This window comes from Lepisma saccharinum, chromosome 24 (assembly GCF_977018435.1).
Source record: "Lepisma saccharinum chromosome 24, izLepSacc3.1, whole genome shotgun sequence".
Lineage (NCBI taxonomy): Eukaryota > Metazoa > Arthropoda > Insecta > Zygentoma > Lepismatidae > Lepisma > Lepisma saccharinum.
The window spans coordinates 34,619,417-34,763,595 of record NC_139252.1 but is presented as its reverse complement, the minus strand read 5'-3'; the positions used below and the strand labels follow the sequence as shown (position 1 = coordinate 34,763,595).

The 144,179-nt window shown below is 38.1% G+C and overlaps 4 protein-coding genes and 1 pseudogene across 4 annotated transcripts in view; 2 read left to right on the top strand and 3 right to left on the bottom strand.

The window, feature by feature from the left end:
• Nucleotides 1-4,219, bottom strand: part of LOC145978334 (uncharacterized) — a 278,099-nt gene extending 273,880 nt beyond the window's left edge. The window contains exon 1 of the mRNA XM_083110912.1: nt 4,165-4,219. The gene's annotated coding sequence lies outside the window, so the exon portion shown is untranslated. The remainder of the gene's footprint in view (nt 1-4,164) is intronic.
• Nucleotides 4,220-24,874: 20,655 nt separating this feature from the next.
• p24-1 (transmembrane emp24 domain-containing protein) lies at nt 24,875-40,562 on the top strand. Its single transcript, XM_083110475.1, has 3 exons — nt 24,875-25,177; nt 28,729-28,974; nt 39,316-40,562. The coding sequence occupies exons 1-3, from the start codon at nt 25,022-25,024 to the stop codon at nt 39,550-39,552; spliced, it is 639 nt and encodes a 212-aa protein (XP_082966601.1). The 5' UTR covers nt 24,875-25,021; the 3' UTR covers nt 39,553-40,562.
• Nucleotides 40,563-55,057: 14,495 nt separating this feature from the next.
• On the bottom strand, nt 55,058-82,873 carry LOC145977924 (uncharacterized). The gene is made up of 3 exons (XM_083110244.1): nt 82,582-82,873; nt 67,487-68,826; nt 55,058-59,616 (listed from the first exon to the last, which is right to left on the bottom strand). Exons 2-3 carry the CDS (start codon nt 68,819-68,821, stop codon nt 59,464-59,466), a joined length of 1,488 nt encoding a protein of 495 aa, XP_082966370.1. The 5' UTR covers nt 68,822-68,826; nt 82,582-82,873; the 3' UTR covers nt 55,058-59,463.
• A 1,839-nt stretch (nt 82,874-84,712) lies between these two features.
• LOC145978024 (DNA-directed RNA polymerases I, II, and III subunit RPABC5 pseudogene) lies at nt 84,713-85,087 on the top strand (annotated as a pseudogene).
• Nucleotides 85,088-112,062: 26,975 nt separating this feature from the next.
• On the bottom strand, nt 112,063-134,601 carry LOC145978347 (mitochondrial import inner membrane translocase subunit Tim17-B-like). The gene is made up of 2 exons (XM_083110941.1): nt 134,491-134,601; nt 112,063-112,896 (listed from the first exon to the last, which is right to left on the bottom strand). The coding sequence occupies exon 2, from the start codon at nt 112,887-112,889 to the stop codon at nt 112,386-112,388; it is 504 nt and encodes a 167-aa protein (XP_082967067.1). The 5' UTR covers nt 112,890-112,896; nt 134,491-134,601; the 3' UTR covers nt 112,063-112,385.
• Nucleotides 134,602-144,179: the final 9,578 nt, after the last annotated feature.

Below are 144,179 nucleotides of genomic sequence, written 5' to 3'. Positions count from 1 at the left end.
CGTAAATTAGATGTTATTAGAACTAGTAGGAAAGGACTTATGCATTTACCTGAAGATTTAGATTGCGACAAGTCTAACAAAGGTCTTAAGAAGAATGAACATCAAAGGTTAAATGTACAAGTAAATATTCGACAAGCAAGAAGTACTAGTTCTTCTTCTACTCAAACTCTGCCTTCTGATAATTTGGGTGCCTCTGTTGGAAATAGTTCAGACAATGTAAACCAATCTATGAGTTCAAGATATAATGAAAGTAATGCTACTAATTTTGGAAATTTCCGACGAAATAGAAATCAGATGTTTCCTAGGAATTTTTACAATACTGGCAGGTTTTACCGTAATAATAATAGAAATATCCCGAATGAGAATTCCAGACAAGATAATGGTCTTAATTTTAGGCAGCCTAACTACAGATTTTCTAGGAATGGTTACTATAATAGTAACAGATCTTTGTTTCCCTCTGTTTACGAAAACTGTCCACCACAAAATCGAGATGTGCCAGTGGTGAGTGATACAATGAGGAATCAGCCCAGCAATATGCAAAGTAATATAATGACGAGTACATCTAATACTGGTGTAAATCCTAATTTGACTCAAAATCCAACTTCTGGTGTTCAGTCTTTACAATTTAATGATGCTAGGCAACAGCAGTTGGAAAGGCAGTCTACTTTAAATTAAAGTGGCAGTCGGAAGAGCCTCTTTCCCTCTGCACCACCTACAAGAGGCACAAGGAAGAGTCAAATGATTTATTTAATGTTTGTGATGCTATGCAATTTTCGAATGAAAATGCATTAAGTAACTTGCAAATTAATTTTTTGTTAGAATGGTTTGAGGAAGAACCTGACTGGGTTATTAACGATGAAGACATCCCTGTACCTTTAACAGAAGTTCCAATTGTACATGGAATTATATGTCAATTGCCTATCATTTGTATAATAGATTGTGGTAGCCAAGCAAATGTTATGAATTATGAGGTCTGGTGTAAGATATCATCATGTATTGGTAATCTTACGTTGGACAAGGTGGATGACATTAGATTATGTGGATTTGCTGGAAATAAAAAGTGCAAAATTGTCGGTTGTAAGACGATAAATATTCAGATTGACTGCGAATACTTTCCAATGGAATTTTTCATTTTAAAGGAACTTAATGCAGACATTATTTTAGGTGTTCCTTTCTTACGAAAGTACAAGGCAATTGTGGATTTTAGGAATCAGAATATAAGTTTAATAACTTCATCAGGAAAGCAAGTGTGTACAACATTAGATAATAAGAATTCTAGTACGATAAGTGTTGAATCTGACAAGCTTGTATCTGATGTCAAGCACGATACTGACATAACTGAGAATAAATTCCAGTCATGTAGAATGTTAAAATATGTACATATGTTAGATATTGAAACAAATTATATGCCTTCCCAGAGGGATATTCACGAGAAAGTTTTTGCAATTGAAGATATCGGTGACTCACAGAAACGTGATTTATTTTCACTCTTATGGAATTATCACGAACAATTTTCTGACAAACCAAGACATGCCAAGGTAGAACATTTTTGCATAGTTTTTGCTTCCTGCATGAGAGCACAATACGCTCTCGTATTGTCCGTATATGCTAAATTGAACGAAAGGAGTGCTAATGGAACCAAACCTAACAGGCCTAACCTAACCTAGTAGGCATACCTCGTCCCCGTGATGGTTTGTGGGGCTATCGTGAATTTTTGGGCTAACGTCAATGGTTTCTCTGGCTCAAGGAACGATCAACGGTAAGCTATCGCCATGTTGTGTGTGGAAATAAACAAGACCAGTAAGTACTCGTAAATGTAAGAAATATACATTACTTTCCTAACAAATTAAATTATTTCACCTAAATAAGTGTTCCGGAATGCAGAATAGTACGTTAGCAATGTAAAAAAGTGCGAAAGAAATGATTCCCAGGTGTCTCAGGTACAGTAAAGTAGTACCAACATGACCAACCTAGCCTATTCATGCAAGGACATAGGAGCACAATGGAAAAAAAATTAATTAAGTATTCAGAAAACCTGTTCAGTGTATGCTTATATGCACCCATAGAATCTGATTCAAGTAGATACACAGATGATATTGGGATTACACAACTAAAAGTTCGGCCTGAAAAAACAATCTAAGTTACAAAAATAAAAGAATATAACAACAATGCCAATGTTTCCTCATACTCACTAGAATGTTGCGTAACAGTTTCATAGATCGGAGACACATTAAAATCGCATATTTTGTGTTTTGCATGGTTCGTACTTACCAATTGTGTATTGCGGAACATAGTACAAGGTGCCATTATGCTCTTTACATGAAAACACATGCAATTTTTCACATTCTGAGTGCTTTTTTCTATTCCTTTTTTCACTTCCGGAACACACAATATGGCGCCACATCTTGACTCACGTTGTGGGTATGCAGTGTTTCAACCTTCACCGAAAAATACCTACTATCGTCACTGGTGGAAATTATACATTATGCACGGGTAGCTGACGGATAGCCCCACGAACCATTTCCAATAAGGTTAGGTTAGGTTACGTTAGGCGAGCATAGTAAAAAAAAAAAAGGGAGGGGTTGAAACACGGACAGGGACTTACGTCACCAAACGTACGCAGCATCCGGTTGTCGTAGGTAAAGCAAATGAAGCAATGGCAATTGTGCGTCGGTGAGATATTTCTCTTGAAAAATACATGATTTCCCGTTCAATAAAAGAAAATACCTCGACGAACGTTGTCAACCTTGGAGAAACTCCTTTCCGTAAGTAGTTTGTGTAAAATTGAAGAAATGTGTCTCCGATGTATGAAACTGTTACCGAATGTTGTTTAACGGTACTTGTTTACTATCCTTCGGGCACATTTATTTATTTTTACAGAAGAAACTACTTTCCGTAATAAGTTCCTGTAGCATTGTCGAACATTGGGAAGGTGTTTTGTGTGATGTGGGAATGTTTCATAGCTGAAATTCATGTTGTTCGTTGAAAATTATTTCTCCGACGAAGAATAGCTAGCCCCACGAACCACTGGCACGTGGATAGGTTAGTTCTGTTAGGTTAGGAAACATAGTTAAAATTTGGTGTCGTGTTAGTATCAGGATCTAGAAATTGGAAATAATTGCGAACCATTGGTGCATGGTTAGGTTAGTTCGTCTCAGGCAAGCGAAAAGGCCTATCAGAAAGACATACTGGTAATGTGAGAAATTGCAATTAATTTCATCAAAACAACGTTGATACACCTTCAGGAATGTTCCGCGAAGCAGATACGTAAGTACGAATGTCAAAAATTGACGAAACGAAAAAATTAGAGGTGTCCGAAGGATAGTAAATTTTCACCAACATTTTAAACTCAAAATGTATGTGAGGCAATGAATGAGCTGTAACATGTTCATTAATACATTGAACACTACTATCAAGTGTGTGGAGGAAGGATATCAATATCTCTTGTGACATCAATAAACAAATTAATTCTGATTGCTTTAAATTGTTGCATGCGTTTTTATGTACTAATGGTAAAATTTATCTACACTACCTCGATTGCATTTTAGGAAGCATGTTCATAATCCAGAGGATAACTTAGTGGAATTCTAATGAAAACATGATCAAATATTTATTTAAATACAGATTGGCACATTATAAAATGAACTAACATGTTTCTACAGCTATTTTACCACCTCACAGTGAAATCATACTGAATGAAGATTTTAATTCTCTTTTCACCGCCAAAATTGTGGAATGTTAAAGCAACTGCAGGGTCCAGTAGATCACTGTCCACATTCTGTTCGTACGCACTTTATTATTTTTTTTTTTTAAAGATTGGATGTCGGAATATTAGGACCGGCTAAGATAAATTGTACAAAGTATGTTATAGTACATCAAATGAAACACATTTTCGCAGATTTAGACTTACGGATAAAATATAAATAATACTAAATCACTTCACTTTTAATCGACACAAAATCACAAATAAAACCAAAATGATTGCCTCTAATTTCATTACTTTTTTAGTAACTTTTGTTCACAATTAGCTGTCAGATCTAAAAGAATGTAGTAGCTCAGTCAACGCACAACGTTCTGATATCATGTCATGCATCTTCATTACAAAAACAAACATTAAACACAAAATTATACAAGTAATAAGAAAATAATCAAAAATTCACTCACCATTTTCGACACCCAGCTTGTCACAGGTATTGTTTCCCTTCGATCATTGATTTTTAGAACGTAAGATGGCAGCACAATGCAGATCTTACCGATCCTACCTTTGTATTTTGTAAACATGAAATGGTGATGTGAATTGTCCATGATGGAGATGTAATGTACAAATTTTCGAACATTTTTAAATTTTTACCCCGCCCTTGTGCCTCTTCAGAATAATCGCGAGTGTGAGGAATGATAGAAAATTATATTAAATTGATGACGAGACTCTCACGAACTAACACTCATGCGCAAGACCACTGACATACGCAGGTGTTTTTTTCGGTAGGGGCTGGAATTGTACGTACAGTGGGATCCATGAGTATTACCCTGAAAATTTTCCATGACTATTTTTATTAATTTTTTTCTTACATCCTATGTGTTTTTAAGATATGCATTTTTATGTATGCTGGTGCAGAAGTTGTCAACAGCTTGTTTTGAGTTTTCTTTTAATTCCTGAAGCTCTTATTGGGTCAAATAAAGTGCACGAACATGGTGATGGACAATTTGCACGGTAATACTCATGGATCCCACTGTACAAGTGGATAGTAGCTTCATAGACCAATGTATACATCGGTATGGTAACATAGCTGCTTTCGGGGCGGTGGAATAACCGCGAAAGGGATTAAACGCGAAACGGACTAAGCGCGAAAGAGCACAACCGCGAAACGTAACACAGGATTAAAAACGCGAAACGGAACAAGCGCGACCGGAATAAACGCGAAAGAAACAACCGCGAAACGGATTAAGCGAGAAACGAAAATTAAAAACAGGAATAAGCTCGAAAGGAACAACCGCGAAACCAAAATTGAACACAGGAATAACCGCGAAAGGGAATAAGCGCGAAACCAAAATTAAGCACAGGAATAAAAGCGAAACGGATTATAATCGAGAAACTAAAATTAAAAACCGGATTACGTGCGAATGGAACAACCGCGAAACGGATTAATCGCGAAACCAAAATTGAACACAGGAATAAGCGCGAAACGGATTAATCGCGAAACCAAAATTGAACACCGGAATAAGCGCGAAAGGAACTTGTTTGCTTTATATCTTTCACTTTCCTTTATTTCTCCCTCATTCTTTCTCTTCATTCTGTTTCGATAGGCGTGCACACGGAGGGGGGTGCAAGAGAGGGCAGTTGTCATCCCTAATAATTACTCTCACTTAGAAATTTAGTGTAGAGGAATCTTATTATCGTTATTAAACAACTTCTTACTCTCTACAAAATTGTATCTCCAAGCCGACGAATGTTCGATGCAGCTACAGAGGAGGAGGAAGGTGCACTATTGCCTATGAAATTGAACTATCCAACTTCGTTCTAGCAAATTTCTTGGTATTAACATTCCCACCCACTTTATTTATTTGTTGTTCAGTAGCTGCGATTGGGTGACAAAAAGTGGGGAACGGGCAACGGCAATTTATTTTTTCTTTGTAGGCAATGCTTAGCATTAAGAGGCCATAGTGTGGGGGGAAGTGGGGGGCAACTGCCCCCACGCCCCCCTGATCGCCGTCACTGTTGGAATGAATTAATTATGTTTTAAATTTGCTGGGCAAAATCATGTTTTTATGTAAATTAGTCTCTGAACCACAAAGAAGGGGAAATAAAGGAGACAAGGAACATTGGTGCCACGGAAGTTTGAATTCTAATGCAGTGATTTTCTGCGGGCCTGGACATATTTTGTATACGTCCCTGTTCCATACCAATGAATGCAATAAAACTGATATGAAGTGACGTTTTTCTTTCTCCGATTGAACTTTCATCAAGGCTTTTGCCCCCCCCCCCTCCCCACCAATCAGAGGTCCTGCGTACGCCTATGATAGGCTACGGAAGCCAATATGTAAACATCACACACTCAATAAGCATCTTCAGTGCTTCTAGCCAAGGTGCGAAATCATTTAAGTCTGGTGGGGGGAGAAAGATCTTAATCTACAAACCCCCGTCCCCACAAACATACATATAAATTACACGATATACATATTTATAATGTTATTAATAGTACAAATAAATTACTAAATTAAAAATATATAATTATTAATTAAAAATTAAATACATTTGATTGATTGATTGAGTTCGAGTTTTAAGTCCACTTTATGCACAGTAAGGCTAATCGGGACTGGACCTGCAGTTTAAAGTGGGAGCCGAACCACTATGTGCCTCCATTAAATAAATTTGTTACTTTTAAATATATTGATATTATAAAGTACGCAGTAAACGACGTCCTTTAGCTACTAACTGGTTAAAGATGTTAATAAATTATGAAATAGTTGAAGTGGTTTTATTATGTGTACGTTTTTTTTTTTAGTTTTTGCTTTATGTTAATATAAAACAATTAGATTTCATAGTTATTATTGTTTTGCATTCTTGTTTTACTTTTATTGTACGTATTGATGTAGATTTGTTAATGATCTCTTGAGAGAGAAAAAGCATTGAACACTCACAACTACAATAATTTGTGTATGTATTCGATATTTTCTTAGTACAGTATAAAAGTAATTGTTTATCTTTTGTTTGTTTTAACCAAAACTCTCCGCCCCGAAATTTTTTTGTGGGAGGGATTTTTGAGGCCAATATTGTTGGTGGGGGGAAATCTCCCCCGTCCTCCCCCCAGGATTTCGCACCCTCATTCTAGCTATCCCACATTCTTTCATTCTCTTCTTTCTCTCTCTCTTTTTTCATCCTTTCTCTCTTATTGATTTTCTTGTCCGCTCTTTACAATCTCTTTGTATTTCCTCTGACATTATCCTATATTTTCACTCTCATTCTGATTTCTTTCCTCTTTATCTTTCTCTGGTCCTCTCTTCCGTTACCTTTCTATATACGTCTTTCCCTCCCTTTCTCTCTCGTTCTCTTCCTATCTCATTGTTTCACTGTTTCTTATTCTGTCTCCATCTTTCCTTTAGAACTATCCTCTGATTCTATTCCGCCATATCTCTGGTATATGTGTTTCAGTGTAACGTAGTATGAAGCCAGAACAGTGGCAAGTCCAGAAAAGAGTGACTTTCTCGGAACCGACATATATTTTAACATATGTTAGTGTCGTCTTATGTAATATATACATACATATACATATTAACATATACATACATACATACATATAAGAACTGAGTTGATTTCCATGATCTACATATTAATGATCGTTTTGCAGAAATAGGGTTTCTGTGCTCAAATGGATATTATTATTGTACTCCATTATTATCATAATCCCCCCTACTGCCGCAGCATATTAAGCGGTGAAATATGCTGCAGAAAAATAACAGGAGAAACACATGCTCGAGAATCAAACCATCCCAGTTAAACTTGTGAAGGGTGAGGAGAACATTGACAACAGGGTGGGGCATTCGTGGATACGCGCCTGAGGTACCCAGGTTCGAATCCTGGTTAAGGCGTGGTTGTAATCAAGCTGAGTTTGATGTTGCAATGCATCGTTAACATATCTAAATACGTATTTCCATTCAAGTTTTCGTGTCTTAAGATTCGGCTGTACAGTGGGATCCATGAGTATTACCATGGATTCGTGGATACGCGCCTGAGGTACCCAGGTTCGAATCCTGGTTAAGGCGTGGTTGTAATCAAGCTGAGTTTGATGTTGCAATGCATCGTTAACATATTTAAATACGTCAAGTTTTCGTGTCTTAAGATTCGGCTGTACAGTGGGATCCATGAGTATTATCATGCAAATTATCCATCACCATTCTCGTGCACTTTATTTGACCCAATAAGAGCTTCAGGAATTAAAAGAAAACTCAAAACAAGCTGTTTACAACATCTTCATCAGCATACATAAAAATCCATCACTTAAAAACACATAGGATGTAAGAAAAAATGTAAATAGTCACAGACAATTTGCCAAGCAATACGTACTAGTGGATCCCACTGTACCTTTCGCCGACGCCAGCGAAGACGATTTCGAAATTTTCTCTCGTTTCGAAAAACGGCTATGATATTACAAATTCTTAAAAATTACATCTCCTTAGAATTCCTTCTAAACATTCGTCTGTCGCCATATTCGTAATAGTTTAATTCGCGATTAAAATTATCCAATATGCCATCTGGTGAGATTTTCAGGAACCACTCCACGTAGTGCACTTCGCTGCGCTTCCCCGTGTTGAAGCCGTTCAAAGATGTAGCTTATACTATTCAGTTTTTTGCTCTAAATCGTTTTCTGAATCAGGACAAGTAAAAAGCTTATATGTGTTTTCCACCCCGAGGAATCAACAAAATGAAATGTTTAAATAAATCAGGGAAAACAGAACTGATTGACAAGATTGGCATAACTGAATCTTTCGGAAAGATGATTTTATTGCCATGAAAGTAAGTTCTAAATTGTTCTTTATGAATATAACATTTTTTTTTCGAAAACAATGTATTATGTATGTAATTTTTGAACAGGTGCAAGTCGATTAAGTGCGAAGATGAAAAAAGTTTGAGAATTATTTAATGTCCGTAATCATAAAGGTAAGTCAGAAAAACATAATTTACATGCTAATGTTGCTGTTTCATTCAGTAAGTCAATTTTCAGTGAAGACTGAAGATAGCCTCAATGAAATTGTTGTTATTGTTATTATTATTATTATCATTATCCGGTGTTGTTATTAAACCAGCCTGCCTCTTTTGGTAAAAAAAAACTGCAACGGCATGTTTACATTTATTTCCTGCCCAAGCTTTGCAATACAGGTGAATTGCTTTATTTTCAAATCATTTCTGAGAGCCCCAGTTAGGCAGTTACAACCGAGATGCAACAGTGCAGATGAAACAGCATTGCTTTGAAGAACCAGTGCGTATACATTAGTTTCGTCTGCGTTTTCCGTATTATTTTTTATTATCAAAATTAAATGCTTCGGTCTCAGCACAGCTTCACCTTTGTTATAGTTCCTGGAATTCACATCTCATTCGCAATATTTAAATATAACGCGTAATTTAAACGTTTCTTCCATACCAGCAATGACAACACGCTGCTATTACGTACTACTACTTAATGTAAACAAAGATCTATCCTACGTAGAGCGGCCATATTGGAAGCGACGCTAGCGCTCAGGTGGTAATTTTAATCGCGAATAAGCTGAGTCAATAAAAGTTGGCAATTCGAAATGCATAACTCAATATTTACTAGCCAGTTTTGTCCACCAAAATTCCATGCTTCTATTTCCATTAGTTTCTGAATAAGCTATAATTGACACGGATAGTTATGGGGAAAGCATAAAACCACAGAAACTAATTATAATACGTTTATCTGTGGTAAAACTGCGTGCGTCAATGAACGCTGGCAGAAAGACGTGGGCAGCAGAGTAAATGGCAGGGGGACGTCAGTGTCATTTCATATTTGAGTTGGCTTCCTTCCACCAATGGAAATAGCAGTGCCAGGCTTAAAACTTAGGAAGCAGATGCCAAGGGTGTAAACACTGGCTACGCATCATTGAGACTTACAGTATTTTGGGCCAAAAATCATTTGCAAGCATCTGGGAAGGAAAGATCCGTGGGAAGCGCGCCACTAGAATGCACAACCAGGCCACAATCCTATTATTAGGGATGTGAAGTTTTAGTTTTATTTTCTCCTAAATTTCGATGTTATTTTTTATTGCAATTCGGTGTTATTTTTCGCGGTTTAGGGCAAAATTCGGTGTTACTTTTACATGCAATTTTACTGTTTCTTTTATGCTTAAGATTTTCACATTGTTTTAGTTCTGGGAAATTGAGACAAATTTTAGTAATGACAAAAAAAAAATTATGGCTTACCTTTGTGAGAAATGACCAAATTTCTTCCATTTGGAAAACTATTTCATCTCATTACCCACTAAATATGAAATGTTTATTGAATGATCACACCCAAATCTTTGAGCACAATCATACACATCACATTTTCCTAACAATGCCAAAAAATCCCTCTGCGACCTTAAAATACCTACCATCTTGTGTACACACATACACAACAGGTGCTTCTCCCTGACAATTTTCCCGTTCCAACGAAATTCCCCTCCGAGCGAATTCTATTTCAGGACGAGGTTAAATACTGTCAGCCATGTCTGCGCCAAACTGCAATAAATGAAGCGTCACAATCTCTTTTGAATCGAAATAATCACCAGCTAGACAAACAAATGACAGAATAGCGCTGCAGGTAGTTCCTTTTGAACAGAAGAAGTGCTATCCTAATTTTATATTGCATATTTCGCGGCGTTTTTCGCGTTAAAGTGTAAAATTTGGTGCTATACTGAAAACAAGGACATTATTCGGGTTATTTCGCGTTTCCGGAACACCGAAAACTTGCCTCCTTTATCCACCCAAATACATTTTAAACACTTCATTTTGCTTTCCTCAACTTCTCGGTGTTATCGTTAAAACGTATGGCTTCCCGATGGCGCAGTTGTGGCGTCGTCGCCTTGTAATCAAGGGGTCCCGGGTTCGATACCCGGTGGAGGCACATAGTGGTTCGGATCCCACTTTAAAAACTGTAGGTCCAGTCTCGATTAGCCTTACTCTGCATAAAGTGGACTTAAAACTCCAATTCAATCAATCAATCAGTATCGTTAAAACAAAAATTTCACGTCCCTACCTATTATCTATCTATTTACCAATCATGGCTTCAGGTCCACATTACTTGTACAGTGTATGCCAATCTCCTCACGATCCTTTTCTGGGGTCTTCTTGCTGTCGCCTTGTTATCAAGCTCAGTTCGATCCCGTTGAAGGCACATTGTACAGAGGTTCAGATTACACTACCAGTTCCAGTTAATCTATCTGTGCATAAAGTGGGCTTACAATAAACTTCGACAAACTTTTTATATTTACTTTGTATCAGTGTATGCGGGGGGGAGATTGTGGCGCGGAAATCCCCCTCGTCATTTGGGCAACCCACCCACATTGCCAGCTCCAGCAGGCAAAATAATCTTGGTGATGGCGTTTTATTCCAAATTCACGATTTTGATTCGATTAAATCTGGATGTAAAATATACTCTGTGCCTGCTATCTCTGGAGGAAGCTAGCGAAAATTAGTCTCTGCGCAAGTAGTTACGCGAGACGGTTCCACCAATGAACATGTGAGAGGGAATGGGATTGCATGGAGGAGGGAAAAGCGACTGCAGTTACCATTGCAGCAACTTGTACGGAATCACTCTGCCTATTCGATTTCCCCCCTTTCCTGCCGATATACGCGACCTTGCTCCAGAGGTAGCCGGGACAGAGTATAGAAAAGACTGGGGGTTCGTTGTGTTGACCACACGTCACCCCGTAACTGGTTGGATGATCTGCAGGTAAGTGTTATGTCGGCAGTCGGTAGGTAGATACTGGCCCTCACGGGTTTTGTGCCACGATTTATTATAGGGATTCATCAAGAATGTTTAATCTGAGGGCGTAATGACAGTTTCGGAAGGGGGTGGAATGGCGAATTTTGCACCAAAACGAGCGCAAATCAAGTCTCTATGATAAAATTGGAGGTTATTCCCAGATTCTTTTTGCAAAAACGCCACTGTTTCTTAGATAAACTCCGAATGCCTTTAAGCCAATTAATATTTCCGGCGTGTTAATCTTGCATGGTATGTAATATCGCATCAAACAAGAATCGTAAACGTACTTCAACAATCAAGCCAGGCCAGGAAGTTATAGCTAGATTTGACAACCGGAAACGACGTCATATATAGGTGAAAGTTTCTAAAATCTCCCTCTGTGCTTGTATGATGTAGTAAATAAATTAACGAACACAGAAGAGGTAGAGCGTTTGAAAGGCTGCAATTGAACGCGAAATTTTGCCTTACTATTTCTGTTGGTCAGGGATGGTGTCGGGAACTTGTAAAAATTTAGACGAAACCTAGTCTTAGTAAGTTTCAGAGATTCTCGGTATCGTTCGAGATTTTGAGGAGATATTTGAAAAAAAAAATACCCAAACCAAAGTGGCTTCACTGATTGATTGAGTTGGTGTTTTAAGTCCACTTTATGCACAATAAGATGTTTTTTGGCCTTTCCAAAGAATCCAATTAACAGCTTGATGCATTTTTGCATATCATTTGCAAGGGTAAGGCCAAAATGCATCTTATGATACAAGTAAACATTTATTTCTATTAGTGCATCAATTGATTCGTTTTTCTATGCACCTTCCTTCACCTTTCTCGAAGGCGTACTTAAACATTTGGTCTGAGCTAGAGACTTGATGCATTTTTTTTCAGCTGAGGCATTTACTTTTTATGTGTTCCATGGCATTCATTATTTTATTTTAGAAGCATCATTTTTACATTCTACAATTCTCATGATTCATGGATAGCTGTATCGTTCAGTCATCATTAAAAGCAACATGCGCCTATGTATTTTTAAGTAATTTATTTTGTAGAAGTTTAAACTGCTGCTTCGATCAGCTTCTTGAATATACCTTGGTAAATCTATTTTTAAAATGAGGTCTCTTTGTTGCTTCACACTTATTGTAATGTCATAAAGTGCTGATAAGATTTCTTGTAAGTATCGGTCTAAGAAATGGAATTATACACATCTCGTAAGTCTATAATAAATCTCAAATAAGATAAAATGTATAGCTCTCTACTGGCTTTAGACATGGTGCAGTGATTATGTACTTAAAAATTTTCAGAAATAAAATATTTAGCTTGGAGTTAGCACTATTGCTATTAATATGTTATTTTCAGTGCCTTGTGGTTTATTTACCTCTAATTCCAGGACATGTACAAAATTATCAAATTTTAATGTGCGTTATTCAATACGAATGACAAAGGTAAAAAACATGGCGGGCGAATGCTTCCTTTTTCTGGTTCTTTGAGCTTTGTCAACCCGTCTCTCTCCATCACAGAACCCAAAACGTGTCAATTGACACATATATTTTGATTTCAATAACACGTTAACATGCATAAACTACAAATGATGGACCATTTACTGTGTCAAAATACACATAGGAATGTATTAAAGGGCATTTTTATCAGATGAAGTTCCATTTGATGCACTAAAATGCATCAATTTGGAAGATCAGAGATCATTTCGAAGATAATAAAATTACACATTTAGCTGTGTCAATTGATGCATTAAAAGTGAAAGTTTGTTATCTTCAAAATGATCTTGTCTGATCTTCCAAATTGATGCATTTTAGTGCATCACATGGAACTTCGTCTGATAAAAATACCCTTTAATACATTCCAATGTGTATTTTGACACACTAAAAGGTGCATCATTTGTAGTTTATGCACGTTAACGTGATATTGAAATCAAAATATAGCCTATGTGTCAATTGACACGTTTTGGGTTCTGTGTCATTTTAGGGAGTCATGCAACTTTAAAACTTACCTTTAAACCTGGATAATGTTTTGAAAATGAAAGCTTAACAAAGATATTAAGACCGAATTGAGATGAAACAATTGGTGAGTGAAGAATGTTACGGGATGGCGGGGCATGTAGAACGCATGGACGAAGGCAGAAAATTGATGGATTGCTATAGTTTACCTTACTTCGCCTTCCTACCACATTAGACTTGATTGATTGAGTTGGTGTTTTAAGTCCACTTTATGCACAGTAAGGCTAATCGGGACTGGATCTACAGTTTGAAGTGGGATCTGAACCACTCCACCGGGAATCGAAGCCTGGACCTCTTGATTACAAGGCTACGACGCAACCACTGCACCATAGCGGAGGATAACCACTACGCCGCGGAAGTCGGTCAGGGCAGTTTTGTTGGGAAACCTAACGGTAGGAGACCTGTATGAAGATCTAAAAGAAATTGGTAAGAATGGTGAATAGTGGATTTGCCTTGCCCAGGATAGGGAAATATGGAATATGCATATTTTTCTCCAAACATTATCCATCGTGTTTTAAAAAAATCCAGATATTTTGTTAATTTTATTTTAAGGTGCCTGGTGTTAATGAATTATGTTCAGTGGAGTTTTGATGTCAGTAAAAGAAGTGTAATACAAGGTCAACTGCAATGCTTCTAAGGAGTACATTGTATTTTCCCAAAAATTCGCAACCAGGAGGAGGATGCAAGTATGCTGAGGGGGAAATTCCCCTCACTCTCCTTTTCAAATTCAACCCTGTGAATGATTGATATAGCTGTGGCTGTTAGAAAATAGGTAAGCGCAATCTTACTGCTGATGAAAGTAGCATCATGATGCATCAGCATAAAAACTGCATGCGTCAGTTAGGAGATGTGCACTACAAGGCATTTGAAAAACAATCTAATCTCTTCCGTTACTCAGTTCATGGGCGAAACTTGGGACCTAATTTTGAGGGAGGCAGAATCAAACTGGACCTATTTTTTAGGTGGCAGAATCAAACTTGGGCCTAATTTTGACGGGGCAGAATCAGACTTGGGGCCTAATTTTGACGGGCGAGAATTAAACTTGGGGCCTAATTTTGACGGGGGCAGAATCAGACTTGGGGCCTAATTTTGACGGGCGAGAATCAGACTTGGGGCCTAATTTTGACGGGGGCAGAATCAGACTTGGGGCCTAATTTTGAAGAGGCAGAATCAAACTTGGGGCCTAATTTTGACGGGCCAGAATCAGACTTGGGGCCTAATTTTGACGGGGTAGAATCAGACTTGGGGTAGAATCAGACTTGGGGCCTAATTTGACGGGGCAGAATCAGACTTGGGGCCTAATTTTGAGGGGTTAGAATCAAACCTGGGGCTTAACTTTGTGGGAAGAGACTCGAAAGGTTTTCCATCCCATAAAAATAGCGTCCAGTATTATAATAAGTAACTGTGACGTTTGTGAAATCACAAATATTACTCTTTATTACTTTCCTCCTCAGGCCCCCAAACTTGTAAATTTTAATAAACCTAAATTTATTTTGGGGGGCAAGTGTCCCCCTTACCCCGCCAAGTTACGCCTATGACTCAGCTCTTGATATGGTTACTAGTTGTCTTTTCCCAACTGCACCGAGCTTGGCGCTGGGATAGGGAGGTTCGAAAAAAGTTGTGTGTGTTCGTTCTACATTTGGAGAATAACATATTTGCACATCTTTCACCTGAAAAAAGCCCCAGAATAATAATCCCTATGATTCTAATAGAATCTGTAAAAAGGTTTGACATTAGTTCGGTATCAAATTAAAGATATTAACTGTTCAGAGTTTTATAGTTATTTAAATTCACAGCACAAACACTATTGAATTCTTTTCTTACACAAATATACATTCATTCCGTGTGTCTAATGCGAAAAATTACTTTATTCGCCGTCGATTTCGGTGACTTACTGTTACCATTCACTAAAGGTTATTGATTGACAATGTCAAGATTTTACACAAGGTTTTCCTTATATATATATATATATATATAAAATGTGTTATACACAGCATTGGCATGAATTACGAAGGTAGGTGAAACACGATAATACCTGTCAAGAGATACAGACCTAAGCCACATCAGAAATGGATAATTTTACGGTATATGTAAAAATGTAAGATCAGTTCTAATCCAAGCTTCTTCTGTCTGAGTAATTATAAAACAAATGTTAGTATATGAGGACTGTAGAATTCGTTTCTCTGACCATGATAAAGTTGAGTGCACATATTACAAGGAAAAATAGCTAATGTGCCAAGTTAGTAATTTAAATTTGAAACGTAACTTTTCATGTGTTCCAGATGAGGGTTACGCTATTATTTCTCTTATTGTGTTGTTTTTGTTATTACTCTGCCACAATACAATGGCTACATAAATTGACACTACTGACCAAAAATTCAGCCCCGTGGCGAAGTGGTCAGTTTAACCTGTACGAAACCAGAGTTCCAAGGTTCGAATCATGTTAAGGTATGATCAATACTTACTACCGTAATTAAATGACAAAAATAGAAACTACTGACCAATTATTAAAAAAATATGTTTTCCCCAAGTTAACAGTCTCAGTTACACTTTATTTCCAGTATACTAAACTGGCCAAAAATGTTAACACAAGTAGTTTAATCCTTGTAATAGCAATTCTCTTGTAACACCAAGGAACGGAAATCAAACATCTCCGAGTTTGGGGTATCTACACAAAGCTGATCGTCAAAATACTCTGATGTGCAAGATGTACCGGTAGCATGCCAGTCAATGCAATACTCATGGAAATCCAGACTAGTTACCCACTCTAGAAGCCTGTCAACATCTTCATCTGCTACGAAATCAATGCCTTTGTCTACAGCATTGTTTGCCAACTTAGTCACAGCGCTCCTCAACATGTCCTCGCTTCTTGGCGAAGTCGAAGATTGGCGTCGACCCAGGTCGTACATCTTCTTCATCCACTCTATCCTCTTCTGTTTTCGCCACATTTTCCGATGTAATTCACGTTCTTCATGTTGCCAATGAAACTGACATGTCTTCCTTTGTTTCACACTCACTTTTGGTTTTTCAAGAGGCGTAGTAGAGCTTCCATAATACCTCCAATCATTATTCTCTATCCTAGAATACCACTGTTCCTCGCTACTTCCATCTGTGAATGTTTGCCTATCTGGCTTCAGGGCATACATTTTTGGGCTGGTGGCGCCAACGTCTACAACAGGTTTACATGTAAAGATTTTATACAGAATTATAGGTGGAAAACCTTCCCCACCCAGCCTAAAACGAACAAAAGTCCCACTGGCTGCGTCCAATAGCTCTGCTTCCTTAGGATTGATAGCACGCAGAGCTACAGAAGGATCAAACTCCGCATAGTTGACCAGCAGATCCTTTAGGTAAAGAAATACTTGATGAAACACATACCTTCTCCAATAATCCTGAATTATGGTCACGGCTAGGACCTGAATATTTAAACAGCTTTGAAGTTCTGAAATATTCTCACCCTGTATCTTCTTCTTAAGACACTGTAGAGGATATTTACGCGGTATGAAAGCTGGTGAACGCAATATGCATGCTGGGAATTTTCTGAAAGGATTTTTGTCAGTCCTTGTACTTCCTCTATTTTTCTTCAATATCTGCTCCACTTCTGTTGATTCTTCTGATGCCAAAGGTTGTAAAAATTGACTGTGATCTTCCGATAAGATGGAAAATACTTCATCCTCCTGTTGATATTCATCTAGAAATAGCTGTGATGAACTTTGGTACTTAGGGCTTGCCCTATTGTAAAGGTCTATTTTTGAACTTGAAACATAACTCACACTATAAGCAGATGCATCCTCCTCCATGGCTGCCTTCCTTTCTTAAGAACATTCATTTTAATGTGACATTATTTAAGTTTCCAATACTAGGGAACGCTATACAGTATTTTATTCACTATAAGAACCAATTTGTATAATAAAACTTACAAGAACTATCCTCTCATGTAGCTTCTGAAAACTAGGTAATAAAAAGTTCACTCGATCCATAAATTTCTATACCCAATGTTCAACTCAACTCAACAAAATTTTATTGAACTTCTAGCTTTTCATGTGGCTGTTTACGCCCAGTATACAATGCCCAATGTTCATCATCATCATCAACAACAAATTTTATTGGACTTACAGCTTTACATGTGGCTGTTTACGCCCAGCATACAATACTCAATGTTCATCATCAGCAACAAATTTTGTTGGACATACAGGCAGTGACGTGCCCAGGATTTTTGAACGTATACGTTTTCTTGGTAGCGAGCATTCATTTTGTCATATTTTCCTACCTTTGACGTTCTTTTATTAGGAATATTGGGCCAAAATGGGGGGGGATTATAACCCCCACTAACCTTCCCTTGGGCATGCCACTGCTTACAGCTTTACATGTGACTGTTTACGACCAGCATACAATACCCAATGTTAACAATTGTCCAAACCCAAGGTGGAATACATACAGGTGAACCCGTATGTGTTGGGGAATTTTCGTGAGTCATATACGGGACGCATTCACAAATATGCACAAAATGGCTGTGTAGGACTACTTCCTTTCCAATTAAGACTTTTCAACGATAATTCGACAACTTATATTAACGCAGCTATGGGAAATTACTTTCAAAATATTGTTAAAATTATTACTTTTCAGATAATCAAAGGTCTCCTCGCATTGACGTAATCTAATCGTGCTTGTTGTTGAATCGTAACGCGCTACGATCCTTCCAGCCTGTGCGCAAGTTGGCCATGGCTCTGGCCGTCACAATACGATTTTCTGTGTTCGCTGATCGATTTTTTCTCCGCTAGAGGCGCTCAACGCCGATTCTCTCAGACAAGGCGTTGGATGTGTATTTTATTTGTTTTTTACCTGTTGCGCGTGTGACTGGTAGTGAGTGGATGTTTATTCTTATTCTGTGATGATACTTATTAGCCTATCGTTACAAAATGATAGTCTCCCGAACCTCACTTAATAAAAGTTCCATTACGGTAACAAGAACAGCCGAAAAGATAAGCACTTAAGCCCGAATCACAAGAGGTTATATTTGCTTCTAGATTTGCTGCTTGGACTTGGACTTGTAGTGCAGTATTTTCTCACACGTCACATGCTAGTGTTCGACTCACACAATACACGTTACCGTGCTTGTTGGTAGGCATTTTGTTCCCATAAGGCACTGCCAAGAGCAAGCAAGCTAAAAAGTTGGACGAGCGACTTATCTAGTCTCCAGGTGTATCAGAAATAATAGTTTTTCCGGTGATAAAGACAACGACAGACTTGCGATTTTACTACAAGTTAGGTTTGGGTAAGGTAGCCTCTACAGCCCTAACTCTTGGCACGCTGCTGGCTGCAAATGCGTCAGGAATTGACAATATGTCGTGAGAGCATGTGTGTGTGTATGTGTGCATGCACACACTTGTGTCAACAACGAGCAGAAGATAGTTTCACTGGTTTACTCGATAATACCTACCTCTGTCTCCTGATTCATCTCTTCACGCCAGGCCCGTAGCTAGAATTGATCTTCAGGGGGGCTCACGGGTTATCAGGTGGGGGGCCTTTGTAAACCAAGTCCATTTTCCAAAAGTATTAACAGTATGAAATGAAGGTAAATTATGTGTGGGGAGAGGGGAGCAAGGTGTCATTAACTTATATATATTTTAGAAACATCATACAAATACTATACTTTTCTATATCTTTTAAAATATCGCTTGAAGTAATTACTGCTACTGAAATCATCCTTACTACACACTCCATACTACTGATGATACAGATAATTATATCACACAAGAAAAATTGACAGTATTCAGTCATAGTGCCTAGCATACATTCCACCCCCTGGCCGAAACAATAAAACTCCCCTTCGTTCCATGTTGACCTTTGACGCAGATACCAAGAGAATTTGCATGATGGCGTGTCAAGGTTACAGGTTTCTGTCTAAACGGGAGGTCGTAACTCTCAACATGGGCAGCGAAGGTAGCGCTTCCCTTAGAATCAACTTTCTAAAGTCTAGAGAAGAGAATATTCTAAATACTTGTCGCTATTTAGACTTCTTATAAATAAGATTAATGAATGTAATACCTGCTGTTTATGTTCTGTGAATTTATCCTTCACCAAAGTTGTGAGCAAAATAATATCTGCTGTGTATATTTTCACTTTTCACTGCAAACAAATTACACAAAATAGTTTTACCTAATGTCAAGAGGACTGACGGCAGTGCCAGGGGGGCTGACGAAAGTTCCATAGGGGGCTCAGCCCCGCAGCCTGGCTACGGGCCTGCTCCACTCAGAGTTAAGGCTCCTTCATACCGCGACGAAAACGCGCAGTGCAGACGTTCCGTTTTGAACAGATTTTTCAGTTACGAGCAAAGATAGGACCTCGGGGTTTGTTTTCTATCCTTCAGAAAATATGGCCGCGTAATTCCTACAAAGCAGAAATTTAAAAAAAGACCCTGCTTAATAAGTAAATTGGGCATAAAAGTGGGGAAAGCCGTAATTTTCACATGCAATTATCTCGTTAACCACACAAGCTTATGGAAAACTGTTTTGTTGGGGTCATGCAATGTTCATTGTACTTGACATTAACATCATCACTGTAAAAGTCAGTTTTCCTATTTTGAGACTGTTTGAGGAAAACGAAACCCTTGCAATCCGTAAAAGTGTCCCTGCACTGTGGCGACACCTCGTGCACATAGTTAGAAGCGTTCTAAACCCCACCCACAGTAGAACGCGGAGGGATACAACAAAATAGCTAGTGAAGACAAAACACGATCGCAAGAGACAGGGAAGTGTGCATGCGTCAACTGGACGTGTTCAATTGCAAAATATGGGTGACGGCAGCAAGTGTGTTTGGCCTAAGATGTGGCAACAGACACGTTTCCGGCATCTTAGTGAGCGATAACCTTTAAGATACTATAATTTACAAATTCAGTGCTCGAATTGAAGGTGGATGCAATTTTTGCTAAGCATCCCCCAGCACCCAACAGTCTCATTGTTACCGTGTTCAACCATAGGAGTATCCCCCAGCTAACCCCAAGGCTTAACTGAACATGCCCCCAGCCAGTGGCGGCAATTGGGTTCCAAAACTGGGGGAGCAAGGTGCCATAACTATGGGGGCCAAGGTAATTTTATTTTCCCTTGGTAAATAAGGTTTAGCATAGTGCGGGTGCAAAAGTTGTAAAAAAAGTGGGGGGCAACTGCCTCCCACGTCCCTAATCGCCGTCACTGCCCCCAGCTAATATTTTCCACTTCATGCGCTGATAAATCTGATAAACTCCAGTTAGGTCTCCTGGTTGCTCTTATTCTATCCACAGTGGCAGCGATTAGGAGGGCGAGGGTGGGTAGTTGCCCCCCACTTTTGCCCAAGCCGGTTTTGGAACCCAATCGCCGCCACTGTCTACCTATATTCCTGCTGAGACTTAAAACAAATTAAATATATTGTTTTAATATCTTAGTGATTAGTTCTAAATATTCATCATTGTAATTACTGAGTACTAATGATGACATTATGTATTAAAAATTAAAATGTTATCTAAAATACTGCAGGCACACTGGGGGCAGCCACCATTACGGGGCATTGAGCCCAAAGTTCCCTATTTTGCTTCGCTACTGGTCTGTAAAACTATACAGGTATGGTTTCCTCTCCTGTAGTTTCTTATTTTATGTAGTGGGCTGCCAGTGGTGGCGATTGGGTGCCAAAACTGAGAGCGGGTCAATGAAAGTTACTTTCACTTGGTAGACAAGGCTTAGTATAAAGAGGCCATAGTACGGCGGAGGTAAAGAGGGTGGGGAAACTATCCTCTATTCGTCACCACTGTATACTATCATCGAGAACACTTCGTTGATTTTTTATTGAAGCAGTGTATTGTACTTAAGTATATATCGATTATATCCGATCCCCCCCAAAGCCTATGACGCACTCCTCCCACAAAAGGTAAAACATTCGCCCCGTCCACCCCCTTAATGCCGAATTATTTACTCAAATTATTTTGGTGCTGCAAAATTTGCTGGAATATATAATACAGACATCTTTAAGCAATATATATATATATATATATATATATATATATATATATATATACTTTAGGTACTTTACAATCACTTTCATGTTTGCTCACATAAAACGTACAAAACTGCCCAGGCTCACCGCCATAGTTAGTGTACTGAACCTTATTCTTAGCACTTTGTCGGCTTGACTAACCTTATATTAATGCAAACAGCACGTCCTCTTCCCCTTCCAAACTGATTCTAAAGGCACAAAGTTGGTGTTTTATTTCAACACCATCGCCGCGATCACTCACAGGTAGGTAGAAAAACTGTAGGCTACATAATAACCATAACCAAAAATCAAAAACAAGTAAATGAAAGAAACGATCTCCCAATTTTTGTGTGAAGATATATAGAATTGGTATAAAATTTTGTCCCCCCAACAGGGGCGGCGCCAGAATTTTTCGACCGGGTGGGCAGAAGCTGTATATTCATAAATTAAGGTGGGCAGTACAAACGTAAGGCATTATGTCAGTTTGACTAACATGTATTCCCTTCTCTGTCTTTCTCTCTCTTTCACTCGAGATCTCCCTTACCTTATGTAGAAAGCGATTTGAAAGCAAGGAATTCATCAAACATAATCATCGTATCCAGTAATTCGTATGTTTTTCACAAATTATTTGTGATCTAAGTGTAACCTTTTCGAACACACTCAAATGTCAACCTCCCTCCTGAATAGTACACCCTGGAAACTGTATTCTTGTAGGCAAATGCGTCTCTGGTGCCTGTAACCACAGTCAAGATAATACTCTTGGTGTTTAGTGTCTCCTTGCGTGTTTGTGTTCGTCCCTTCATGACGTTCATCTAATTACCATTCAACCTCACCGTCACCAATTGTCAAAACTAGCAGAAAATCGACTTGAAATATAACAATGAGTCAAATCTTGTCTCGATTACTTTCCACAAATAGAGTATCAATAGTTCATAGCACTTCGAAAGTTGAGATAGTAATTTCAACTCCACAATGCTTCATTTTTTATCAAAACAGATAATTCCGCGAACAACGACGTGGTTTCATCCAAGTCTCAAATGTTTTTGTCCGTACGTGAAAGAAATAGTTTAAATCTCAGGCCAATCCCTGGGCGCCCGGAAGGGGGAGAAAGTGACATTTCCCTCCATGGAAAATGGATCTTACCATAAACTTATACACTTCACACATATATTGCATATTGTTGTAGGAACGTGAGAGCTTCAATTTTAATCATTGTTTCTTTGAGGAGGCAGCACTAATAAGGGAGGAAATATATCTTGTTTGCTCCCCCCGGAACAATTTACCATGCTTGCCCCTCCTTGGAAAAAAAATCTGCGGACATACATGGGCCAATCATAATAATAGTGTAATCCACCTCTTAAATGGAAGCATCTTATGTTATGATAAAATGATACGGTTGACGGAGCTATTTCTGTATATCGTGTCTCCGATCGCACAACGCTCTCGCCTTATAATTAAGTGGTCCTGGGTTTGATTCCCAGTGGAAGGCCAATGCACACTCGTTATGTCTACAGTTTAAAATGGAGATCTAGTGACAATTAACCTATTTGAGCATGTGGACTTAAAAAAATCACTACTGGATTATTTGCAATTTTTTCTTTAAATTAGCTGCCTCATTATAGGTCTCTGAGACCCTCGAATCAAGCTTTCTTTCCACCCCTTTCTTCCTCTTCTTTGAAATTCATGCAAGTTAATCATAAGAACTGCACAACTGATAGTGAAAAAAAATGTGTTGGAAGAGAACTTGTAAATAGTGCTAGCCACTAATTATATCAGTTCAGTAATTTTATAGATTTTTCCAAACCTACAAAACTGTTACATTAAAATTTGGCCACCTCGGTATGGAAGTGATTGTGATTACTCGTTATTAATTAGAACAAATTATAAATTATTATTTTAAATACATTGCATTATTTGAAGATGACAGCTATGTAAAAAATGTGATATAATAAAGAAAGTGGCACATCAAATTACCGGCGGAGTTGTTATCCCAGTGCGCTATAATGCAGGGGTCCCGGGTTCGAATCCCGGTCTGAACATGGGTGTTTTTGTGAGTTTACATTAATCACTTTCATCATATCATCATTGCGATTAGCCAAAAGTGAAGAAAAGCGAAGTATTTTTTAAAAAAATCAATCAAACATAAAATTCCGCATGTCTTCTTTCCTGGTATTGCAGTGTGGACCCAATTAAAAAGGTCCATATTTTCGTGCGTATCTGGAGGAAGCAAGGCTAAGAAGACGTTTTATTTTTTTATTGTTTATTACTTTGATCATACCCAGGCCGAGATTTGTGTGGAGGTTCGGTGCTGACAACATCAAGAACTCAGTCCCATTTATGCACAGTTTCACTTAGTCTATAAACTTTAGCCCAAGTCATGTCAGATGGTTAGTTATATTTTTTTAATGTTTTTCCACACTCCAAATATCTTCTTTTTCTTCAATATATGGCTGCTTTCGAAGCATTTTTGTCCCCATTGAAGGCTGGGAGCTGCAACCCTCCAGATCCTCCTAAATTCTGATTAACTCTTGATCATAAACCTTATAATTGTGAGTATCCCATTAGATCACATTTTTAAAAAGATTCCTGAGAGTTCCTTTAGCTTTCCAATCTTGTCAAACTTTGCTGACTTTCAATAGCAAAAAATCAATTGAAGGAAGTAGAAACCTTAAATTGATTTCAACAGGATATTTGCTCAAATTTTCATAAATTTACTTACTAGCCAAAAGTTTCGCCAAATGACATCAAAGCTTGTTATGGGATGAAGCTTGTGAACTTTCTAGTATCGACAATATTCGCAAGTAAAAAATGCATGCAGTGAGGACTTGCCTATACTTACAGATCCATTTAAATTTCCTAATTGTATATATTAATTGAATTTGATTGGGTGGGCACAGGGCCCACCCGTGCCCACCCTTGTCGCCGTCCCTGCCCCCCCCCAAAAAAAATTGTGGTCACCCCTGTACCCGATTACAATGAGGTGGAAGTAAACGTGAATCTGCCAGTAGTATTGATATCGATAATGGGATATGAAAATGTAGACAATAATCCAAAATCAGGTACCAGCATTGTAACGAGTATACGAAGAATATAAATATTAATTATAATATGACGAAAACCCACGCTTGCTGATTATAATGAAATTCACTACGTTGAAAAGTGAAAACCGTAGCAGACGATATGCAAACTCTTGGAATATTATTTTCAACGCATTGTTATGGATAAACATTAAAATTACCTGTATGTGTTGAAGAAGCTAAATATTTAACTCTCCTAATTATGACGGATTTCTCTTCGATTTGCATGCTTTATGTTGCTGAATATTTTATTTCAGATGACTGAGCAACTTACATTTGAGTCATATTTTAACGAAGCGAGAGGTAGATGGCTCTGAGTTGCAACGTTTCCGTTTCCGGCCACGTTGGGGTACAAGACGTCGTAGTAGTGAAGATTTTTAATCATTTTAGGTGTCACTTATGACACCTTTCATTGAATATTCGGTGTTTTCAAGGTTCATGTTGTTATTAATTTAATCCCAGTATGGATTACTGGCCAGTATGGACTGTAATTACAGTGATATTTGTCGTAATTCATCTGGGGGATTGTGTAGAACTAACATTCGAACTGCCAGACAACGCCAAAGAATGTTTTTATCAAGAGATAGAAAAGGGAGTGCAATCAACTATAGAATTCCAGGTAATTATCTTTACATACACGATTTGAGAGGATTTTTGTTATAATCGAACCGTGGAAGAATTACATAACTTATACATAACTAATACACAGCCGTTGGAGTATTGAGCAATGCGGTTTGCTAATGTTGGAAGTATGTAGGCTATTGCTTACGTTATGGCATCGTCATCACAGTATAAAATGCAGTTAATGCTATATTAGCTTTGATTCATGGTATGTTAACCGTACAGCTAAATATAAAGCAAGAAATAGAGTATAAATTGGAAGAAAAATTTGTGTAAGACTACAATGTAAGTATAGTTAGTTTATATAATCTTGATCAGTGTTCATTCTCAACGAGCATAATATTGTGGAACATGGCTCATATCTAAAGTGTTTAACGAGGTGGAGCATGTAAATGCACCAGTGCCAGTTCTAACGTCTTTGAGAAATGTTTTAACTTTGAATAATTTAAGGACAGTATATTTTGGACAGATTCAACCTGTACTAACATATGGTATCTCTGTCTGGGGCAGTTCACCCAAAATGCAGGAAATTTTTATTTGGCAAAAACGCATAATAAAAATTATGAAGAATGTATCCCTCTCAAACCCAACAAAACAAATTTTCAATGAATTTCAAATATTACCTCTTCCATGTTTGTACATATTAGAAACGTTGTACTTTATTCATACAAATTCTAAAATCTTCTCAAAAAATCTGGACATACACAAGTACAGCACTCATATGCATAACTCCATCCACCTTTCTACTGTCCGCACATCCAAAACACATAGTGGTCTAGGATTTCAAAGTGTAAAACTCTATAACGAGCTGCCAGAGTAATTCAAGAATCATAATCCAACCAAATTTAAAATAACAGTAAAAAGGTTGCTTATGAAGTATTTGTTTTATAGCACAGAGGAGTACTTAGATCATATTTTTCATTAATAGACATAACTTTTGATTTTTCTTCTATTTTTATGTTCACTAATAGCCATAACCTTTGATTTTTCGGTAAATATGTGATAATGCCCGGACACCTTTCACTCATTTATTTCCTTAATTTTACCTCTGGTACTTACCTATTTTGCCTTGCGGAACATTCTTTAAGGTGAAGTTATGCCTTTTTCCGTAAAATAGTGTCAACTTTTCATATTGCGATTGATTATTTGTCTTGTTCCGCTTCTGTAATAGACAATATGGCATGCACTTGTAATGGATCATCGCGCATCATGATGCACCAGCTTGTGTTTTGTCGGTTGTCAGTGTGCAAGCAGTGTTTCAAACCTTCATGATGGAAAATTATGTACTATTTCAATTTATTTTTTTCATGTTTACCTCCACAAACCATGCACGATAAGGTTGGGTTAGGTTTGGTTAGGTTAGGCAAACATAGTTAAAATAATGAACATTTAAACATTAGAAATAAAAAAATAATAATACATGACTAGACAAAATATATTCTCTTTCCTTCTACATTGAATTTTACATGTTGAAGTAACACAAGAGGCGCTAATCAAAAGTTCAATTAACACAATACAAGCCACTTACAATTTCAATGAACACAAAACGCGGTATATTGCTACTTGGAATATCTATTTTTGTACTCACATGTACTGAACGGTAGCTGCTTGTTTTTCCGTGGAAAATTACTTTTGAAGAGGTACTCAGATAAATATCCTGTGAAGTGATATTTTCTTCTTCCAAACACTGGAATTGAATGCCGGACATTACGCCAAACCCTCTCGATGTTTTGTGAATGGATTGGAATTTCTTCACCCATGAGTCGTTGCACGTTTTGCTGATGAATATGTCCACTTGCAGGTGCGTCGACGAATTCAACACTATGGTTAACTCTCAATTGTCGGTAGCCTGCTCCTTGTAGGTTGATATATGCTTTCCATCAGTCTGACATTATTGTTGTCCCAGGAAGAATGTATGACTGTCAGCAGAGTATCCTCAGTTAGGTTTTCTACGGGAACCATGAAGAAACGTGTAGGATTTCCCCTTTCAATTCCTCCGAATACCCACCGTCCATCAAGTAGACGGGCTCTCCCATTTACACATGTTTTGGTTTTCCCGAACTTTGCCTCATCTACTTCTACAATGACTCCATGACCTCCAATTGGTCTAGAATTCCGTAATACCCATTCCTCACACACTTGCCTACAATGGTTTGACCAGTCCATCACTGTTCCTTCACTTATGCACAGTTCGAATTGTATGGAATCCTGTCTTGGGTATGGAAAAAGTAGCCACAGTTTACAAAATTGTATGATCTGTTGCACCTAGAGTTTACTTTGTCCTATGAAGGTTCCCAATCTTGCAGATCTTTCAAATCGACACGGAACTCTTTTGAACTTTAACTTGCCACGTCCTTGGACTCGCTTCGTACAGGCATATACCCACTTCCCATTTGGTTGAATGTGCAGCTTGCATGTACTTCCACATTTTTCACAATCTATTTCTTTCTTCACGATTCCGTGTTGAACCACAAATTCCACTACGTTTTCTACATCCGACAACAACTTCAAGACGCATCCTTGACACGTCATCTTCTTGAAACACAACGACGTGTTTACGACAAAGAAACCACGGCGAACATATTTAAAAATAGAAATTTCTGTGAAAAGAAGGCACGTTTGGAAACACTACAGAGATCGCGTGACTTTCAACGCTCTCGTCATCTGCACGCACACAATGGAAACAACGGCATAATGTGGCAGGCAATGCCAATTTCTTAAGTAAAAAGTGATTAATTCTTGTTCGGTAGCATTCAAAAAAGAAAGTTTTTACTTTCCGTGAAAGAAAATACCTCCAAGAACGTCCAGAATGCTAAAGAAACTCATTTCAGTAAGTACTTTCTCCTGTAAATTTGAAGAAATCCGTCCGGACGATATCGCATATTTACCGATTTTTCTTCTATTTTTTGTGTTATTCTATACTCTATTATACTTTTTAATATGCATAAGTATGTGTTAATTCCTTTGTACTCAAAATTATACATGTAATTGACCTATCCCATATCATAGTGCTATTTGTACTAATATGACCAAGTGGATGGAAATAAATCATATCATATCAGACTGTCTCGTGACTGTTAAACTAATGTAGTAGCAGTGTCATATTGTTCAATTGATTAAAATGAAAATTTTGGGTGGCTCAGCACTTGTACTTTTTGGGGGAGGGGACCCACATACATTCGAGGGTATGTGTTCATTCCTTTGTACTCAAAATTATACATGTAATTGACCTATCTCATATCATAGTGCTATTTGTACTCATATGATCAAGTGGATGGAAATAAATCTTATCTTATGTTAACATTTGTAAACATTTTTGCCATGATAGTAGTAACTTATTCAGTTTATGCTCTTTTCCACAATTCTCACTGTAAACAACTGGTTCATAGTAACATCTTGGACATATGGAAATTTTAATTCCACTTTTAATGTGTAATGTTATATAAAAGTCCTCTATGTGATAGGCGTACATCGGAAGTTCTTTCCTGTAGTGATAAACTGAACCTTCTGCATGGAATTTGTATTAGTCAAAGTCCTTTTCTCTTTCAGGTTGTGACAGGAGGGCACTACGATGTTGACGTGACATTGCAGGACCCGGACAAACAAATAATATATCGACAAGTTAAAACACAGTATGATAGCCACACATTTGAGCCTACGAAGTCTGGAGAATATGTCGTGTGCTTCAGTAATGAATTTTCAACTTTTTCACACAAATTAGTATATATGGATTTCCAAGTAGGAGATGAACCACCTTTGCCTGGTGTAGGAGAACAAGTAACAGCAATGACTCAGGTGAGTGATATAGCATTTGTCTCCCTTTTTTTTTATTAATCTGCATGTGATTTGAATCACTAACCATGGCAGCATGAATCAGAAAATAATCTAGTGATACTTTTCTCTCTGATAAGATAGTGCTAGTGTCATCACATTCTATTCAAGGGGGTCCCAATATCCGGTGAAGGCACATAGTGGTTTGGATCCCACTTGAAAACTGTAGCTCCTTTTCGATTAGCTCATATGTGCACAAAGTGGGAGTAATGGTTTCCATTGTTTTATGATTTTTTTTCAAATTCTCCAAGCAAAAAGACTAATTATCATAGAATTTTTGAAAATCAGTCACATGAAATTTGAACCTTCTTTTTAAAAATTACCTGACGCAAACATACGCGCTTTCCATGAACAAGGTATTCTCTGTTGACAAGCGACAGTAAGTATCGTAGACTAGTGGGAATGAATGTAGAAGTAAATTGGAACCTTAATAGAATGCATTTAGGGACTTTTATTTTAATGCTAAGAGAACAGAACCTGACCTGCCTAACCTAACCACAAAAGCATGTATTGAACAAAATCTTAACTAATTGCTAAAACTCCACAGTATGTGTTAACAGACGTAAATTGAAATTGAATTTGTAGCATGATGAAATGTCAATAAAGTAAATGGAACTTGGGCCTTTTATAGAATTTCAATTTTTATAATTGTATGGAATCTAAATTGTTGCAAGAAGAGATCTAGTTGTCATAGTTGAGGGTTCGGCACTTAAGACCTTTAATTAACATATTTTAAGAACTCTGCCTCTGGCACTATGCTAGACCTAAATGGAATTTTTATCCCATGACCCATACGTCCGTATACTTCTATGTAATTCTTCTCTTGCAACCAGCCATTCATTTGCTGTAGCCTTTGTTATGGACTGCTACGGCCATCTAGGTCACGTGTGTGGTGCAAAGGGGTTTCATAGTTAGGTTAGACGATTCAGGTTTAGAGCTCTTAGTATTACAGTAATTTCCCTAATCTTGTTGGTGCTGGTCTCAAACACAACACCTCTATGAGCCACGTGTCGGCAGTAGTCTATGGAATGCCTTGTCGATGGAAAGTGAAAGTATTTGCGTAAGATATCTTTCACCTTCCACAGGTTCTTTTTGCCGAGAAATAGGACTTTTCAGAACTGCAAATCGTGCTAATTACCAGAAAGCTTCAAATTTTAACCACCATCATTTCCCATATTCTGTGATACTTTCTCTTTCTTCTATGAACTAAAAATACCTTGTCGATGGGAAGCACGGGTGCTTGCATGAAGTACTTTTTACATATTATTTTCACTGATAAATTGCACTTACCACAACTCCAAACAGTGGTAATTACTTTCACCAAGGTGCAAATTTACTGTAACAATAATTTCTACAATTTTTTTCTCCTATGAAACTTTGAGAAAATCATTAACACATGTTTCCTAATTACTCTCTATTCTACACACTTATTTGAGTAGGTTAGGCAGATCACTTTGGTGCTATTGTCATTATAGGCATGCTTATGGTGTATACATTTTAGATATGATTGTACATTAATTTTCCATGAGAACAGTTCAGATACGAGCTGTGTCGCGTAAATTAGTTTCTCAGAATTTCAAACTTAGTTTCAGTCATTTCCAGTATTCTAAATGTATTCCTCATCCTCCTGTAAAACATAGAAATCTATTTGATCAAAAATATCCGGACACTCACTGGAATTAGGGCATGAAGTTCGAAGCATCCTCCATCGGACGTACTGGCAATCAATACTGTGTGGGGCCACCCTTGGCCTTGATGACAGCTTCCACTCTCGCAGGAATACTGGCAATCTGGTGGCGAAAGGTATCTTGGGAATGGCGGCCCATTCTTCGCGGAGTGCCGAGATGAGAAGAGCAGTGGATGTTGGTCGGTATAGTCTGGCACAAAGTCTGTGTTCCAAAACATCCCAGAGATGTTCAATGGGATTCAAATTGGGGCATTGCGCAGCCAATAAGTGGGACGTTGTTCTCTTGAAACCACTGTCCAGTGCGGCCCGCAGTGTGGACGGGCGCATTGTCGTGTTGAAACATGCAATCATCATCCGCGAACTGTTCTTCGATGGTAGGCAGCATGAACGTTTGTAAAATGTCAATGTGATGATGTGCCGTGACAGTACCGTGCAAAGCAACGAGGGGACCAAGCACCTTCCAGGAAAAACATGCCCACACTGTTACCCCACCTCTACCGAATTTCACTGTCGGCACAACACAGGATGCTAAATGTCGTTCATGAGGCACTCGCCACACCCACACACAACCATCGGATTGCCACATGGTATAACGCGATTCGTCACTCCACATCACGGATTTCCACTGTTCTAACGACCAGTTGCGCCTCTCCTTACACCATGCGAGGCGGCACTTCGCATTTCGTTGGGTGATTTGGGGCTTATGGGCAGCCGCTTGTTCATGGTAACAGTCATCACACCTCACGTCGCACAGTCATGCTGCTAGGATTACATCCTGCCCTGTTTTGGAATTCCTGTGTGATGGTGGCGGTGACTGATTGCCGGTTCTCTCGTACTACCCTATTCAACACTCGGTGGTCTCTGTCTGTCAACATGGGCGCTCAACCAGAACGTTTTGCAGTTGTACACGTCCCATTATGTTTCCACTTTACTATCACATCGGCGACAGTGGACTTCGGGATGTTTAGGAGGGTGGATATCTCGCACACTAGAGTATCATTACACAATCAGAACTGTGATCCTTCTGAATTTGACCAACAGGGATGTAACGTTTAAGAGGTGTCTGAATTGAAACATTTGTTGTGGATGGAGTCTTACGTGGGAACTTTTCAAACTTTCCATGGTGTAAAATAAATAGATATTAAAAATATTATTATTTGTATATGATTCCCTCTGGGGCTTGCACCATGGTGGAAGTTTTACCATAGTGCTGAATCTTACAGACACAGTAACATGATTGTGTTTTATACAAATCCTTTAATGAGGTTAACTATTTTATAAAAAAGGCATGTGTTACTTACTCACGTTGTTACAATACAATATAAGTACTTAAATACTATAAAAATGATTACTTAAGGTTCATGAGTATATGTGTTATAGAAAACACAACTTTTCGAGGTTCAACTGGTCTCTTCCTCAGGTGCACTTTTTGGCAATCAGAATTACTTCATGCTTACGTCAAGTTGCACTAAAGAACAAGGAATAAGGTGATAGTAAAAGATCATGGTAAATTCCCTTCTTCATATTTTAACAAATCCCTTGCGGCTTGATTGAGTCTCGAGACTAACACTTTTTTTTATTATTATTATCCTGACAAACAGATATCACAGTTTTTAACCATGATCTTTTACTATCACCTTATTCCTTGTTCTTTTGTGTAAATTGGCGTAGGCATGAAGTATGTTACGTACCAAATAGGACCAAATAACGTAAATAGTTTGCCAAAGAGGAATAGAGATGGCAGCACCAGGCATGCAAGATTAAAAATTAGCATAATATCTGTGAATAACTATAAATAAGAACAAAGCAAATTGGAAAGATGAAAAACAATAAAATATATTATAAGAAGACCAAGAATAAATATAAAACTGAAAAATTAATGTATATGCTTGATAAATCAAACTAATGATCATATGCAAATTGATCAGAAAACTAAAGAAGTCAAAGCTCTGCTACAAATTTGTGTCTTTGAACAGATCTTGAATTTGTCTGATTTTTACCATCCCAATAGTGGAAATTTTGTTTACCCAAGTGGCGGCGCGTTCCAGTCAATGCTCCACAGCACTTTTGGTTGCGCGTTTTAGCCGTGGCACCTACTTGGATGCGCGTGTCAGTTGTTTGGCACCAAGTACACACTAGGTTGTACCTATTTAGCGTTGGCGGGTTTCAATCGCAACCGCAAGGGAGGAGATTAGTATTATTCCCAAAGCTTAAGGGAAAAGTTAGAAAAGGATAAAGGAATTCCTAAATTGTAGAAAAATGGAAATAGACTGAAATTAATAAGTCCAAATCCAGATCGTCCTGTAAAAAGGAAGTTCAGATCCAGATCGTCCATTAAGAAGGAAGCACAGATAGAAGAATATGCAAATCAAGAAAAGAAATAATAAGACATGTAAAGATAAAAGTTGATTGTAAACTAGAATTACAGAAGAATGTAGCTTATCATGTAAATATTCTTATTCCGTGTATCCTGTGTTTAAATAATATATTCGTTTAAACGTCTCCATTGGAAGGCATCCTGTCTGGTTTCGTTTTCTACAATGAACCCTTCCCTGATATGCTAGCTGAGTTTTAAGATTAAGATTCATGCACCTTGCACCAAATAAAGGTAGCAAGTAATTCTGATTGCCAAAAAGTGCATCTGAGGAAGAGACCAGTTGCATCTCGAAATGTTGTGTTTTCTATAAAACATATACTCACGAACTGAAATAATCATTTTTATGGTATTTTTTTAAGTACTTATATTGTGAGGTTAACTATACTACAATAACACGTTCGTTAACAAACTGATGAATCACAAATGCCTAAATCGAAGTAGGCTGATATAATGTGAATGTTTTTCTCGCTGTTGCATGCAAATGCACGATGCCATATTGAAGTCGCACTCTCAGAATTCCATGTTCTAATAAGGAAGTTCCCAGTGGGAGGAAAATAAAAAAACAAGTGAAGAGCAGAAAGCAAAATCACATTGAATCTTGTACATTAATATTTATTTAACGACAGGCCTTTTTAACTGGGGTGAAATGTATACATTGTACCTTGTACCTCTCAATAATGAAAATTAGAGGAACAAAATCAAATTTAAAAATATATATATATATATATATATATCCAGCACACCCCTGTGGGCACCACAATAGACCAAAGTGAATGAACACTGTAGTGCGTAGCAGTGGCATATTCCTGCAACCATGCAAAGATTAGTTGAAAATAGGCTGATACTTCTTAAGGGAAAAGTAATAACATTGTGTAAGAGTGACATCTTACGGACATAATTTCAGGAATTTTGCTTCTACCACTGGCCTGATGGACACTGGATGCTCAAAATTTGGAGGGAAGCCGAACACTCTTTGAGGATGTGTATTTATAAGATCTATCCCATAATATCAATGGTTATAATTAAAAAAAATGTTAATCCCCTCCAAAGCATACATTACCACCAATATTGTTTTAAAGTCTTCATGAATTAAGTAATGATAATGGTATAAGATTGATTACTTTTGCAACCTCAAAGAATTTAATTGTGAAAAGTACCACTTTTAAACATAAAGATATCCATAAATATACCTGGTCTTCTCCAGATGGTAAAACTCATAATCAGATAGATCATATTCTCATTGATAAGAGAAGGCATACTAGTATAATTGACGTTCACATACATAGAGGTGCTGACTGTGCCAGTGACCATTATTTAGTAATTGCTAAATTAAGAGAAAGACTCTCAGTGATAAATCATAAGCAACAAAATCTAAAAGTTCTAAAATTTGATACAGGAAAGTTTACTGATGAAAGAATTAAGAAAGATTACCAAATTAAACTGTCAAATAGATTTGATGTTTTGCAGGATTTAAATGATGATGAAAATATAAAAGATAAAGACGGTGATTTTCTAGCTGACCCAAGCGATATTCTAAATAGATGGAAGAACTACTTTAATGACCTTTTAAATGTCCATGTAGGAGATAAATCAGAAGTAAATGAAGTCCACACAGCAGAACCTTTAGTTCCAGAACCTAACTTGACTGAAGTTAAAGATGCTATTAAAAGGCTATAGAATAACAAAGCACCTGGTATTGATTTAATACCAGCTGAGTTAATTAAATATGGTGGAAATTCATTAATATGTCAAATTCATAAATTAATTTGTTTCATATGGAATAAAGAAGAAATCCCTCAACAGTGGAAAGAATCCATAATTGTTCCTGTGTTTAAAAAAGGTGATACAATGAACTGCAATAATTACCGTGGAATTTCTCTACTCTCAACAACATACAAAATATTACCTAACATTCTTTTAACAAGACTAACCCCATATGCTAATGAAATTATAGGTGATTATCAATGTGGATTTAAACGTAACAGATCAACTACAGATCAAAGTTTTCACATCAGACACACACTTGAAAAAAAGTGGGAATATAATCAAAATGTCCATCAGCTATTCATTGATTTGAAAAAAGCATATGATTCGGTCAAAAGAGATAAATTATATAATATATTAGTAGAGTTTGGAATACGTAAGAAGCTTGTTAGCATGATAAAAATATACACCAGTGAAACAGAAAGTAAAATTCGTGTGGGTATTAATATGTCTGACAAATTTACAATTCATGATGGGTTAAAACAAGGAGATGCATTATCTCCATTGCTCTTTAATTTTGCCTTAGAATATGCTGTAAGGAAGGTAAAAGAAACCAAAGAAGGACTAAAATTAAATGGTGTGACTCAGTTGTTAGCATATGCAGATGATGTAGACTTACTGGGGGATGATGTGAATACAATTAAGAATAATGCTAAAATATTTTTCAAAACTGCTAAAGAGATAGGTTTGGAAGTTAACAAAGAGAAAACTAAATATATGCTTACAGGCCGAAACCAAGTGTTAGATAATAATCAAAATCTAATTATTGATAACAACTCGTTTGAACCTGTTTCCAAATTCAAATACTTAGGAGTAATATTAACAAATGAAAATTATATTAAAGAGGAAATAAAAAGTAGGCTTAATTCAGGAAATGCATGTTACTTCTCTCTTTGTAAACTTTTGTCTTCTCGTTTAATATCAAAGAAACTAAAAGTTAAAATATACAAAACAGTAATTTTGCCTATAGTATTATATGGATGTGAAACTTGGTCCCTTACATTGAAAGAGGAACATAAATTGAGAGTATTTGAAAATAAGATTCGTAGGAAAATCTTTGGACCTAAAAGGGATGAGGAGACAGGTGAGTGGAGAAGGTTACATAATTTAGAACTACATAATTTGTATTCATGTCAAAATATTATTAGAATAATTAAATCAATAAGACTTAGGTGGGCAGGCCATGTGGCACGAATGGGAGAGGAGAGGAGTTTACAGGATTCTTGTTGGGAAACCTGATGGTAAGAGACCTGTAGGAAGGCCAAGACGAAGATGGAGGGACAACGTTGAGATGGACCTAAGAGAAATCGGTAGGGATGGAAAAGAGTATATAGAACTTGCTCAAGATAGGGAAAGATGGAAGGCCTGTGTTGCTGCAGCCATGAACCTTCAGGTTTAAGAAGGCTATGGAGTTAGTTAGTTATTGTTATAAATTTGCTATTAAAAGTGTAAGAATAAGGCAGAATTAACTTCTTGCAGGTTGCTGGGACAGTAGTGCCAGAGAAAGTTTTGCCTTCGGGATAGCAGGGATTACACGTGTGTCAGGGCCACGTGGAAGCCACAATTGATATTTCAATATTTTTTTTTCTTTATACCGGGTGTTTCAGAAGTAATCGAGAGGTAAAAAGATATTATTGCAAGTAAAGTGTTAAAATCATTCCAGAACGAACTAGTAATGCAAACCTTTTTTTTTTTTTTACACCTATAAATGTTCAATGTGTGAACCACAGATGACCTGGCACACATTGATACTATAGTCTAGTTCTTGCCACACTCGCATCAATAGTGTCTGTCTGCGAGATGATATGCTCCCTTAGTTCTGCGACATCACATGGCATCGGTGGTACGAATACCCTGTCTTTGATGAAATCCCACAAAAAGAAGTCACACGGTGTAAGTTCCAGTGATCTTAGGGACTAAAACACTATGTCACCTAGTGGCATGAATCTGTTAAAACATACACGGACAAACTGTTTGCATTCGTCGTTCATTCTGGACTGGATTCATTAATGTAAGTTCAATAGTTCACTTACAATAAATTTTTGTAACCTCTCAATTATTTTTCTTTATATTTTATTACACTTTGAAGTAAGCTGTAGGTTCATCTTGAAATAGTTTTAATACACCGCATACAGCCAATAAGGACATCTTTAAAGTGCTGCACCTACAAAAAAAAATGTGGGCTTCCATATACCCTATAGGCAGTGCTCGAAAAATTTACCTGAAAGCTAGGTGCCAGCTCTGAAAATCAGGCGCCAGGAAACCACCTACTAGCAATTGTGCATACTACAGTATGTTTCAAAAGTCGCATAATCCAAACTTGAAATTCTATATCGGAAATCGTTAAGAGATATTGTCACCGGGTTTTCTGCACTAAACTAATCCTGTAGGCTATCACTGGGTTCATAAATTATGTTAGCATTTATCTACATAAAAGCAATTACATTATTTTTTTAAAAAAACATTGTTAATTTGCTGAAAACATCAGAGAACTGATTTTCAACAATAAATAGCAACTCTTGAAAAATTTGAAGGGATCATTTGTTGGTGTTTCACTGGTTGTAAAACAGTTGCTTTGTGAGGTACAGCAGAAGCAGGGCATTTTTATTGGAAAACCTCTTGCACGTGAGTGTAAGAATGAGTAGTAAAATACTCTTCAGCAATGTACACGCACTGCTACAATGAATATGCCATGTCATCAAATATCTAAATATGACCCTTCGATAATTTCTTACATATTTTTCTTACTCAGAAGTTCATTTGTGGAAAAAATTGAATGCTAATTTCCGTCAGTATTAATTTATATAATTTTCTGTATGGAGTGAACTGACAATTTTAAGTATTGAAAAATATCTCAATGGATGAGGCTTTATAATGCAGAAAACCCGGTGTAAATATCTCATACGGTTTTCATGATATACATTTGCAAAGTTTGGTTGTGCAACTTTTGAAACACTCTGTATAAGATGCTGAGCATCATGGTATTCAAGACATCGCTAAATTATTTGAGAAAGCAGGAAATAGAAGACAAAGGGTAAGAAATTGTTACTGACTCTATGGAATGTTCGCAACATTGATAAAAAAATAATAATTTGCTAACTGCAATTTGAACTTAATCATCAAAATTTCATACATATTACAGCAAAAGATCACAGTCGCCATGGCAACCGGGATTTTTCGAGCCCTGCCTATAGGTCATTCCATGCCATTTCAAGGAGGTCATGTCACCCACCAACTCAGATTTCGATGAAATTTGATGTACACCCTTCCATTATGGTTGAAAGAAACCCCATATTTTTTTCACGCTATGTCAAACTGTTTTAATTTTACATCACTTAGAAATGTCATTAAATCTAGGTTGTCTGTCATTCTTGATACCTGGGTTGTCTGTCATTCTTGAGACCCTCGACACAAGATACCCTTGCTTGCATTTTTTCCCCTCCTTAACCAATGATCAGGTGCATGTGATATTTTGCACAAACCTCAATGAAATGATGAGGATTTCAGAAAAAAATACATAATCACTCAACATATTTTATAAAAGCTTCCAAAAAATTAATAATATGCTTGTAGCCTAATTTTTGTCGTGGAAAACTAGGCTATGAAAACCTGAATTTTCAACCAAATATTTTTGATGTTGAAAATTATTGCAGAGAGATGCTCTTCTGAACCAAGAATGAAATTTATGGTTTTTTTACTTGTAACAAAAATTGGACATTGCAGAAAAAAAACCCTGCTGGGTAGCCATTTTGTACAATACTCCTCCACGAATATATTTTTAAATTTTTCTTGTAACCTTTATGCAAAGGTAGTTCAAAACACATTATTTTTCAAAAACTTGACTTTGTTTCATGATTTGCGGCATTTTTGGCCTTCACAGACAGTTGCGATAATTATGATAACTCAGCTATGTGAGAAATGATAGAAAACTGGGGTAAATACATTGTTTTCAGTACATTTGAAGCTAAATTTTATGTTTTTTACCTTTTTTCACCATCTCGAATGTAATGTAAGAAAGGATATCTTGTGTCGAGGGTCTCAGCAAACCCAGATTTATTGACATTTCTAAGTGCTGTAGACTGAAAACCGTTTGAGATAGTGAAAAAAAAAAAATAGGGTGTTTCTTTCAACCATAAGGGAAGTGTGTACACAAAGTTTCATCAAAATCTGAGATGGGTGACAAAATCTGTGTTTTTTGCGTTGATTTAATGTGGAATGACCCCTATACTTGTGTAGTGTCTTGGATCGTACGCATACATAAAACATAGAGACCTGTTCCAAGGTACATTATTCCCCTAATTTGCACCTATTCTGCCTTTTAAACATTGTTACAGTGAGCGAGTTACATTAATTCATGCTTCATGTAGGTAAAGTGTAATACGATATTTTGATGAATTTATAATCACTTGTTAGTCAGTGCTTTTATCCCTAACAATTTCTCTTTTTTTACTGACATGTTTTGTTCATTTGTCAACAGATGGAGTCGTCTGCCCAGCAGATTCACGAGAATCTGAACAGCATTATTGATTATCAAACACACCATAGGTTGAGGGAAGCACAAGGACGTAAAAGAGCGGAAGACCTGAATGAACGTGTTTTTTATTGGTCCGTATTCGAGACGATAGCAATTCTCGTTATAGGAGTAGGACAAGTGCTAGTGCTTAAAAACTTTTTCTCCGAGAAAAAACCTTCACAAATGAACTCTCACATGTAGATTCTGTTTGTTGATGTTAATGTTATTTTTTTTAGTGGAGATGGATGATTGTTAACTTGTGATTTTTTTTTTAAATATTTTGTGGTCATAGGACGAAGTCAATTATTGCAGCCACTGTGTAGGCTACATAGTGTTAAATTTGTGTTGCATTGCATAAAGAAGAAAAAGAATGTTCAGTATTAAATTATTAAATTGGTATAAATTTTGTCATAGCATGCTTGCGTTCATACATGATAATTTCTCATGAGAAATGTGTTCCAAGAGATACCTGTTTTACATGTATTATTTTTTTTTTACATAATAAATATCCGTGACCGCAATTACTTTGCGTTATTTGCATTACTTTGTTTTTAATAATGTAAAAAAAATGAATCAGAATGTGAACACCATTTAGAAGACAAGGTGATCAAAATTTATAAGACATTTAAACAATTTTTATGAGATGTATTGCCAGTAAGTAAAAAAGTGCTTGATAAACTGACGACACTATGATTATAGAACATAAAATGTCATCTTGGAAGAACAACTTAAGGATAGATGCTCGAAACATAGTTCATGGCTGTGTAAGCATTCTGATGATGCCATTGTCTTCAACGAACTGCATCAGGATGAAGACTAAGATTGTGTTGATCTTAAACAAGAAGATAATATAATCATATGCATGGTATCCATGTGACGTAATATGTCTGAACCCTTTTGCTGTGCCTGTTAAAAAAAGTGTGCCGTAGTATTTGATGCTAACTATTCCACCCTGACGACCAGATAATAAAATCTTTTCAAAATGTTATATTTTATTATCATGGAATAGTATAATAAAGTATCAATTTATAAGCAAGAATTTTTCTCTTAGTAAATTGTAAAAAAAATGTGTGGGATATGTGGTGAATGTGGTCACAGTTGTGTTTCGGTTAAGGAATTCTATCTTGTTTTATATATCATTCCGAAATTTCACCTTTCACTGTGATTAGCTTTGTAGCTATTTAAAAATAATAAAATATAGTATGGAAGCACCTTGTTCATTATTTGTGTTTTTTTTATCTTTCTACTCGTAAAAATTGTATTCAGCCATGATGAAGTATCTTCTTTTCATTGGGAGTATGGTGTCTTTTTTTCTGATGAACAAGATTTAATACCAGCTTCCCAAAAATTTTCTTCATGTATGAAACAACATTGATGATTTTTAGTTTTTGCACCTTATTTTAATGTAGCATTAATATTACATTTCCTAAACAAAATTCCAACCTTTTTTGTAAATTTACCACCACTCAAACTTCAGCAAAGGTGCTTGTAGTGTTTTTTGAACAGGCAATTATATCATATGTGTAGTTGTGTAAAAGAGTACATTGGACAAACAAAATCCTACATAAAATGGTTTGGCTGAACATCTTGTCCGAGCGAAGAAGCTGTCGGTTCTGTATGCTAACTAGCGTGATCCGTGTAAACTATTACATGCTCAAGCTAAAAGCCCTCGCTGCAGTACTCTAATGTACAGTTTTGAAAAATGCATCTACCATGTAGACATGTGTATTGTTGGGGGTGTCAAGCCAAAATATTTGCATGGCTGAATATGGATAGGAATAAAATTTGCACCAGCAGTGGTATTCCAGTAGAAACCCAAGAATCAGCAGAGCCAATTTTAAGTAGAAGGTTTGTTATGCTGAAGAGATTTTTCTTTGAGGAAATATTATCAACATGCAATGTCTGCAAAAAGAAGCTACGGTTGAGCTTGAAGACCATGCTCACATGTTAGGCTGAAGTTGCCGGATTTTAACATCCACTTTTCTGCAGTTCGAACTTGTGAATGCTTCCTATGTTATCTCTTGAAGCATTTCTACATATCCTCCTTCAGAACATCAGATTTTCCTTTTATAACCATAATACATAGGTGTATTAGGTATATGTTCCATCAATGAAGAAAAGTGCTCAAGATAGAAATATCTATTGGGCTACTGTTGCCCAGAGACCCACTGAGCAGTAGTATATATTACCCTATATAAACCATGATTGAAAGCACAAAGTTTTGGAAGTTTGGTGGTTTGTACGATTCTACTCTTTCTCTTTCAATAATGGAAAAATATGTCCTATGCTACAGTGAAAGAAAACTTCAAAATTCTCAGCAATTCTCTTTCAACTGGAATCATTCCAGGAATTGAAATATTAACCTGTTTTTGTGTTAACTTGCTGAATTCACAACTTCATGTATTTACTAGAATTGAATTCCTTACAAATGGCAGTTATATGTTTCTCAGAAGTAACTATTACTGTGGCTGGCACTTGAAATCAGACCAGATCATTTTTTTTTTAAATGAATCACCAACCAATTCAGATCAAATACTGGATTAGGAAACAACATTTGGATATTTACTTGCCACTTAAAAGGCAGCAGCCTGAATTTTTCTCTGTACTTTTACATTATCATAAAAAATGAACATAAATTGTAAATTAACTTTTTCAATTTGATATTCACATGAATACAAAGAATATATACATATACAGTATTGTACATATTCTACAGGATTATTATAAATGATTGACCTAATTTCATAAATTCACTGTAGCTTTATTATTTGACATATTGTCAAAAAACTTTGCAGACTTATAGAAAAACTCAAAAAGTTTTTTTGTGTTGCAGGTTCGCTTCTGATTTCTGCCACGAGAGCACAGCAGTGAGCATTTATTCAATATGGCGACAGGCAGAGAGAAAGCTTATGTTGTGCTCGAGTTTCATTCACATCAGTCTGTCGTAACAGTGCAACGACACTTTCGAACGAAGTTCAACAAAAATCCACCAACTGCCAAGTCCATTCGAAGATGGTATGCACAATTTACAGCTTCAGGATGCCTCTGTAAGGGGACATCAACTGGTCAGCCTACAGTGACTGAAGAAACGGTTGAGCGCGTGCGAGTGAGTTTTGCACGAAGCCCACAGAAGTCGACGAACAAAGCAAGCAGAGAGCTGAACATTCCACAGCCTACCGTTTGGAAGATCTTACGGAAACGATTGAAGCAGAAGCCTTACCGCTTTCAATTGCTACAAGCCCTGATGCCTAATGACAAAGTCATACGCTTTGAATTTTCGGCACAGTTGCAACAGCTTATGGAAGAAGAAGATGGGTTTTGTGAGAAACTCATCTTTAGTGATGAAGCAACATTTTTTGTGAATGGATCAGTGAACAGACACAGTGTGCGAATCTGGGGGACAGAGTCTCCCCACGCTGTCATGCAGCACATTAGAAACTCACCAAAGGTCAATGTGTTTTGTGCAGTCTCACGGTGTAAAGTTTATGACCCCTTTATCTTCTCAGAACAGACAGTGACAGGACACGTGTATCTGCACATGCTGGAAAATTGGCTCGTCACAATTGGAAACAGACAGTGTGGACTTCATCTTCCAACAGGATGGTGCTCCACCCCACTTCCATCTCGATGTTGGTGAATTCCTAAACAGGAGATTGACAAACCGATGGATCGGTCGTGGTGGGGATGATGATCAGCAATTCCTGTCATGGCCTCCATGCTCTCGGGACCTAACCCCATGTGATTTTTTTGTGTGGGGTTATGTGAAGGATACAGTGTTTACGCCTCCGCTACCAACAAACCTAACAGAACTGAGAGCTCGCATCAACAGTGCTTTCCAACGGATTGATAGGGACATGCTGTACCGAGTGTGGGAAGAACTTGCGACTTGATATTTGCAGAATTGCTAGGGGGAACATATAGAGCACTTGTAATATGTCACAAAAAAACTTTTTGAGTTTTTCTATACGTCTGCAAAGTTTTTTGACAATATGTCAAATAATAAAGCTACAGTGAATTTATGAAATCGGGTCAATCATTTATAATAACCCTATACAGGGTGTTTCTAAAGGTCGTTTACAACGCTTGGGAGGTGATTCCTCACACGAAAACAAGCAAAAAGTCTAAGTTCCATTTTTACGACTGAGGCTTCGTTTCCGAGATAGGAGCCGCGCAAAAGGTGACAAAGTGAACGTCACACCTGACTGGGACGAATACTATAACAGATAGAGAGGCGGTTCCAAGGGAATCATAAAGGAATCGTATGTGCTCAGTCCGGAAGTCACTATGAAAAGTTCACTGCACGCATGCGCAATGGAGTCCTCAAAGGAATTGGGGATTTCCAGCAAGAACAATGCATGTAACGCAGCAAGAAGGACCATGACAATGAGAAATGCGTTAAAGACAACACATCCCGACCTTAAACATCAAAACATGAGCACCGAACACAAAATCCGAAAAGTTGAGCACGGTTGCATACCCCAGTTACACGCGAGGAATGAACGAATCATGTCATGTGGCATACGAGAGAGACATTACTCCACCAGGAGGAGGGAAAGAAAAACACAATATCAGATGATTGCGACAACGTGTATTTTTACACGCGACAACTACGTAATATCCCCCCCCACACACACAACAAACAACAAATGCTACAATATCTTACGCACAGACAGTCCGTGTCACTGTACACCAACTGAAGATGTCACTTTCACCACACAAAGGAGGTGGGGAGCAATACGAAGAGTGTTCTCACTGGTATTTGCCGAGGGCAATAATCACAGACGGTTTTCAAAATGTCTGCCGTTTACTTCTACGCAGAGATGACAGCGACGAATCAAGGATTGTCGAGTACGAGCAAACTAGCCAGGTGTATCTGCTACCGTCGCGGCGGCGACGTTGATGCGAGCAACGAGGTCCTCAGCTGATGTGACAGGTGTGTCGTATACGAGGGTTTTCATTTCTACCCAGAAGAAAAAATCGAGAGGGTTGAGATCTGGCGACCTCGGTGGCCAAGGCACAGGCTCATCCCTACCAATGAACCTATTGCGAAACACGTCATGCAGGAAATGTCGTACATTACAATCGAAATGAGCTGGTGCACCATCGTGTTGGTACCACATTCCTTGCCGCAGTGCCAAAGATACGGTCTCCAACAGTTCAGGCAGAACCTCACTAAGACATGCATGATACGTGCGACCATTCAGGCGAACAGGGAGAATGTATGGTCCAATTAAATGATCATGTACTATCCCGCACCACACATTCACTGAAAACCTGTGCTGGTGATGGGCCACAAAAAGTGCTTGTGGGTTGTCAAAGTCCCATACATGACTGTTTCTACTATTGAAGACATCCATCCTGGTGAAAATGGCTTCATCTGTCCACAATACGTTTGCCCCGAAGTGAGGGTTTGTGTCCAGCTGATGCAACAACCATTGGCAAAACTCCATACGAGGGCGAAAGTCACGAGGTAACAGTTCTTGTACTTTCTGCAGTTTAAAAGGGTGCATTTCTTCCTCTGACAACACTCGCCAAACATTCACATGAGACGTGTTTCGTGCCCGAGCGAGCACTCGCGTACTGGTGCCAGGATGTTCTGCTACCGCTGTCAACACATCTTCTGCAAACTGATATGTGCGTACACTTCGGGGTCTTCCAACTTCTTGCCGCGGTGGTAACACTGACCCTGTTTCACGCAGTCGACTGTCCACTACCTGAAAGAAGGTGTGAGACGGTAAACGTCTATGTGGAAAGCGTTCTCCATAAAGACGCCTTGCCTCACGGCTATTACCACGTGCCTCCCCATACATGAGATGCATGTCTGCTAGCTGCTGGGTCGTATACGCAGCCATCTGTGTAATAGGGAGCTGGAACTGCAAAGTATTGTTTTTGTTTAACACTGGCACACTGCACAAATTGGCCGTATCATCGTACGAACACCACAGACCAATTGTTGCGATACTTGACTTGCCCACTCCACCACGTCAACTTCTTTCAATACAACATACTAGTACTCTTCAATGCGTATGACAACCTCGAGCGAACTGCTGATCATATCCCAGTACCTGCAACACGACTGGAACGACTGCCGGAGAGAACCAACCCTTCGAGCTCCTCTCGCGGGAACAGCAGTCATGAAGGTCAAACGTAGACTACGAGAGCCAGACTTGCCTGTGCAGCGCTTCCAAAACTGGTCTCTTTTACGTCACAATGATCGCATGCGAACACTTTTGGTATTGCTCCCCACCCCCTTTGTGTGGTGAAAGTGACATCTTCAGTTGGTGTACAGTGACACGGACTGTCTGTGCGTAAGATATTGTAGCATTTGTTGTTTGTTGTGTGTGTGTGTGGGGGGGGGATATTACGTAGTTGTCGCGTGTAAAAATACACGTTGTCGCAATCATCTGATATTGTGTTTTTCTTTCCCTCCTCCTGGTGGAGTAATGTGTCTCTCGTATGCCACATGACATGATTCGTTCATTCCTCGCGTGTAACTGGGGTATGCAACCGTGCTCAACTTTTCGGATTTTGTGTTCGGTGCTCATGTTTTGATGTTTGAGGTCGGGATGTGTTGTCTTTAACGCATTTCTCATTGTCACGGTCCTTCTTGCTGCGTTACATGCATTGTTCTTGCTGGAAATCCCCAATTCCTTTGAGGACTCCATTGCGCATGCGTGCAGTGAACTTTTCATAGTGACTTCCAGACTGAGCACATACGATTCCTTTATGATTCCCTTGGAACCGCCTCTCTATCTGTTATAGTATTCGTCCCAGTCAGGTGTGAATTTCACTTTTTCACCTTTTGCGAGGCTCCTATCTCGGAAACGAAGCCTCAGTCGTAAAAATGGAACTTAGACTTCTTGCTTGTTTTCGTGTGAGGAATCACCTCCCAAGCGTTGTAAACGACCTTTAGAAACACCCTGTATATCCTGTTTTCATTAATGATGCCAACTTCTAATACATTGGCCAAAAAAGCAAGGTAGTTGACTTGGTAATTGTTTCAAAGGACATATCCAGTTTACATAGTTCATAAGGGCTAACGTTACTATTGTACATGGTGTTTTGTTCCCATACTTTTGTTACAATCTTTCGGCATTTGATGTAAATGAAAGGTGATTGTTTGAATGCAGGATTTCTCACCATGTGCACTCCTGTTCACACAAAGTGGCACCTATTTCATGTGTTCCAACGCTATAAAATGTGCCTCTTTATGTGAACAGGAGTGTCCATTAATTTACTGATCAAGGGGAAGAATTTGAAGCATGTCTATAGTGGAACCACGAGCAAAACAACCTGTGCAGACCTGCAACTCCTGTGCACCATACTCCCGCGAGTAGGGGAGGGGGAGAGTGGACCATGCTTCCTTATGGCCCGAGGTGGAGGGAAGAAGGGAAAGCTGCGCGGGGACTTTTCGTCCCAAGGTTTTTTTCCTTGTGGTCAACCTATACTGTCGGATTAAAAATTATAGATACTCGAGTTTGGACTCCTATTAAAAATTAACCAGTAGACCCCAAATTTTTTTCGAGTATGCCTTATATTTTTTATCGTCGTGAGAACAAAAAAGTGCCACTTTTTTCGGGTTTTGCAAGCTGTCACCCTCTTTGAAATTCTATAAATAAAAAACGGGTGGTCTGATCATGATGAAATTTTAGTATGGTGCAGGCAGAAAGGTTTTAAACACAGTTCATAATTTTCAGATTTTTCTTGGTATTGGTTAGTGGTACAAATGCAATATTGATCTTGTTTTGAAGATCTTTCCATCTGTTCTTAAAATCCATTATCATTGTCAATTCACATTACAAAACAAATTTTTTACAGATTTTTTTCAGCGGAGTAAAGCCACACGGTGAACATAGCAACACTGCACACAGCGATGTCTGTTGAACCGTGGAAAATTCGGGCTGCCCCAGCAAGACAATGCGTGGGGAGTTGACACGTTCCACGTACATCTTTACTCCATAGAATAAAATATCTATAAAATCGGTTTAAACTGTGTTTAAAACCTTTCTGCCTGCACCATACTAAAATTTCATCACGATCGGACGACCCGTTTTTTATGTATAGAATTTTAAAGAGCACGACAGCTTGCAAAACCCGAAAAAAGCCGCATTTTTTGTTGTTCTCGCAACGATAAAAAATATAAGACATACTCAAAAAAAATTGGTTAGCATAGATTAACGCAGAATTGAATAAGCTAAATTTTGATGTAACTCGTTTTTATACAGGTCCACTGGTTAATTTTTAATTGGAGTCCAAACTCTAGTATTTTTAATCCAATAAGTACAGTTTTTCTTGCAGGCAGACATGCAAGCATTCTTTTTTTTTTTTTTTTTTTTGATGGATGGATGTACTAATGAAAGTTCTGCTTGCTTTGCCTCATTAATATCATAAACTTATATAAGAAGGTACAGTCAGCAGTGAAGATAATATGCATTTTAAAGGAAAACAATTGTACTGTTGTAGCAGAGGTTATCTTCAGCTTCCCTTGTGATATTCTTTTAGTGCCTCAACTTTCACATTGTTTAACACTAGAAGTGCCAAGCCGGTCATTTTGACCGTTTTTCAAATTTAATTTTCTGCTTTGTACAGAAAAAATTTTCTTCGTGTGTTGAAATTTTGTGACTTTTCCTAAAATTTGCAGTACATTATTACTGCTATACATTATTTACAAAAAAAAATAATACCAATGGAAATATTTGTGTTTATACCTAGAAGCGGCGTTGCCGGTCATTTTGACCGCTAATGTATTTCAATGGAAAACCACTTCTCGGTTGGAACGTTGCACTTACAGTTTCCACCCCTATTCTTCCTTCCTCTTTTAGACTCACCCATATATGTTGGTGTATTGTCAAAGCTGATGAGAAGGAGAAAGTGAAGACTCAGTTTCGTTTGAACACTGCAGTTTGTAAGCATGTTTTTCTAGACAATGTGTCCTCAGTCCAGAGGAATATTTGAAAGTATTACAGGAGATTAGTGAAAATGAATCCGATGTCGAGGACCTAGATCTTACTGCTTCCATGCTTCGTGTACGGAAGAAGAAGCAGCAACCTAACTGGCGTTTGTCATTACAAGAACTTGACGCTTTCCTGGCTATTTTATATGCTAGAGGAGTGTATGGGTATGTATGGGTATAGACTATGATTTTTTTATGGAAAACTACTTTGGGGGCCACCTTTCTTTCAACAAACAATGTCAAGAAACAGATTCAGGGAAATATCTTAGATTCGATTCAAAATCATCCAGATCTGAACGATTACAAACTGATAAATTTGCACTGTGCTCTGAAATTTGGGACAAATTTATAGCTAATTGTAGGAGTTGCTACACCCCAGGGGAAAATCTGACAGTTGACGAACAATTGTTTCCTTCGAAAGGGAGGTGTAGATTTACACAGTACATGCCAAACAAACCAGACAAATTTGGTATAAAATTTTGGATGCTAGTGGGCGTACATTCCAAAATACATGTGCAATGCCTTTCCATACCTTGGGAAAGATGAATCAAGGAATTATAATGTTACTGTACCTGAAAATGTTGTATTGAGAATTACTTCACCTTATCTAAATGCGGGTAAAAATGTAACTACTGACAACTATTTCACATCGCTAAAACTCGCTGAGAAGCTAAAGGAGAAGAAGACGAGCCTAATTAGCACTATGAAGAAAAATAGAAAGGAGATTCGTAATGAAATTGTGAACATTAGAACACAAGTGTATGAAACATGTTTGCTAAAAAAGGGGGACGTTACATTGTGTGCATACCAAGCTAAACCAAACAAAAATGTTCTACTCCTAAGCTCCGTGCATTCAGATGTAGAAGTAGATTTGCAAAGCCAGAAGAAACTACTAGAAACAATCAAGTATTACAACAAAACTAAATGCGGTGTTGATGTTGTTGATCAAATGGCACGTAAATATTCAGTCCGTGCTTCATCACGTAGATGGCCGGTATATGTGTTTTACAATATCTTAGATCTGGCAGCAATAAATGCATGGGTAGTTTACAAGGCAGTCACGGGGAGGAACGTTACCAGACATAACTTTTTGATAGAATTAGCTGAGGAACTGAGAGAAGGACATTTGAATGCAAAGCCCAATAAAATATTGTCAACATCAATATCACATGCACGGAATGTAAGTGGCTCTGTTTCCAGAAAGAGGCGCCAATGCCAGGTGGCATTGTGCAATGAAAACAAAACAAGTAACATTTGTTCAATGTGCAACAAATATGTTTGTGGAAATTGTGTTTCTGGTGTAGAAAAGGTACTGAAATGCAAAAAATGTAATATGTGAAATTTCATTGAAGAAAATCAATATTTATTGTTGTAATTAGTGTATGGAAAATAAAAATCGCTGGGTTTCATGATATTTTTGTATTTTTTTACAAAATATTTTGCTTTATTAGTAATAAGATGATTATTGACAATAACCATTTTGAGAAATGGTCAAATTTTAAATACAGGTCATTTTGACCGGAGGTGGCGCTTCTAGGTAGTAAAAAATCCTGGCGCTTCTAGTGTTAAAATAAAATGAATGAATATTATAATGGATAATTTGCCTATCACAGTAATATCCTGAGATTATCCATATCTGATTTTTTTTTTCAAAACTAATACCATACATCTTATTGTAAAGGTGGCTTTCATTCTTTTGGCAATATTTAATTCCCATTTCTCAGTAAACCGGAATGAAATTCCTCCAAAAACAATAAAAGCAACCTTCAAAATGAGATTTATCATATTGCACTGGTTATGCAAACCTTTACGACTAAACGTTCTGCATGCTCTTTTTTAAATGTCTTGGAACATTTAAAAAAAACTTATTACTTTTATTGCACATGGAGAAAAAATAATAAATCCCTAACAATTGGGATGACATAATTAGCACAAACTATCAATAAAAAAATTGGAACCTCCTGGCCTCTTCTGTGCTCAACCTTGCAATTACACACTTGTCATCACACATTTTATTTATTTCATTCTAATTAAACTACAAAATTCACATGATGCAAAGCTCACCACATTATATCTCTTATTTGACCATACTTGTACTGTCAAATCATTAATTTTGATTGCAGAAAGCCAACCATAATCTTTCAAAAATAATTTATGAAGGGATATTTCAATTGTTTTGTAAGCTATAGATTTTCTAGTTGGTTATTGTGCTGCCCATGTAACGCTGGAAGCATACCTCTTGCCAGCGGAATTGGATGTAGGTGACCCCTCCACTGTATCGCATAGATTTATTTTAATTAAAAGAGTTCACGATTAAAAGTAACCATGTACTGTTGTCACATATGATGTTGGAAATAAATGATTTTCTTGTATTGCAACACATGTTTCACATCTTTTGAGAAATTTTACATTCACACGCATTGGTTCTTCTGCGCGAGTTTGTTTTCACACAAGAATCGTAATTAAAAATTCTTTCTTCTGCAGTGTATTTATGTTGCAGCATTATAACAACAGTAATAACACTTACCAACTTAGCGAACCACACAAAGTGGAACACAGTCAATTGTATGAAATCAAATACAGTAGTGTCTCGCTTATCTGATATAAACAGGCCGGCAGAACGTCGGATAAGCGAAAATGTCGGATAATAGGGAGGTGTTAAGAAAAAGCCTATTAAAGGTCAAACTAATGTTATAATTTTACACATTACGAACCTAATTCTTTCTTTTCGTCGCCATTCTGTACTTGCGTAAATTTCAACTTTTAAACACAACAACGTTTGTCAAATTAACAGACACATACGCATGTAACAGATGATAAACCGACCCACATACAATAGCCCCGTCTAGTTGGTTGCACTTTTTGACTCACTTTAACTCTCTTTGCCTCAAAGCGTCTAGTTGGTTGCACGGTGCAACACCGAGTCATCTAGTTCGTTGATTTCAAGTCAAGTAGTGTATTTGGTATCTGCACCACCTGCACTACCTTTCGGACCGGTGTATGTTTGGCGTATGGTCACATGGTGCATGCTAACTAATCAAATGACCGTTTAAAGCAGCAGACAGGCATTTGTTGAATATTCTGAACTTGAGCACCACTTTCCGTCTAGTTGGTTGAACGTAATTTCCTTGCACCACCCTGACACTGGATACACCTACACTGCACCGAGTGTCAAAAAGTGCAGCCAACTAGACGGGGCTAATGATAAACTGCACTGAGTAGCGAATGACAGACACATGCATCATAGTTTAGGCAGGGGCGCCACGTGGTAGAGTCGGGGGACACTAAAAATAGACTATGCTCACGCTCGCAACTTGCAGTTCTTGTTGTCGATTGATGACTTCTTTTTTTCCGGTGGTATGTCGGATAATAAGGAAGGTCAGATAAACGAGACTCTACTGTACTGATATTTGCTGCTGGACACAGACATACAGAGAGGTGCTACATTCTGACGGCATGGACCTGTTCTCCACAACATTTGTTAAATAGAATTAGCTCTATTGCAGTGTGCTTACCAAAGAGAAACTTGGCAAAATCTTGGCTTCAAGTTGACTGATTTTGCCAGCAAGTGGCATGGTTGCAGCTGCTACATGGGCTTTATTCCAGTAACACAATAATGAAGTGAAGGCATTGTACATATGCAGGAAAAGAAGTGCACACATATTTGGTAAGCTTATTAGGTGCTGAAAAATAATAGTAAAAATCAGCCGTTTACTAAAGTGCAATTATTTTATAACATCCCTGGTGGTTCTGCATTTCCAGCTTGAAAGCGAGTAAAGCCTGAAGCCTCCAATCAACTATTGTTCAGCTAATTTCATCTGAACCCAGCACCTATCCCTTGCCCTCTTATCACAGTCTGCACTGTTAGTATGTTTGCTAGCTACTCATGCATTCAGCTAGAGATGTTGTGCAATGACTTGTGCAGTCAGCTAGAGATGTTGTGCAAAGATTCATGCATTCAGCTAGAGATGTTGTGCAAAGATTCATGCATTCAACTAGAGATGTTGTACAAAGACTCGTGAGGTCAGCTAGAGATGTTGTGCAAAGACTCGTGCAGTCAGCTAGAGATGTTGTGCAAAGACTCATGCATTCAGCTAGAGATGTGCAAAAACTCGTGCAGTCAGCTAGAGATGTGCAAAGACTCCCACAGTCATCTACAGATGCAATGCAAAGACCCATGTGGTCATCTAGAGATGCTGTGCAAAGACTCATGCAGTCAGCTAGAGATGTGCAAACAGACTGAGGGAGAAAAAAACTTGAGAGGCATGAAAGGAATTTTGATACTTTAGGTGTAGGAAAATTTTTCAAAATAAGACACGTGAAATATGTCTTCTATTTACAATATAAGCACCTTATATTAATGTACGGGTGTGCAGGATCCCAAAATGTCAGTACTAGTTTCTAGTGGGGTTATCCCGAAACCAGCAGTCAAAGTAGAAATTCTTAGCTGGAGGGATGCTTGGTAGAGTTTGGGAATAGATGGGGAGAGGGAGTATGCTTCATGCTTCAGGCACCCATCCCAAACTTCAGTAAGTGATTTTCCAATTTTGGATATCTAAAAAACAGTCAGGAAATTTCTTAAGTACTTAATTCTTTAAGTTTTATGCACTGCAGGTTTTGTAAATGGTGGTTTTCATTTGAGAAACGTGGAAACAACCACTTCTGGGAGATATTCTGTGTACTTTCCTTTAAAACCCATCCATACACTGTGACTATAATGGTAACATGATTAAGCCTTGTTTCCATGACAGAAAAAAACACCACACATGCTGACCTAGCCAGTCTATATTTCAATAAAAAAAACATGGAAATGATTTTAGTTTGTTTTTTAGTCAGAAAGACCCTGATAAGAGGGTTTAAACATAACATTGTTAAAGTGTTTTTTTGTTGTTGTTGTTTTACCGAAATATAGTGTGCCTTGGTCAGCACATATAGTGTTCTTTCTGTGACTACAATTCTCAATTCCTATTGCATTGCAAAATCAGATTGTCAGAGTGTAAAGAACAAGAATGGAATCTTACAACATGCAACTGTTTAGAGTTCATGTTTAGAGACTACAGTTTCAAACAATAAATATTTGGTGCACTCACCCCCTTCAAGCTATTGGCAAACTGCCTTCTACATGTGACCATTAAGACTGTATAAGTGAACACATTACTTTCATATTTCAGGTATACCGTGAAAAAATGTCACCTTATGAACAATATTATACGAGCATTAGTATTAGAAATGCACTAGAGAAGTCTGATGAATAATACAGCATGGCAAATAATTTTGAAAATTAATATTGCTCATTCATTAAAAACATATACAAATTATGCTTTTACAGGTCAAATAACATGATACGAATGAATACATATTTACAAATGAGAAATCTCTTCCACAACCTACCAATCACAGATGATGACAATGCTGATAAAACAATATTACTCAACACTTAGCTGAGCCTTAGGTCCCTATTATTAAAATAAAATAATTTATTTTAAAATAAAATAATTTCTTTTAAAAAAAGGTGCTTTGATATCGCCAATGTTCAATACAATAGACACTAAGATCTATTTAAGCTAAGACAACAATTATGGTGAAGTGTACAAAAAATCACAAACAACAAAATATCCATATAAACAATTACACAACTATCCTCTAAGGTGTTTCTCATACTACACTATGGTAAGAACAAACATAGGAACACTAATTAAATTAATTTTAAAAAAAAGGCAAATCAGTTGATTCATTATTAAGTTTAGTTTAGGAGAACACAGAAAAGTTAACATCAAACAGTATATCAAAACGTGTGTTAATGTACATTATGAAAATCTTTCAAATTTATATTTTGTGTGAGGTAGTGAAGTACAGTATAGTGTATACACAGTTTCTTTTTCCAAGCAAGACCCATTCTAGTCACCTGGATACATCATTAATTGAAGTAGGGATTAAATCATTCAAGTCCATCATGAAACATTTGTAATTTTATATCAGGTCATTAGTATGTTGGTTATCAGTAAATTTTAATCATGAAAAGATTCAAATCGGTCCATATCTCTTGTTGTTGTGCTGGTACTCAGTTTAATGCAATGATCACATAGTACTTCCTGGATATTCTGTTTAACTGTAGTGGGAGAAGAAAAAGTTTCTTCAATGATCAACTGAGGTACTTTGCCCACTTAGCACTCGGATACTCAATTTGTTATTTCTAGGGTGTTCAGGAAAAGGCACATAAGTCACAAATTGAGATTTTCTGTTGTTTTCTTTTAAGTCTTACTCAATTAAGGAAATTATTATTAGTATAATTTTATATTGGGCATGTGTAAACATATATATCATGTCTACAGTGTCAGCTATTAAAAAAATTGACATAAAAATCTACCTACTGTAAAATTGCATTTTTTGACTTGAGTGTTTTTCCCCTGAACAGCCAAGATTCATTGATGATCTTCTCAAGCTATCTCCATGTGGTCTATTTTCATGTAGCCATTACACTCAATTCTTCAATCTATGTATATTCCATTTTTGCTGGCCATAAATTATCCGTTTTCAATTTTAGTTTCATGCCACACACAAATAAATATTGGTATATTGTCTATATGGCCAAAGTCAATAAACTTACTGTGTGTAAAGTTTGGATCCCTTGATTACAATGTGACAACATTATACTGAATGCAACTCCAACTGACAGCTGGGAAACAGCGAATCAGCGATCAGTTGAATTTTCTTCGACTTAAATTTTTTAGTCACAAGGTACCGAGCATGGAACAAATGAGCGTTGAGTCCACCATGTTGTCATGAAAGAGTCTTCTCAGGCAACGATATTGCCAGCACCAGAAATTAGCGGGGTGTTAATGGTACAACTGCACACGTGGTCCTACATGAGGGAGTTTCACATGGAAACACTCTACAAACATGCAAATAGACAACTGGCAAAAACAGAAGTAGGCTTGGCAGCTTTTACTTCACAACTGAGTTTGTTGACACCCATTGAGCCACACACCTCCGAAGATGATTGGGGGACAGAATGGGCCAGAAATATTCATCAAGGTCAACCGCCAGTTTAAGTTGCATCCAGTACACCTACTATGCTACTGGGAGGCTGAGGGCGAGCCATATCATAAGGACAATTAAGGAAGCTACTTGAGATGGATAATACTGAGCCTTGGCTACGGAATTCAGCAGATTACAACAAAACAGAATACAGTTAACTCTCTACAAAATTCACATGCACAATAATAATAAATTTGTTATGGAGATTATTTATGTTTTAAACCAGCTCCATAAAAAAACGAACTTAAATGAAAGAAAAGGAATTAAATCATTGTGGATTACTGGATACCATTGTAGTAATGCTACACCAAGGTCTTCGTCACTGTTGGTAAGTACTGGAACACTGTTATACTCATCTGAGCTGCTATAAATGCCTTTATCCCTGGGGATAATGACACAATTGACCACTTACTGTTCTGCAACTCCCTCTTTTATCCATGATTCAACAATGATCTTTGTGTGTGTTCCACAGCAGAACACAACCTTTGTGCTGTCACATCGCCTATACTGCCAATTTCAAAATTTTAGTTGCGGTAAATAGGGCATCATGATTTACTGTGCCACCAGCCCTTTGACCTGTGCCCAGATTAGCTTCATGGCAGATGGGAGATGAACCACGATATGTCCTGCTTCCTGAGCAACAGTTCAGCTTTCCACATGCTATGTTATAGCCTTAGAGCTAAGAGATTACCTCTGCCTTCCTGGATGACACTGTGCGGTGTTTGTCAATGTGTGTCGAATGGTTAGGTGCACTGTCAAGGGTTGGCTAGGAGGGATATATTGCAATATTTTTTTCTTCTATAATTCGCAGCATTCATTTCTTCCTGGTAGTCGCCACTGTTCTTGGACTGAAATGACCATAAAGTTATGCATTGAACCAGCAATGATACCCATTCCCAGATGTTTCTTCAGAGATGACTAAGTAGTGTCATCAGTCCATATGTGTACAATGTCATTAGTGTTCAACCAGGTTTCATCTGCAACATTAATGATTTTATGAAGAAAATGACAATGCCACATATCTTGTTGCTCCAATAATATTCTTCTCCCATTAAATTTTATGCACCTATAAAGAACAGACCAACTTTTCCTAAGTTGAGATTTCACTCCAATAACGATATTTATATACATGTGCACAGATGGCATTAAGGTTAAGCATGTCCAGTTTCATTACAGGTTTCACTCTTTCCCGATGATTTCCTGCAATTTATTTTCCTGCTTGCCAGTCTTCGTCAACTTCTGTTTCAATCTGGGACATGGTGTACTTCTTAATCCAGGTGACATCTGCTCTTCTTTTAACAACCTGCGTAACTGGTAATAAGTAAGGCCCATTGATGCCACATTTCCTTTCAACATACTCTTCCACATTGCAAATAATTTCTTTTCCCTGTCTACCAATTGTTATGTTGCTTCTTGGAGACACTGTAAATTGTCTTTCGTCAGCCTATTGTAACTAAACCCTCTTCTAATTGGTTTACAACAGAAAACACTACGCACACATTCACACGTACAAAATTAGACTGAAAATTCATCCAAAATATACAAGCACAGTTCACTCAGTAAAAATATTCCACATATTGACTTGGTTCATTCAAATATGAACAGAAGACGTCAGTCTCAACAGGATTATCCTGTTAGAAACACTAACCCTACATGTGTTCCTGAAGTTATTTTTAGGTTCTCGTATACAATACAGCTTGAAAAAAATGTATAATTAAAAAAGAGCTTAGTTTGCATTCATAGCAAATTCTAAGTAGATTTTACCAACAAAACTACCAGTAAGGAACAGAGTTCAAAATATTCTCCGAAGGTGTACAAGTTTAGGGCTGTCATGAACATGTCAACTTTACAGGTGGTACATGAAACCATTTTCTTCATCCTTTTGTGTACCGTGGAAAAAAGTTATCCATCACACTGAAGTCAGACTGTGTATCCCCCAGTCGGAATATCCCATGTTGAATTCCTCAGTGAAGAAATGCAGCAACAGGATGGATCCAATACCAGCAGAAAGAACGGCTCCACTTTAGAAATACAAATATATGTGCTCTTACCACACAATGAGGAGGTTAAAAGCTCCAAACACCCTCGCCCCGTTTTAATCTGTATCCTGCAATCAGTGGCGTAGCAAATACCGCGAAGCCCTGGGCGAGATTAGAATCCGAGGCCCCATCAATTTTTAAATTTGAAATCTCAATGTGAATCGATACAAAATCTTCAGGGATATGTCTGCAAATTATCATATTTAAATAATAATAAATGACTGAAGAAAATGATATTTAATAATTTCACTCACCCTAAAAATGTCTTACTTCGTTTTCCGGGAGCTGAATATGAAGATGTAGGAAGGAAGTAAGAATTGCTTATGTTATCCATTGCTTTCTTGAGTTGCAAACAACCCAAGCATTTAAATGCCTCACACTTGCCTCATGGCAGTTGGGGGTGCTTTATTGTTAACATATTAAAATCGAGAGTGCAAGGTCGAGAGAAAGAAGAAAAGACAAGACAAATTGCTTTTTATTCGAGAAAATAATAAATGGGTAAAAATGTCCACGCAAGTTATAGTGAAATTTTGCGTAAATGTTTTACATGAGAAATATGACAATAATTTTTACTTTTTCTGGGCCCCCTTAGGCTTAGAGTCCACCTGCCTGTATTTTATGCCCCTGATTTGATGTATTATAACGTCTAGCTAGAAGATAAGCCAGATAAAAACAATGTTATAATTCTATTTCTTACAAAAATTAGGTCTCTTCCATCTTTTTCCCCACACATTTTTTGAATCAACTCCATGAGATGCGAGGCCCATTCAGACGCGAGGCTCCAGGCTGTCAAACACTTTTCCCACCCCTTGCTACGCCACTGCCTCCAATAACCCAAAAGCAATAGTGAACATGTTGATCACAATGAAAAAGAAAAAGCAACTACCAGTGTTAGTATTTCATGATTAGAAATGTACTAATAAACATATCTGAACAAATTTATTAAATTTTTAGTAGTGTATCTCAAAGAAATTAATGTATCTGTAGCATGTTTTTATATTTTTATAATGTACAATGTGCCTCTAAGTTTTTAAAAATATTGAGGATGGCAAATTTATTAAATTTTTAGTACTGTATCTGAACAACCAAAAGAAAATTCGAGTTAATTCAAAAAGTAGAGTGTAAGATGTAAAAATGACATCAGATTCTATTCCACTTCGTTACCCTGTTATCAGTTTTGGACTTGTATACACATACATCCAGAAAATTCAAAACATTATTTTTCTTATGGCAGAGTTTGACAAATTTCCATACAGAATGTAAACTTCATTTTTCCCTCTAACTTTCAAACAATTTTCTTACCATAATGGCTAAAAGTTGCAATAAAATATGAGAATTACTATGAATTTTAGACTATCAACAAACTGAAGAGAGGGAAGTGAATTTTGTCCATTTAATTGTTCATCTGTTGCATTGGATATGAGGTCAACCACATTAAAACAGTATCCCCCACCAATGAGATTCTGGTACCATCTCTGTAAAGAATTATATTGATGGAAAGGCAAATCAAAACCAATTAAATACACAGAAACGCGATGTCAATAAAAATAACACTTACAGTGCTGAAAAAGTTGAGACACTGGTATATTTTATACACTTTAGGTGTGTAATTTTAAATGTAAGAACGAAATCACTCATATGTGTAAAAGTAAATATAACAACACTGTGACACATATTAACAGAACTAACTATCACCACATTGTATTCACCTGCTGGGAATATGAAAGTCAAAAATGCTAGCAAATAGAGAAACCAGCACAGATTTGAAGCAAACTAAGGTTAACGGTATTATGTAACTGCACAATACAAAACAGGATAAATACACAAGTATTTTACAATCTATAATAGTTATAATGCATCCTATGCACAAGCAACACTACCAATATAGTTATAAAAATCAACAACATTAAAACAACTTAGCACCTACTCACTATAATTGTCAGCCAAGCTTCAATCCATGTATCAACTTATAAAAACCTAAAAATTAACAGAATCTTCAATATTCTTCAGTTTACAATGTTTTGTACATACCATCAGTAGATTAATATAATATTTCACAAACAACACAAGGGTTCTCAGTGATTATATTATTAATATATCATAGTTATTTGCTTTCATTTCTTTTCTGAATGCCTTGAACTCGGTCTCGGAAACTCTCCATCTGGCAACTGCAAGTTTCTCCAAATTGTGGCAATTTCGCAATAACTTGCGAGCAGTTTTTAGTGTCAGCGGTACCTGAAAAAGAAATTGCAAAATAAATAATTATAGTACTAAGATGAATTGTAAGGTGGCGTTTAAATGGGTACAATAGAACCTCAAGTTAATGTTCTTCGGGAAAACTAAGGTGAAAAATGTAATTGTGGGAAAATTAAAAATCCGAGAAAATTTTACATTTTGCTCTATCTGAAGTCCTGCCCCATGGCTGTATGGTCTAAGACATCAGGCTTTGGACTCTGGCTATGGGATGCATACTGGTTCAAGTCTCCTGGGGAGGTATAACAACTTTTCTCCTGAGATTTTGGTCAGTGTGTGGGACCGGTGGCCACCCATCGTGAGGAAATTGGGGAGCTACGATTGAGTAGCGTAACCCGGTCATGTAAACCTACAACAACAACTGGGGATTCGTAGTGCTGACCTCAAGCCACCCCATAATTGTTGGATGACCAGCCACTTCTGCTGAGGCAGGTGGGCATGAAACAGGCCCTGGTCCTCACGGGCTACTGCACCATGGATTATTGTTCTAGTGGAAACATGAAGATTAAATGTACAATGGAGAAAAATGTGAAATCCAGTATATTAAAATAGGGATTCCACTGTATATAATATGTCACAGACTAACAACTGTAATTCAATAAAGAAGTTCCTCAAGTGGTTGAGAGTAGTGAGCGGTTGATTCATGATTATTCGACCAAAGTTCTGGGTTTTAGGAACAGCCTACATACACATGGGTGTTCCCATGGGCATCCAAATGGGAGGACACACCACTGCTTGTAAATAAATGTCAGCCTAAAATCGTACATTCTGCCCCAAGAGACAGAAGAGTGAGTGATGTAAAACAAGAAACATCCAACAATGAGAAAGGAGACCGAAAGTATAGCAGAGTCGAGGAGGCAAATTTAGTCTACTTTCATTGCATGGAGGGGGAAGAAGGAAGTAGCACACGTGAGGTCCACAAACATACCCTAACTTTTTGTTTTCACTTTATCCTCATTCCAACAGCAGGCCACCTTATAAACAATAAAATATAGATTACAGGATTGGGCACAATGAATGGTAAGATGTAAACAGAGCAACATATTGTAAGTAATAGAAGAATATATGTATGAAAACACAGAACAAAAATACGTTAGAGCATTCAAATTGGTCTACTTACGTAAGTGAGTATGTATTCTTACGTGGACGACGTTTCGGAAGCTTTACTGCTTCCTTCCTCAGGTTGTCGTTTTCAGCTCGGAATATCAAGCCATGTCAGAGAAGTGTTATGTAAGGATACTGGGTAAAAGGTTCGGGTTAAAAACGCTTCATAGTGCTTGACCTATACAGAATTAAAACCACATTGCTAAAAACCCCTTAAAACTCACAATAAAACATGTAAAACTACCGCTGCGGTAAACTGGAGTGGCCGTTGAGAGCCTAAACTCCCTGTCAAGGTGAAGCGAGCGGGCAGATGGCACCGCGCAGCGGAGTGGTACTTCCCCTCCCACGATAAATCCCTCCCCTCTCTTTTTCTTCCCCTCGTCACCAATCCAAGGAAAATTCCCGTTCCACCTCGGCTGCTTTCCTTACTTCCGATGTGACCTGGAAGCCCATCGGGGCCCTTTTATTATTCAAATTGTCCCACTTTTTAAAAAAGCTAATCCATACGTCATCTAAATTGCCCTCGTCCCGGTTCAGTTTATTTCTGTGTCCCGCGCATATCAATGCCGTTTCGTACACGTTCCTATCCAATTTACTGTTACTTTTTTTGACAACCTCTCTTTTTATTATTCTATGCCCACTGTTTATTATATGCTCTGCAAGCCCCGTTTTCGGATCGCTTTCTTTGATGTTCTTATCATGTTCGCCCCATCTAATACGCATGTTCCGGCCGGTTTGTCCAATATATTCCATCCCGCAATTGCATTCAATTCTATACACCCCTTTTTGTTCATCAGGGTTATCTCGGATTTTTATCCCCCTCTTATAATCCGTGAAATGCTTTTCAATATTTCTAGGTGCTCTCGTCCCGCATTTCACACCATACTTTTTCACTGTTTTTTCAATTTTCTCAGTGAGCCCTTTACAGTACGGTATCCCAACATAGTTAACTTTACTATCCAATCCTCCCTCCTCTTTTTCCTCCTTTTCTAATCTGCTATCAGAATCGGGGTTCCCCTTTGAAATATTCTTCCTTGCTCTCCTAGCTAACACGTTCATTTCATATTCGGAAAATCCATTCTTCATTCCTACCTCTATTATCCACGATATTTCTTTTTCTTTTTCTACGGCATTATTGCATAACCTCTCAGCCCTTATGAAAAAGTTTAAATAAACATTCGATTTGACCCTACTTGAATGTTCCGATGCCTTATTAATATAAAGACTGCCTGCCAGGGGTTTGTGAAACACCCCTGTCTTTATCCCCTTATCAGTTTTAGTAATACTTAGGTCCAGGTAGTTGATATTACCTTCCACCAAATTCTCCCTAGTGAAGCTTATTCTGTCCTCTTGTTTTCCTAACTCCACAAAAAGGGTGTTAAGATCTTTTTCTTTTCCAACTACAAGGATATCGTCCACATACCTACAGTAATATTTTATGTCTACTCCCACCCTTTCCATAACAGCTTTTTCTAAGTAATGCAAGAAAATGTTTGCCGCAAAACCCGATATCGGGTTGCCCATCGCTAACCCTTCTTTCTGTCGAAAAATCTTATCGTTTACGCGGAAATAATTGTACCCGGTTACAAGAAAAAACCACCTGACATATTCCCATGCTACCAATATATCCACGCCATGGTCTAGTAGCCATCTTTGAAGGCAGTCACCGGCTTTCTCTCTCGGTACACTAGGGTACAAATTTGTTACATCAAAACTGCTAATTTGGTCATCCCTCCCGATTTCTAAATTTTCAATTGACTTTTTTACCTCAAAGGAGTTTTTTAACGCTATACTGGGTGTTAACATTAATCTTCTTCATTCTTTTAATTAATTCCTTTGCCAACCCATAACCTGGGTGTTCATAGGTGGGGATTATTGGCCTAAGTGGGATCAGTGCCTTGTGCGTTTTTGGAATGCCGAATGCTGTGGGGATATTCCCCTCCTTCACTTCTTTAATGAGCTTCTTCTTTTCCCCGCTGCCTAAGGTTATGCTGGTTTCTATCCCACGCCTAATCTCATTTCTAATTTTACTAATTGGGTTCCCATTAACCATTTCGAAATCATTATTTAGAAAGCATTCTTCTAACTTACTTTGATATACGCCTTTTTCTATTACTACCATCTTATTTTCTTTGTCAGATCGAATGAGATACACATTATTATCTTTGGCCCATTTTTTCACAGTGTTTAAGTCATCCCTAATTCTCCGGTCATTTTTCTCTTTTTGTGTTCTATTCCCACCCCTGGAAACACACCCTCTCTTAATTTGACTCAACATGTATTCATCGATAATCTCACTTACACCCTGCCTGACTTTGGACTTATCTTCTTTCTCGTCTAACTTCCCGATAATTTTCTCCGTGGCGATAACAACCTCCTCTTTCACAAACCGTTCGTTCTTTACAGTATAGCGTTAAAAACTCCTTTGAGGTAAAAAAGTCAATTGAAAATTTAGAAATCGGGAGGGATGACCAAATTAGCAGTTTTGATGTAACAAATTTGTACCCTAGTGTACCGAGAGAGAAAGCCGGTGACTGCCTTCAAAGATGGCTACTAGACCATGGCGTGGATATATTGGTAGCATGGGAATATGTCAGGTGGTTTTTTCTTGTAACCGGGTACAATTATTTCCGCGTAAACGATAAGATTTTTCGACAGAAAGAAGGGTTAGCGATGGGCAACCCGATATCGGGTTTTGCGGCAAACATTTTCTTGCATTACTTAGAAAAAGCTGTTATGGAAAGGGTGGGAGTAGACATAAAATATTACTGTAGGTATGTGGACGATATCCTTGTAGTTGGAAAAGAAAAAGATCTTAACACCCTTTTTGTGGAGTTAGGAAAACAAGAGGACAGAATAAGCTTCACTAGGGAGAATTTGGTGGAAGGTAATATCAACTACCTGGACCTAAGTGTTACTAAAACTGATAAGGGGATAAAGACAGGGGTGTTTCACAAACCCCTGGCAGGCAGTCTTTATATTAATAAGGCATCGGAACATTCAAGTAGGGTCAAATCGAATGTTTATTTAAACTTTTTCATAAGGGCTGAGAGGTTATGCAATAATGCCGTAGAAAAAGAAAAAGAAATATCGTGGATAATAGAGGTAGGAATGAAGAATGGATTTTCCGAATATGAAATGAACGTGTTAGCTAGGAGAGCAAGGAAGAATATTTCAAAGGGGAACCCCGATTCTGATAGCAGATTAGAAAAGGAGGAAAAAGAGGAGGGAGGATTGGATAGTAAAGTTAACTATGTTGGGATACCGTACTGTAAAGGGCTCACTGAGAAAATTGAAAAAACAGTGAAAAAGTATGGTGTGAAATGCGGGACGAGAGCACCTAGAAATATTGAAAAGCATTTCACGGATTATAAGAGGGGGATAAAAATCCGAGATAACCCTGATGAACAAAAAGGGGTGTATAGAATTGAATGCAATTGCGGGATGGAATATATTGGACAAACCGGCCGGAGCATGCGTATTAGATGGGGCGAACATGATAAGAACATCAAAGAAAGCGATCCGAAAACGGGGCTTGCAGAGCATATAATAAACAGTGGGCATAGAATAATAAAAAGAGAGGTTGTCAAAAAAAGTAACAGTAAATTGGATAGGAACGTGTACGAAACGGCATTGATATGCGCGGGACACAGAAATAAACTGAACCGGGACGAGGGCAATTTAGATGACGTATGGATTAGCTTTTTTAAAAAGTGGGACAATTTGAATAATAAAAGGGCCCCGATGGGCTTCCATGTCACATCGGAAGTAAGGAAAGCAGCCGAGGTGGAACGGGAATTTTCCTTGGATTGGTGACGAGGGGAAGAAAAAGAGAGGGGAGGGATTTATCGTGGGAGGGGAAGTACCACTCCGCTGCGCGGTGCCATCTGCCCGCTCGCTTCACCTTGACAGGGAGTTTAGGCTCTCAACGGCCACTCCAGTTTACCGCAGCGGTAGTTTTACATGTTTTATTGTGAGTTTTAAGGGGTTTTTAGCAATGTGGTTTTAATTCTGTATAGGTCAAGCACTATGAAGCGTTTTTAACCCGAACCTTTTACCCAGTATCCTTACATAACACTTCTCTGACATGGCTTGATATTCCGAGCTGAAAACGACAACCTGAGGAAGGAAGCAGTAAAGCTTCCGAAACGTCGTCCACGTAAGAATACATACTCACTTACGTAAGTAGACCAATTTGAATGCTCTAACGTATTTTTGTTTATAGATAGTGAGTAACACGCACGTAACCAATATGTTATTATGAAAACACAGGTAAAGATATGCCATTTTGTGAACATGTGACAGTGTGGTGTGGCACTGCTTTGTCTGGCAATATTCCTTGGAGGGCCAGAAAGGCCATGCTATTGCAGATAACAGCAACTCCTATGTGAACATGGTGAAGGTCTTTCTCCTTCCAGAGCTGTCCAACCACAGGATACCCCAGATATGGTTCAAACAACCACTCTAAATGTTTACAACCAGGAACGCTCACTTCTACATCACTGTAGCCACAACAGGGCAAAATCGAACTGTGCTTCATCACCAAGTCTGAATAAGATATATTCACTAGACAGCCTTCAAAACTAGCTGATCTTAAGGACCGTATATGAGAGGCCATGCAAGAAATCCCCTTGGACATACAAGCCTTATTTCGGTACTTGGAGGAATGCATTCAATGTGATGATGATCTAATCACCTACCTGGCATTATGTTCAAGGCAAAGTGATTGTAGTGGTGACAAAATGGCATATCTTTACCCATGTTTTCATGAAATTGATTCTATTACTTACAACATACTGTCCTGTTTATACAGGGTAAGTCAAAATGATGGACCCGATTTCAGACATTTATTCTGTGAAATATAATAAACAAATGTTATTGTCAGACATGTGCTAAGAAAGGTAAACTGTCAAAGTTTTTTCAAACAAATCACAAGTGTTGTATGTGAGCACCTTGCGTAACACGGCACACATCAAGCCGATAGTCTATCTTCTGCCAAACCTTGTGTAGCATGTTGCGGTCAATATCAGCAATGGCTGCTGTGATGCGGGCACGCAGGTCATCCAATGTTGTTGGAAGTGGTGGTACGTAAACATGATCCTTGACAAAACCACACATGAAGAAATCACATGGAGTCAAGTCGGGGGAATGAGGTGGCCAATGAAGGAGAGGTCGATCCTCCATGGTAATGCGCAGGGGCACCATCCAATTGGAGAATGAAATCTGCGCTATCCTCTGCAAGCTGTGGAAGGAGCCATAGTTGCAGCATATCAAGGAAAACAAGTCCTGTCACAGTACGTTCATGGAAGAAAAAGGGCCCATAAATCTTTTCATGGGAAATGGCACAAAAGGCATTCACTTTGGGAGAATCGCGTTCGTGTTTCACAAATTCATGGGGGTTAGCAGTTCCCCAAATCCTTACGTTGTGTCTATTCACTTTCCCTGAAAGGTGAAAAGTTGCTTCATCACTGTAAATTAACCTCTCAGAGAACCCACCCGTTTCCAATAATGCGAGCAAATCAGCACAGAAGGATGCACGCAAAGCATAATCAGTGTCTTTTAAGGCTTGAACTAGTTGCAAGCGGTAGGGTTTCATTTGTAAACGTTTCCGCAGAACCCGCCAGACAGTTTTCTGTGGAAGTTAAAGTTCTCTTGCTGCCCGGTAGGTGGACTTCTGTGGACTCCGCACGAAACATGTGCGCACTCGTTCCACTGTCTCTTCCCCAGTCGACGGACGGCCAGTCGATTTTCTTTTACAGATGCAGCCCGAATCTCTGAAATGTTCATACCACTTACGAATGGCCTTCCCCGTAGGTGGTTCTCTCCGATATTTGGTATGGAAATGCCGTTGCACACTAATCACAGACTTGTTCACATGATAATTAAGCACACAGAAAGATCTCTGTTCTCCAGTCAACGCCATTTTCCTGCTCGCTGCTGACTCCTAGCGGTAGAAAGTGGAAACACTGCTTGGAAACTAAACTTTGAAAGTTAACCTTTCGAAGCACATGTCTCACAATAACATATGTTTATTAGATTTCACAGAATAAATTTCTGTAATCGGGTCCATCATTTTGACTTACCTTTTATTCTACTGTTCACTGTGTCCAACCCTCTATATATAGTTCATTTTGCATGCAGTATGATATTACAATGTTATGCACAAAGAAAAAAAACTTGTATGTGTGCATTAATTGTTTTTCTGGTGAAATGATTACAAGAATCCTTATGTTGCTTGTTCATGATACTTTAAACACTGTTTAAATGCACTGTATATTGTGTGTAACTTTTGAAAATGGTGTACATATATGGCTTCAAAATGTTAAAAAATAAAGATATAAATAAGAGAACGAAATGTGATCAAACCTATATTTCACGGTTTATATGGTAACCCAATGCAAACTAATCCAAGTTCACTTAACTTAGCCATTTCTCAAATTCGGAATTATGGACACATGTCCTCTAATAAGGGAATGCATGCAAAATGAACATAACATACAGGGTTGGACACAGTGAACAGTAGAATATAAACAGGGCAGTATGTTGTAAGTAATAGAAGAATTTCATGAAAACATGGGTCAAGATATGCCATTTTGTCACCACAGACTACAATCACTTTGCCTTGAACATAGGTGATCAGATCATCATCACATTGAATGCATTCCTCCAAGTACCAAAATAAAGATTTTTACTTTTTACCATGATACAAACTAAAGAGTCAAATCAGAAATCTATTACAGAAACTTACCCTAGGGTTTCCTTGAATGCAGACCTTTTCAATGTTGGACAAAGGGTTGAGCATTAACAAATGGGAGAAAAAAGAATCTGTAAGAAACGATGCAGCAGCATTTAGGGATATATCTCTGAGTCTTGCACTCCCGGCAACAAAATATGTAAAAAGTGTCCCCGTGATACCAAAATCCCCCCATACGGAAATATTCAGAAATTCAAGCTTCTGAAAATAGTGTCCCCTGTTCACCAAATTCTCGTTATCATCTATCTCTGTTCCCATCATCTGAAGTTCTTTCAACTTTGGACAATGTCTTCCAATAGCATCAAGGTGAACATATTCCATCAGTTCAAAGCTCAGAGTGAGGGATGTCAGATTTTGGCCAACGATTTGTAAATAGGTAGGAAATTGTTGACCTACTGAACCAGAAAATTCAATAGCAAAACTTTGAATGTTCTTTAAAGGCAAAAGATGCAACAGAAGAGCGTCCGTCATGTAAACATGAACAGAATTAATGTCAGGACACATTTCAGACACCTGCTTCATCAGATCCTCAGTTGGAGTAAAGATATTGTACGTTTGGTCAAAATTCGTTATGTGGTATTGTTTCTGAGCAAAGGAGTCATTGCGAATCAACTGCGAAAACACCTCTGCACACTGATCGTAACGCAAGTACCGTAATCGCGGCAAATTGTTTATCACTGTCGAAACACCTTCGACCGTTGTACCCCACAACTTTTGAAGTCCCAACCACTCTAAACGTTTACAACCGGGAACGTTCACTTCTACATCACTGTAGCCACCACAAAGCAAAATCAAACCGTGGTTCGTCACCAAGTCTGAATAAGATATATTGAGTTCTGTTAACCGTGGACAGTTTTTGGCCAAAGTGAACAAAATATCATCAGTACACCGGCTACAGAGTGTCAAGTGTGTCAAGTATGACATATGTTGGAGTTTCACTGGTAAGACATCCTCACACTGTTGTGTCACTTTTCGCAACAATCTTGCACCAAAAAACATCTGTCCTAGGTCCACGAGCCTCAAAGATGGTTGCAACAAACATCTCAATGCGGCAACTAAACCTTTGAAGTTTCTATCTGACACCAGCTTCTCAATAATTCTAGCAATGACATCTACGAGAACTTTTTCGAGTACTGGCCCTGGAAGAGCATAAACATACTGTTTCACTGCCTCGTTGAGTTCTGCCTGTCTATGTTTCCTGTTGATCATGCTATTCTCTTCATTATGAGATTCTAATATTTCCAACCGTGTACAGGATACCTGCAAGATTTTGGATACTTGCTCGAGTCCTAACTTTTCGAGTGTATTTGGCTGCTTCAGTTTGGGCATCCTGCCTGAAAAATAAACATAAACATCAGTAAATTTGTGTTTGCGAGATTTAATATAAAAATTCAATACAGCGTGTCTGCACAAAAATTACCAATAGGAAAGACTCATCAGTCATAACATAATATCCCCAATTTCCTCTTTTAGTTCAGAGGCGCTCATATTGTCCTGATTTAGTTTCCAAGAGCTACTTCATGAAACCATACAAGTCAATACCAAAATTTGGGAAGGAAGTTGTACCATATTTGGGGTAAAAGTTACTTTCTTGTCCATTGTGACTGCATGGATGAGAGGGGTACATCACTGCCATACATTCATTTAGGGCAGCGTTTCCAAATTCTTGAATTGCATGGCACTTTTATGGAGAGAAATTTGTTACAGAGCACCAAAAGTACATGTTTCAGTTGTTAGTCCATACTTTATCATATGAAGAACACAAATTATTTTTTCAAATTCTAAATAGGTTAAATTTTTGATCTGAACTCAATCTTTCTCCTTCCCTCCAGCACCTGGAAACAACAGTGCCATGTGAGGACGTTGTGAGCAAGGAAGACGTCACCTCCCAATCTTCTTCAAAAAATATGAGAATCTCATGTCCCCCAGGATATAAAAAACATTGCTTACAAAACTTCTGCATGCATCTCACTGTAATCACACATTGAAAACTGTTCTTGCCTGCTAGTGTAAAAACCTAAAGCAATTTCCAAGGAATTTCCTAAAATAGTTACTTTTATTAAAGTTTGTGTCCACTTTATCCTCACAGGCTAATCAGTACTGGACTTACAGTGTAATGTGCTTCCACTGGGGATTGAACCTTGGACTCTTTGATTACAAGGCAAGTGTTAACCCTATACTAATGAGAAGGCCTGGTATTTATCATTCATGGTAATAGAAAGAAATAATGATAAGTTTGGAAAAACTAAAGAAGTGTTAGGTAACAAAAATATTGCTTCCTTTCTTCATAATGTAAGAACTATACGCACAGCTATGAAAACAGGCAGCTGGCAGACCTCTCCAGGACACTTTTGTGTCATCCCTGACCTTTCGAGCAAATACTGTCAGTTTGTATCACATGGAATACAAAGACCACATTCTCTTAAACCTCCGAACACACAGGGTTGTGCTCCGACGTGACATAGCACAAATTTCCGCCACCTGCCTAATTTCATGGCCATGCGTATAAGTAAATGCGTTTCTTACTGTTACACTTTAGAAAGGGCCAGGGGCATAGAGTGCTTTCTCTCCCTGTCCCTTCATCCCCCTAACCGCTGCAAATATGCAGCACTTAGTGAAAATATCATTAAGAACAGTATAATGTGTATGTAAGCAATTTGAATGCTAATACCCCTGCCACGACAAGAAGTTAAATTGTGCCCCAAACATGCACCATCCTGTCTTCCTACTTCTGTTAACTATATGCATGTATCTTATAATTATTCAGAATGACATGAATCTCTTAAGTGAACTGGAACATTAGCGATTTTGGTTGTGGGGCAGCCACTATGCCACTGGAAAGGATAGACAGTAAACAATGCCAGTCCTCCACAGGGACTGGAATTTATGCGGCAAATAGAAGATTTGACTTGACATGCTATAGTGCCATATTTCTTCTGCTACATGTGTTCAAGTAAACGAAAAGCAGTGACACTAAAAAAAATACAAGGGTAAATTGCACAATTTAACACACAAAAAGAAGGAATGCCATGCGTGAAAAATGAAGGTGCATATGGCAGCAGGAACCATTGATGACCTTGGCACTTGTTGTAGCAGTTGTTATTGTGCCTGTGCATAAACTCCCTAGTGCAACAGGCCTCGAGGGGCCAGGCCCTGCCTGCCGTGTTATCATTATCCACACACTGTCCTTGTTTACTGGCTTTCAAGACTGGAATATACTACGTGGGTCGTTCAATATATAAGTTTCCATATGCTCTAATTTTTTTTATTTTTAAGATATATTAGAAAACTATACATACATGTGTAGGAGGATCCTTCCTCAATTCTCCACATAATCCCCATAGAGATTCAGGCATTTGTCCCACCGTTGGACCAATTTGTCCATACCCTTTGCAAGAAAATCAGGGCTCTGGCTATTGAACACTATTCTCACATTCCGCTTCACTTCTTCATCTGTTTTGAAATGGTAACCTTGCAATTCAGACTTTAACACAGGAAAAAGATGGAAATCACTCTGCGCTAAATCAGAGCTGTATGGAGGGTGGGACAGCCGTTCCCACCCCAATTCTTCAATTTTGTGTTGTGTTTGCACTGCTGAGTGGGGGGCGAGCGTTATCGTCAAGAAGAATGACACCAGCTGACAGGAGACCTGGTCGCTTATGTCGAATTGCATTTTTCAGTTTATTCAATGTTTGACAATAACGGTCAGCATTATTTGTTCTTCCTCGCTCCAAAAAGTCCATCAGCAGAACACCCTTAGCATCCATGCTTCTGAACTCCTTATGATGCGAGCCCGTGTTTTCCGAACAAGCATTTACTTTTCGCCCTTGAGCGCATGCGCCTTCACGTCTGATCACGAATCGATTGTTGTTCCTTGTAGACGAAGAATGGCGCTTTTCAACCATGTGCTTCTTTTTAATGGCATTGCTTTACACAATATTTTATGGCACAGGGAAACTTATATATTGAACGTCCCTAGTACTATTGCTCCCTAAGTGTCTTTGCAAGACAGAACTTACACCGAAATTTTAATTCCCACTGGGGTACCAAAGCAAAGACTGACAGAAAAAGATTTCATTGAAGAAGATAATTTGGGTAATAGAGAGTAAGGTCTTTATTATATACCTTTTGTGCTGAATTAAGAATGTCATCACATTTCCAAGTCTTTTGCATTCATACACATAACGCTTTACTATTTCATAAATAAAAACGCTTCAAGCCACATGATTGTGTCATGCTATTATGCATAAATGTAATATTTATGGTGGTAATACTGCAGTGCATAATCAGAGCTCCCACGTAAATTCTAACTGCATTTTCCCTGAGTTTTCCAGAATCAGCACATTTTTTCCAGAGTACATCTGTTTTATCAGTATTACTGATCTGATATATTTATAAACAATCTGTAATTTAGTGCAATATTCTGCCATATTGTTATTTATTTTATAAGTAACATGTAACGTTATGGTTTTGCAAAGTAAATGTCTAAATAGGTGGTTACTTTTCAAATGCAAAACCCACAACAAGCACCCAGTTATGTACATTAATTAAGGAGGTGAATGAACCATTCATCGAACATTCAAGGAGCACTTGCAATTTTATATCAGATCAGTAGGCTTATTAGTAATTTTTTTGTAATACTTTATTAGTATCAGCCAATAACAAAACAAATTAAAGAATAAAATGATATCCTTATGCAATTAATTAAGGAGTTTTTTTGGGGGGAATTTTCACACTTTCTTTACAGCACACAAAATAAATTTCAAATACACAAATTTTGGGAGGTGGCTCATCATGTGGTGTTCAAAGTCATTGCTAATTGACCTACAGAAGTGATAGGGGCAGTTACGAAATCCATGTGGCTGTTTAGCAGTCTGTAAGATAGGGAAGTCAACTGAAAATTTCAAGTGTCTCTAGAAGCTTCATATCTCCCAAGTGATTCAAGTATTGTACTGTCCAGCATTTCAGTGACACTGCAAAAGTTAAAGACGGGCCCAGCCAAGGACAGCCACGTACTATAAGGACTGTGCAACTGAAAAAATCAGGGTACGGAAGCATCAGTGATGCTCAAAATGTCCATGCCTCATATGTTACAAAGTGACCTAGGATTGAAAGCTTACAAACAACATACAGACCACTTTCTAGCCTCAGAAAGCAATAAAGGCAAACTGCCTACTAGATCATTAAGCATAAATTGGCACAGAAGAATTATCATGGAGGCAGCTTTCAACTTGCAGAATGACAGGTTGTATGCCACAGAAGTTAGTAGGGGCCATATTCTGCTTCAATCATGGTGTGGTGGGAAATGGGACATTATGATAGCATTACTGAGCTCCTTTCTGCAAGAAAGGGGTAAAAACATCAGCCCGAGTATATCAGGAGACAGTCCTGGAGACAATGATCATGTGCACCAGCTCATATGGCTGAAACAACCCAGTAGTGACTTGAGACAAATGTGTTCAACTTTATTTCCCATACAGATGGATCATCTGACAGTGCAGGCCTCAGCTCTCTGGACTAGAAATTGTGGTCTGTACTTCAAGACATGATTGGCAAGAAGATATAATGCAGTATTGTCACTTTGAACCACTATCTTGTGAAGGCAGTGGAAGATTTCCTCCTCGATACAGGCGTAATGCAATTGATGAGTGGCCACAGCAACTCAGGTCCTATGTGCAGGTCAAAGGTGGTCATTTTGTGCTTTGTGTACACAATAGATCCACGTAACACATACCCATCGGATATAATATCTTAAAAGTATATTCTGTTATTTCATTCAGAGCTTTGAAATATTATATGGTAAGACTGGGTGTTTATATGTAGAATACTTTCGGCAAACAGAAGATTATACATAGTGTCTACCAAAATAACACATTAAAAATTCTTGACTTTTTTCTTTATTCTTAACATTTATTTAATCCCCCCCCCTTTAGGTATACTTGGGAATTTAAAAATATTTATTGGTAAGACTCTACTTTACGTCCTTTTCCTAAGGAATTCAACAATGTAAATCCCAAAGTGAGGAAAAATTACCTGGAGGAGGAAATCGATAAAAACCGATGTTATCCGGAAATGCGTAATTGAACGTACTGAGGAAATTTTTCGATGATGAAGCACATATTTAGGGGTGAAATGAGTGCTAATGGAACCTAACCTAACCTTGTAGGCATACCTCGGCCCTGTGAATGGTTCGTGGGGCTATCATGAATGGTTTGTGGGGCTACCCGTGCATGGTTTTTGGAGCTATCATGAATGGTTTGTGGGGCTACCCGTGCATGGTTTTTGGAGCTAACATGAATAGTTTGTGGGGCTAACGTGGATGGTTTGTGGGGCTATCGTGAACAGAAAGTGTAAAAAGGAAAAGGTACTTACTCGAAGAGTAAGCACGGTTTTGAACGATGCACTAAATTATTACTGGGGATAAACGTATTTTACACTATCTACAAGTTTTTGGAACCTGTTCTTCATGCACCATACACATGCACAACGCACCGTGAACGCAAAGAAGCAATCACCACGCAGAACACAAACGAGCAAAGCACATGCATTCACAACGCAGACACAAAGACGAGCCTGCAGTGTTGTTAACTCCCATCGGTTACCACCAAAAGGCAATAAGGACGTAAAGTAGAGTGTAGCCTATATATTTTTATTCAATAAAAACTCCTGGCCCAAGATCTGTTATGATGAAAACTGAAGCTGTACTACTTTAAGAAGAGATTTGGACTTACTTTAATTATTAATGCAAGTAAAAAATATTCTTAAGAAATAAAGTGAACAAATCTCAACTACAACTCAATTCAATTTTAGATTTCCAAATATTCAATTTTATCGAATCACTGCACAGGTATATAATAATGAAAGTTCACTATACTGCAGGGGCGATTCCTCCATGTAGGAAGTGAGGAATGTCTTACAGTTCATTCTTACTTATTCACAGTTCTCTACTTTTTAGGAGTTTAATGCGTATTATAAAAGTATGAGCGCAATGTACTTACAATTGCTTAGGTTAGCTACTGTCAAGAGTTGACAGGTCTCGCTCGCTCCATTATCAGTCGAAAGGTTACGAAGATCGGCGAGTATCGAGGAACCAGCAAGACTTTCCTCAATCAGTGATGGCAACCCCAACAAAATGTTACTAAATCAAGTACAATTTCATCTTCGTTGGCACTTAGCACAGTTTCTAGCATAATCTGCAAACTCCAATCTCGGATTCAAAGGAATATGTTTTCAGGAAATAAAAATAAAATTATGTCGCAAACAAACGGGTGTATGCCGATCCAGCAGAAAGCATTTTTACAACCATGCTAGATCCATCCTCTGTCTCTTCTTCATCCTGCCCGATTTAGTTCATCAGGAGATTTTATGGTAGGAAACCTGTAGAAAGTTGGGGGTAAACAATTTTCTCAAATCTTTTAAAGTTCGATGTTGAACCCATGTCATTTGTTGCAACATTTTAAACAATTTTGGGCGGAAATTTACGCTATTACATAACTGTTAAAAATAAATAACGCAAGTTCAAAACTCAAGAAAAGCAAATGCAGAATTACAATTATCCGATAAAAAAAAAAAGTAATTAATAATAAATCCTACCACAATTTAGCAAAATTTCGAAGTTTAAGCAACACTTTTTATTATCGTTAATCCACACGACAGGGAGTGGGAAGAAAATATAAATTCTTGCAAAATCTGAAATATCGTCAATGTTATTTTCGTTGATTTTTATAGGTTCACATTTAAATATTTCGTAGTTCAAAGTGAGGAGCAAGGGCCCCTTGCCACACCTTGAGCATGGGCCTGCAGCTAACATTCTAAATGCAACAAATCGCCACTGCTATACTGTCAACAATTGCAAAGGTTCTTGATCTCAAGCATAATTTCTTGACTTTCTTGACCTATCCATTGAGTCCTACAGATGAGCTTCATTGGGACTCAATGATAATTAGATGATTTTCCCCGAGTTTTTACTTTTCTTCAAATTCCCTGAGAGTTCCAGGTTTTTCCATGTGCGTGATAATGACCTCATGAAATTCTCGGGCCAAATGAAAGGGAACTTATCTCATTAGAGACTCACTCACTACTCTTAAGTGTACGATCCTCCATGGCAGTATAATCACATTCCCAACCGTGTAATGATTTTTACAAGTATTGTAAGCACATGCAAGATTAATAACAATGATAAGCACGCCTAACCTACTCAACGTACGCACGAGATGAAGAAATCTATACATAATCAGAAAACCTGCTGCGTGATTGTAGACGGGTCTCGGGTTCAATTCGTGTAGAAAACGTGGGTAAATCTCTCGTATCGGACAAACAGATTTCTTCAAATTTACAGGAGAAATTACTTACCGAATGCAGTTTCTTTATACTTCTGGAAGTTCGGGGAAGTGTTTTCTCGCATCATTCATTGAAATGGGCAAACTATGGAAGCATTCCAGCAACGGCTTGATGAGTTGCTAGACAACCATGGATCGGTGCAAGAAGATGCTGACCTCCGCAAGTCACTCCTGAACCTCAGAGAGGAGTTTGTGCAATTTAAGAGATCGACGAGCGACTCCATGACAGAGCTGCGGCGAGACCTAGAGAGCATGAACAAGCAGATACGTACGAACACCATTGAAATAGATGACCTAGCGCAGTACTCTAGGAGGAACTGCATTTTGCTGCATGGGGTCCCCGAAACCACCAACGAAGACATGGACAGCATCGTGCTCCAGACTTTACAAAATAAGCTTCAGTTGCAGCACATCAAGCTCGAGCACGTTGACCGGTGCCACAGGCTTGGCCCTCCGAAAAGATCGTCTGCGGAAGTTTTGAGATCGGGAAAACGCCCCATCATAGTGAAATTTGTCAGCTACCGCTCCAGGAACGAGGTGTGGAAGTCAAAGAAGATGCTAAAGAACTCGTCCCTATTAATTACAGAGTCGCTAACTCCCTACCGACAGAGGGTTTTGCGGGTGGCAAAGGATCGCGTAGGGACACGCAATGCCTGGAGCCAAGACGGGCGCATTTTCGTATCTCACGGAGGTCGTCGCTACCTTATATCTTCCACCGAGGATCTTGACGTTCTCCCTTGAGATGGGGTGCAACGCGAACTGAGTGTGAAGTGTAATGAAGAGCATATGTGACTTTTGTCGTTATGATACGCTGTGTATGAATAATTGTGTGTGTGATGTGTTCAAATCATGTGTGTTTAGTGTGAGTTTTTTGTCCGGGTTCTTGTTTATGTTATCGTTTTCTAATGTGCGTGTGTGCGTGTGTGTGTTATTCCCTGATGCTTTCCTCCATGCTATTCTGCTTGACAGGGTAAGTAATAATTCTAAATTTAATTTTGGTATGCTAATGTTTCTTCTCCCATCTTGTTTCTGTTCGTTAAACCTCAATTCTAAAAATGGCTAATCTGGCAACAACGCATCTCGGTGACAGTGGACGAAATTCTGAAGAGGGTCGTCGCTCTGCTAATTGCCCTGGCACTCCGCCCCCCGCGGTCAGCACAGCCGAAATTCTCGGAAATGAACTGAAGACTTGTCCGAACTCACTGTTGGTGTCACACGTGAATGCACAGAGCATCGAAGCGCACCTCGATAGCTTCAAAGCTATTTTCTCCCCCCTGAATCTCCACTGCATTCTTGTATCAGAGACTTGGCTTAATCCCCTCACACCCTCTAGCATGGTCTCCTTGCCAGGCTACAACGTCTTCCGAAACGACAGGTTGGGGAAACGAGGTGGCGGGGTGATGGCACTGATAAGGGAAGATATTACTGCGGTGGTTGTGGCTAAATCTGACGGTAACTACGCACGAATGACAGAATATATTTTCCTGGAACTTACCATCAACAAACAGAAGCTACTGCTAGCTGTTGCGTACCGTCCACCTGGAACGTGCTTTGTAAATTGTGAAGAGGAACTGGCTAAACTCATTCCCATGTACTCGCATGTATTATTACTGGGCGATCTGAACTTTCATTTAGAAACTGACAAACCTGAAGTAAATAAATTCCGCGCTGCTATCTCTTCTTACAATCTAAATATTTTGAAGCTCGATCCTACCTTCCACACGGCTACCTCGCATTCTTGTCTAGACGTAATCTTAACAGGAGACTGCTCTCGAATCACCAAACATGGACAAACGAGCGCCTGCGGTCTCTCGTTCCACGATCTTATTTACGTTGCTTACTCGCTCAATGTTCCGAAATCCAAGCCAAACATAATTGAATACCGCGATTTAAAGAAAATTAACCCCGCTTCACTAAACGAACATGCTACAAGAACCCCATGGAATTCAATAAACAGCTTCACTAATATTAACGATAAGCTTAATGAATTAAATAGTCTAATCTTACACCTTTTCGACAAACATGCTCCAGTAAAGAAAAAACGCGTCACGCGGCCTGCTTCCCCCTGGATGACCGACAGCATTCTCGCACTTATGGCGGAGCGCGATTCGGCTCACCGCAGGTTTAAATCTGACAAGCGCCTCAAATCTCCAAATACTTTAAATAGTTTTAATAACTACCGCGTGTTGAGAAATCAATGTAATCAGGCCGTGCGCAACGCAAAGAGGAGGCTTTCTTACGAATTATTAAATATGCAAGGCAACCCCCGAATGTTGTGGAATAACTTAAGAAATCTAGGGCTAGGAGAGAAACGTAACATAGATCCTACTCGTGTTTCGTCCCTTGATGAATTAAATACACATTTCTCTCTCTCTAATTCAATGAATAACGATGCTAAAAATGTTACTATTAGAGCTATAGCAAACCACAAAACAGAAATGATAGAGTTTAATTTTAACCCAGTCTATGAGTTCCAAGTTGCAACTGCAATCGGTCGGATCAAATCTGGTTCTGAAGGAGCCGACAACCTCCCATTGCGACTAATAAAGCTGATTTTACCTCATGTATTGCCATACATCACCGACATTTTTAATCTTTCTCTGCGCTCTGGTATTTTTCCAGATAAGTGGAAAATAGCACACGTTCTTCCTCTCGCCAAGACTGACCCCGCCACTTCCGTTGACAACTTCCGACCTATCAGTATTCTTCCCGCGCTATCCAAAGCATTAGAATACATTGCTCACGACCAAATCAGCCGACATACAAATGAAGTTCTGGCTCCGTTTCAGTCGGGATTTAGACCTAATCACGGCACTAGCACTGCCATGACTCACATAACCGATGACGTCAGACAAGCGATGGACTGCAGACAGGCGACAGTTTTAGTTTTATTGGACTACACGAAAGCTTTCCAGTCACTCGACCATGATATTCTCATTTCCAAGCTAAAATCATTTTTTAATTTCACCACCTCTGCAACGGACTGGGTCAAATCCTACTTAACTGGACGTAAACAAAGGGTGGTTTATGATGGCAAGTGCTCGGCGCTATCTGAGATCACTTGTGGCGTTCCGCAAGGAAGTGTACTCGGCCCTTTATTATTTTCTTTATACATTAATGACCTGCCAAATATCTTGAAACACTGCCGTTATCACCTGTATGCCGATGACCTCCAGTTGTACTATTCTGCACCCCCAGTAATGTTAAACGATGGTATTTCCAAGGTTAATGAAGATATAGAGAGGATTGTTAACTGGTCGCTAGACAATGGCATGTATATTAACCCTAATAAAACACAAGCAATTTTGATTGCTTCCGATAAACTGAAACGTTACGTAGATCTTAACATTCTGCCTTCCATTCTTGTAGATTCGACTCACATTCCATTTAACCAAACTGTTAAAGATTTGGGAATTGTATTAGACGGAAATTTATCATGGTCACATCACACAAGTTCGGCGTGTAGAAAAGCTTTCGCATCTCTGTATTCTATAAGACGTATGGGCAAGTTCCTCCCCACCTCTATCAAGGCCAAACTATGTCAGTCCCTAGTTTTATGCCATTTAGATTATTGTGACGTAGCGTATTCCGGCTTAACAGGTGAGTCAGCTAGACGTCTGCAGAGTGTTCAAAATGCCTGCGTACGATACATTTTTAATTTAAAATATTGGGATCACCTATCACCTTATTTTCTCAAATTGGGGTGGCTACGTATGCAAGAAAGACGAACGCTGCACACTCTGATTTTACTTTACAAAGTTCTCAACTTCAAGTCACCTTCCTATCTCCTCTCTCGCTTCCAATTTCTTCACGAATTTCACGATCGCGACACCAGATCACGCAGCTCCTCAGTTCTCTCTATCCCCGTCCACAGATCAAACTTCTTCTCCAACTCTTTCTCCGTATCGGCTGTAAGACTATGGAATCAGTTGCCAGAAAGCACTGGAGCAGTAAGCTCCGTCGGTTCCTTTAGCAGACGTGTTCGCCACTCTCTTCAGAGTAGTCGTTAGATCTTCTCCTGTCAAGCAGACTAAAAAGCATGTGCAAGTGAACGAATTCTTAAAATACCTTGCAGTTACTTAAATACAATTTTAAATTTTGCATTCTTTCATTCCATATTTAGTTTTTTGTGTATTATATATTTTGTATTTTGTGTGTTATATTCAGGGCTTTAAGACTTGTGTGTATGAGTATAATGTGTGTGTGTGGACCTATGTGAAATGACGTAGTGTACTTTGTGTATAATATAATAATGTATAATTTTAAATGTATGGTTGAGTGGAAGAAAAGGCTTTGTATGGCCTTAACTCCGCCATTTAAAACAAGGCATTAATAAATAAATAAATAAATAAATTTTGCCGGTAAATCATATATTTTTCGATATAAATGTGTGACCGATGCACGGAAGCTCTTGCATCCATTTACTTCCAGGTGGATGTAGCCTGTGTGTGATGACATAATCCCGGTCAGTGTTTCCAAACACCTGTTTTTGTAACTGAAGAAGGTACGTTTCCGCAAATGGTTTGTGGGGCTATGTGTCAATGGTTCATGGGGCTATGTGTCAATGGTTTGTGGGGCTACGTAGGTATTTTTGGGTGCAGCGGGGTGGAAACACAGCATGCCGAGTACGGTAGTGAAACTGTGACTGCCATTTTGCATTTTACCGAAGGCAAAAAGAAACCAAGAAAACTTACTCGATATGTCACAAATAGAGCTTATTTCCGTGAAATAAGCGAAATGCCACCTTCAGCAATGTTTCTCAATGCAGAATACGTAAGTACGAATATTCAAATTAAATGAACTAGCAAATTTCAGCCGTTTGTCCGAAACGAGAAAGGTAAGAGTCTAGTTTATGTCCTTTTCCTAAGGAATACGTGTCATATATCGTTGGAAAGGTTATTTTATAAGGAATTCAACAAAGTAAATTCCAAGGCGAGGAAAAATTCCCTGGAGGAGAAAATCGAGAAAATCCGATGTTGTCCGGATATGCGTGATTGAATGTACGAAGGACATTTTTCGATGATGAAGCACATATTTAGGGGTGAAATGAGTGCTAATGGAACCTAACCTAACAGGCCTAACCTAACCTCGTAGGCATACCTCGTTCCCGTGAATGGTTAGTGACAGAAAACTTACTTACCCTACGGATGCCGGAGCACCGGCTGTCTGCTAGCACGGTTTTGTAAATGGGCAAGAAGGACGTAAACTAGACTCTAGCCACGAGAAATTTACCGGGTAAAAATTTACTATCCTTCGAACACCCCTATTTTTTTCGTTTCGTCAATTTTTGACATTCGTACTTACGTATGTGCCTCGCGGAACATTCCTCAAGGTGTATTGACGTTGTTTTGATCAAAGTAAGAGCAATTTTTCACATAACGAGTACTTCTTTCTCCTAGCCTTTCCACTTGCCTCCCACACAATATGGCGCAGACACCTTCGTAAATAATGATTCGTCGGGATGATGCATCAGCCTTATCTTTTATCGATTTTCAAATTTTAATTATGTATCTCAACCTAACTGAACTAACCTATCCACGCGCCAATGGTTCGTGGGGCTAGCACCAATGGTTCGCAATTATTTCCAATTTCTAGATCGTGATACTAACACGACACCAAATTTTAACTATCGATCTCAACCTAACTGAACTAACCTATCCACGTGCCAATGGTTCGTGGGGCTAGCGCCAATGGTTCACAATTATTTCCGATTTCTAGATCGTGATACTAACACACCAAATTTTAACTATCGATCTCAACCTAACTGAACTAACCTATCCACGCGCCAATGGTTTGTGGGGCTAGTACCAATGGTTCGTGGGGCTAGCGTCAATGGTTCGTGGGGCTAGTGCCAATGGTTCGTGGGGCTAGCGTCAATGGTTCGTGGGGCTAGCATCAATGGTTTGTGGGGCTAGCACCAATGGTTCGTGGGGCTGGCGTCAATGGTTTGTGTGGCTAGTGCCAATGGTTCGTGGGGTTAGCACCAATGGTTCGTGGGGCTAGCATCAATGGTTCACAATTATTTCCAATTTCTAGATCCTGATACTAACATGACACCAAATTTTAACTATGTTTCCTAACCTAACTGAACTAACCTAACCACGCGGCAATGGTTCGTGCAGCTTGCGGCACGCCACCCTTCTAACTCTTGTTGCAAACGCAGACAGTTCGAAACACTGGATACCCAATGAACATGAACAAAACACAATCACGAGTGATGCATGAAGAAGAAGACGACGTGCGATGGTGTACGAAGGTGTACGCGCCAAACGCTATTCTCCGTCGGAGAATTAATTTTCAACGAACAACATGAATTTCAGCTATGAAACATTCCCACATCACACAAAACACCTTCCCGATGTTCGACAATGCTACAGGAACTTATTACAGTAAGTAGTTTATTCTGTAAAAATAAATAAATGTGTCCGAAGGATAGTAAACTAGTTCCATTTACCGAAAACGCGTGTATCATGACAATATTGGAATTACACAATCCGCATCTTTGTCGCCAATCATATACGGAAGTTGGGCCCAAAGCAATTATTTGAGGAGCAAAAGTACGGTACTGATAGATTAGCAACTAGGATCAGAATAAAAATCAATAGGTCTAACGATCACAAAATCCAATTTAAGTTGTAGTTATGAATACGCATGTTTTTTAAAAAAAAGTTACAAAATGAAATGGTGGATGAATTTCCCAACCCGATACAAATCTATACAAAATATTAGCACACAAATATAAAAACTCACCAAAATATAATAATCTGAGACTGTTGGAGTAGTAAGTAACTTGCTGCTCAAATGTTTGGAAGGTTCCAAAATCTAAACACACGCATCGTTCACACAACTAAACAATAACAATCTCAAAATACAACATACGAATATTGTTTCCCGTAAAATTGGACTTAAATTGGGTCCACAATTACGTTTCTTCCACAGCTAATGTCCACTTTATACAGAGATAGGTTATTCAGATAGGATTTAATGCTTCAAAAACTTTATACAAGGGGATAAAACTTTTGTAAAAGATTGAGAATTCATTAACTGTTCTTCTTCTTCTTCATGCCCCTTACCGCTTGTATGGTAGCAGACTAGTAGAATGAGAATAAATTCTAGATGACTTATCGAAATATGGCCACTAGCGCGAGATGGCTACGGCGGGTAAGTTTTTAAGCAAACATAAATAAATTGACCAATATTTAATGCCTAATGGCATCATCATTTGCATATATAATATTTTACGTCTAGTCGCTACTGGCTAGAATGTAGTGATGCAATGATATCATAAAAATGGATATATTTTACTAGCATGATGAAACAATTTATCCATCCTTGTACAATATACGGGACGGAAATATTTTGAACCTGGGGGGCGGGGGTAAGGAGAGGAACATCTTAAAATTCCGGCGCTCGGGACGAGTATATTTGCTATTTCCCTGCGAAGGTGAGAAGATATCAGGACGAAAATTGTTCGAAATTTTCCGACACTGTGAAAATCTTGATGCCCACACACTATTTCCAGTGAATTTCTGGAATTTTTTTTTTAAAAAAAGGAATTTGCCGAAATCGGGAGTGGCACGGTAACTCGCAAACCCCCGACAAATTACGCCAAATTTTTCCAGCATCGTGTGCACTCATTCGGTTTTTTGTAGGGTTGGAATTTCCTGCACAAGTACGTTTAATTATAATCTATAAAAACACACAGGATGAAGAAAAGTGAATGAAAAAGCGATGGACTATCTGCCCACTGTTACTTTTGCCGATGATTATACTGTATATTCTAGACAAAGAAATTAAACACCATATCACTTGGACCTTTCGGACCACAGTTACGGACCCAACCTATTTCATTTTACATTAATCCTCGAAATTTTGACCTGAATAACAATCGATTCCTAATCGATACTGTGATCCAGCCATGATGAAAAATAACCTCCAATGAGATTGTCCCTCATTTTTAATAAGCTTAAATAAACATAAAAGCGACAACGAATCAGAGCTCTGAGCTGCTAGGAGTGCTGTGGAAAGTGAAGAAGGCCAATTGGTTGACCAAACACAAACGGACGTAAATGATTGGTTTTCTTCTTCAAGCGTTTGCAACGAGGAGGGAACAAAGTTGAAAGCCAATCAGAACTTAGAACTGCATTGCGTATGCGGTGCGCATTAAATTCCTATTGCGTATGCGAACAAATGAAAATTGTCCGAAAATTTCATATCGTCGCACTCTGCATACACCACATCGTACCACACAAATAGCAATACGAACTTCAATAAAGGAGTTGCACAGAAATTACAGCAGCAATTCCTGAGTATTAGGCTTTGGTGTGACAGTGGGCCCGTTCCGAAAGTCGCACGAGTTTAACGCGTTAAACGAGTTATGGTAACTGGCCGTTCCATAAGTGCTTCCGTGCGTTTCGTGAGTTTCATTATGCTGTCCCAAAAGTCGCATTCCGTGCGTTTCGTGCAAGAACGAGATTCACCAAACGCACGGGCCAGGATGCTGGTTTGTTCCGTGAAAATCGTCTGCTCCTTGCATACAAAGCGCGTGCTGATGGATTCAAACTGCACTAGTTCGGAAAATGTATTATAATTTTAACAGATAGCGATATGAAGCAACATGCACAAGATAAGTATGCCTTGACCGTTCTTAGAATGTGATTAAAATTAGTAACAGTGGCCATAATAGAGTTTATTTTTGCCATAAGGACATTCCTTCCGCTGACGCCATGCGGAAACTTTGCCTAAACAAAACGCTGCGCCTGCGCTTTCGCCTAGAGTGTCCCATAAGTCCGTAAAATAACTGGTTTCACCAGATTCACGAGCCCAGTTATTTTCGTTGAATGCGTTCGTTTCGTTAAGACTTTCGGAACGCACCCATTGATTACTTAGCCATGATAATACCGATTCGTTGTTTTACATGTGGAAAAGTGATTGGAAACAAGTGGGAAGCCTATCTAGGACTACTGCAGGCAGAATACACAGAAGGCGATGCATTGGATGCTCTTGGCTTGAAGAGATACTGCTGTAGAAGAATGCTTCTCGGTCACGTCGATCTTATTGAGAAACTGCTGAATTACGCTCCTCTAGAAAAGTGAAAACCGGAACAGAAATATGCTTCTTGCGATACACCACATTATGTTGCACTCTGTTGTTGCTTGTTGAGCAGACATGCGTACTATTACACACCATTTTCTACAACTATTCAAAAAATGTAACTGTATATTCTACTCAACATAATTTAAATACATGTATTTAATGCCCAACTAGACGTGTACATTTTATCCTTTGCGCAACAGCCCATGAAGGGCCTGGGCATACCTACCGACTGCCGGTCTCCATCCCACACTTTCTTTCGTCACCTCTAAGCGTGGAGATCTGCAACCAGTGATGGAATAGTCGGGGGGTCAGCCCGACGTGTACATAATTCTTAGAAATTACAATATTCTAGGGGCATGTGCATGTTACTCCTGTGAACGTTGGAGATACTTTTGGTAAATTTCTCGTATCGGACAAACGGCTGAAATTTGCTAGTTCATTTAATTTGAATATTCGTACTTACGTATTCTGCATTGAGAAACATTGCTGAAGGTGGCATTTCGCTTATTTCACGGAAATAAGCTCTATTTGTGACATATCGAGTAAGTTTTCTTCGTTTCTTTTTGCCTTCGGTAACACGCAAAATGGCAGTCACAGTTTCACTACCGTAGTCGGCATGCAGTCTTTCCACCCCACTGCACCCAAAAATACCTACGTAGCCCCACAAACCATTGACGCATAGCCCCACGAACCATTCATACATAGCCCCACGAACCATTTCCGGTAAGGTTAGGTTAGGTAGGGTCACTATAGGTTACAATAGTGAAAAATTGGTTTCGAAAAAAATATGCGTAGCCCCAAACACCATTCTCGCATAGCCCCACGAACCATTGACACATAGCCCCACGAACCATTGACACATAGCCCCACAAACCATTTGCGGAAATGTACCTTCTTCAGTTACATAAACACGTGTTTGGAAACACTGACCGGGATTACGTCATCAGACACAGGCTACATCCACCTGGAAGTAAATGGATGCAAGAGCTTTCGTGTATCGGTCAGACATTTATATCGAAAAATAGATGATTTACCGGCAAAATTCAATGAACGATGCGAGAAAACACTTCCCCGAACTTCCACAAGTCTAAAGAAACTGCATTCGGTAAGTAATTTCTCCTGTAAATTTGAAGAAATCCGTTTGTCCGATACGAGAAATTTACCGAAAGTACTTACTGAAATGAGTTTCTTTAGCATTCTGGACGTTCTTGGGAGGTATTTTCTTTCACGGAAAGTAAAAACTTCGTAGTTTAATGCTGCCGAACAAGAATTAACCACTTTTTACGTAAGAAAATGGCTTTGCCTGCCACATTATGCCGTTGTTTCCATTGTGTGCGTGCAGATGGCGAGAGCATTGAAAGTCACGCGATCTCTGCAGTGTTTCCAAGCGTGCCTTCTTTTTACGAAAATTTCTATTTTTATGTAGGCTATGTTCGCCCCGCTTTTTTTTTTCGATGAATTTAGGGGTGTAGTGAGTGCTAATGGAACCTAACCTAACCTTGTGTGAAAGGTTTGTGGGGCTACCTGTGGATGGTTTTTGGGGCTAGCGTGCATGGTTTGTGGAGGTAAACATGAAAAAAAATCAAAGTAGTACGTAATTTTCCGTCATGAAGGTTTGAAACACTGCTTGCGCACTGAAAATCGACAAAACACAAGCTGGCGCGTCATGACACGTGATGATCCATTACGAGTGCACGCCATATTGTCTATTACAGAAGCGGAACAAGTAAGACAAATAATCAATCGTAATATGAAAAGTTGACAGTATTTTATGGAAAAACGCATAACTTTACCTTAAAGAATGTTTCGCAAGGCAAAATAGGTAAGTACCAGTGGTGAAATTAAGGAAATAAATGAGTGAAAGGTGTCCAGGCGTTATCGCATATTTACCAAATTTACTGTAGCATTTAGGTGAATGACTGTATAATTGAAAATTTTTCTCTAATTGTCACAAGTATAATTGTTTTACGTGCATAAAATGCTTGGTACTAATCTGATATTCCCCGGACAGATTTCTTCATTTTTACAGAAGAAACTACTTATGGTAATAAGTTCCTGTAGCATTGTCTAACATCTGGAAGGTGTTTTGTGTGATGTGGGGATGTTTCATAGCGGAAATTCAACCATTGACGCATAGCCCCACAAACCATTTGCGGAAACTTATGTTCTTCAGTTATAAAAACATTTTTTTAAAAAGAAATTGCAATTACTTTGATCAAAAAACGTGAATACACGTTAAAGAATGTTCCGCGAAGCAGATAGGTAAGTACAAATGCCAAAAATTGACAAAACGAAGAAGTTATAGGTGCCCGGGGAATATCAGATTTTTACCAAATGCTTATCGCCCTTCATAAAGTTTAAGTGCAAGGGATGCAGCTGCGCACAGATACTGGACATACAGTTTTAAGTGGGATCCGTACCACTGTACAATGTTCGGTACTACTTTCGTATAGGTGAGACACCTATTTCACACGCTTTTACATTGCTAACGTACTATTCTGCATTGCAGAACATTTCTTTATGTGAAATAATGAATTTCTAACGAAAATAATGTCTATTTCTTACATTAACGAGTACTTACTGTTCTTCCTTATTTCCACACACAAGATGGCGATAGTGTACCTGTTCATCGCACGTTGTGCCAGTGTTTTGTCGATTTGGAGTGCATGCAGTGTTGCAACCTTGTTCACCGAAAAATACCTACTTCCATGCCCGGATTTAAAATTATGCTAATACCTCGCTAACCATTGACGTTAGCCCCCAAAATTCACGATATCCCCATGAACCATCACGGGGACGAGGTATGCCTACGAGGTTAGGTTAGGCCTGTTAGGTTCCATTAGCACTCATTTCGTTCAATTTAGCATATATGGACAACATCGGTTTTTCTCAATGAAAGAAAATACACAGAATTCTTTTGAATTTTAACTTTCCACATCCCTGGACTCTCTTTGTACAGATGTACATCCACTTCCCACTGTCCATTGTGCAGTTTGATTGCAGTTCCACATTTTCTGCATTCCACTTTTTTCAAATTACAAATTCCACGGCATCTTCCACACCCGGCAACGACTTCATGATGCATCCTCGACACATCATGTTCTAGCGAAAACACTGCGAGTTTGAAACACTGACTATGGAGTTTACGTCATCTAACACACGGAACATTGTGCTCTTGTGCAGAAAGCAAATGTTGGCAGCAGCAATAGCATGTCGGAGAGAGATTTTCGCAGAAAAACACATGAATTCGCATTAAAATGGATCAAAACTACATTCTCGAACTTCAACAATGCTAAAGAAAATGATTTGCGTAAGTACTTTCTTCTGTAAAAAGTAAGAAATCCATCTCTGCTATACGAAAGTGTTCCCAGCTCCAAAGCACGTACTTGAAAATTATTATTGTAGCCTATGTATCTCCAAGATGTGCGAGAAATAAGAAAAAAAAAAAGGGTGTTTCACTGCAAAAGGGATGTGAAAATATGCCTCAAAAGTTGAAGCTTTGATATTTTACTAATGTCACACTATTTTCTATGCAGATAAACTAAAATTTAAGCAATTTTTATTCTCCTAAGTCTCTCTTGTATTGTTTGGTTACATTACTTTGTGCATGCTTTGTGTTTATCAGAACTCTGGCAGTAGGGGGAAAGTAACACACATGCCTATTGGACTATATACTTAACATGTTACTCCCTAATGAAATGGTTCCGAGTTACATTCCTAGTGGAGGCACATCAAAATTGTATCCTGGTCTCCATGGTGAGACCAGGACAGCATGTCCTATTAGTATATCAAAACAACTGAAAACAAGAAGCATGATTGGCTAGGGAGTCACCTAAATATGATAGGAATGAAACTGACCACTGATACAGGTGCTGCAGCCATCTTTTTCTCAACATGAGATGAGTGGAGGGGAAAATCATGTAGTTTTGCAATGGATAAACACAGGATAGTCTTGGATTGGATCTAATGGAATAGGGCTGGCTCATTAACCCACTGTAACCCCTCGAGGATTATGTTAATTTTTTTTTTCAACAGATTTATTGGGTTGGTGCGAATTAGATGTCCGCTTTGACGTCTGGTGGGAAACTCACCTCCACAACACAACACAGGGATTGACTGAGGTCACAGGTCTAACGTCATAAACTCTGTATATGTCCAGCATACAGGCTGGAGCACCCAGACAGTGAGGAGGCAGTGTGTTGCTGAACAGGGTCATCTGAAAGTGCACCATGGAGAACACACAATTGTGAGTGATTTGTCTCTACGAATTCAAACTGGGACATTCTGCTCAGCAAGCCGCCAAAAACACTAACAGTGCATTTGTGCCAGGCATGGTAAATGAACGGACTATTCGCCGCTGGTTTGTCAAATTTCGTTCCGGTGAGACAGCATTACAAAATGAACCAAGTGTTCATCGACCAACATCATGTTCAGATGAGCTCCTCAGGAACGCCGTGGAAGCGGACCCTCGGAAAAGTGTTCGTGCCATTGCAGACGAGTTAGGCATAGACCATACCACTGTCGTTTGGCGGCTCTGTGCGATCAGTAAAGTGAAAAAGTTGGACTCATGGGTACCACATGATTTGACACCGGTCAACAAAACTCGCCGCCTGGATGTGTGCAGTTCTCTGAGTGTAAGGAATAACTGGGATGGTTTCCTGCATCGGATTGTCACTTCAGATGAAAAATGGATCTGCTATGACAATCATAAACGATCAGGACAATGGTTGGATCGTGATCAACATCCAGGGCGGTTTCCGAAACCACCTCTCCACCCATGGAAGGTGTTGTTGCTGGTATGGTGGTCTATGGTGGGTGTGATCCATCATGTCTTTCTCAGGCAAGGTGAAACCATCAATGCAAATTGTTTACAGTGCTGAACTCCATGAAATGCACCACAAACTTCTCCACAAGCATCCAGCAATGGTCCACAGACATGGTGTCCTTGTGTTGCACGACAACGCTCACCCACATGTCGCACAAAGGACGGTGCAGGCTCTCCATGAGTTGCAATAAGAAACCCTTCCTCATCCAGAATATTCTCCCGACCTCTCTTCCATTGACTACCATCACTTCCGGCATCTCGATCACTTCCTGACAGGGAAGATCTTCGCTGATGATCGGGCGGTGGAACATGCCGTTGAGGAGATCTTTACGTTGCAGACTCCAGACTTCTTTCACCATGGAATCCAATTGTTGGCTGAGCGAAGACAAAAGTTTGTGGCTGCAGACGGCGACTATTTTCATTAACCAGGTATTGTAGTTTTGAATTTTTTGGCCTTTGGCAATGACGCACCTGGGCCGGACATTTCATTCGCACCAACCTAATAGATGTTTTATGTAATACAAAATTGGTTCCAGTAGAATCTAAAGTATCGCCTGCCTAAGTAAAAACCTGCCATTTCAGAGTACTTTTTGATAGTAAAAGCAGTTTCTATCATGTCGAAAGTCCCAAACCTAGCAGTTCTAACCTACCAGCGTAAAATTACAGCTGCTGTTGTGAAATGATGTGTTATATTATATATTCACTTGCTCGAAGCCTTCAGGCAGTTCTGCTTCCCAGTAAGATAACAGGTGTATTTTATTTCACAACAACACATTTCCGCAAGTGGAAAACTAATAAAGGTTCATAAACAACAAAATCTTCATAAACCATACAAAATATTTCACTTTCTCGAGCAGGTACAGAGAGAGGGTCAAGGGTACCATGGAATGTTCTTCATAACCTGCTGCAAAACTAAGGCCCTGTACAACAATGGAGGTTTGTTGTATGTATTTTCATGAGTTCTTTGTACAACAGTAGACAAAAGACATATAGCCAATTAAGCACATACAGGGATGTGCCTGGTTTTAGTCCAGTCATTGTTTTAAGAAAAAATAGTCATCTTGCACTAATGCCCCGTGTTTACATGGTTGCTCCAATGTAATGACTAATGCCCTGTGTTTACATGGTTGTTCAAATGTGCGGACTAATGCCCTGTGTTTACATGGTTGCTCCAATGCAATGACTAATGCCCTGTGTGTACATGGTTGCTCCAATGCACTGACTAATGCCCTGTGTTTACATGGTTGCTCCAATGCACTGACTAATGCCCTGTGTTTACATGGTTGTTCCAATGCACTGACTAATGCCCTGTGTTTACATGGTTGTTCCAATGCAGGAGTAAATCTTTAATTTTTTTTCCTCCCTAATATTAATAATTTGATTACTTTTTTTCCCCAAGAAGGAACAAAAACCACGGTAGCTTATAATTTAGTACAATTGGGAGATGTACTTCATACAAGTTTTAAGCAAATAATAGATTTTCTGGACCAGAACGCAAGTCTTTGGTATATCGTTCCATTGCTATACCTACAAAACCCCTGGATTCACCTATACCATGTGGAATGTTCTGGCAGTGATACGAGGGTCACTATTTATATTTTGAGCCTTGGCAACACTGATTGAAGTTAGGCGCGTTGACGTTTGCACGGAATCGTCTGGCATTATTGACCATAACGTACTTCAAATGTTTTGTCAATAGCTTGATTTGTGTTGTTTATGTTGCCTTGGAGATTGCGCGACAACAATAAAATGGAATTAACTCGTGAACATTTTCGTGCGATGATTTTTTTACGATTTTCGACGTGGATTATCAAGACAAGACTTACTTCCACATTTGGCGATGACGCCCCATCCTTTGCCACTGTAAAACGCTGGTATAACGAATTTAATCGTGGCCGCCATTCGCTCACCGACGAGATTCGCGAAGGTCGTCCAAAATCAGTTGTTGTTCAAGAAAACATTGGTGCTGTGCAAAACCTAATACTGCAAGATCGTCATGTGACATACTGTGAGATTGAGGCAACCATAGGCATTAGTTCCACCAGCATATATAAAATATTACATGCTCGTTGGATCCCACACAATTTGACAAAAACTCAAAAAGACGCTCGCGTCAATTGGTGCAAACAAATGCTCAATAAATACAATCATGGTCCTTCAAAAGATGTATATAAGATTGTAACAGGTGACGAATCATGGATATATGCATATGAGCCAGAACGTAAACAGCAGTCAACTGTATGGGTGTTTCAAGATGAACCTAATCCAACAAAAGTTGTTCGCGCTCGAAGCACATCGAAACAAATGGTCGCCTGTTTTTTCGGGAAATCTAGTCATGTGGCAACTGTGCCTTTAGAGGAACGTAGAATGGTCAACTCTGAATGGTACACAACAATTTGTTTGCCAGAGGTCTTCGGTCAAATACGGAAAACAAACAAACTCCGTCCGATCATTCTTCATTGAGACAATGCCAGCTGTCGCACATCTCGTCTAACAACCGACTTTATGAACAGTCAAAAAATCGAATTGATGGGTTATCCGCTGTACAGTCCTGATTTGGCACCCAATGACTTCTTCTTGTTCCCGAATGTCAAGAACAAATTGCGTGGACAACGATTTTCGTCAGCGGAAGATGCCGTTGATGCGTTCAAAAACCATATTATGGAGGTGTCTCAAGATGATTGGAAAAACTGCTTTGACAAAACAATAAAGAAGTTTTCAATGCCAAATTCCTGTTTTTTCATTGTTAGGCTCAAAATATAAATAGTGACCCTCGTACCACAACGGGATCTGTTTTCTAAAAAAACTAATGACTACTAACTAACTCTCTAGCCTTCTTAAACCCGAAGGTTCATGGCTGCAGCAACACAGGCCTTCCATCTTTCCCTATCTTGAGCAAGATCTATATACACTCTTCCATCCCTACCGATTTCCCTTAGGTCCATCTCAACGTTGTCCCTCCATCTTCGTCTTGGCCTTCCTACAGGTCTCTTACCATCAGGTTTCCCAACAAGAATCCTGTAAACTCCTCTTTCCTCTCCCATTCGTTCCACATGGCCTGCCCACCTAAGTCGTCTTGATTTAATTATTCTAATAATATCTGGACATGAATACAAATGATGTAGTTCTAAATTATGTAACCTTCTCCACTCACCTGTCTCCTCATCCCTTTTAGGTCCAAATATTTTCCTAAGGATCTTATTTTCAAATACTCTCAATTTATGTTCCTCTTTCAATGTAAGGGACCAAGTTTCACATCCATATAATACTACAGGCAAAATTACTGTTTTGTATATTTTAACTATTAGTTTCTTAGATATTAAACGAGAAGACAAAAGTTTATAAAGAGAGAAGTAACATACATTTCCTGAATGAAGCCTACTTTTTATTTCCTCTTTAATATAATTTTCATTTGTTAATATTACTCCTAAGTATTTGAATTTGGAAACTGGTTCAAACGAGTTGTTATCAATAATTAGATTTTGATTATTACCTAACACTTGGTTTCGGCCTGTAAGCATATATTTAGTTTTCTCTTTGTTAACTTCCAAACCTATCTCTTTAGCAGTTTTGAAAAATATTTTAGTATTATTCTTAATTGTATTCACATCATCCCCCAGTAAGTCTACATCATCTGCATATGCTAACAACTGAGTCACACCATTTAATTTTAGTCCTTCTTTAGTTTCTTTTACCTTCCTAACAACATATTGTAAGGCAAAATTAAAGAGCAATGGAGATAATGCATCTCCTTGTTTTAACCCATCATTAATTTTAAATTTGTCAGACATATTAATAGCCACACGAATTTTACTTTCTGTTTCACTGGTGCATATTTTTACCATACTAACAAGCTTCTTAGGTATTCCAAATTCTACTAATATATTATATAATTTATCTCTTTTGACCGAATCATATGCTTTTTTGAAATCAATGAATAGCTGATGGACATTTTGATTATATTCCCACTTTTTTTCAAGTGTCTGTCTGATGTGAAAAATTTGATGCGCATATGGGGTTAGTCTTGCTAAAAGAATGTTAGACAATATTTTGTATTTTGTTGGGAGGAGAGAAATTCCACGGTAATTATTGCAGTTCATTTTATCACCTTTTTTAAACACAGGAACAATTATGGATTCTTTCCACTGTTGAGGGATTTCTTCTTTATTCCATATTAAACAAATTAATTTATGAATTTGACATATTAATGAATTTCCACCATATTTAATTAAGTCAGCTCGTATTAAATCAATGCCAGGTGCTTTGTTATTCTTTATCCTTTTAACTTCAGTCAAGTTAAGTTCTGCTGTGTGTACTTCATTTACTTCTGATTTATCTCCTACATGAACATTTAAAAGGTCATTAAAGTAGTTCTTCCATCTATTTAGAATATCGCTTGGGTCAGCTAGAAAATCACAGTCTTTATCTTTTATCAAGTTTACTTTAGGTTGCCACCCCTTTCTAAACTCATTTACACCTTTATATAAATCGCTGATATTTTTATTTTTGCTGTTTCAATTTCGTTAATTTTGCTTTTCAAGTAATCTTTTTTTTTTTACTTCTAAACATGCGGTTAACTTCTCGCTTTATTCTATTATAATTGTTTAGATTTATATCATCAGAGTTATTTAACCACCTAAGTCTAGCCTGATTTCTTATTTCTATTAGATTATGACATTCATTATCAAACCATGGCCTACTTTTTCTCGGTTTATGGTATCCTATACTTTCTTTATCTGCTGATTCTATTGCATTACGTATGTGCTCCCAATTCTTATTTACGTCTGTTTCATTTATATTTTCATCATTTAAATCCTGCAAAACATCAAATCTATTTGACAGTTTAATTTGGTAATCTTTCTTAATTCTTTCATCAGTAAACTTTCCTGTATCAAATTTTATAACTTTTAGATTTTGTTGCTTATGATTTATCACTGAGAGTCTTTCTCTTAATTTAGCAATTACTAAATAATGGTCACTGGCACAGTCAGTACCTCTTTGTGTACGAACGTCAATTGTACTAGTATGCCTTCTCTTATGAATAAGAATATGATCTATCTGATTATGAGTTTTACCATCTGGGGAAGACCAGGTATGTTTATGGATATCTTTATGTTTAAAAGTGGTACTTTTCACAATTAAATTCTTTGAGGTTGCAAAAGTAATCAATCTTATACCATTATCATTACTTAATTCATGAAGACTTTCTTTACCAATCGTGGGTTTAAATGTCTCTTCTTTGCCAATCTGTGCATTACAGTCACCTAACAGAATTTTCATATTATACTGAGAAAATTTATCAAAGACCTCTTTTAACTCTGTATAAAAATCATCTTTATCTTCCGTTGGTGCATGTATGTTTATGAAAATAATTTTACACCACCTAACCTGTAAAACTGCATATGATATCCTATCATTAATAAATTCTACTGTTTTAAGAGCAGAGATAATTCTATTATTTATGAAAAAGCCTGTTCCAAAATTATGATTTTCAGTACCACCATAGAAAAAAGTATAATTTTTAGTTTTACTATTCCCTTCTCCTGGCCACCTAACTTCCTGGACAGCTACTACATCTAATTTATACTTAACTATCTCATTAACTGTACACTGAAATGCCCCAGGCCGGTAAAGGCTCAGAACATTCCAGGTGCCTAATTTAATATCCTTATTCCTAACGTAGATCTTATCCTTAGTCCAGGGACCTCCCAAAGTAGTCCCCACCCAGAGATCCGAACAGGGGACTATTTTACCTCTGGAATATTTTACCTTGGGAACATCCAGTTTTCTAAAAAAACCTGATGACATTAATGGTGACTATACCGCATTTCATACCTGTACCGCTTCCCACGCTAGCTGATCGCTGGCTTTTCTCAGTGAAGGGGAAAGTCAAAGTCAGGCAGCAAATCAAAATATGCAACATGGCAACAGCATCTACGTAAGTAAGCTCCTTTCTTCTGGCTTCCATTTGCTTCTCGCTGTCCAGCAGACTACTTTTTCCTAGTTTCTCATTGGCATCGAAACTGTCGAGCGATCGCTAGCGTGGGAAACTGGACAGGTTCTAACAAACGAAGTATCAGAACCTGCCAGCATGAAGCTTTATATTACATTACTATTTGACATACACAGATGCACTTGTAGAAAAAGTGGGTTTAAGTCCTGGTTGAGCCTGCATTTTTTACTTCATTTCCAAAAATTACCATGGTGTTAAAAACTCAAAGGTTAGTATCTAATCACTGGCAGAACAGGAATGATTTAACCACACAACCCAACAACCTAAAATATCCCCAAAAGGCCTTATTTATCATTATTTTTCTGCAAGAAACCACACAATAAAATTTTCTCTAAGTACAAGCAGACTTAATATTTTGAAAAACCCTGTTAAAAATGTATAATATGTATTTTTAATTGTTCTTGGTATAAGACATTTGATCAAGTTTTTTCTGTGTCTATGTATCATTCACAAAAATATTTGTAGTCTCAACCCTTTTTACCAATTCTTAACTTGCTTTCTCTGGGGCAATTAGGCCACCGCATGAAATTGCCTCTACATCCACTTATCAACAGTACAAAAAAGCCGTCCCCCTTCCATGCCAGGATTTATATAGCTTTTGGAAAATATACTCCCTAAACTACTGCATGAAAAAAGCATTGAGTGGGGCTCAGCTGATACCACTTCGAACCAATACCGATACTGATGATAAAAATTGTAATAATTAAAAGTTGTTCAAAACATTGATTACTATTAGTGTGCAACTATTCCACTTTAATGACATGCATCAATTTTTCAAAGATTTTTACTTTAAAATATTTAATAATTACTTCACAGTATTAAATTATGTGTTATCATGAAATTCAGTTTTTCACACAAAACTGGTGCAAAATATAAAAATAAACTTCCGAATTTTCTGTAATTCCAGGATAATTAGTCTCCGCAAAAGTGTGACATTTTTGTGAAGCACATGAAAGACCAAAATCCCATATTTTTTTTACCAGTATTTTCCAATACCAATACATATGTATTGGCTCAGCCCTATTAAAGAGTTTTTAAAAATTGTACATAGCCACCTGCCAACAAAGAAAACAAAGTACCTTAGACCTACAAGCATCTGCGCAGATTTCCACACATGACAAATTACAAGTGGGGTGTAAGGAGTGCTGCTTCCACATAGTGCACCCAATAGTCAACCTCACTTCCACATAGTACACCCTGGACTTCAGACTAACAAGGCTCTGGTGACTGGCCCCATGGCCAGTATAATTTTGTTTATGTTGTCCTGTGTTTTGTCCTTATTTGTGCTGAGTGTTCCTTTACAGCCTCAGCTTTTAAGGAAAGTCAGAAGATTTTTATATTTTATGCTTTTAGTTATGCAACGTTAGTGTTATGTGTAACGATAAGGGGCTGTACCCCGTATAATGTGACGGGTGCAAAATAGCCTTAGTGCTGATGCACCCAAATATTTTAAATTCAAATTCAAACAAATTACAAGCATGCAAATGCATGTGCATAATTTATATCTTCTCCATTGAGAAGATAAGCAATTAACAAGACCATATTATCAACAATTATGGTTGCATTATGTGGAACATTTCAGTACGTGTGTGTGTAAAATGTGAAGTGTTGGAAAATCCCAAGAGCAGGACAGTCCACATATTGAATGAAAAAAAAAAAGAATCATTCCACGTGTCAACATTAAAAACCGAGGCTAAGTCGCAACACCTACCTTGTTGTATACTTGCCTCCTTCTTTGGATCCCCAGGCGGCATCAAAGCGTGCCGGTTTCCTTTGGAAACCAGATCCTCCCACCCTTGAGAATATTGCAATCCCGCGACGCGTGCAGGGTGAGCATGCTGTCAACAAGCTGGACGTTGCCAAGTCACTTCATCCCCCAAGGCCTTCTCTTCGCCGCCTTTCACAAACTCCGCAACAAGAGAGCAGTGTGAGGTGCGTATGCGAGTTCGTATTCTTGGATTGACAAGTGTATTTTTTTATCTAGTTTATTGTTATATCTTAGAAATATTACGGGAAAACAGAGTTTGTATCGACATGTGGCGACCGTGGGACACAACCGAAGTTCCAGATCATTCAACAAACCAAGATAATTCTCAACCAAGCACTTCCGGAGCACCGAACAGAAAAGTATCCAAACCCAAAACGTTGAAAAAATAAAGTCAGTTATTTGTGTGTAATGTACACGAATATATCGAAAAGAAAAAGCTAGGAAAAGGAGCCATTGCAGAGACAGCCATAGTATTAAAGTTAGACAGAAAAACCGTGCGAAATGTGATTCGGAGAGGTCCAGTCACACCAAAGAAGCCTGGAAATAAAAAGAGAAAATTTAACAAAGTGGACGAGTTTACTTGTGATTTCATTAGACGCGAAATTTACAAGTTCTATAGTAAAGGACAGTCACCGACAGTGAGTGAACTATTGAAACTTTTAAAAAGTGTGTCGGACTTCCCTTATGAAGAAACAACGCTTCGAGAACTAATAAAAAGAACTTGGTTTTCGGTTTGGTCGCTTAAGGAAAAAGAATGTAATAATGGAATCGGCGAGAATTGTTACTTGGGAGATTCTACGGAGACTACAGGAGCTGCGTTCAGAAGGTTGCAAACTCATTTACTTGGATGAGACTTGGTCCACATTAAATTCTCTTATTAAACGTTATAAAATGCTATGCAAGATTGGACGAATCAGATGATTATTATGATGTATTTTCGGGTCACAGAAATAAAGAAACACCATAATTAATTATCTGTGTCGATTTATTTATTTATGTCACATGCTTTGAGTGCAGCACGTTGACTTCCCCCCGCCGCCCTCTTAAAGCATGGCAACAACGCATTGCCTGGAGCTTTGTTGGGGTGGTCTTACTAAGGAGGTCTTGGCTCATTAGAAGAGGGGCGGGCAGGGTACGATTCCAAAGGCAGCCGCCTGGGGAACCAATGAACGCGACAACTATATATCCCAGATTGCTCCAGTGATGTGACCAGATCAAGTGTTTACATTCTTGTAAACTAATTGAACGACTTTAACAATTTTCTTTACCTCAGCATGATCTGAAATTTTTGGACAACAAATCAAGGTGAATGTTGGACACTCAGGTTTTAATGTGAAATATAAATTATGCATAGACAAATCCCATTTATATATATATCAACTGGAAATAGTATGTGCACCTAGGAAAACTCAACAAGTTTTTTTCTGGTTTCCCAGACTTGATACCATGTGAAACTATTGAATGCGGGTAATACAAGGTCATTTTTCCCATGAAAAACACATTTCACCCACCAACAGATATCATAATTAAGCTTCCCACATTTTCTGTGGTTTACGCTGTTTTCATGGGATATAGATATTTTTAAAAACACATGATAAATGGAAAATTAGCTTACTTCGCATTGCAAACAAATACTAAACAAATTTACCTGCAAAAATGCCGGTTTTCAACAATGTTTGAAATATTGTCTAAATGACTAATAGCTTAGGGCTGACGGGAACATTCGTCAACATTAGTAGTGTTACAAAGAGGGAATATTGGTGCTTGAACCATTCAAGTCTGGTGTATGGATCTATATTGCCAAACTTACCAGCTGTGAAGGATTTCAAATAATGGTGGGATGCTTCTACTCTTCCTGAGCTGTTGGTTTGGAGGAAGAAGTACAAATGTTACACCATTCCAAATGATAATCTGCGACTACTGGAAAAGCAACACAGTAAGAACAGTGTACCCAACTTGACATCAAAGTGAATCCAATAGCTTATATTCACCTTGATGTCATCATGAAGTGCACTTTGTGAAGAAATACCCATGAAGTCCAGCAAACAGATTCAGAATGCTTACCTGACATGTTTTCAACATAGGATCTGAGCTCTCTGCTGGAAATATCGTGGCAGGCATGTATTGAGGAGGAAGTTGTTGGCTGAATATTATTGGTTATTTTAATGTGCAGACTTTGGTGTGTTAGTTCGGAAAAATGTACTTTCTTTTTTATCTCTGCATGTATTAGGACTTTTCTGTTTCAGGTGAGAAAAGTTGAAAGGCATTAACTGCAACTAATTAGCACATGAACATGTGTTGCTCTTTGCAGAAGTTTTTCTTCTGATGCATAATGTTTATGTATATATCTATTGCAGGGGCGGTCTGTGAATTTTACAGCACAGGAAGCACAAGTCGTAACGAATGGAAACAAGTACACTAAACTCTCGCTAATCTGGCCATTCCTTGCACATATGGGTGCCGGATATGCGGAAGTGCCGAATTATTGAGAGGGTCTGAAATTACGTACTACTATGTAGTTTGAACACATAGGGACTATACAGGCTGTACTTTACGTGTTTCCTTTTAGAAGCCATAGTATGTACTGAACTTTACTGTAAGAAAGTCACGATTTCAAATACTGTACGTATGTATAGCATTGTTTAACATTTTTAACTAACAACATTGTTGAACACGATAATCCATTGTTGTGCGCTTCATTTCTGCTTGAGTGACTACAGGCCGGATTAGCGAGAGTCTAGTGTATTGTCATTATTAACTGTCCTTTATGAATTCTTCTATCACTAGATTGTAGAATCAATCTCCATTTCAGTTTTCAGCTTCTTCTCAATTGCTGCTCTTGGGTATTTATGCAGTAACTGTGAATTTGGCGAAGTGCTGCAAATGACACTAGCACTAGACACAGGAATTGTTGAAACACACATAACTTGAAAGAAAACAGAAGATGACTAAGCGCTTTTCTTAAAATACAACAAAAGTTATTGAACTCAAGTCTAGATATCAGAGGAATTAGCGAAACTTATTGCTCTTCTGAAACGAGCGGACAAAATGTTAACCATTAACTTAATTTTAAAGGACATAAAGTGTCTTCAGAAAAAAAAAATAGAGTTTCTATTCTCATAGTTTCAAATGCTTTCATGTTTTACATTTTAAAGATAATGTTGTATCTGCCATATCTACGCACTTTTTGGAATGAAAATGAATCGCGGGCCGAGGTTTCGACCCCCTTTTCTCTCGGAGCGCAGACCGGAGCAGCTCTCAGGTGGCTCGAAGCAATTTATTATTTAAAAAAGTCACTTGGTACCAAAGGGGCTTCGAGATATTCTAAATATAACAGATATGTCCCAGTGATTTATCTTCATTATTTTTATGGCTTTTCTGTGAAGTGGATGCACCAAGGTCGTGATGAAGTACACCAGCTCAAAGTAAGCGCAAGTGGGGCTCGGTGAATTTTTGTGTCCTCCATCTTGAAAAATCGGCCCTTCTCTAATTGGCTCTCTCGGTATCACTCCCCTCTCTCGAAGGTGTACAAAACAAGGCTGGCCCGAGCTGAGGCTTCATTCTCATCTTTTGGATCCACGTACGTGCACTGCAGAAATGGCCCGGCAGAGATAAAGGAGTGAAGGGACTATGCAAAGGAGGCACCAAGCGCCACAGCGAAGTTCTCCGAAACAACATCCAGGGTATCACAAACCCCTCCATCTGCCGTCTTGCCCGATGAGGAGGTGTGGAGCGAATCTCCGGTCTCATCTACGAAGAGACAAGCGGCATGCAGAGGAGAAGCGCAAGAGTGTTGGTGAGATTCCTTTTTGAATGCTGTGGGGGTTGTTTTTAACATATTTCAAGTATAACATGGTAAAATTAGGAAAATAATATTGCCGTTAATGAACCGAACAAACCTTTTCTACTACTGTTTTCATTCTCAGGAGCAGACACCGAGGGAAGAAGAAGCGGGGCCTTCGAGTAGAGATGACAGTGGAGATGAACGCATTGAATATGCAAGTGTGTCGAATTACATATTTAATATATATATATAGGGTATTGAAATATGTGATCATTGAAGTAAATGTGATGTGCTTTCTGTTCTGCCGCATTCTTTTTATCGTGATTTTTTATGTAAGCCAACCTCTTGCGCAGAAAGGTTAATCGCCACTTTACCAAGAGTTTGAATGTGGATTTGATTCCTCCATGTGCCTCAATCAAACCCGGGCCCTCTTGTTTGTAGTAGCTTATAAAATGGTACATCTATTATGCAATTTTTACCTTGTGTTATAATGTTGACTTTCTATTTTCAGAAGGTGAGACCGGGCAAGAGGAAATCGTATAGGTCCACCATGTGTGATAAAGACCATTTTATCACCAACCTAAAGAGACACCTCATTAGTGTTCACAAACGTGAAGAGCATGAGGCATCATACATCGACAAATCGAAAGCCTACCACAAGCCACCGAGCAAAAATTATAGAGGGGCGAGGAGGAGGCCACAAGTTCGATGCGGATTGGTTGTGAGACGATATGACGATCACCTCGTGAAGGTGCACAAAATGAAGAGTAAAACTAAGCGCATCAAAAAGGAATTGAAGAGGATGAGAAAAATGAAACTGACTGTACGAGGGGGATGTAAAATGGATACTTTGTTTTTTTAAAATAATAAATCGAAATGAACTGCTCCACACCCCCTCTTTATTTGAAGATAGGCTCCCTCAGATGACATTTGCCTTGTAAAACTTTAGATCAGTGCATCGATTGTTAATATGCCAAGGAGTAAAAATTATTTAGAAATTCAGTACACTATAATGTCTTCACTACAAAATCACTGCAATTCCACAGAATTTAAGAATAACAGAACTTGTGTTGGTAATACTGATATTTGGAAGAACATAACACTGCTCAAGATTAGCTTAACCCTCAACTACAGTTGTGATGTCCCACAGACAGGAGTGTTCCTTTTGCTTGTTACACTTCCAGTAGTTTTGATCTTGAGGCTACCTCTTTTTCAGTACCTACCTCAACTTCAGTGTGCTGTGAAAGCGTGAAGGGAAAGGTTGCATTATCCACTTCTGTGGTGTTCTATTTATATACTGTGGTCCCGCGGACTTCAGGACTGTGTTAGGGTTAAAATCACCGATTTATTACGATCAATAGACAAGAGAATTGCAAATTTTTTATTTGCGGCATATACTGAATAGAGGGACTGGTGGTTTTGAAGAATGAATGTTAAATAACAACTAAGGACTAAATTCACGTTGATCAGCTGTGTGTAAATACTCAGTTAAGATATATTTTGGATTGGTGTATTTGTTTTGCTTAAACTCACAATATAAACAAAATATTTTTTTGAGGGAAGTTAAAAAATAATGTTTTGCTCTCAAAACTACGTAATTGTGTTCAGTGAATAACAAAGCATAAGACATGATTAAATTCACATCATTTAAAATGTGTGTTGATATATATATATTTTTTTCCATATAGGTCCTGTGGACCGCACGACTGTGTTAGTGCCCAAAATGTTCACGACTGTGGTTAAGGGTTAATGCAGAAATGCACATTTTTGCTTCTTGGAATTTCTTTTTTATTACTTTTAGAATCATAATGAGTTAAAATCAAAGAAAATGACAATGGCTTTAACTCTAGTATTGTTCGTAATCCATAGAAATCGACTGAATAATTTTAGAAAGTAACTTATGAAATCGCATACTAAAATTTTACTTGGATTTTCACCTCAATTTTCCTTCTGCCAAAATCTTACAGTTTATTTTTGTATGCTTTGCGATATATTCCCAGGATAAAAAAAAAAACAAGTGTAAAACTGCTAAAAAAATGTACCTTTGGTTAGTCACATTCCATTGTGTAATTAACCCAGCCAAAGTTCAAACATACCTTCTTTTGGTCATCCAAATTTTAAGATCAATCTAGTTAACATTCTTCAGAGCTCTATAAAGTTTACCAAGAAGAGGTGATAAAAGGTTAAAAACATGGATAAAATTGATATAAAATTTGTTAAATAGCTATCAAATCTTGATCTATGATCAAGACTGTCATTTCTTGAACAGATGCAGACCTACATCGAAATTTGAAGAAAAATAAGTTTGTTACCAACACTGCACTATGCAAATGTACTGTCTGCCTCCTTTAGTAGCCACCATCGATGTTAGTGCACATGCACTAGCTGGATGAGCCAAGTGGCAAGATAGGGTGACGGCTTCAAGTGGAACAACAATTGGAAGCAGATTCCATGAAAATCACCTGCTTTTCATCACAGAACATTGAAATTCCACATATAGTAACATCACTTTAGTAATAATAAACAGCCGAAAGTATACAAACAAAATAGTGGTCTGAACCTACTTTACCTTTCATGTTTGGACTCGTCCACTTGAGCTAGGTGCACCTTTCCTGGTTTGACTGTGGCAAGATTGTAATTTTTTCACTACAAATTGAAAAACAATTGAAGACCACAGGGAAAGAACGTGCTTTGTCCATTTTTAGCCAAATTGAGGTGAGGGTGAAGGGTCTTTCTAAAAATTGTACAAGAACAGAACGTGCTTTTTCCATCCATTACGAAGAGGTTTTTACTATGTATACACGGAAATATCATGCTCATGGCCATATGAACAGGAAAATAATGTGCTCTCCTGTAAAATCAATAAAATGAACAAAGCACATTCTTTCCCTGTGGTCTTCAATTGTATATGTAATTAAAATTCTCATCACATTTGTTACATTTCCACATTTGCGGAAAATCTGCGAAATTCTAAATGCTTCCTTCCATACACCACGGAGTACATTTCAAATACTTTGTTTCTACACTTATTTATCCAATTCCTCATATTCCAGAGCAGTTTCGTCATGCCACACACAAAAAAAAAGTCGAAATTTAACAGTATTAAACCTAGGAAAAATTTCAACAATTATTACTAGCATCAAACCTGTAACGGTCGGATTGACCATTACTGGTTTTGGTATATTGTAATAATTGATTGCTGGCCAGCTACAAGGTGTAGGGTTAAGTAATATGCTTCCATGAGTGTACTTTTATGTTATTATTGCTTGTAAGTGTATATTATTGGATTGTGCTTTGCTGGATGTTAGATTCCCCTGTTTTTACCTCCCCGGTTGGGGGAGCTAGCTGTCTTACAAAGGACCGTTGGCAGTGGAATTTTCCAACGCTACGGGGTCCACGTCCACGGACGTTTACCCCGGCTATAAAAAGAGCCAGTGGGCTTTAGCAGAAAAACAGTGTTTCCCCATTGATCGACGAAAGAGGAACGTCTCCTCAAGTTTAGTCCACTTATGGTGGCTAAACTGGATATCATAATGTAGCATCTGGTTATGCCAGCCCCTGTTGCTGTCCCAAGTCCCCTTTTAGAAAAAGCTTTGATTATGTGGATATTTCCGGATTTGATTAATTGATGCCCAAACGAAGGAGTGAAGGCGTAAGGAAACGCAAATTGTAGCGGAATATCATTTAAGCTGAGGATAGGCCCACCGAGATAGTTTTGCTAACTCGGTGGTAAGGGAAGTGCCGATGGTTATGCCATAGGTGCGCATATATATTATTAGAGATTTGGTAATTTTGGTCTATGCAAGACACTCATGGAAACGCTCTGTAAAATCTGTATATATATAACTACGTATAATAAACCAATATATCCTACGAGAATGTTATAATTTCAAGAACTACGGTACTGTCCATTTAACCAGTTGTATATTCACTTGCTGTATATGTGTAAACGAACCAGGGACATAAAAATATAAATTGTTATGTGAAACCCCCCTTTTGTAATTCCGGCGCAAATATAATCTGCTCGCTTTGCACCCAGGGTGAGGTGAAAGGAGAGATTGAGGGATAAAAGTAGGAAGTAATCCAGAGGGCCGGGTAGAAACGAGGGATAGGGGGGCGACGACTTCCACATATGGGGGCTCGTCCGGGATATATCTTGTTGTATAAATTGTCGTCAGGTCTATAGGTTTGAAAGATAGACGGACTGACGGACGGATAGATTTTTTAATTTTTACAACGAAGATCGTACAGAAGTGAATGTTATTACGTAGTGGAAAAAGTAAAGTAGAAAAAATGGCAGTACAAATTGATAGAGATTTGCTTGGACAGCTATTGGGTAATCAGGATATAAGCGATAAATCTCAGGAGGAAATTATTAGGGACTTAAATAATCTTGCTTTATCGCGCACTGATCAGCAGAGTGCTAAGGAAGAGGAGAAAAAAGTTCAGAAAATTCTCGATAAGTCAAATTTACCGATTCCAGTCTTCACAGGGAGCGATGACAAGATTTCGCCGCATGATTATTTGCAGGAATTGCGGAATTATAAAGATGTCATGGGCATTTCGGAGAAGTCATTGTTTGACAAGATTCTTCCGTTCTCGCTAAGGAGGGCTGCAGGGGATTGGTTTAGATTTTCACGCCCGTTTGAAGATTTCAAGAGCTTTGAAAATGCTTTTTTAGAAGAATATTATTCTGTAGATTATAAGAATGAGATCGACCGTTTGATTCTGAATCGCTTCCAAATGAGCGAAGAATCTCTGGTTTTGTTTATTCGTCGAATGAGGAAACTGTTTTCTATGAGGCAAAAAGAGACAGACGAATGTGAAGTAATAGAACATATTCTATCTCATGCACACCCTAGTTTCCGAAGGCATTTGTATGGGATGCAATTTCATACTTTGAAGGAATTGGAATCTGAAGCAGCCATTGTTCAGAGGAGGTTGTATTCAGAAAGGCTTTATTATTCACCGCTCGCCGGTGAGACGGAATTATCTTTTTCTGAAGTTTGCAACACTGAAGAGGACACCTCGCGAAGAACAGGAGGAAAACATTTGGCTTTGTCCGCGAGGACAAGCAAGGGGGGAACCGAGAGTGACCAGCTACCCTTATGCTCTCTCAATCCAGGTTTAGGAAAAAGGATCAAGGGCTGTGAAACAACCGCGTTTCTAAGAAGGGGCATTGGCGGTGATGCGACCGTTGGGCACAAGAGACCCTCTTTTGATGCAACTTTTGGGCAAGCGGGGGCCAATAAAAATTCTGCAAAGTTAATTTGTTGGGGCTGCCGTTGTGAAGGCCATAAACGTCAGGAATGTCAACAGACCAATAAAAGGAACCAACCCGCTGGAAAGGGAGGTCAGCAGCGTCCCCAAATAAACATTCTGTCGCCCGCCGGGAGAAAACGCAGAAACAAAGGCCGTTTTTTGAATGGAGAAAGCTGTTTTCACCAAGACCTCGAACCTCTCATTCAATGTAGGATTAACAACAAACGCTTTGTATTATTTGCAGACACGGGAGCTTCAGCTTCTACGCTAAGTTTGGAGACAGCCAAGTTGTTAGAGAGGGATGGAAATAAATTCATGAAGACGAGAAAATGGAACATTTCGTTAGCTGTGGGCAGCGTTATATCAGTTGGCGAGATGCATGCTACTGTTTGTATTAATAACATGAAATTTAGGCATAAATTTATCATCCTTGAGAATTGTTTCCGTGACATAATCGTTGGAAGGGACTTTTTAAGGCAGAGTGGGATAATTTTGCACATTGAGGACAACGGTTGGTCGTTCAAAGATAGCGACGTGATTTACACGTTCTCGAAGCGTGCATGTAAACGAGAATTCGCTGTTACAATTATGCAGAGAAATAACGTGGTACAGGAAAGGAATAACTCGTCAGATCACTCGCGCCTGGATGGATGCAACACACATGCACAAGAGAATAGCGGGAAGTCTACGAATGAGGATACGGGCCAATTAGTGGATTCCCAAGGACTCGAAGTTCAGAAGACTGCAAACGCTGGTGCATTATGCTCTCTGAAAATCTCGAAAGAGGTAAAGAGAAAACGGAGGAAGGGAATAAAAAGGGAATGCAAATTTCCTCGAAAAAATTCCATTTCTACGGACAAGAAGAACCATGCATTATCATTTTTGCCCTTTGCTTTAGAGGACAATGAAAATGATGAATTACTGGTTTCTGAGAGGCTACAAAAACTTCATCGCTTGTTTCAGAGCAAATGAGAGACAGTTTGTTATCTCATATAATAAAACAACTGAAGGGAAAGCATTTCTCTGGGAGTAGGAAGTATAAGGAGAAAGTTGCTAAGTTGGCCAATCTGTCGTTTTTGGATGAGGAGGGAGTTTTGTGCAGGAGGATAGACTGCAAGCAAGATTCTAAGGGAACAGCCAAGATATGGGTCCCGTTGAGTTTGAAATCTCAAATATTGACGTCACATCACGATTCTGAATTTGCAGGGCACAATGGGAAGCAGAAAACTTTGTCGAAAATCAAGGAGAAATATTCGTGGCTTGGAATGACACGAGATATCGCTCGCTACGTCAGAAGTTGCGTTCCCTGTACTGTTTCCAGCAAAAGGAAGACAGAAGAAGTGAGACCGAAATATAAGAAAACGAGCCCAGCCTTACTTCAGATGTTCCCGGATGAAGAGAACGAGATCAAACGTAAGCCATGTAAATTTCGCATTGGAGACAAGGTGTGGCTGAAAGAGCACACTACATCTGGTAGATTGCGTGGCGTTAATGGTGAACTTGAAACGGAACACTCAGGTCCATGTTTAATGTCTGGAAGGATTAAAGAAGATACTTTCAGGGCAAAGAATGGGAAGGATTGTCCGATTGTGTAAGCTGAACCAGGCCAGTTGTCCAGCCATAAACCACCAGCTTTTGCTGTGAGGTGGAGGGACAGAAAACAGCCAAGGGGAGCCACGCGACAACTCCTAATGAGGGTTTGGAAGACTACCGTCGGGCCGCCTAGCCAGCAATCCCAGCTGTCATAATAGCCGACCGCGGATCTTCTTGTATTTGTTTTTTTTTTTATTTAGTTTTCATTTGTATATAACTTACCCCTATTTTCTTCATTTTCACAACACTGTTTATTTATTTGCGTGTCTCCAAGTTGTAAACAGAAAGACACATTGTGTATTTAGGTTCGAGAGTCGAACCAGGACTCGGTTGAGAGTCGAACCAGGACTCGGTCGAGAGTCGAACCAGGACTCGGTCGAGAGTCGAACCAGGACTCGGTCGAGAGTCGAACCAGGACTCGGTCGAGAGTCGAACCAGGACTCGGTCAGGAGTCGAACCAGGACTCGGTCAGGAGTCGAACCAGGACTCGGTCAGGAGTCGAAGCCAAGGACTCGGTCAGGAGTCGAAGCCAAGGACTCGGTCAGGAGTCGAAGCCAAGGACTCGGTCAGGAGTCGAAGCCAAGGACTCGGTCAGGAGTCGAAGCCAAGGACTCGGTCAGGAGTCGAAGCAAGGACTCAGTCGGGAGTCGAACTAGGGACTCAGTCGGGAGTCGAACCAGGAACCAGAGAAACCAACTTCAAGGAAGTTGCTGTCAGGAAGACTTCATCCTAGAGAGGATACTTCAGTGGCGGACTTCACAAGGAAGAGGAAGCGTGGTGAATCTGTGAACATTGTGGACAATGTGATAAAGTGAATGAACTAGTGACTATTTCATTTTTCAGATACTCTGAGAACAGTTGAATATCTTTAGTGGGTATTGTGTAATTGTGTTGGATGATTTTGTAAATATGGTAATCTTGTTTTGAGTGTATTGTTTTTTCTTGTTCCTCTTGAAGGGGGGAACTATGTAACGGTCGGATTGACCATTACTGGTTTTGGTATATTGTAATAATTGATTGCTGGCCAGCTACAAGGTGTAGGGTTAAGTAATATGCTTCCATGAGTGTACTTTTATGTTATTATTGCTTGTAAGTGTATATTATTGGATTGTGCTTTGCTGGATGTTAGATTCCCCTGTTTTTACCTCCCCGGTTGGGGGAGCTAGCTGTCTTACAAAGGACCGTTGGCAGTGGAATTTTCCAACGCTACGGGGTCCACGTCCACGGACGTTTACCCCGGCTATAAAAAGAGCCAGTGGGCTTTAGCAGAAAAACAGTGTTTCCCCATTGATCGACGAAAGAGGAACGTCTCCTCAAGTTTAGTCCACTTATGGTGGCTAAACTGGATATCATAATGTAGCATCTGGTTATGCCAGCCCCTGTTGCTGTCCCAAGTCCCCTTTTAGAAAAAGCTTTGATTATGTGGATATTTCCGGATTTGATTAATTGATGCCCAAACGAAGGAGTGAAGGCGTAAGGAAACGCAAATTGTAGCGGAATATCATTTAAGCTGAGGATAGGCCCACCGAGATAGTTTTGCTAACTCGGTGGTAAGGGAAGTGCCGATGGTTATGCCATAGGTGCGCATATATATTATTAGAGATTTGGTAATTTTGGTCTATGCAAGACACTCATGGAAACGCTCTGTAAAATCTGTATATATATAACTACGTATAATAAACCAATATATCCTACGAGAATGTTATAATTTCAAGAACTACGGTACTGTCCATTTAACCAGTTGTATATTCACTTGCTGTATATGTGTAAACGAACCAGGGACATAAAAATATAAATTGTTATGTGAAACCCCCCTTTTGTAATTCCGGCGCAAATATAATCTGCTCGCTTTGCACCCAGGGTGAGGTGAAAGGAGAGATTGAGGGATGAAAGTAGGAAGTAATCCAGAGGGCCGGGTAGAAACGAGGGATAGGGGGGCGACGACTTCCACAAACCTAACAACTTAAAATTACCAATTAAATCTAACACTAATCACATCTAAAGGAAACCAATCGTCAAGAATATACATGCAAATACACTTTGAAAATTTACACATCCTGCTATGTAGTTGCAGGTGCAAAAAAGGATATTCTTGAATGCACCAGTATCCATCTTGACAGCTTCCGTCCAATTTGTCTTATCATGGAGAACTTCTTTTTTTTTCAACCATGAAAAAACTGAGTGAAAATATATTGAGAGGACACATGCCATACGTAAGGGAAAAAAATCTGACAGCATTAAACCTAACAAAAGAACAATATACAGAGTGTCATTTTAATGGTGCCCACGGACCACAGATTCATATAGAGTACATCAAGACAAACAACTTTTCTCAGTAATGTTTTTCTCGGTGCGTAGTTTCATCACTACAGTCACTCAAAAACTATCATTTTGCCACCTGGATGCTGGCAACCCAACACAACATTTGATCGTATCTCTGACAACATTTCCTGCGACGAAACAGCGCATGGCAGGGTTCCAAGGAACACACAAATTTTGTGAAAAATGACAAACTACCAACCACATTATTTGCTGTAAAACTAAGCGAGAAAGGCATCTAGTAGACCGAAGATCATAGTCTACCAGCCAGAAGATCAGCTGTCATCTCAGGGGAAGGGGAAAGTGAACCAACGGTATGAGAAAACGTACAAACGTATTCGAAATGAAATGTCAATATCGGATTTTGTCTCAGCCTTCATGTCAAATATCAACAATAATTAATTTTATTGGACTTACAGCTTACATGTGGCTGTTTATGCCCAGCTACATGTCAAATATTTGCAAATCTCGTTGCAAGGTTGATATCTACAGGTTTATGTCCAGATGCCTTGTGGTACTTTTGTGCTGATAATGGAAGTATCCAAGGTTCACGTTGTTACATTATGGCTAAAACACATACAACCACAGTAACAATCTAATGATGAATCAGTAGCATATATACTGCCCTGTTCAAAGTTGCAAACTATTACATGTGTATCCGGTGTGTCAGAGAGTTGGTTTACTACTACTTATATCCCCCGTATTTTCAACCATTTTGTCACTTGCCTCATAATGCCCTGAATATACATTATCTTATGAGTTGCTTACCTTTCAAAAATTTTTTTTCTTTTTCATTTCCATTTTGTCATCTGTTCAGTGTCTCACAGACAGCTAGTATCAGGACAAAGTGGATAGATTAAATTGTAGATGCCAACTTGGTAACTAGATTTGTAAATATTTGACATGTAAGCTGAGATCAAATTCGATATGACCACTTCCACTTGAATTCTACTTTCTTTCTACCATTTTTCGTATAATTTGCTTACTTCCTGCTAGGTTACAGAACTTGTTTTCTCGTTTTAATTTACGGTACATAATGTGGCTGATTACAGCTACGACATTTTTCACAGAATATGTGTTCCTGGCAACCCTGGAACGCATTGCTTCACGACGGGATATGATGTCACAAATGCAATCAAATGTTGTGTGTGGTTGCCAGCATTCAGGTGGCAAAACTGGCTTTTATGGGCGACTGTAGCGCTGAAATTACGCACCAACGAGAAAAATGTTACTGAGAAAAGTTGTTTGTCTTGATGTCCTCTGTACATTTCCGTGCTCGCCATTAAAATTACACCCTGTATATTTTTCATTATTGGAAGGGGAGGTGACTATTTCTAAATTCAGCTAGCCTGTATATTTCTCAGTACTCACAGATAAGAGAAGTGTCTACTAATCAATGCTGCTTATTTGCTGCTGAATGTGAAAAGCACATAGTGCAATACAATGCAACCAAACCTAGTTAACACAACATGAAAAAAACATATGGCACTATCCTGTATAATTATAAGGGTACCCTTTCCAGAAACTCATGATTTATTCAACACTTTGTTATATTATCATAATAATAACAATTATTTCACCTAACAGTTTTATTTATGGATTTGCTGTCAAAATACAGTCTGTAGCAATGTCGGATGTAACAGCCAAAATTTACATAAAAAGCTTCCTTCTAAAAAAAAATGGCAACATAAAAAAATTAACAATTTCTTAGCCAATTAAATAATGATTTCATTTTCTTTTACAAATTACCATTCTAAACTGTACAATATGTACAGATACTCACAATGGCTTTTCGTAACCACACATATATTCATACTGGGGCACCCATACTTCCTCAGTATTTTACATGTTTCCTTGTTCGTCAAACCACTGCCATATTATTACTGTGTACATTCTACTGATAGTTTTGCTGCATGCCAATGCCTGGAGCAACACCTAACTGAGATGGGTCTTCCACTTGGGGATTGATAGGCTTGAATTGTTCTGCCGACAATCTTGTGAACAAAATCCCCACACCTTCGATTAGGGCTAGCAGGATACCACCAATAACTGCACTTCCTGCCATTGCGGGCACACCATTTCTCGCTGCTAGGATTCCACCAGTAGCTGCTCCACTTATAATAGAGTTCCAGGGATCTTCTTTCTTACGAAGATGAACGAGTGTGCAGTCAATCGTGGAGAACATGCCGCCCCACACGGCAAAGTTGCCACCGATGATAGGAGCTCTTTGTTTGATGGCTGTTAGACTTCCCAGCATTCTTCTCCTCATTCCGCTGGGAGCATTCCGGAATCCCTTCACGCTCTGAAAGATGGCTCCTCCGATTGCGCCCATGGTGAAAGCACCACCACAATCGTCAACGATTCGCCATGGGCATGGTTCTCGCGCGTATTCCTCCATTGTTTATCTGCAACAAAGTAGAATAATAAAATTGTTTGCCATTACGAGATTTTTATATACAAGTGGGTCATAAGATTAAATGGAGATAACCCTCGCTTAACACACAAAATGAAGCAAGCAATCACACAACATACCTAAAAATAAGCAATATAATGCAATTGAGATAAGAGTAAATGGTGTTAGTTTCCATTGCGAGAACGTCCTTTTCAATTCTTTGCAGTTTTTCTAAAATTCTAAAAAAAACTTAACATCTTCTCCAAGAGCAGTCTTTTGTAGCATGTAAATTCAAGTTACTATGTCACAAAGCATTAGAAGAACTTTGGAATAGTGCAACACTACTTGCTAGTGCATAATATATTCTAATTACTTTTATGATAAACTATGGGACATTCTCAACTAAACTTGGCACAATTGTAGGTACATAGCAGTGTAACACTTTGATTTATTATGGGGCTTCATGGGCTACCTGAAAAATGATTGATTGGGTAAATTGCACGAATGGCAACAAAATCCAGATAATATATATCCTGATTTTAAGGATAATCCAAATATACAGATAATGTAAATATCCAAACAATACAGATATCCGGATGACTAATATGGTTATTCATATACAGACAATCTGAGTTTTCAGATTGCTATTTACTTTTTCAGGTATGGTATGTTATTCTGGTTAGAATGGCATTTTCTAAACTGTTCCTTACACTCTTTTGTTATGGTGGAGAACTGTGTGCATTTACACTGAACTTGGCAAGGCAGAGATCAGTTTTAGTCAAAATAAGGTAAACATTTAAGAAATATGCAGAAATCCATAAAATGGATAACAGACAGATTGAATGAAGGATTTGTAGAGAATCCATACAGTAGAAATACAAACATAACGAATAATATAATATGCAAAGAGCCAGTAAAACGGATAAATGATAAAAATGTCCGGATAATGAACACATTCTGGCATTTCAGGTATCTGGATATTTTGGATAATCTGCATATGCAGGTAATTGGGATATATGGGAGTTTTGGATAATCAACTATCCGGATATTTGAAAACAGGATAGAAAATTATCTGATGTCTGGATAAAATTTTATCCGGATTTGGCCATCCTAGTAAATTCCCCTTTTTCTTCTTACTTCACCTGTACTGAGACTGAATGTGAATATTTTACTATCTAAAATCCCTAGTCGTTCCATCCAAAATAAAACAAACCAACTCTTTAAAAGAAATACAAGGTGGGCAATGAATCAGGCAATTTGGCAACACTGGATATAGCTAGTTGTTGAGTCAGAGGTAACATGTCACTATTGCTACCTTGCAACCCCTGCTTTACCATTCAGTTATGATGAAATCGTAAAACGGGCACATCATGTATATCGGAAATATTTCAATACACCACATCATGATCCGATGCTTTTTGCCAGTCATCACAACATGTATTAAAAACTTTGAGCAAACAGGTCCGGGAAGAAGTGGCTTAAATTTCTGTGGCCATGCTTCGCAATGTGATGTGTAACCTACCAAAATGACTGTGCAGATAAGTACTGTTTTTGTAATATGCTTTTATAGTGAATGCAAGCTGTGTTTCTATCCACAATTCCACCATAACTGAATGATAAAGCAGGGGCTTCAAGACAGTGGTAGTCACCTGTTACATATATTCAATGTTGCAAAATCACCTGATGCATTGCTACACCCTATATTTCTCATTTTATGATTTTTTAAAACAATTTTCACACACTTGAAAAATCCTCACTTTAAAATTAACATTGGTTTAAAAATAAAAACAGATTTTTACATATGTACCAGGCATCCGTATGGGTTAAATTACAATAATGAATGTGCAAACATGCATATCAGGTAAGTGTCACTTATCATTCCCATAAAGATTCAGCATTTAAAGATGGTAACATTATAGTATAAGGGAAACGGATTTCTTCAAATTTACAGGAGAAAGTACTTACGGAAATCATTTTCTGTAACGTTGTGGAAGTTCGTGAATGTAGTTTTGTTCCATTTTAATGCGAAAACATGTAGTTTTCTGCGAAAATCTCTGTCCGACATGCTGTTTCCTGGTAAGAGTCTAGTCCTTTTCATAAGGAATACGTGTCATATGTCGTTGGAAAGTTTATTGTATAAGGAATTCAACAAACTAAATCCCAAGGCGAGGAAAAATTTCCTGGAGGAGAAAATCGAGAAAAACCGATGTTGTCCGGATATGCATGATTGAACGTACTGAGGACATTTTTCGATGATGAAGCACATATTTAGGGGTGAAATGAGTGCTAATGGAACCTAACCTAACCTCGTAGGCATACCTCGTTCCCGTGAATGGTTAGCGACAGAAAGTGTAAAAAGAAAAACTTACTTGCCCTACGAGATGCTGGAGCGCCGGCTGTCTGCTAGCACGGTTTTGTAAACGGGCAAGAAGGAGTGTGCAAGGAGGAGTGGGCAAGAATGATGTAAACTAGACTCTAGCCGTGTTCCCCTGAACCAGTAAGCTATCGCCTGCCATAATGTGTTACAGAATCGAAGTAACAGTAAGTACTCGGAAATGTAAGAAATAGACATTATGTTAGTTAGAAATGCATTATTCCACCTTAGGAAATGTTCCGCATTCCAAAATAGTACGTTAGCAATGTAAAAAAAGTGTGAAATATATGATTTATAGATGTTTCCCTTATACTATAATAGTACCTTAAAGACTATGTGAAAAATTTCAAGAGCTTGGAAAGGTGTAGCTAAGTTTTAATGTCATGTAATAATGACTCAGAATGTGTGACCTTAACTCTAACTTTAGTTTTCAAAAGTAATTTTGACACATCATTTACTTGAATGGAATGCTATGAGAAGGCACTCACAATAATCAGTGAATGGCCCCCCCCAATGTCTTAGTAGCACTGTTGTAGGCTTGTAATCAACAAATCAAGTGTATTATGTAGTGAAAAGATCTAAAATTACTGCCAAATAGTTGCAAATATCAGCAGAGATCATTGACTATTGGAAAAATGGGAAATAAATACGTTAAATAGTATTAATTGATTTAACTACTTATGTGAGTGAGTATGGATCTTATTAGGACAATGTTTCGGAGGTCAAACTGCCTCCTTCATCAGGTTTGTGGATGTCTCTAATCACCGAGCATAGTGCCGCGTAAAAGAAGTGTTGAATGAGGATTCCGTTAAGGGTTAAGGATAAAAACCCATACAACAACTCGGCCACATTCCAACTTCAAAAATCTCAGCATGTTAAAAACTTCGTAAAAACAATCTACTTATATTAAAATAACTAAAAAAGGATCCCAAGTGGCCGTTACGAGTCCAGGCTAGTTGTGAGACCTACACTGGTGAGCAGCTTCCACCTCAACTGGAAGGTGAAAGCTACCTCCCCTCCTTTAAACTGTCTCTTTTTTCTCTTACGTCACCAATCCAAAGTGAATTCTCATTCTTCTTCTGCTGCTTTGATGACCTCCAAAGTAACATGGAAACCTATCTTAGCTTCAGCTTTCACTGCCTTATCCCATTTTTTAAGAAAACTAATCCATCCGTCCTCTAAATTACCGTCGTCTCTCTGTTGAGTTTATTCCTATTTCCCATGCAAATATACGTGGCTTCATAAACATTCCTATTTAATTTATTATTATCTTTCCTAATGACTTCTCAAAGCAGCTCAAGAACAACGAGAATTCACTTTGGATTGGTGACATAAGAGAGAAAAGAGGAACACTAAAGGAGGGGAGGTAGCTTTCACCTTCCGGTTGAGGTGGGAGCTGCTCACCAGTGAAGGCCTCACAACTAGCCTGTATTCGTAATGTTTGGGATCCTTTTTTAGTTATTTTAAGTGTGGATTGTTTTTACGAAGTTTTTAACATGCTGAGATTTTTTAAGTTGGAATATGGCAGAGTTTTTGTATGTTTCTTTATCCTTAACGCTTAACCGAATTCTCATTCAACACTTCTTTCACGCGGCACTATGCTTCGTGATTAGAAACATCCACGTACCTGATGAATGAGGCAGTTTGACCTCCGAAACGTTGTCCTAATAAGACTCCATACTCACTCACGTAAGTAGTTAAATCAATTAATACTATTTAACGTATTTAATTCCTTTAATAGTGAGTATCGCACACAAATCTACAATATGTTATTGGAAAAATGATCAGAGTATCTGAGAAATTTATAGGAAAAAACAGCACTGAAGCAAGTTTTCATGGTTCAATATACTTTCTGCATATTCCCTTGATACCCGTAAATTTCAAAGAACTATTCTTTGAAGAATACAAAATAAACTACAGTAGAACTGCCATACCTCTCTTGCTAGATTTTTAAAAAAATAATTTAAAAGTGACATTTTGGCTTTTTTGCCTATTGTGGCTAACCCATTTCACTTGTACAGAGCATTCCCTGACATTCGCTATGAGACTCGGCGGCAAGCTGCCCGGCATCAGCGCTTGTCTTTCCTGGTGAAATACTCAACTTTGAGAGTTTAGAGGTTTAAAATGTTATTTTGTAACTAGCGGTGTAGCAGCCAAGAGACATATATTGGCGATTGCTTCTAGTTAGTAATTGGTTTATTGCCTTACATTTGGATGTGTGTGTATGTGTGCCTACCCAACGACACAGTGCTAACGCAGTCGTGTCGTAAACAAAAGGTACCAACTTTGATCCCCTGTGGAAACATCACATTATTAGTTTGGAACACACTTTAAACTGTAGGCCCAGTCCAGTGGGCATCACAAAATTTTTCAAGAATTTTCTCTTTTTAGAAAAAGTGAGGTTTTTCTTGCCATTTGAGGCCAATCTATTTCAGTTTCTGCCTTAGTTTTACAGCCAGCCCACTCAAAGGTTGGTTTTTGCACAAAATTTTGTGAATTACAGCTTTAAATACTCGTGAGGGTGAACTAATGTCAACAGCTTGGGAAAATGTAGCTATAAATAAGTACTAAGTTGAACAGAGCGTATAATTTTTAAATAATTAATGTGGAAGCACTTTGGTTATCAGTAGAGACTGGATTTTAAAGGGAAAATACCCTAACAAGGACCAAAAAAAAAAAAAAAAAAGGAAATGAAAAAGAACTATGGTTTATTTTTGCACTTCACTAAAAATATTAGTTTACACGAAAACATAATATGTACCATTCATATGTAAAAAGGGATACATTAAATTTCTTATGAATTAAAGGGTACTATTATCGTATGAGGGAAACACCTACGAATCATATATTTCTGACTTCTTTACATTGCTAACGTGTTATTTCCGAATGTGGAACATTTCATAAAGTGAAATAATGCATATCAATGTCTATTTCTTAGATTTACGAGTACTTACTGTTACTTGTTTGTTTTGAATCTGTAATAGCATACTGGTTTAGGGGGCGTTCTGAGAGTGTTTTGTCGATTTATGCAGTGTTGCAACCTCGTTCACCGGAAAATATCTACTTTCGTGCCCGGATTTGATATTATGCTTATATGTCGCAAACCATTGACGTTAGCCTCACAAACCATTGACGTTAGCCCCAAAAACCATTGACGTTAGCCCCAAAAACCATTCACGTTAGCCCCAAAAACCATTTTCCGTAAGGTTAGGTTAGGTTAAGTTAGGTTAGGCAAGCACAGTTAAAAAAAAAAAAAATACTCGACACGTCATGTTCTAGTGAAAACACGGCGAGGCTGAAACACTGGCTATGGGGTTGCATCATCTTAACACACGGAACATTACACTCTCATGCAGAAAGCAAATGGCAGGAGCAGAAACAGCATGTCTGACAGAGATTTTCACAGAAAACAACATGCATTCACATTAAAATGGATCAAATCTACATTCAGGAACTTCCACAACGCTAAAGAAAATGATTTCCGAAAGTACTTTCTCCTGTAAATTTGAAGGAATCCGTTTCCCTCATACGATAATGTTACCAAATTAAAGTAAAAAGGTAGGAAATCTAATGGATCCCTTTTTATATATGAATGGTATATCTAGTGCTTTCATTTCATATTTTGTGGAGTGCAAAAATAAACTGTACACCTTTTTCGATGAAATCTTCCTTGAAGCAGCATACTACATTCCACAGCTGGCTGCCACTTGTACCTGGCTTCACCATTTCACTGACACTCAATACTGTTGTCACCGTCACACAGTAAAGTTAAAACTATTCTAATAAACATCACAATAATAGTCTGTAAATCTAGTAGATAAGTACACTTTCAACTCAACAGGCAAGTCGCTTACAATGTGTTTCTTACTGCTCATACCCAGTTGCAACAATGTACTTCCAACAATCATGGAGGCGAGATAAGGTAGATAAAGCTAAAGGAAAAAAGGGAATGTAGTCTGAAAAAGTAGTCAATAAAGGTATAACAATGGAAAATGTTTTTAGAAAAGGGAATGTGGCCTGAAAAAGAGAAAAAAGGGTAGTAAAAACCATGTAATCTTGTTGGTGAAAGATAATTATCAACACTGTTATATATTCCATGATCAGTGTTGAAAAATAAAAAAAAGAATTCCATTTCAAATACGGTCTCTAGTTATCAGCACATCATAGTTCCACCGATGATAATTAATAATAACATTACATTTTTGCACATATTAAAACACAAAGAAGAATTGAGAATTTTCTCTGTGGATGTGATAGTGTTCCTATCCTCCATTGAACGAGCATAATGTGTTGCTTGGCTGTGCACATAAATGGTGTTTACGTCTGGTTAGAAGCTCTGTGCCCGTGTATATTCTTCTGCAATTTAGGTTTTAAAAAAGTCAGCGAGGTACTCAAGCAAATACTGTGTATTAATGTATTTTCACATTTTGACAATTTTTAAAAATATTTTCAACCCTTTGTGTAGGCTACAGTTTTTAACTTAGTGCATGAAAGTTACAGGTGCATTAAGGTACTACCTGCACTATAATTTGACAATTCAATTATTGAAATACAGTGCATAATTTAGGAGACAAATAGGGGACATGCCATATATTTATTGGTTCTGTACATTTAGTTATCATTTAGATAAAATTCTGTAGCTAGAATATGAGATACACTGCAATTTGAGCAAAATCAGACATGGTTAAGGAAGGTAGAAAAAACAAACTATTTTCCCTATGTTGTATGCTCCACACAGTGGGTGTACATTTTTCCAAAAGTGTCTAGAATACATTTTCAGACATTGTAATCATAAAAAATGCTAAACCAGGCCCACCTAAAGTAACAATGAAAGCATTTGAGTACTAAGAGCCCTAAACCTGACTCTTCTAACCAAAGTACAAAATCCCTTTGCAGCACAAATGTGATGTAGATGGCAGCAGCAGTCTATAACAAAGGCGACAGGAAATGAATGGCTGGTTGCAAGAGAAGAATCATAGGAGTAAACATGCATTAAGTAATCACTAAAACTCCGAAGTATATGTTGCGTCATTTCATGGCAAACCATCCAATGGTGGTTGCATGACCATTTTAGAAAATGTTCATCTTTAGTACATACGTTTGTACATGTTTCTAGATATCAAAACTAATGTTCAAAAAAAATTATTGTCTTTAGTTCTCGTGGGACACATTTTTCCAAGATGGCATATGGCTTTTTTTGCTCATGTAGCACTTTTCAGAAACCTTAATATTTCAAAAAGCATTAGAGCTAGACACCAGAAACAAAATTCATTTTGTAGCTAAAGTATACTTTCTATGACATTCAAGTATGTTTTGCTTAAAATTGCATCGTAAGTATAAAAATTATGGTGGAAATTGGGGTAACAATAGTTAATAGTTAAAAAAATTGGATTTTTAAGCCCGATTTTTTCAATGAAGGGGTTTAGTCTTACGCTTGATTTTTTCTTTTCATGTGTAGACCTGCCTGCAGGGTGTATGTAAATAAAATATCAGTGCTTAGAAATGAAACTCTTTTTTACAGCATGGGATCAAACATGGCCGTTCATTGAATTTTGACAGTTTTCGGGGTTAAATATCTCAGATGGGTCCTCTTGAAAAATTCTGGGTAACAGTATGGTATAGTGAAAACACATTTCACTCGTTTATTTCCTAATTATTTACATTTGTACTTACCTGTTATGCATAGCGGAACATTTTTGAAAGTGGGGAAGCGTAATTTTTCACATTGTAAGTATTTATTGTCGTTGCTAATTTGCTTTCGTGACTCACGTTGTCTATCGTCAGCTGATATGAAGTGCTTCCAAACTTATTAACCGAAAAATGCCGCACAAACTATTCACAGAAGGTTTTTAAGCGAAAATTGATCCACAAAGCATTCACAGAAGGTTAGGCTAGGGAAACAGAAAATTAAATTTGAAAAAAATAATTCCAATTCAACCTTCACGTCATCTTGAAAAACTACAGCGTGGTTGCTACACTAACAGGGGGTTACATAATCGAATGCACGGAACATTTGATTCATGTAGTCAATGGTAATGGTGGCAAGAGCTATCATGCATCGGAGATACATTTATGTCAAAAAATACATGATTTACCGGCTGAATAAGTTGAAAGAAGGGAGAAAACACTTCCACAAGCTTCCAAAAGTCTACAGAAACTCAGTTCCGTAAGTAGTGTCTCCTATAAATTTGAAGAAATGTGTTTTCACTATACCATACTGTTACCAAATTCTGAAATTTGGCACAAAGGAAGCCCTGCATGAACCTAACTCACAGTAAAAATCTCAACTTTTAGATTCAACTGTTTTGGTCATTTTGAGGTAACGTATGTCACCTGATTTCTGACGTTTCAAAGTATGGTTACACTGCATCCCATACTTAGAATAATTAAGTCTTTTATTTTTCTTTATTAAATTTGGGTTAAATAAAGCCTCAGAAACTATAGTAACATAAGGTGTCAATACTTGACTTACCAGAAATTGAAATTACAAGGTATGGCAATCGAAAATCTGTGAAATCAAAGATTTGACTTATTAGGTACCCCAAGACCAGTTGGTGTTGTCAGCTCCAGTTTCCTATTCATTCTCTTTGTCAAATCGGGCTGAATTCTTTGTTTTTTCACTAAGTTCCTAAGTAAATTATCAGAAACCTTCAGTTCATCACAAAAAAAGAGGCTGTGGGCAGCATGATGAAATCAGAATTAAACAATCAGAACTTGGGCTGGATGAAATGCATTTAGAATACTGGAAATGACTGCAAAGTAAGTATCGTGAAAAGTAGGCTGCACGAGAGGCAGCACTTGCAAGTCACCAACCACTGTATGATACATTCTCTCCACATCAAAAATGTATACATGTAAAGGAGATAAGGCAAGTGAAGAAATACCAATGACATCAAACTTACATTCCTAACCTACCCAAAATGGGTACAGTTTACTAAAACTGAAAACATGCAGGAGACAAATTTTAATGAGAAAAGCACGAAACCTACTTATGAAAGCAGATTGGGGTGATCGGAAAATCTTTCTTCAAAGAACATTTAATACTCAAAAAACCTGTTTGGTGCATGCCTATAGGCATTGCAAGATACAGAAACAACGCAACTGGAACTTGGGTCGATCACGATCCTGCTCACATGGGCTTACATGAAACTAAAGGTTGAGAAAGTCTGGTGTGGCGCTCTAGGCTTTGTTGTTACATTGGTAACAGTTTGTTATCGGAGACACATTTAAATCGGATATGTTGGGTTTCGCATGGTTCGTACTTACCAATTGTGTATTGCGGAAAATAGTTCAAGGTGCCATTATGCTTTTTACACGAAAACAAACAATTTTTCACATACAGAGTGATTTTTTGATTCCTTTCTTCGCTTCCGTAACATATGTTATGGTGGGCACATTTTGACCAACCTTATTCACTGAAAAATACCTACTATCGTGTTCGTCACCGGTGGAAATTATACTTTGTGCACAGGTAGCTGACTGATAGCCCCACGAACCATACACAGATAGCTACACGAACCATTCACAGATAGCTACATGAACCATTCACGGATAGCTCCAAAAACCATTATGCACGGTAGTTGACGGATAGCTCCACGAAGCATTCATGGAGGATAGCCCCACGAACCATTTCCATAAGGTTAGGTTAGGCAAGCATAGTAAAAAAAAAAAAAAGGAGTTTGAAACACTGACAGTGGGTTACGTCATCAAACGTGCGGAGCATGCAGTTCACGTATGAGAAGCATGTCAATTGTGCGTCGGTGAGATATTTCTCTTGAAAAATATATGATTTGCCGGTCAAATAGATTCCACGATGAAAGAAAATACCTCCATGAACATTGGAAAGCTTGGAGAAACATATTTCCGTAAGTAGTTTCTTCTGTAAAAATGAAGAAATGTGTCTCCGATATAACGAACTGTTACCATTACATTTACATACCATTATTGTTACTATTCATACATTTTAAGTAGGTTAGATTAGATTGTGGTGGTACTTCCACACTTTATACATAATTTAGAATAGAAGAGTCTTTATATTTTCTACTGCGCGAGGTCCAGCCTAAGGCTACCATCTAACCCAGGGCAAGGTATTACAAAGTTGATTGCATGTGAAAAACTTGAACCACAATGGATTAGAATACATGAAAAAAAAAAAAAATAGAAGCACACATACCAGCTCACACACACACACACATATATTTCAAAATTGTATCTAAAAAGAAGTATAGAAACGTGTACACAATACTTAGTGGTGGCACTTGGGTTCCAAAACAGGGAGGGTTGCCAGAAGTGGGGGGCAAAGACAGTTTATTTCCCTTTGTAGATAAGGATGGTAAGATTTTACAATACCGGACAACTCCGTAAGTTCTATCCTACTTCTTATACTCATGAAATACATAGTCCCGATGAAGTATCTGAGGTTAACATGTGGGGGTGATGGGTTGAAATTGTTAATTGATGTGCAAAAGTTATAATCTTTTCAATTACTGCGATCGTTCTCCGTACACAAGTATGGAAACCAGTTTTGTTCAACGTAGCGTTCACTTGTTCAATAATCTGCATGGTGTGAGGAAGATGGCGACTTTGAAGGTAGGAAATAAAAGTTCTTTCTTTTGTAAGTTTTTTTAGTAACTTTCAGTTGGGTACATAACAATACAGGGCATTCATTCATATTTCGCATAGTCAATAATTTAGGACACTTGATCACGATTGTGTAGTTAAAATTTGTCCTCAAGTGCTACGAAATGGACATTTTTTTACGGTGCAAACCATTCACGGTAAGGTTAGGTTAGGCAAACAGTTAAAATTTGGGGTCGTAGTAATATCAGGAATGTATATTTCGTTTTTTAAGTACTGGAAACACAAAATCTTCCGGTAAATAATAGGCAATCGTGCCAATCGCGGACCACTCAATTTCGCTCTTTTTGCAAATTCGACACGTCACTGCCAAATTTTAACTAGATTCGTGATTAGGAGACCTAAATTATTGAGTATGCGAAATATATAAACGAAATTGGGGAGTTGTCCGGTATTGTAAAATCGCTCCTAAGGTTTAGCATAGTGCGGGAGCAAAAGTAGCAACAAGTGGGGGGTGGGAGGCTTTGCCCCAACCTAATTGCTGCCACTGACAATACCCATTATTCGTGATGTCAGGCTGGTATATGGATATTTTGAGGAGAATACTGATAATCTGTAAGTCGGTTTAACTATATGAATCAAATATTTCATGCTTGAATAAGAGAGAACATCACATTGTGGCAGAAGTTACTTGTGCAGACTACTTTCATGATAGGGTTACCAGATCACTGTAAGGGAAATGTAGGACATGCTGTCCCAAAATGTAGGACATTAAGTCAAAATGTAGGACACAAAACATTCTCAATAAATAATACATATTTCTAAAAACACGTTAGAAAGTAGTTGAAAAATGACACTTAATTTTTTTTAAAAAATGAATTCTAATGAATTTTTAATTGTAAAATTTCAAAACTGGCAATCGTACTAATCAATGCACCTCTTACTACATGATTTAAGTGGTACTTCTCAGAGGAGACAATTTTTATCAAAATATCAGGTTTAGTCAAACTATATTTATGTTAGATAAACTCTCCAAAATTATGCGGATCAGTACTAAACATTTTACAGACTTTATGCAAAACTAATGTCTCTTGTGAGTCTCTTGTGCTGATGGTAATGAAAGTACTCTCTCAACATTTGAATTATGACCTGTAATGGCAAACAAATATTCAGCAATTACCGTAATTTAGAATGGTTCCAGAAGTTTCATCTTGGGTAGTTTTTAGTTCAATAACAGGGTGTCTACGAAAATAACACATCCAGAATTCTTGACTTTTTCTGGACTTTTTTAGACCTTTTTTCAGTTTTTCTTAACGTTTATTTATTCGACCCCTACTTAGGTAAAGTTGGAAATTAGTAATTAAGAAAATAAATATTTATTTAATGAAAACCTCTACCAAAGGGCCAGTTAAGATAAAAACTGAAGCTGAATTTAAGAAGAGAATTAGATCTGCTTTCTCGTATTAATGCATCCTGAACTGTGTTTGACAGACAAGCGAGGCTTTGGCGTATGGACTCACAGCCAGTATAATCTTATGTGGGGCTTGTGTCGGATGTATCTATATGTTTGTGACTGTACCTTCATCATCTTATCTTACCACCATTCATCCTCATCTTCGCGATTAGCCAAAGGGACAGAAAAAAGTGAAGTAAAATAAACTAAATCAACCAATCAGTCATTATGACAACAAAAATTCTTGACCACAAGAATAATTTATTGCCTTTTTATTGACTTCTTGTTGATTTCTTTACTTTTTCTTGACTTCCATGACTTTCTTGACTGGCAGACACCCTGAATAAATTTGTTCTCTACCCCTGCTTTACAATCAAATTATATTGAATAAGAATAGGCAACACCTTGTTCTATCAGTATAAACCCTAAGGCAAGAAATTCTTCTCAGGCATTGAACAGTGACGTTATCAGAAAGTGGTCCCAAAACTTTGTTAATTAATTGCTTCAGTTTTCCTCTTTGTTTAATAGCAGGACAAACTTTTTTCTTTTTGGGCAATGACTGAATCAAAATAAATTTCACTATTGAGTTTGATGGCGCAGTCCATATACTTGTAAATTACGTATTTTCCTAATTAATATTATGTAATGCTCAAAATGTAGGACAATTATAATATTTTTCAAATTCCTCCCGGACGCAGAACATAAGGCTAAAATGTAGGACATGTCCGGGAAAAACCGGACGTCTGGTAACCCTATTTCATGACAAAATTTCTTGCAAATTATGCTTTCTGCGACTTTCAAGTACATAAAATAGTACTTCTCAACTGCAAACATGCCTTTACACTCATTTCCAGCATTGTAAATTACTTCCTTACCATATCACACAACCTTTAAATCACAAAATAACTGGATCTTAACACTGTTACATATGGCAGCTATAGCCTACTGATATTCCTCGCAAACTGCCACTTGATCAACAAAATTATGGGTCTCACTTCTATGTTATATTAATTTCACACAATATACAGAAAGAAAAGGAAAGCATTTGAAAATTTGTGTGAATTCACCTAAGAGTGTGACAAAGTTATGACAAGCATTAATTGTGGCAAATTTTATACCAGAAATTATAATGAAGTAGTAGTTCCTGGATGTGGGGTTCAAAATATGCAGAGAAAATGGAACCATGTACATACTGTTAACATTACCCAACCTGCCCAACTACTCACACAAGCATTTTTCAAGGAGGCAATGGTATAGTCGCCTTCATGGATATATGTAAACTGCTTAACTATGTACTGTTCATTAACAAATCACTGCAAGTATATAAGGACATAAATCATCTACAATATGCATACCATGTGGAAAACATGATCTCATGAAAACACCTGTACACAAGGAAACAAAATAGAAGATTGCTGTAAAACATGTATGCAAAAATTGTTCTACAAAAAACACCATAATGATTCTGCATAATTAATGCACACACTGAAACCAGAAGCACGCGAATAGGTAAGAACACTATTATGAGCATTCCAGTGTTATAAGGTAAACGTCCCTAAGTTCGACAGGTTAAGGAAAATGTTTGCAGTTAATTGCTTGTAGTGGCTTTCGTATTTCATAAATGTGAGTAATTATTTTTTTGCCTTAACGTTTAAAGATTCTACTTTCACCCAAAAAGTATTTTGCATTCCAACAGTTATGTTACATAATTATTAAAAAATCAAAAAGTGAATCCTACAATATGTCCCTAAGTTCGACACCCTGTCCTTAATTTCGACAGTTTGTGTACCAAAATTCGACACCCCCTTATATCTCAACATCAGACACTAAATATGCAGATGTTAATTAATAATACCAATAACTGCTCATGTCCTTCTATTGGCATTTCATTGTATTCAACTAAATTTACAGATTTATCAGGGCATGAACTGAACAAAAAAAGATTTGTTGTTAACCCCCTCTTTTATGCTCCACAAAATTTTCAAATATTAACATGAATTACTTACCATGCCAAAGGCTAGGTACATCAAAGCAAATAAAACACTGAAAATGTTGATTGCGTTTATATTACAACTTTGAAACATAGTTTTACAGGGTGATTCCCAATGGTGTATCAAAAACAAAAAAAAACATTTTGAGGACTAACTGTAACATTTACTTAGCCAAGCCTAGATGCTAAGGAACAATTGCTGTTGGTATCTGGGATATTGGTAACATTATATATAACACTAATAATTAATTAACATAAACTTTAAACAAATGCAAAACAACTTTCTGTCTGAAGTTAGGTGTGAGTCCTCAAAATCAAAGACCTAACTCTTAGACATGTACTTTTTTCTTGAAAACATATCTGACCCTTTCCCCGTTCATTACCAAATCTGGCAACTCAACACGACCAATAATTTGAGGGTCTGACATGAATGAAACATTACTTTCATTGGTGACAAATTCCTTCTTGGCCACATCAACACTCTTAAGTCCAATCACTTTCATTACATCTTCCAGCATCTCCTGAACAACACAGACGTAATTAAATTTTGATGCATTTCTTTTCCCCCCTAAAAATTCCACAAAAATGAAATGCCCTTCTTTTACATCACTTTCATCGACAATCTCTAATGTCATTTCATCTGACTCCTCCTCTTGCCAGTGAGATTCACTTTTTTCAAAGACAGTGCACTTTCATCTGAAGATTCTGAGTCACTCACATCAACCCATTTCTTTCCCTTTTTGCCTAAACTCTTTGTCTTCTAGTTCTGTGTAGCAAGTTTCTTCAGCTCTCTAGCTCTTTTGCTTCATCTACTTGATGCTTTTTCTCCTCCTTTGTTAGCAGTGGTAGCGTCATCGCCTTGTAATCAAGGGGTCCCGGGTTCGATCCCCAATGCAGGCACATAATGGTTTGGATCCCACTTTAAGATGAAGGTCCAGTCCTGATTAGCCTTACTGTGCATAAAGTGAACTTAAAACTCAAAATGAATCCTCCTCCTTTGTAAAGTATTTGATCATTTAAGGAGATGTAATCACAGCAGGCAGTCTTTCTCTTTGCTTTCTTGGAAGTTTTTGAACTTGGCCAAATGAAACTAAAGTAAGGAACAAATTAAGCTGAGTTTCATGTAAATTAATTATCAAGCGGCTCAAGCGTACAACCTTTGTTCCTCGATGTTTCTGCATTGTAAGTGGCTAGAACTTAACGAAAATTGTTCGTTTTTGTACCAGAAATGCAAAAACAATCACTTAAAGTGAAAATGACGTGTAGAATTTGAGATTTCCAGAGCTTTGGGAAATTTGGAACATTTACCACCCCAACCCAAAATATTCTGTCCCACACACTCCTACATTTTTCACAAAATCGTAGAACAAGGAAAATCGTGTACTGTATGAGGCCAAATTTTAGTTCTGTGTAATATTTATCATTAATGAGGCAAATTTTGCAACATTTTCGCAGAATTGTTAAGAACATTAAAAAATCGTACACAAGATAAAATTTTCATCATTCAGCTATTTAATTTGCATGGAGTTTTAGTTCAGTTTATCACATTAAGCCAATATAAACACTTAATTATAACATGACATTTTTTGGTATTATTATTGCAATTTTGTAAAGTTCAGGTCCCTCACAGTTAGTGACGAAAGGAAGAACGAGTGATTTCATGAAAATAGCAATGACACTAGAGAGAAAAAGTATGCAAAAAGCCCAGAAATGACGTTTCAGGGAATGTCCCAAAATTCGACATGCACGGCACCAAACTTCAACACCCCCCTGTCGGATTAATGTTCCAATTGCCGTAGGGCAATGAAACTGGTATTTTCATGAATGGTAAACAAAATGCCTTTCAATGCACATCAAAACCCAACATTGTGTATTTTCGAATAAATTTCGACACTTGTCGAAATTTGGTGCACCATCCATTTTTGTGCTCATATGTTCGACACCCCCCTTATTTTGTTACATGAACAACCTTTGTCTGCTGCAACAGACTAGGAAGCTCAGAAAACAGCTCTAAAACAATAATAAAGTATTGAAATTTGTTTTGAAACAACACAAAACTGGTAAAAACCTTACGTAGAAAATTTACCTTCTTACGAAATACACTAAAAATCAATTGATTTTTCACAGTTAGCAAATAGTGCCGTCATAATTTCTCCCGCACTGCTGCTATGTCTCATCTGGTTCAACCGCCTTTTTCACGACGTGGGGTAAACCTGTACACTGTCCCATGATACATGCACGATTTTCTGCATTGCATAGTTTTCTTATTTTTTACGATTTTTCAAACACCCTGTCGAACTTAGGCACATTGTCGAAATTAGGGACGTTTACCTTAATGGAACCAGAAGGAAAAAAAAACTGTGCAGACCTGTGACTCCTGTTCACCGTACTCACACGAGGAGGGGGAGAGTGGACCATGCTTCCTTATGGCCCAAGCTGAACGGAAGAAGGGAAAGCTGTGCGAGGATCCAAGGTTTTTTTTCCCTTGCGGTCGCTCTATACATGTGAGACATTCACATAAAATATAAAGGGTAGCATTTACCCTCTATACCCCCTCGGTACAGCACCTTGAATAACGTAGTGTGGAAAACGACCCAAGAAACTGGTTCCCCGAGACGATGACAAGTAGATGGCAGTGCGATCGACCCAGGTGCTAATTTTGTTATGAAAGTAATGCGACTTAGTTAGTTTTTGGAATATATTGTGTAGATTTGTTTCTCTAGAAAGGTGGTAAGTGAATAGATGGAAACAGTTATATTTGTGGAGTGATTTGCAGTCACGAAATGGCATTAATTTGGAAAGAAAAGTAAAATAAAATTAATAATAAATAGCATGCGTAACACAAGAAGAAACATCGCAATGTGATTCCGGACGTCAGGTCTTGGACTGTGTATTCGAGTTTATTTTTCTATGTTATTAGAATATAAATAGTATCCTGAGAGATATTTCATACCGAGGCGACAAACCACAAATGTCGCTTGAAAGCGAGCAGTCTGAAATCAATGCAGCCTTTCGAACCGTAGGGACAAAAGCTCTGACTGCACCGTTTCCTCAAGGAGATTTTACACCAAAGCGATACAGGTCATTCGGTCCAAGGAAACTTTCATACCGAAGTGAAACATGTTGCTTGGAAAGGAGCCAATCAAGAGCAACATTTCACATCGTAGCGGCATGACGGGAAGCACAGGCAAGCGTTCGGTTGGTGAAATCCTCAAGCGATAAGTGTCGCGTGCCGCTTTGGTGCGCAATCTCACTAAAGCAAGACACTCATTGCATCACGCATGTGCGAACAACAAACCACGGCAACACGTTACAAGCTATTGAGGAAAAGGGCCCAGTACCGCATGAGCGACACGTGTGGCTTATCGTGTCGAATACATCTGTTGTTGTCATGTGCAGTTTATCGTGTCGCGTCGTTCGCAAGCAACGCTTGCTAATAGACTGAAGGCACCATGTCGCTTGTCACTTAGTTGGGAACTCACCCTGTAGCGCGTCGCTTCGGTCTCAGCACCCTTCCTTTAAGGAGCTTTCCAACCGAAGTAACAAGTAGCACGCGAATACGCCATATGAACGTATCGTTTGCTGTTTGGACCCTCATGTGCAATGAATGCTATTTTACAGTCTGGAAGTGTGTGTCACTAGTGTGACAGTGTGAACATCCCGTGTCGCTTGTCCCATTGGTTTGAAAGTTGGCTTACACTCATGTCGATGGCACTAAGGAAGTTTTGTGGGGTTTCCCTTGTCGTTTCATGCAATCATCATTATCATCATCGCCGCGATTAGTTTAAAGCGGAAGAAAAGAGACAGTAAATATCCAAAATACAAATGCTTCAGTGTGTATATCTTTAAAAGAAATGATGATGATAATAATAATGAACCTAATTCATACACAAAAATTTAGTTGCCAAGAACATTCCACGCGTATTTTTTCTCACGTATTATTAACGAAAGTATGACGATAACAGGATGTGGTCGTCTGTCTAGAATGTTCGTTAATATCTTTGCGACCACTGTACCAAATATCATAGCAATTATCACATTCATAGAAATGCTTCATGTAAAAGAATTAGACGTTGTAGCAAAAACTCCATTTACTTCCATTATAAGCAGTCGAACACCAAGCACTGGGGTCAACACCAGCGCCTCTAGCGGATCATTTTCGAGTGGAACCAGCCAGAGAGCGCAGAACCATGCCGTTTTCCACACTATGTTATTCTAGGTGCTGTACCCTCGGGAAAGTGAAATATCTTGCATGGATTATGAAGATTATGTTGTTTATGAAGATTTTCAGTTGTTTTTAGCTCGCGGAGATGTGTTATTGTGAAGTAAAGTACATCTGTTACCTTAGCATGAAGCAGAACAGCCCCAAAGGCTTTGCGCAAGTGAATATAGAACCCAATACATAATTCCACACCAGCTGTAGATGGGACGTTGCTTACTCTATCATAAAATAAAGTAAATCAAACATGAAAGACTGAAAATTTATGAAACCAAACTATAACTGAAATTATCATGAGAAGTGTTAAATTCGTTAAGTGTTCTAATAGCATAATTTCAATGTTTTTGTTGTTAGGAGTGCTAAGTTTGATGGTTTGGTCTTCTGCACATGTTCTTAGCTATTTGATTGTGCATACAACCATTTTTACTAATAAAAAGCTGTGAAAGTACTCCGAGACGGCAGGCTGTCATTTAGATGGGCATACTTTGGGATTAAATATCTCCATTATTTGTTTTTTATGTGCAAGAAAACAATTTTATATTACGAAAAACATCAAAATCTGTCAATTAAAATTTCAACATAATTCTCGAGGGGGAGTTCTGCAGTCACTGGGCCATATATGGTTCTAGATATGCGATTTTATTTATGGGATTAAAATATTCATATTGAACTCATTTTCAGCATTATGAAGTACTTGGGGTCTCTGCTAACAAATTATAAAAACTTGAGTATGAAGACTAAACGTTCAGATTGATTTATATTTATTTTTAAATTCTCCTAGCAGAGAGACTAATTACCGTAGAATTTTGGCAATCACTGTCACACGTAATTTGAACCTTCCTTAAAGTACTGAGCACTGTTTGGATTTAGAAAAGAGTTGTTTACGTTGAAAAAAACAACTTAAAAATTACCTTTTGCAAGCTTGTGCACTCCCCATGGACAAGGCATTGATAGAAGCGACAGCAAGTATTGTAGAATAGTGGTAATAAATGGATAGAGCGACCACAAACAAAATAACCTTGGGTGAAAAGCCTCCATGCACCTCCCCCCTCATCCATTCAACTCGGGCCATAAGGAAGCATGCTCCTTTCTGACCCTCCCCTCCAAGCAAGAGTACAGTGCATAGGAGTCGTGGATCTGTGCAAGCTTTTTTTCTTGTGGCTCCACTATAGAAGAAATTAGGAACCTTCCCTAAACTAATCAGAACAGTTTTCGGAGCGATTGCAGAATATAGAGAATGTCTCCAATTTCGTTAATATTTGGTATAGGCCTAGTAACTAAATTTGGCCTTCTAATCACGATGCGGGGGTAAGTAATTTTTTTTAGAGGTGTATCGCATTGTTTTATGAACAAAATTTTAACTAATCTTGCCTAACCTAACCTTACTGGAAATGGTTCATGGGGCTAACCGTGAATGGTTTGTGGGGCTACCCGTGCATAATGTACAATTTCCACACGTGACCCCCACATTTTAACAACAGGTTCATGATTAGAAGGCCAAAATTTGTTACTATACCAAATATTAACGAAATTGGAGACATTCTCTATATTCTGCTACCCAGTTTTCATTTCGAAAAAGTCCAATTTATGGACAAAATAAGATGTTAGAGGTAAATTGCACAAAACTCACCATTTTGCAAGCTTGACGCATTACACAGACTACCACCTAACCTAACTATGAAAGCGTTTTGGGATATTATTTTAATACTAAGAGACATAAAGCTGGCCCACCTAACCTAACCACGAAAGCATTTAGGGTTATTATTACAATTCCAAGGGAACTAAACCTGGCCCTCCTAACATAACTACGAAAGCATGTATTGAATAATATCTTCGGAGCGAATTTACAATATAGAGAAATTCTCCAATTTTGTTAATTTTGGGTATACTAACTAATTTTGACCTACTAATCACGAATCTGTTGAAAAAAACCGGGGGTCACGTCTGAAAAGGTGTATACGCGTAGTTTTACGAACAAAAATGTAATCTCCTGTCATTGTGCCCAACCACGCCGTTGTTTTACAAGAAAATGATTTATGATGTTAATTCTAGTACGATCCCTATTTTTTCGATGAATTTAGGGGTAAAATGAGTGCTAATGGAACCTAACCTAACATCATGTGAATGGTTCGTGGGGCTACCCGTGGATGGTTTTTGGCGCTAACGAGCAATTTTTCATCAAAATGTACAATTTCCAGACGTGACCCCCGGTTTTTTACAACAGATTCGTGATTATGAGGCCAAAATTAGTTAGTATACCGAAAATTAACGAAATTGGAGACTTTCTCTATATTGTAAATTCTTACCGCCCCAAAAACCATTATACAATATAGAGTATACGTAACATGATGAAATCACAATTTAAAAAAAAAGGAACTTGGCCCGTAAATTCCACACGAGATTTCAAAAGTAACGAAAATGTTGATGAATTAGGAAATCTGCATGCACTGTACCAATTATTTCATTGATCAGCTAATCAATTCCTTGTTACGAACATACTTTTTATTTCATATTACACGGTAAGTGAGGGCAAACATAAGATATAACACGGACGACCTTTGTTAACAGGCTGCCTGAAATTACTACTATGCGGAATGTTAAAAACTGAATGACAAGACACACAGGTAAATAAATCCGTACTATATGCAAAGAATACCACCTTTTTACAGGTCGAACAGATGTGAAACATTTATGATTACTGCTAATATGCACCACGCCGGAAAATGCACGGTGCTTGTGCTTTTTGTGTAGTTATTGAAACGAATTGCGTCATTCTCACGAAATAAGTTTATTCATGTTTGAATCACTTATGTGGGAGACACATAGTCCTGAATCATGCCTGAAAACAGTTCTAATATTTGTTAGCGTGTAAATGGGTACTGTTAAATTATACGTTGTTCATGAACTGGTGGTATTCCAGCATGAATGCAACTACCCGTACTTCTCATATCAAATTTTATGTGAGCAAGCAAAACATAAAAATTAAATACTTACACGGAAAATAACTTGTGAGAATATCACTGCTACAGACCTAAATTTTGTTTATCACGGAAGCAACAAACCGTAACCAGATATCACAAACTGTTCAGCCTCATACCCGTTGGTTCCATTTTGCAGAGATCAGAAATTGGACTGGCACGACTGATCGAACATACTACTTGAATCTAAAAAGCACTTAAATATAAGAATTATTATCTTACAATAAGCGACATGTGTTACTAATATAGTATTATCACATACAATAATATTAATGTAATACTAGTATTTGTAGGATTTGCGGCTCATGTCAAAGAGCATATTCTCTCCTTTATTTAAAATAAAATTTAACATGATTCTGTTTTCGAAATCATAGAAATATAACTTGTTCCTTAATTTTTAATGTAAAGAATACCAAATATAATATTATCTCTAATGTTATATACCTATATGAATTATAATATTTAGTTCATAATATTCATGTGCAATAATTCCACTGTTAGGGTGCTTTACAATCGAGCATTTCAGCCATGAAAAATTGGAAGGTACTACTCTAGTCATTCGTGATAATCATGTAGGTTGTAAAACTGTTTCGCGCTTCTTTAAACTAATTAATTTCTGATAACTAACTGTTAAAGAGGTACGTCATTTCCTTTATGTGCCGAAATGTACAATGTAATTTGCATTTACAGAGTTTGAATTGATGTACATTCAGCTACCATCTTGAATGATATTCTAGCCAATTGGAAAGCCGGGCATAATTTATACTAAATTTTGCGTTACTATGGCAACTAGATTGCTCTACACTGCTATTGGTTCATGTAAAAGCCAATGCAAACTTCCAAGTTAAGGACCACTTCCCCTCTCTTTCTCTCCGTATCTCTATGTGCCTGTGTGTGTCTGTGTGTGCGCGCGCACCTATATGATATAATGTATGAAGTCAATCTTGCCTCCTCCCCTCCATAAATGTATTTGAACTTGATGCTACTGCGTGTGTATTGTTGTCAAACAGTACTTTTGCTCCAAATGATGTAGCAGTGAAAATGTTATTGTGATTCAAATTTTGGATTTTTCTTTTATTTTTATAATTTATCCGTCATCGCCTTGTAATCAAGGGGTTCCGGGTTCGATATCCGGTGGAGGCACAAGTGCTGAAGAACCGAGTTCGAGTCCCAGTATGGGTAATATCATGTAGGAATTACTTTGGTCGTGTGGATAACATATATAATTGCATGTGTGCCTCCATAACACAGTGTAATGTTCACCTCTTAGCAATACTGTGAACTAAAATTAGTAGGCTATTCTTCATTAAAATTAACAATAATTTGCTATATTTTAAATCTTATTGACTCTTAGAGAGGGTGGAACCACATAGGCTACCTCAATACTGCATATATACTCCATATATCCTACAGACGATATGTGTGTATAAATGAGGCACCAGGTTTCGTATTGGTTGTTACTTTGATATTCAACCAATAACGAGCACTCTCATAGGCTATCCTCAGCCAACCATAACACAAAAGCGTTGATTGGTAGAATTAGCCACGCCTCCTAATCGCAATATGTTCTATTTATGTTCTCCTATTACATCGTTCTTCACAATGACTGTTATTTAAAAAGCATACATCCTCTATGCGTCTTATTGCAGTTTATATACAAGTTCTATGTATTTTGATTTCAATATGAAAAATTACGAAAAGAAATGTGTTTAGAGAACCCTCTCAGCGTTATTATACTAGTTTTGAGCTTGGATTGGCCAACTTAACAGTAAGCTTTTCTCACACCTTCTCTGATTGGTCAGCATCAAACAATCCGTTGAGGAAAGTGATGTAAACAGTAATACTACTGGTTATGTTCAGTGACGTGACGCAATGACACCGAAATATGTCACGTGATGCGCCATGTTTGCAACATTCTGGTCTGTTTGCAAATGATGTTGGAAACTCTGTGGTCATTGGTCGAGGGATTGGCATCTTGAAGCCAATAGATGTGCCACACTGCGGATATAATCATAACGCGCATGCTTAGGGTGGAGCCCTAAGCCCGTTGGTGGAGCTGCAATTTACATCCTCCGCTGGCTGAATTCAGAGAAATATCGGTAGATGGCTCTGCAATCGTGCACATCGGCAATTTCTGCCCAAATTTAACACTGAAAGCACATTTTTTTAGTATAACCTGTAATAAATATACACTTTTACCACATGGCATGTTATGTTTCGAGAAATATATGCACCGTACAACAGAAATATGATAAGAAACATAAGATCTTCATACACAAACCGTGCTCCGTGTCTAGACCCACCAATCAAATCTCAACTGCAAGTCAGGAGGTTTTAATTTTCAATTCGATTGGCTAGCAAGACAAGAGAATTTAGTGTAGGAAGAATTGATTGGATGTTGATATGAGTCGTGACTTGCTCATCTCACCGAATAGCCATCGTAAAACATACGTAATCTGGTAAGATTCTACCAATAGAACACTGGTCCACAGAAGATATCTTCTACAGTGGAGTCGCCTTATCAACTGGTGTCCATTCACAGCGCAGAACGGTTATTTTGAAAAAATCCTGTTTTCCTGCTGGAGGCTTTTCGGGGAGGAGGGAATCTAATGTTGCCGGTTCTTCCACAAACAGGGAGCAGCGGTCGGACAATAACTGGAGGAATATTATGCCAATATCATTTTAGACCTCTAAGGGAGCTTTCAAATCGAAACAACAGGCGACAAGCGATACGTGTCACTTAGGAACGAACCTTCAGAAGTAAATACAACATTTCGTACAAAAATGATACGACATGCTGCATATGTTTTCTTGTCGCCACAGCATCCCCACCCAAAATATAAATGTAACCCAAAAATGATATATTTCACACATGTCATTTTATTTCAGTCACCGTAATATAATTGCGAGGTCGTTGCAAGAACATGCTTCAAACCATACTACGTGGGGAAGGCATTTTCTGCCCCCCCCCCCCATTCACGTAGAGGGACAAACGTATATAAAATATTGTTTATGCCAACCTTGCCCCCACAAATAAATATTTTAAGTTGTCGCTTCTGCTTCAAACTGAAGGAATGTTTCTTGAGGAGACAATATTATTGTGGGGGGGGGGAAATATGTGCCACGTTTCCCCCTTTCAAATCCGGAAAAAATACATTGCTCGCCCCTCTTGCGGACGTCCATGGTCGTTGTAGCTTGCATGTAGGCCATATCGGACGGAGCCATTTTCTCAATGGCGCGCATCGTTTCGCCTCGAACTGGTGTTCGCGCATGCGTGGTGAATGCTTGCTTCTCGACTGAAAGGCCACGTGTCGCTTGTCACTTCGTTGTGAAACCCCTGTCGCATGTTCCTTGTCGTTTTGGTCTGGAAGCTTCTTGCACTTGTCACTTGCAAACAAACATTCAGAAATAAATGCAACCTTTCGTAGCAATGTAATACAACGAAATACATATATGTGTCACTCCGTCTGTGTCGATTCCTCAATAGCGTGTATCGCAATTATCAAAAAGCGGCAGAAAAGGCCAATTACATGTCACAAAAATACAAATACAAATGCATAAAGATGCTCCTAACCTCCCAAATCTGTAGTTTCATCATCCTCACGTAGTACATTGATTGGACGCTAGGTGGTTATCACGCTGCAGTCGGTAGTGACATCTTACGGAAAAAGTGGTAACTTCTTGGTCACTGAGTAATCTGCACGAGACACATTCGAGAGGATACTGGATTAGTGGAACGAAAGGAAAAGAGGGAGAAATAGGATACAAATGGAGGAGAGAGTGAAACAGAGCAAAGGAGAGGAAAAGAAAGAGGAAAATGGGAGAAGTGGGGAATAGTTGAAGATAGCGAGAAACAGTGGGGCCAGGGGGCGATCTCCAACATCTAACAGAGATAAAAGAATGATAAATAAATGGGCTTTTAGCCCAAATATACTCGTTGAACCAGTTTCCAAATTCAAATACGTACTTAGGAGTAATACTAACAAATGAAAATGATATTAAAGAGGAAATTAAAAGCAGGCTTAATTCAGGAAATGCCTGCTACTTTTCTCTTCATATCCTTTTGTCTTCTCGTTTAATATCTAAGAAACTAAAAGTTAAAATATACAAAATAGTAATTTTGCCTGTAATATTATATGGATACGAAACTTGGTCCCTTACATTGAAAGAGGAACATAAATTGAGAGTATTTGAAAATAAGATCCTTAGGAAAATATTTGGGCCCAAAAGGGATGAGGAGACAGGTGAGTGGAGAAGGTTACATAATTTAGAACTACATAATTTGTATTCATGTCCAGATATTATTAGAGGTAGGCAGGCCATGAGGAAAGAGAAGTTCACAGATTCTTGTCGGGAAACCTGATGGTAAGAGACGTGTAGGAAGGCCAAGACGAAGATGGAGGGATAACGTTGAGATGGACCTAAAGGAAATTGGTATGGGGATGGAAAAGAGTATATGGATCTTGCTCAGGATAGGGACACAGATTGAAGGCCTGTGTTGCTGCAGCCATGAACCTTCGGGTTTAGGAAGGGTAGAGAGTAGTAGTTTAGCCCGAATATGCATTTTGTATGGTATGTTCGTGTAAAAATCGCCCCCATCTGACAGCCCCCTCTGTCAAGTCACTCGTAATAGATTACGCTTCTTCATACATACACACACACACATACTATGGGGGAAGCTACACTAATAAGCTTAAACGAAATTGATGTATTTTGAAGCAAAGTTCCCCATCAAATCTTTATACTGTTTAATTATTCGTTTTTTTATTTACTTCCTTGGAATTTATATCAGGAATTTTATTCTCCTAACTTTTTACTTTCCTCGTTTTTCCATCTTTTTTGTTTACCACTTTCCCTTGATTTTTTATGTTTTTTAACTTTCCTCAATTTTTTCCCTTTCCTCCTACGCCATTGGTGCAAATATTCATGTTTGCAGTTTCGATTGTAACATGTTCTTCCTGGACTAGATAATGGTTTTAAAATCGAGACGAGAAGTAGACAGTTCCAGACTTTCATAAAGCACAGAATCAAAATGTCTGTACTATGCAACTTACTATAGCCAAGGGGTAGCTGCTAGATTATTTATAGATAGTTTTCCTTAAATTGAAGGCCTTGGTGCAACAACATGAAAAGTCACACTTTTGACGAAAATAGTTTTTTTCCACAGAAGTGGTGTGTTGCCGCCGTATTCAACTATTTTAGTTCTTTTAAGAACATAACAAGCCACTGCGTAAGATGCAGTGACGTGTTTCCAGGGTGCGAAATCCTGGGGAGAGGGGTATTTCCTCCACCAACAATCATGGCCTTAAAAATCCCCCCCCACCAAAAATTTCCGTGGGGGAGAGTTTTTGTTTCAACAAACAAAAGATAAGCAATTACACTTATTTTCAAATAAACTGTACTAAGAATAATATCAGAAACACACACAAATTAAACTGGGTGTCAGGGTAGGATCCGAGCACTTCGATGTTTCTCGGAATTTTGAGGGAGCCCCTCGCAGGTCATCAACCGGCAGGGTTGGGTATCGCCGTTGCGTCCAAACAATGTTTCCAGCTCGAGTAGTTTGTGACCAGATTGAAGAATGACCGCTTGTACGGCGGTAAACCGCATATATGCAAACAGTTACAAGTGGTCTCGAATCAGAGTGCAACACACACTAAAATAAGTATAATGGTGGCAGGATGCCTATGTATGTTATCATAGTAGTGGTAGTAGTATTCGCACCAAATAACTATTCTACTATTGAAACAGCCTATAACACGCAACGTATTAAAAATCTTCACAAACTGTGCGATTTCTTGAGTAGCACATTATTTCTCTCGATTTCGTGAAGACCGATTTTGATTGATTTTTTTTATTTTTATTTGATTTAGTTTATTTTACTTCGCGTTTTGTGCCTCTTGGCTAATTTGCGAAGATGGGGATGAGTGATGAAATGATGAAAGTGATGAATGGACATTAACAAACTACCAAGCCCGACCGGGATTCGAACCCGGGACCCTTGGCGTCGCAGCGCGATGTGCTAACCACTCGGTCACAGGGTCGGGCAAGACCGATTTTGAGAATCCTTCTTAGCAAACGATGCATCCGCGATGGCGAGTTCGATACCGGTGAAGGCACATAGTGATTCGGATCCCATTTTAAACCGTAGATCCAGTCCCGATTAGCATTACTGTGCATAAAGTGGACTTAAATCCTGTCTCAACTCCTTAACAAACCTTTCGAAGAATCAAAAATTTAAACAGGTAAATACATTTTTGTCCTTTTGAGGAAAATTATCATTTTTGGCTATTTTTGGTTCATATGAATCTGCTTCGTCCTGCGTGCGTTGTCTAAGGCGCTGTGCTATGTGCTCCGACTGCGGGACGGCTTGGGTTCGAGTCCACCTGGGTTGTCTCTGGGTTCTCGGCCTCAGGCACGTATCTAGAAATATGTTTCGATTGGGGGGGTGTCCGAAGCAAGTGTCTCAGGAATTATAATTATAATAATAGTAATAATAATTAAATTAAAATAATTATATTAAATCAAATTAATACTAATTAAAATACATAAATTAATATATTATTACACGAATAGGTAAAAAGACTGTATAAGAATAGAGATATAACAGAGCATATTCATTACGTAGCTTACCTGTAGTTAAGATCGGAATACTTTACATAAAAACAAGTACCCTGGCAATTAAATTAATGTCAAATAAATGAATAATTCAATATTTATAGAATAACAAAAATGATGTTACATGTAGTTGGAGAAAGTAATTTGTGTATATTATTTTGAGTAGTAGTGTACATAAATCTTCTCTGTAATGTCATTCAAAGCCGTATGATCCCAATATAACCCTTGTCTTCCAATAAGTTCAGAGAATATTATACAACAAAGGTTAAACGAATACATTTATTATTATTTAATTTATGTACTTGATAAGTCTTTCGGGGGAGGGTCCGAACCCCCTGGACCCCCCTAAATACGTCCTTGCTCGGGCATGAAATAGGTGACTTCTTAATTTGAAGTTTATCGGATGTCTTCATAAATGAAGAATTATAGCTTGTTAGATATTAAAGAAAAAGTATCATGCTGCATAGTTACTAAAGTTATTTAGAGAAAGTGGCCGATCATATTGTTGCTGTTAGACTTTTGGTTGGTGTATTATATGAGGACAAGAACATGACAAACCACAAAATCGTGTGTATTATTTTAGAAAAGAATTAAATTTGAGTAAAGTAACACTTAAAGCATACTTTCGTTTGAGTCAGAAAATAGATAAAATATATATTAAAAAATTATGAAGCCTGACGAACATTAAAGGAATAATAAATATTATGGAATTTTTCAAAAGCTAAAAATCGCTCTGCTGAAAAAAATTACCGGATGTGGCTTGTCATGTTCTTCCATTGTTTTAAATGTGGTGCGCCTCTATAAGCTGCAAGTTTTTAATTGAACAAGGAACATCTATACCTACTATTTCGATACGAAACTGTGACTTACGAAGAACACGCATGACCAGACCGTGAATTTATGCGGCTAGATTGAAATGAACCTCCCTATCAGGCACTACTGCTATGTAACACCATGTTGTTCCCTAACTGCTGTCTTTGTGATAAAAGTTGCCCCTCATGATGAAAATTAACCTCAATGCTAAATCAAGGAATGGGAGATAGAGTGTTTACTATACATGGCATGTGCTTGTGACGTCACAAACTAATTTCGTGCCAGTCGACGACGTATTGATTTTTCCACCTCGGCGCATTCTCGTTCACGTTCCGCGAAACTCCGTCAGATGGCTCAGCGAGGCAGTAACAGCGTGCCACCTAGCGTCTAAAGTAAAAACTTCGTAGTGAGATTCATTTGTGTGTCCAGGAAAGAGGAAACAAATACTTGGCGTTGTTAGTTGGGGGATGGTGGGTTCCAGGTGCCCCGTGGTGAGATGTGGGCTGAGGACCAATATATTATAACTGTCGACTTATAAATTATTTTGTAAAGCCATAAGTGGAATGGGGAATTTTCTAAAAGGGGGCTGTCTACTGAAAACATTTTGAATGCAAATAAAACGAAACACCAGTGGCGTTCCCAAGGCGGGTGTTGGTGGGGGGTCATGACCCCCCTTTGGACTAGTATTCCTAAAAATGGTAGGAAAATTGGCAAAATGAGGGATGACTACTAAAAAAGTATACGTAACGTCTCCCTTTCGAAAATGCTGGTCACGCCACTCTGAAACACTTATTTTTATTGCCCCTATTTACTTCAGAAAGTGGACCTTAGCGGTGTGCTGACTCCCATAACTCCCCTATCAGCATCAGTGTCTATATTATGAATGTCCTACGGTTCATTCAAGTTCAAAGATAAGTGTAGCTACCTAAAATTGTCCATCATCAAATTCAATAGGTTCAAGAAATGAACAAGATCGTTTTGTAATTAATTTCAAATTCTCTATCTGGAGCGTATAAAGATCATCCTAAGGCCGTTCAAACACATGTCCTAAGTCCCTTTTAGCGTATAAGAAAAAAAGAATGCTGTAACGACGCCGCCAGCCTGACTCATGATCGTCCAGTTGTTTAGTATTAAATGACCAGTGGCCATTGTTGATCCACGAAGATCTGCAGCTGCCCCTCTACGATTTTGGAACACATGGCAATCTTACTAAAGTAGGAATTGCACTTAAACATTGTAATGGCCTTTCCAATGGAAATTTTATAATCGAAAATATTATGAGGGAAAAGTTCCAGACTTCCAGTTTTTTCTTATCTTCGGTCTAAATTCGTCTCCCGCACCAGGTATAAAAGATTGGGGTGGTATGTGGGGTGGGGGAGCTTGAACCCCCCTAGCGCTCCATCACTGATAGATAGTGACATGGACAATTTGTGCCAAGGCATCTACGTCTGTGACGTATCTGTTAACTGAAAACTATCGGAGTGGCGTGCGTAGAATTTTATCAGACCGCTTCATCCTTCGATTTAATTTTTTTACTCCTAACAATTGTAATACTTTTTTTTAATACGAGTCAAATTGCAAGAACGTAGTAATATGGAAACACACTGTCTCCTACACAGATAACTCCAAACGTGTCAATTGACACATATATTTTGATGTCAATAACACGTTAACGTGCATAAACTGCAAATGATGCACCTTTTAGTGTGTCAAAATACACATAGGAATAAATGTATTAAAGGGTATTTTTATTAGATGAAGTTCAGTACGATGCACTGAAATGCATCAATTTGGAAGATCATTTCGAAGATAACAAACTTTCACTTTGAATGCATCAATTGACACAGCTAAATGTTTAATTTTGTTATCTTCGAAATGATCTTGTCTGATCTTCCAAATTGATGCATTTTAGCGCATCGCACTGAACTTCATCTCATAAAAATACCCTTTAATACATTCCTATGTATATTTTGACACACTAAAAGGTGCATCATTTGCAGTTTATGCACGTTAACGTGTTATTGAAATCAAAATATATGTGTCAATTGACACGTTTTGGGTTCTGTGTGTATATCTATAACAAAGTAACGGTCTCAATGAATTATTTTTAAAATGAAAATATTCGTAAATTCTTTTGTGACTTGTTCTATTAGTCATTTGTGACTTTTAAAATATGGTGTTTGACACTAAAATCAGGAATTAGAGACGTATATCCTTAATTTTTTTCATGTAAATGTTTCAATTATTAAGAGAATAAAGGTAATTGTTTCAAAA

Bases quoted from the DNA above. Each gene is read 5' to 3' on its own strand.
- LOC145977924 (XM_083110244.1), bottom strand. From the start codon at position 68,821: ATGCCCAAACTGAAGCAGCCAAATACACTCGAAAAGTTAGGACTCGAG. The intron at 59,617-67,486 runs GTAAGTTTCTGT...TTTCTTTTTCAG, and splicing joins GCATTCAAGGAAACCCTAGG to GTACCGCTGACACTAAAAAC.
- LOC145978347 (XM_083110941.1), bottom strand. From the start codon at position 112,889: ATGGAGGAATACGCGCGAGAACCATGCCCATGGCGAATCGTTGACGAT.
- p24-1 (XM_083110475.1), top strand. From the start codon at position 25,022: ATGGATTACTGGCCAGTATGGACTGTAATTACAGTGATATTTGTCGTA. The intron at 25,178-28,728 runs GTAATTATCTTT...TTTCTCTTTCAG, and splicing joins AATCAACTATAGAATTCCAG to GTTGTGACAGGAGGGCACTA. The intron at 28,975-39,315 runs GTGAGTGATATA...ATTTGTCAACAG, and splicing joins AAGTAACAGCAATGACTCAG to ATGGAGTCGTCTGCCCAGCA.